Source organism: Calonectris borealis, chromosome 22 (assembly GCF_964195595.1).
Source record: "Calonectris borealis chromosome 22, bCalBor7.hap1.2, whole genome shotgun sequence".
Lineage (NCBI taxonomy): Eukaryota > Metazoa > Chordata > Aves > Procellariiformes > Procellariidae > Calonectris > Calonectris borealis.
This window is the reverse complement of record NC_134333.1, coordinates 1,973,061-2,102,495: the sequence shown is the minus strand read 5'-3', so window position 1 is coordinate 2,102,495 and position 129,435 is coordinate 1,973,061. Positions and strand designations below refer to the sequence as shown.

The 129,435-nt window shown below is 46.2% G+C and overlaps 8 protein-coding genes across 8 annotated transcripts; 4 read left to right on the top strand and 4 right to left on the bottom strand.

The window, feature by feature from the left end:
- The first annotated feature begins 4,130 nt into the window (after positions 1 to 4,130).
- LOC142091724 (olfactory receptor 5A2-like) lies at positions 4,131 to 5,109 on the top strand. The gene has a single exon (XM_075171104.1). It carries the CDS (start codon positions 4,198 to 4,200, stop codon positions 5,107 to 5,109), a length of 912 nt encoding a protein of 303 aa, XP_075027205.1. The 5' UTR covers positions 4,131 to 4,197.
- A 30,023-nt stretch (positions 5,110 to 35,132) lies between these two features.
- On the top strand, positions 35,133 to 36,074 carry LOC142091723 (olfactory receptor 6E1-like). Its single transcript, XM_075171103.1, has one exon. The coding sequence runs from the start codon at positions 35,133 to 35,135 to the stop codon at positions 36,072 to 36,074; it is 942 nt and encodes a 313-aa protein (XP_075027204.1).
- Positions 36,075 to 39,338: 3,264 nt separating this feature from the next.
- On the bottom strand, positions 39,339 to 58,872 carry LOC142091722 (von Willebrand factor A domain-containing protein 5A-like). Its single transcript, XM_075171102.1, has 20 exons — positions 58,842 to 58,872; positions 58,072 to 58,310; positions 54,937 to 55,159; positions 54,468 to 54,610; positions 54,221 to 54,335; positions 53,916 to 54,043; positions 53,683 to 53,771; positions 53,282 to 53,426; positions 52,801 to 52,883; positions 51,019 to 51,133; positions 50,679 to 50,843; positions 50,293 to 50,396; positions 49,856 to 50,037; positions 49,485 to 49,691; positions 43,103 to 43,154; positions 41,982 to 42,169; positions 41,239 to 41,296; positions 41,027 to 41,184; positions 39,754 to 40,009; positions 39,339 to 39,405 (listed from the first exon to the last, which is right to left on the bottom strand). The coding sequence occupies exons 1-20, from the start codon at positions 58,870 to 58,872 to the stop codon at positions 39,339 to 39,341; spliced, it is 2,748 nt and encodes a 915-aa protein (XP_075027203.1).
- A 2,608-nt stretch (positions 58,873 to 61,480) lies between these two features.
- Positions 61,481 to 74,144, bottom strand: LOC142091721 (von Willebrand factor A domain-containing protein 5A-like). Its single transcript, XM_075171101.1, has 18 exons — positions 74,122 to 74,144; positions 73,568 to 73,570; positions 72,307 to 72,458; positions 71,864 to 71,932; positions 70,221 to 70,468; positions 67,086 to 67,308; positions 66,617 to 66,759; positions 66,370 to 66,484; positions 66,065 to 66,192; positions 65,832 to 65,920; positions 65,431 to 65,575; positions 64,950 to 65,032; positions 63,168 to 63,282; positions 62,828 to 62,992; positions 62,442 to 62,545; positions 62,005 to 62,186; positions 61,634 to 61,840; positions 61,481 to 61,566 (listed from the first exon to the last, which is right to left on the bottom strand). The coding sequence occupies exons 1-18, from the start codon at positions 74,142 to 74,144 to the stop codon at positions 61,481 to 61,483; spliced, it is 2,280 nt and encodes a 759-aa protein (XP_075027202.1).
- A 9,442-nt stretch (positions 74,145 to 83,586) lies between these two features.
- LOC142091598 (olfactory receptor 10A7-like) lies at positions 83,587 to 84,585 on the bottom strand. The gene has a single exon (XM_075171028.1). It carries the CDS (start codon positions 84,535 to 84,537, stop codon positions 83,587 to 83,589), a length of 951 nt encoding a protein of 316 aa, XP_075027129.1. The 5' UTR covers positions 84,538 to 84,585.
- Positions 84,586 to 97,235: 12,650 nt separating this feature from the next.
- LOC142091720 (olfactory receptor 10A4-like) lies at positions 97,236 to 98,202 on the top strand. The gene has a single exon (XM_075171100.1). The coding sequence runs from the start codon at positions 97,267 to 97,269 to the stop codon at positions 98,200 to 98,202; it is 936 nt and encodes a 311-aa protein (XP_075027201.1). The 5' UTR covers positions 97,236 to 97,266.
- Positions 98,203 to 105,995: 7,793 nt separating this feature from the next.
- LOC142091718 (olfactory receptor 6F1-like) lies at positions 105,996 to 108,595 on the top strand. Its single transcript, XM_075171098.1, has one exon. It carries the CDS (start codon positions 107,642 to 107,644, stop codon positions 108,593 to 108,595), a length of 954 nt encoding a protein of 317 aa, XP_075027199.1. The 5' UTR covers positions 105,996 to 107,641.
- A 15,642-nt stretch (positions 108,596 to 124,237) lies between these two features.
- On the bottom strand, positions 124,238 to 125,173 carry LOC142091689 (olfactory receptor 6X1-like). The gene has a single exon (XM_075171075.1). It carries the CDS (start codon positions 125,171 to 125,173, stop codon positions 124,238 to 124,240), a length of 936 nt encoding a protein of 311 aa, XP_075027176.1.
- Positions 125,174 to 129,435: the final 4,262 nt, after the last annotated feature.

The window sequence follows — 129,435 nt, the reverse complement described above, 5'->3', positions numbered from 1 at the left end:
CTCGATCAGCACAGACAGTTCTAGCTGCCTTTGTTCAAATTCTGCCACAGTGCGACCAGTCTCACTACAGTCATGGAGATCACATTCTTTGAGGAAGTGGGTAACCGACATTCACGTGCTGCTGGTAGATGTGGCCCATGACTACCTTCAAGAACTGGCCGAACACCCCATGTTGTCTCCAATAGTCCTGATGCTTCTGAGTAGGCAAATGAGTCCCACGTGTAGGTGCTACATGCTGCATTTGAGCAGCTAGGGAACCCTTTCCTGCCTCTCGGATCGTCCTTTCCTCACCACAGGTGATGAGTAAGCGGCATGCTTGGTCAAAAAGTGCCACAAACACTGAACTGCTGACCCCTTAACCTAGCTTCACCTTCCCAAAACTTCTGTCCATCTGGGATGCATACTTGCAGGTTCTCACTGACTCTTGGTGGAGACCACTTGATGGCGGTGAATGGTTTTGGGGCGCTGGACCTCCAGGATCTCTCTTCTGAGCATCTCTGGAGGACGTCAGCCTCCTCAAGTCTGGGCCTCTTTTGAAGTGCAATGAAATAATCCCTGGTCTTAGTGTGGCATAAAGGTAGTCTGCTCGGATGCTCACATACTTTCTGTCCAGACAGGACAGCAGAGTCTCTTGCATCCAGAATAGGAAGCAGCCAGGTGAACAACCCAGCTGATGGTACAAGGAGTTGCCACAGGGCTGGAGGGCAGCTGTGTGCTGCTGCTGAGGGGACTGTTGTAGCTACCCCCTGCCTCTCGCACGCATACATGCTCTCAAGTTCTCCAGCATTCACCCTATGCTTTCATTTGTGAATTCATCCCTGGCAGACAGCACTGCTCAGAAAGGAGGGGAACTGAGCTGTGGAGAGGTTGTGGCCCCGGGTACAAATCCACGGAAGCATTTGGGGTACCACGTTTCCACTGGTTTCTTAAGCCTGCACGGGTCCAGCAGATCTGAACGTGGAGGACCCTGCCAGGGAGCAGCAAATGCCAGCTGCTCCACAAGGGAAGGGGAGTTGGGAGCCAAATGCAACAGTAAGGTGGGTGGGAGCAGTGACCTCACCAACAAGGAGCCAGGATGCTGAGGGGTAAGTCAGTATCAGGACTGGGTCCAGAGACAGTGGTCAGGATCAGGCACAGTCAGTGGTCACCCAGCAAGTTGGGTAACAGCGGGGACGGGCCCTTGCTTCTTGCTTTCTTCACAACAGCTCTTATCAGCAAGGGAGCTGACCTTGGACTCGACCATCTAAACTGCTTAACTTAGCAGCTGAACTGGAGCAGGTTCATTGTCTTTAAGAAGTCCCACTTTCTACATACTTACTTTCTAAAAGGTTCTTTTTATAATTTTATTCTGTCCATAGCCATTCTTATTTTTTCTACTTTCAATAACAATGCTCAGAAATATTCATGAAGTATGGGCACGCGTGGAGTTTCAATAATGAACTAAAGTTTGACCATGATTGATATGAATTTTAAGGCTCTGGTCTGTTTCAGTGTGTTTTAAGAGGCAAAATTCAGTTGGCAACGTGTAAAATACATGTATATATACAGTCAAAACATAGACATCTGTAGTGGGTTGACCTTGGCTGGTTGCCAGGTGCCCACCAAGCCACTCTATCACTCCCCCTCCTCAGCGGGACAGGGGGAGAAAAGAAGATGAAAAAGTCATGGGTCGAGGTAAAGGCAGTTTAGTAAAGAAAAAGGAAAGGTTGCACGCAGAAGTAAAGAAAAAAAAAGAAAAAAGATTTCTTCTCTACTTCCCATCAGCAGGCGCTGTGCAGCGCCTTCCTGGGAAGCAGGACCTCAGTACACGTAGCGGTTGCTTTGGAAGACAAACATCTTGATAAGGCATGCGCCCCTTTCCTCCTCCTTTCTCTCAGCATTTATTGTTGAGCATGACGTCATATAGTATGGAATATCTCTTTGGTCAGATTGGGTCAGCTGTCCTGGCTATGTCCTCTCCCAGCCTCTTGCCCACCCCCAGCCTACTGGCCTTCGGGGTGGGGGGTGGGTGCAGGCTGTTGGAGATTCAGCCTTTGTGCTGTGCGAGCACTGCTCAGCAGTAGCCCAAACATTGGTGTGTTATCAATGGCCTTCTGGCTACAAATACAAAGCACAGCACTGTGAGGGCCGGTATGGGGAAAGTTAACTTCATCCCAGCCAGACCCAATACAACACTGTAGAACACAGTTTAGGAAAAATAAATCATTTTAATATAAATAATAGCCACACAAAAATAAGCGGTTTCTTGAAATTTTGACTGATAATGGGAAACAAAGTAACAGAGGAAATAAATGACAAAGAAAATAGGAAAACTACTTTGCAAAGATCTTACTTCAGACTGAAAATTCTGGTTTCACCCTGTTCTAGTTGTGTCATAGTCTGAAAAATTTGCAAAACATATGAGGTATTTTGGGTTGTTAATGGTAAATTCCCAAATGCAGTAATGCCAAGGGACACTTGTTATTCCGGCAGGAAAAACAAGCAGGGGGACAAGTGACCCACCTCGTATCAGTTCCAGGTGGAGGTTCGTCTTTCAGCAGTACACGGGCAGGCAGAGCAGAGGCACAGCCATCTGGAGAAGGTTTGTGCACTGGAAGACCCGATTCAGCTCCAGAGCAAAAGCGCTTCAAGTGGGGATGCATCATATCAGACTAGGCTGAAATCGCATTTCTAAGAGGTGTGTCAGATTAATTTTGGTTAAATTAGAAAAGATTCTTTTATAACTCTCTTCTACCCTCTAAGGTTGGTCCAGGATGAATATATTGGATGGACATCAATGCACAGGATATGAAGAAAATTACAGCAGGCAGGATGAATAGGTAGACAAACAGGCATGCTGTCAATCTGCTAGAGATTCACTGTAGTGTAACTGAATACCAAATTTCCTTAGATATTATTTTACTTTCCATTTGCACAGTATATTTTGGGTTAAGAAGGGCAGAAATTCTACTGATAGCCTTAGCAGTCTGCCTGTAAGAATTACAAATGCAAACTGTCCTGCAGCAAGGCAGGTGGGAAATTTTCCCATGATCTTTTCCATTGCAATACGGTTTGTGAAACAGGAATAATTTTTTCTATTCCGAAGTGTTACTTTTTTGGGTATTCTATCTGAATGAAATAAAGATATTTCAATATGATTGTCCAGAACGGAGGCATTAGTCTGTGGTCAAGAGAGAGAGAAATGCTCTTGCAGTATATTTCATCTCAATTACTTTGAACAGTGGATTGATATGTCCAGATATATGTGTCTACACTGAGGTTAATTGTGTGTGCAACAATATTTAATGTAACAAGTAACACCAGGTCCCTGGCAGATCACTTTCTTGTTCCTCAGCCTTGTGTTCTTTTAGCTTCTGAAAGAAGCACACACACACAAAAAAGCACACACACACAAAAAAACCCAAACAAAAAATGAACAAAAACCTGACAACCCCTTAAAAAAAAAAAAAAAGGAAAAAAAGGAAAAAAAGGGGAGAGGAGAGAAGAGAGGGAGGGAAGAAAAAGAAATTGATTGTTTTAATAACTATCAGTGCATCATTCAAATAAAAAATACATTTCTTCTCATGATTTCCTTCAGTATCTCTTATACTTCCTAGGTCTGGTATTTGTCATCTTGGGTGATGAAATGGTCATTCAAAGAATTCCTCTCTTTTCCTTTCTTCTTTTGACTGGGGGTTTCTAAATCATAGCTTGTTTCTGTAGGCTGGAATATGACTTTCTGACCCTGCAGGTTTCAAAAACTATTGCCAAGTGAGATAAGCCATACCTTTCAACATCTTCCTCTATATTTTTCTGGATATTTCAGGTTTTTATCAAGTTCAGTATACACAAACGCTCATCAATCTGTCCAGTTCTCAGAAAATGCATATTACAGTTTTCCACTGGTTGTATTGCTCTGGTATAGTCTAGGTCATCAAAACATCCTGCTGCAGTTCCGTGTGATGCTTTCCGAACCCAAGGAAACAACTGTTAAAAAAAGTACATAAGACAAAATTAAAAATATACAATAACCTCTCTCATAAATTATTATCTGGAGAATGTTCAAGAACTGCTTAAAAAGAAAATAAACAATATGACCGTACAGTGGTAACAACAACATCTTTCTTCAGTAATTACTCAGTGACGACGGACCTATAATTAAATGCAGTTCTTGATGCTTTATTCCAGGCTGTGATGCATTTCCTCTTGGCTTGATACATGGCAAATGGGGAATGTAGAAATAAAACAGTCATCACAACATTTCTGCTCCTGGAATTTGGGAATATCCCAGAAATGCCATCTTTTCTCTTCCTCCTTTTCTTGGTGATCTACATTGTGACTGTGATTGGCAACATCCTCATTTTTGTTTTGGTGGTGGCTGATCGGCACCTCCACAAACCCACGTACTTCTTCCTGTGCAACTTGTCCTGCTTGGAGACCTGCTACAGCTCTGCCGTCCTGCCCAGGATGTTGTCCAGCTTTCTGACTGGGGACAAGAGCATTTCTATTGGCAGCTGCATCACACAATTTTATTTCCTTGGTTGCCTAGCAGTCAGCAGAAGTTTTCTCTTATCGGTGATGTCCTACGATCAGTATTTAGCAGCATGCACACCCTTTCACTACAGAGCTGTCATGAATAGCAGATACTGTCTGCAGCCTGTAGCTTGGCCTTGGATGAATGGTTTCCTTGTTATGGCCATAAGCTGCTTCCTGATTTCACAACATTCCTTCTGTGGTCCCAAGTTTATCGGTCATCTCTTTTGTGATTTCACGCCAGTGATAAAACTCTCTTGCGGTGACACCAGCCTGACCGAACTGTTGGTGTTCATCCTCTCGTCAGTATGTGCACTACCCACTTTCCTACTAACCCTGGTGTCCTACATACGTATCATCACCACTGTCCTGAGAATGTCTTCCACCACTGGGGTGCAAAAGGCTTTTTCCACTTGCTTTTCCCACCTCATTGTTATTACAGTTTTTTATGGAAGCTTAAGAATTGTTTATGTCCTGCCAAAAACTAAGACTCTCAGAGCACTGAATAAAGTCTTCTCAGTTTTCTACACTGTTTTGACTCCACTGCTCAATCTCCTCATCTACAGTCTGAGCATAGAGAGGCGAAGGACCCTCTGAGTAAAGTGATCAAGAAAGGTGAGTATTTCCTAAAGGTTAGAAAGTTTTAACCATTTTCTTCCCCTAGAAGACAATGACAGAAAATAAGTTATGATATTTGAGGGAAGATTCTCCTCATGTAATTTTTAGCCCTCACAGCCTGTGCTACTTACCCTAGACTTCTCACTACCGATTAGCTAATCTGACCTACCTTAATTGCCCAAGCGAGGATGAGACATTTTTCTCTGGAAAAGGGTCGTCTCTCTTTACCAATTGTACCGGTTGCCTGGGTGCTTAGTTCAGCTTTCAATGTCTAACTAGTGATACCTCAAATCAGCTGATCGCAGTTCCACTCCTCTGAAGAGTGGCCCATTTCACTTTAAGAGAGCTCTTAAGGGCAGTTGATTCTTAGGTGAGTAATTTAGATTTAAAGAGTAATTTTTTTAGGCAGCTAAAGGTAGGTCAGAGGAATGGATCTAATTCAGAGGGATCAATGTAATCTCTGTTTTAGAGTAACTATACCAGTATGACTATAATTGTTGCAGTGAATGTGAATGCTACACAGTTGATTGCATAGCTGTAAGTTTGCGTATTTAAAAAAATTAAATGACACACTAGTAACTCTTAATTGCTTATACGTTTTTAGACATTTCATGTTCATGTCTTAATTTTTTTTCTCAGAAAGACACCCATACCTTTTTATGTCAGTAACTACAAATGTTTTTCAGCACTTAGCCTGAAACCTTAACATTCCTCTAACATTTTATGCCTATGGTTTAGAAGCCTAAGGCAAGGAGACAATTGAAGAAATGGAGATGTCTGTATTATGACTGTTTCCATTTACTCAGATTACAACCATCTTAGATATCATAAAGTGTAGTCTGGCTGGATGGTTGGGCTTGAAGGGTAGTAATTAACTGGTCGTACTCTACCTGGAGGCTGATAACAAGTGGAGTACTGCAGGAAAATACACTAGGACCTGTCATGTTTAACATCTTGACCTGGAGGATGTTGCAGAATACTTTTCTGTAAAGATTGCAGATGACACAAAACTGGGGAGACCAGTTGATAGCCTTGAAGATCAGGCTGCCATTCAGTAGGGTTTTGGCAGGCAGAAGGAATGGGGGCAACAGGAGCTGCACAAAATATAACAAAGCATAACCCTTGGCAAAAATACAGGCTGGGTACTGACTGTCTTGGGAGCAGCTCTCCAGAAAAGTGCCTGGAGACCTTGCAGGCAACAAGCTGAACATGACTCAGCTGGTAGCAAAGAAAGCCAACAGCATTCTTGGTTGTGTTAACAGGAGCATAGTCAGTAAATGAAAGGAAGAGATTTTCTCCCTCTACTTTGCACTCATTAGACCACTTCTAGACTACTGCATCCAGTTTGGCGTTCCAAAGTCAGTAAAGACATGAAGAAACTAGACTGAGTTGAGCAGAGTACCACCAAGAAGACCAGGGAGCTTGAGCACATGTGCTCCTCCTCAAGGAGGAGAAACTGAGGGAACTGGGATTGTTCAGCCTGGAGAGGAGAAGCCTAATTGTAGCTTTGCAAAGAGTTGCCATGAAGAAAATATAGCCAGCTTTACAGTGGTGCTTGGTGGGAGGATGAAAGACAATGAGCTTAAGCTGAAATAAAAGAGGTTCTGACTGATGACAAGGAAATATTTTCACCCTGTGGAGACTGAAGCATTGGAGCAGGTTTCCCAGAGAGGCAGTGCAAATCTCCATCCTCTGAGAGTTTTAAGTTCCAACTGGATAAACTCCTGAGTGACCAGATCTCATAGCTGAGCCCACTTTGAGCAGGCAGCTGGACTAGAACTCCTGGAGGTCCTTTCCAACACTTATTGTCCTGTGATGCTGTAGAACTTTTATATGAAATTAGCCTCGGCTAATTTGCAAATGACTGGTTGGGTAAAAGCATGATATTTAAAGAGACAGATTTTAGTTTTACTTTCAAGGTGCTATCTGGGAGGACTGCTATTGACTTCTGAATATAACCTTCATCATTTTTAACTGGTGCAAATTCATACTGGTGGGAGAAATTTCTATAAATGATTTTCAAAGAGAAAATGCCACCAGACTTCTATTATTATGCAGAAAATCTTCATTAAGTCATAGTCATAACAAAAAGCTGAACATTTTTGTTTTGTGGAAAAAGCTCCTAGACAATCAATTTCCTTGCGGCACCTTTCATCTCTTTGTTTCTCATGCTGTAAATGACTGGATTCTTTACTGGAGGTAGCACCGAATAGAGAACATTCACAGTGAGCTCCAGAACTGATGGGGTGGAGGGGACACATGGGTCTGACAGACAATGATCCCAGTGGAAACGAACAAGAAGATCACACTGAGATGAGAAAGGCATGTGACGGAGGCCTTGTGCCGGCCATGCTGAGGGAATTTCATGCTGAGGAACATGTTCCTGATGTTCAGAGGGCACCTCCTGTGTTTCAGTTTGTGCTCACTGCCTCTTGTCCTGTCGCTGGGCACCACTGACAAGAGTCTCACTCTGTCTTTTCCATTCTCTCCCATCAGATGTTTATACACATCCATAAGATCCCCGCAAGCCTTCTCTTCTGCAGGCTAAACGATCCCAGCTCTCTCAGCCTTTCCTCACAGACGATGAAGGCTGCTCCAGTCCTTCATCATCTCCATGGCCCTTCATTGGATTCTCTCTGTGTCATCTGTCTATGTCTCTCTTGTACTGGCGAGCCCCGAACTGGACGCAGTACTCCAGGTGAGGCCTCACCAGTGCTGATGTCTACGCTGTAACCTCTGTCTTCACAGACAAAGCATCAGTTCCAGAGAGCAATCTCTGGCTAGCCCTTGGGTGCTGGGTGGCATGCTTCTACAGACTCTAAACTCTTCTGCAGTAGTCTGGCCAGGCAAATGTCATTTGCTGAAACACAGACATCTGGAGTCATTTGAGCTGGTCGTGGTTGACGGCACGGAGCTGGCACATACATCGCAGGATTCAGAGTAGATTTGTATCCATACACAGCAGCAGCTGAAGGCGAGGCAGGACACTCCCTGTGTCTAAAATGCCACAAGAAACTCTATAATTCAGTGTTCCCTGTCCATATCAAGGTCATTGGGAGTGCCAAAAATGGTGACAGCAAATCAGAAAATGGCAGTGCGGTTGGAATGGGCTACTCATCCGCAAGGTATTCCCTACCAAATCCTGTAACTAGGGACACTTAAGAACATTGGGGGGTACCCAGAGTTCCAGAAGGACTTTGGGAAGGAACCCTACAACCCCACATCAGGAATCAGGACCATGTCTCCAACACCCAGAGAACCTAAGAGTACCAGAGGGAACCCAGTTGCCTTCAGCAGGAAGCCTTTTCCATCTCATAACTATTGAGTGAGTCACAATCCCAAGGTTCGTTCCAACAAGGACACGGCAGTGTCTTTGGTAGCATTTAGCACTGGATGAGGACATCCAAATGCACACATTTCATGATACAATCTCCATGGCAGCCATGGAATCTGAATTCACAGTGTTGTCCGTGGGGATTTAGTCACTGCCATGGCTGAGTTCAGAGAACAGTTCATCCAGCCACACGTTGTCTGCTTGGGCAGTGCTGAACAACTCTCAGCTGCAGTGACTGTGTTTGGAAGCTCTCCCATGACTAGAAGGGGAGTTTAGGCACCCACACCACATTAGGCGTACCTAGAGTGCCATTTTAGTCCCTAAACACAGGTCTTGAGCAATATTTTAGGGTATTGAAAATATCTGCATGGGGCTGGCAGCTATGACATATGATCTAGAGGAAACGTGCCCTTCTGGAGTGGTAGCTGTAGGCCAAATGGGACAGCCATAGGCATTAAAATGTCACCAGATGACTCTCTCCAGGAACTGACATTGCTCCCAGCCTGGTGGTTGAGCAACTTAACTACTAACAAGCTTGTTGGTTCTGCTCTCAGAATTTTCTTCATCTGAAAAAGAATACTGACTTTGAAAAGGCAGAGTTGAAACTAGCTAATCCATTCTGGTGAAAAACAGATGTAGAGTTAGGGGACACCAAATGATGTCAAAGCAAGAGCTGGCCACTCTTCAGAATCCTAGGACACAGTGAAGAAACTCTTGAAGAAGTGCTGGAAACAACAACAATGAAGGTGACAATTTGGTGCTCTTACTCTCATTTTTAAAGATAAGGCAAATATATGAATCGATGTCTTTTATTATTCCCATCAGGTATCCTTATTTTGCCGTCTGCCTGTTTCCAAGCTACTTCTTTCTCCAGACCCGTAAGACAGTGTCCCATTGGGTTTTTTTACCCTTATCTGCCATCTGAAGGCCAACAAGATTCAAAAGCGTTTTCCTGGTATTGCCGGAATCCTTTGCCTTTTCTCTTGCTTTCCTTCTTTCCCACCGCATTTTTAAGACCCAGGTTTTCACTTGTGTAAATAGATGTAATTCAGGCAATGTCTTAATGATAGCCCTAGGACCATGGTGAAAAAGAATTGTTGCTGCTGCAGTGGTAATTCCACACTCCTATGCGGTGGAACACAAGGGTCTGCACTCCTAAACTGTTGGCATGTTCCTGGGACTGGTAAGCAGTCCAGGGGAACCCCCAGGAACAAGTCAGGATTTAGCATGAGCTAAAGTCTACTCCCAGCAGGCAATTCGGGTGTGGCATCTTAATTTTGGCGGCTAGGAGGGTTTGGTAGAATGGATGTGGCCAGACTATGTCAGCTGGCCTCTGGGCCAGAAAACAGGCCCTAGCACATAGAATTTACTTCAAAAAATACATAGCTTAAGCGATTTAACATGGTGATGGCTGAAAGTGTATCCCTTGGTGCTGAAACAATCATCTCACCTAAGTTGGAGAAACATTTCACGTTCCTAAGCATAGGAAGTTCATCCTCCCTATGTGACGTCCAGCCACTTGTCCAGAAAGTGACTTCTGGAGGCCTTGCACCATAACTGAAAGCCCCATACATATGCTTGAGAAACCTTAGACTGTCTACATCTATACTGGACACTTATGTTTTGACACCTGAATGGTTCCCTGAATGTCTCACCTGAACTCACGGTCTAAGCTGGGGAGAAATATGAACCTCCAGTGTCTTTCCAGACAGCTGATCCAGCTAGAGATATGTACATTCTGCTACGTAACAGGCAGGTGGTGCTTGTGGAGCTCAGGAAACCTGGTAGGTCTTTGAGAACAGCATCGTTCCCAGTGCAAGAACAGTTCATCCTGATACTCTGGAAAACAAGCAGGCCTACCAGGAGAGTGGCTTGCCGATGCAGGGAGCTCATGACAGAGCTCCAATGCAAAAAGGTGGCACACAGGCTACAAAATAAGGTTTAGAAACAGTGCCAGGGCATGTAAGGACGGTGTTAGGAAAGCCAGTGCTCACCTCAGGTTCAGCTTTGCAAGGGCACAAGAAGAACTTCTATTACCACAGTAGTTGTGAAAGGATGAACAAGGAAAATGTGGGAAACTGTTTTAACAATTATGATATGTGTAAATGTGAACAGCAGTGTCTGGATTTGCAAGACTGTCTGCGATACTGATGGAGAACTGTAGAGGGAGCCAAATGATGCGGTTTTGTTCCTGTTTGCGGTTGTGGTCCCCGGAACAAACAGGCTGGAGCGTCCCACCACAACACAGAGGGAATTTGTGGATTTATGGGAGCCGAGGAGTGAATGAAGTTTGCCTCGTTGTGAACAGTCGGAACTTGGAATTCAGGAATGGAGTGAAAACTTACGTGATTCACGCCCTGGTTGCACCCCATGCATCTGGAGGGACTGGGGAATGTGACAAGTAAAGGTCAGCCACAGTGCAGCTTAAAAATAACAATGCTGCAAATCTAGACATGTAGCAGAGAAAAGCGTGCCTGATGAGTGTAGTGGCAAGGGATGTCTCAAGGAGATGTGGAAAGAGCTGTCTTCTGGAGGTGTTTCTTTCTCTCCAGGACTATAGCTAGAGCCAACTTCAGACTTATGTATCATCTTTGTTGTACTACAGATTGAAAAGATAATCCTCAGGCCAGCTCTTGTGGTCTAGTTGTGACCATTCCAGCAGCCAGGATGGAATGAACTCTGTTTAGCTTCTGGAATTCATGCAAATCCTTATACCCATCTTTGGGTTGCCTAACACAGCTGTACAGAGCTCAGTTCACCTGTCCAAACATTTGAGGTGCCCTGGGGTACCTGGACATTCTCATCAGGCCACTAAATATGATGTAGAAACTACACGAAAACCACACTCTTCTGAATAGGCTGCTGGATGCCAGGTGGGATACTCCAGGGCATCTCAAACTGTTTGCAAGCCCGTATTCTGCTTTTGAGGAAGATTTGATGTAGATTTGATGAGGCAGATTTTTTGAGGTAGATTTGGTGTTTCACTCCAAAAGAGTAAACAAATGCTGATTCAGCGATGGTGAGAGGGGATCATGTGTGAGTGTACTCCGTGAGTGGCAAGGAGCAGAACTTGGGAAGCAGAGGGGCGGTGCCAAAGGGTCCTTTGTTCAGTCTGGTTTTGTATCTCCACTGTAAGAAGGAGATAATGAACATTGCTGGAATTTGTTCTTACATCAGTCACAAGGTAGGCTATTGTAGTTCCTTACCTGGAGCATTACCAGAGCTCTGGCAAGAGGTAGTGGGATACATGGACATCAAGAGAAGCCATTAAGCTCATGATTTTGATGTCATGGAGGAGAGAAGGAGGTGCTCAAGGCCTAATGTAACAGAGGGTGGGGGCTGAGGTGCAACATTTAAGGCTGAAGGTGTTTGAATCCAGAGATGACGCTGATCGGGGTGGAAGGAGGGAGTGTGAGTTAGGATGGAGCCTGTCAGCAGGCTTGTGGTTCATGAATGTGTCAGCAATGTGTGTTGCAGTCACGGTGTCTTGGCTGATCACTATAACTGAAGCAGGGAGAGCAGGACCTGTGCATCTGCCAGTGCCTTGGAAGAGCAGGTTTGGAGAGGTGGGTCCATGGCATTTCCTTTCCACATGCCGTGTGTGGGGATCACTGACTGAAAGGACCACCTTCCCGGTACCTGGGGTTTGCTGTTTGACTTCTGTAAGGGAAGTTTGATACAGGAGAAGTCTATGGCTTTCTGTGCTGCCTGTAATCAAAGTCTGTGAGTTTCTGCTCTAATGAACCCCAGTGGGAACACATTGTCCAAGTAGGTTTCTGGTCTCGCATCTCACACTGGGCTCCATTAAAACTCCAAGTAACTTTTCTTTCTGCTTCTGCCTGTCATTTCTTCAAGGCACCTTGCCAGATTTTGCCACAGCTACAAAGTGACAGAGAGGTAGCACCACATTCCTCAAGGGGCTCGTTAAAATGCTGACAGCCACAATGAGCTCTGCGTTCGGTTTTCTGCCGCTCCCCGGAGAGTTGTAAGCATTGTGTAGCTAATTAGGGAGCTCTCAGATGTGTTTCAATGAATACGTACAGCATGATTTCTGTTTGTCATTTGTTTTAATTATGTATGACAAGAAGAATGGAAGGGAAGACATTTTGAAAGGAAATTAGTCCAGCTTATATCCTGGTGGGAATCGGGCAGAGAGAGGAAAATATTTTTGTGGTCAAGCAACGAGTGGCCAGAGTCAAACTTTGATTCATGCTCTGGGAGTAAGACAGTTCTCATTACAGTCTATTCTCTTGTCACTGCAGCCCACAGCAGTGTCAAAGGCTTTATTTGCAAAGCCTTTGTCTGCTCTAATTAGCACTGCCTTTACCTGTTGTACTAACTATGCACAGAAACAGGAGGAATATTCATCATCATTGCAAAAGAATTTCAAGGCCTTTTTTAATGAAAGAAAGAAAAAATCTTAATTAAAAAAAAGTCCTATCTTTTACTCTGGTCCCACTGAACTCCAGTTTCCTCAGGACACGAACCCTGAAAAGAGCTGGCTCAGTGGAGAGATGGGCAGGTGATAGAAATTTTCAGGGACAATTAGAATAAGGAATGTTTACACAATGGAATGAAGGGATGGATATTTTTAGAAATGTCAAATTCATATACTATTTATAGCCAAAAGAATGCTAAGAACAATTGTCAGCAAAACAAAGCAAAAAAATAATCATGAGCAAAACATGAGGAAAGAGGTAAATAGCAACATTTTTTTACAGTTAAAAATGGATGGATTGTAAAAAAAATCTTTTGGTGGAGTGAAGTAGTGTTTCCTTCTGAAGTTTATTGCTTGTTTCTTGCTTTTATTATTAAAGCATTCATAACATTTCACTTTTGGGTATCAGTACTTATTTCAGGGAACGACTAAAGTAGCTTTCTTCTCCAAGCCTTGCATGTTCTGACCTTTCTAGAAAAGTGCACAAGACTCCAGTTGATGTTCTCAGCAGACTGACTTTTGAGAGAGCCTACACAGGCAGCTTGGACTTGAGTGTATTTTGAGTGAATTTAGTGGATCTAGCTGAAATCCACCAAAAGCCTTTCTTACAGTGTTCACATAATACGAGAGCCTGTTGTAATTTCATTATAGCTAGTCATTTGCAAAGTCCTGCGCCTGGGACAAAATAAGCCCCCTCCCGAGGACAGGCTGGAGGCCTGGTGAACGAGGTGTTGAACCCGTCTCAGCAGTGTGCACTTCAGATGATGAAGGCAGACTGTATATCACACAAGATAATTAGAAACTGCCTGCTTTATGCTGAAATGCCACTTGTCGATTGTTGGGGGAGAACCAGGGAAGTTGTATTTTCCATTTTCTGTGTTCATTCTCTGGTTTTGTTTTGGACCCAATGCTCGTTTCTTAGGGCCTACACTGATGTCTTTGACAGGCACAATGTTTAAACTGCATTTGGGGACCTACAGCATTGTTGGAAGTTCAGAAAGGGTGGAATTCATCAGATTAGAACTTCAAGGGCAGGATTTACTTCAGAAAGAAGAAATCTACATTAAGGCATCTACAAGCACATTTCCCAATAGTCATTGGAGGTCCAGACAATAGAGCCATCTGAGTTCCAGGCATGGTTTGTCTGACTGGCAGGTACATTTCTACTTCAGAGACAGCTATCTAGGTTCTACGTGAGGTTTTGGTTTCCTGCGGAGAGGTGCCCAATACCCTTTGTAAAGTCTCAGGATACCTGAAGACAATCCAGTGGGCCCGGGCCAGAAAGAGCAGAAAGAGGACTTTTGTTCTTCTGGAGTGACATGTAGAGGCCCACTTAGCTATCCCAAGGCAAGTCCAGTGGCCCTAGATACCTACATTTTGTCACCTGACTCATTCTCCTAGTGCAACCCAGATTCCTATCTTGTGGATGGGAATGGTTAGTAACAATCCTTTTCTTGTTGTGCAGGAAACCAGGTTGTGTTTATACAGCTGAAGAAGTGGAGAAACTTCAGCTCCAACACCTCTGTTGCACTCACTTTTTCCAGTGTTCCCTCATTTCTGTCTTTGTAAATAGAAAAGATGCTTGGTCATGTTCTTTTCGCTGAAGATGGATGACTAAAGATAAGCTACTGTGGTGGACTTCTCCCAGCACAGGCAGTGGCAGTGTCTACCTGTCCTGGTTTACTTTGGGGTAGGGGTGTGATTCAGAAGAGAATCTCTAAATTATCCCCTCTAACTGTATTATTTCAGCTTATGGAACAGCTTAGATGGACGTGAACTGTTTCACTTTGTACGAACCCTTTGCACATTCACTTTGTACAGTGGCATCTCCTCTCAAGTAGCAGAGCACACACTGTTTTGACCCACCCACCTACTCCTATTGTACTAAATGGGCTCTCACTGTAGCAAAGCTAATACCTTCTTCAAACTGACAGAACAGTTCCCAGGAAGGAATGACTTCCACCTCCTAAGACATTGCATGGTGGGACATCCCACCACTGTGTAGCACTTGTTTGAGCATCTATTCTGAATATCACATGGTGCATCTGTGGCCCTAAATTTATGTGTGCCTGTGTGTAGGGACCTTTTTCCCCCTGTTCAAAAATCCTAAACTATTATGAGGGCTATGCTTAGTCACCAAAAAACCCAAACCCAAACAAAGCAAAACCAGGAGAAAGCTTCCATGACATGGAGCTGAGGGTTTGCATTGTAGCGCTGAGGGTATTGCCTGAGAGCCATTGCAGGTGTTTGACACTGCAGAGCTTTCCTAGGTAGTGTCAGCTGACTGCGTAGAGCAGAAAGAACAAAACCTGTTCCAGTCTTATTCACACTGCCTCTTGAAAGGGATTGCTGGAGTGGTCTACTCCACAAATGTGTTTGTTCACTCCAGAGGGAGACAAGTAATTAACAGTCAGTTCTACCCTGTGGACATTCAGAGGACCAGGTGCCCAGGGTGAACAGAAGACTTCTTTGACAGCACTAAAGAAAATCCATTTCTTTCTGGGAAAGATAAACCCCAGGAGAATTTGTAGGGAAGAATCTATTTTCACCAAAATGAGGACAAAACATATTTTCCTTTCCTAGTTCTTTTAGTAAGAAAAAGCCCAATGCTTAACTTCCATTTGCTGATGAAGACACCCCAATGTAGATGTCTTCACGTGTTCAAAATATCTGCTGTTACTTTATAGTCAGTGAAGAACTCTTCATGACAGGGGACAGCATGATTCAGCTGTGTAGTCAGCATGGGCAAGAATCAGGTGAAGGTGAGGATACTTAACTCTAGGTATCCAAATGAAGATGTAAATTGGGCATTTAAATCTTCATTATTATCCCTGCAGGTCCAGTCAACACAGTCACAGGAATTAAATGAGCTATGATGTCTAAGAATGACAGTATATTCTGCTGCACAAGTTTCTGGAGGCTAGCAAAATATTCTGTAGCCTTAGCAGTATACGTTGACTTATTCTTCTAGTCTTGCCTATACACTAATGGTTGTCTAAAGAATCAAGTTACCAAGCAAGGTGAGGCTTCCGTCTGACCTTCTGTGGATGTTCTTGGGCGGGACTCCTCCGAGTTGACCTGAGGAGAGATTAACGGACCTATGTCTGGGCACCCAAATCCTGGTGTTTATTTGTGAGTCAGGCAACCAACGGTCAGAACAACCAGTGGAGCCGAAGAAATGATTCAGCTGATCAAATATAGGTGTTCTTGCTATGGGGACCTGAATGTCTCCCTCACGTCCTTTCATTTTCTTGCTCTCCATTGAGTATATTTGAAGCATAGAGGCATAACTCACACGGAGACACTGGTATTACAAAACCCAGCTGCAAGTGAGATGCATCCTTAAAGGCATGAAATGATTTCTACACATGAAATGAAGGAACAGACTCATAATGTGGCCTTACAGCAAAGGCGGCTAATGGTGTCCTGGGCTGCATTAGGAGCAGTTCCATTAGGAGCAAGAGCTCTCAATCCCCAGGTGTAAGAAATCAGGAAAGGAAGGCAAGAGACTGGCATGGATGAGTCGAGACCTGCTGGTCAAACTAAAGGGCAAGAAGGAAATGCACAAGCAGTGGAAGCAGGGACAGGGATCCTGGGAAGAGTACAGGGACGCTGCCCGGTTGTGTAGGGATGGTGTCAGGAAGGCCAAGGCATGGCTGGAGTTGAACTTGGCAAGGGACGCAAAGAATAATAAGGGCTTCTACAGCTATGTCAGCCAGAAAAGGAAGGTCAAAGAAAGCATACCCCCCCTGAAGTTGTGAAGAACACGACTGGCAAACTGGTAACAACGGACGAGGAGAAAGCTGAGGTACTCAACAATTTTTTGCCTCAGTCTTCACTGGCAACCTCTCTTCCCACACCTCTCGAGTGGATGGACCGCAAAACAGGGAACAAAGTCCCTCCCCCTGTAAGAGAAGATCAGGTTCGTGACTACCTGAGGAACCTGAACATACATAAGTCTATGGGACCTGACAAGATGCATCCGAGTCCTGAGGGAATTGGCTGATGCCATTCTCCATGACACTTGAAAAGTCATGGCAGTCAGGTGAAGTCCCCAGTGACTGGAAAAAGGGAAACATTGCACCCATTTTTAAAAAGGGTAGAAAGGAGGACCCTGGGAACTACCAACCTGTCAGCCTCACCTCTGTGCCTGGGAAGACCATGGAACAGCTCCTAGAAGCTCCTAGAAGCTATGCTAAGGCACATGGAGGACAGGGAGGTGATTCAAGACTTCAGCAAGGCTTCACCAAGGGCAAGTCTTGCCTGACCAGCTTAGTGGCCTTCTATGATGGAGTGACTACATCAGTGGACAAGGGAAGAGCTACTGATGTCATCTATGTGGACCTCTGTAAGGTCTTTGACACGGTCCCCCACAACATCCTTCTCTCTAAACCGGAGAGATATGGATTTGATGGATGGACTGCTTGGTGGATGAGGAATTGGTTGGATGATCGCATCCAGAGGGTGGTGGTCAATGGCTCAATGTCCAGATGGAGATCAGTGATAAGTGGTGTCCCTTGGGGGTCCGTATTGGGACCAGTACTGTTTAATATCTTAATCAATGACATAGACAGTGGGATCGAGTGCACCCTCAGCAAGTTTGCAGACGACACCAAGCTGAGTGGTGCGGTTGACACGCCTGAGGGATGGTGACACATTCAGAGGGACCTGGACAAGCTCAAGAAGTGGGCCCATGTGAACCTCATGAGGTTCAACAAGGCCAAGTGCAAGGTCCTGCACCTGGGTCGGGGCAATCCCCAGTATCAGTACACGCTGGGGGATGAAGAGATTAAGAGCAGCCCTGTGGAGAAGGGCTTGGGGGTACTGGTGGACAAAAAGCTGGACATGAGCTGGCAATGTGCGCTCACAGCCCAGAAGGCCAACCGTATCCTGGGCTGCATGAAAAGCAGCGTGGCTGGCAGGTCGAGGGAGATGATTCTGCCCCTCTACTCTGCGCTGGTGAGACCCCCCCTGCAGTACTGCATCCAGCTCTGGAGCCCTCAGCACAAGAAAGACATGGACCTGTTGGAGTGGGTCTAGAGGAGGCCACAAGACCATCAGAGGGATGGAACGCCTCTCCTATGAAGAAAGGCTGAGAGAGTTGGGGTTGTTCAGCCTGGAGAAGAGGCGGCTTTGGGGAGACCTTATTGCGGCCTTTCAGTACTTAAAGGGGGCTTATGAGAAAGATGGGGACAGACTTTTTAGTAGGGCCTGTTGCGACAGGACAAAGGGGAATGGTTTTAAACTAAAAGAGGGTAGATTCAGACTAGATATAAGGAAGAAATTTTTTACGATGAGGGTGGTGAAACACTGGAACAGATTGCCCAGAGAAGTGGTAGATGCCCCATCCCTGGAAACACTCAAGGTCAGGTTGGACAGCACTCCGAGCAACCTGATCTAGTTGAAGATGTCCCTGCTCATTGCAGGGGGTTTGGACTACATGATCCTTAAAGGTCCTTTCCAACCTGAAATATTCTATGATTCTATGATTCTATGAGTGTTTCCAGGAGGTTGAGGGAGGTGATCCTTCCCCTCTACTCAGCACTGGTGAGGCCACACCTGGAGTACTGTGGGCAGTTCTGGGCTCCCCAGTTAAAGAGAGACGTAGACATACTGGGGAGAGTCTAACAAAGTGACATGGAGATGATGAAGGACTGGAACATCTCTCCTATCAGGAATGGCTGAGAGAGCTGTGACTGTTTACCCTGGAGAAGAGAAGGCTCTGGTGGGATCCTATGCATGTATATAAATACCTTCAGGTAAGGTGTAAAGGGGACAGAGCCAGGTTCTTTTCAGTGGTGTCCAATGACAGTACAAGACGCAATGGGCACAAACTGAAACACGAGAGGTTCTGTCTGAACATAAGGAAACATGTTTTACTGTGAGGGTGACCGAGCACCTGTACAGGTTGCCCAGAGATATTGTGGAGTCTCCATGCTTGGAGATATTAAAAAACCATCTGGAATTTGTCCTGAGCAGCTGGCTGTAGGTGGCCCTGCTTGAGCAGGGGGGTTGGATCAGATGACCACTGGAGGTCCCTTCTCACTTCAATCATTCTGTGATTCTATGATTCTACAGTATTGTCAGTGTGCAACGCAGAGTCAAAAACAGCTGTAATCCATCCTCTGGTTACCATCGGCGTGCAAGGTTTCCTGTTCATGACTCATAGTTCGGTGGTTTGCAGATAGTGACCTAACAGTCATAGGTCATCGTGGTGAGAAAGGTTAAGCTGGTTGCAGCACAGAAAACAAAGATTTGGGTGACACAACCAGAGTAGGAAATGGAAGTGGTGTTCAGTAGGGAGGTGGTGTTTAGCAGCGTGGCCTCCATGAGAAGAGGCCAGGGGCTGCCTTCATGCTGCCCTCATGCTAGACACAGACAGTTCCAGCCAGCTTGTCAATGGACCCACCTCAGACCAGCGTTGAGCCAATCAGCAAAGCTGGTGGCACCTCTCCGAAAAAATATTTCTAAAAGGGCAAAATGCTGCATGGCAGTGAGGAGTGAGGAAAAACAAAGTGAGAAACAATCCTGTGAACACCAAGGCCCGAGAAGGAGAGGGAGGTGCTCCAGGTGCCAGACCACATATTCCCCTGCTGTCCGTGGGAAAGACCACGGTGGGGCAAGTATTTCCCTGCAGTCTGTGAAGAGGACCACTCTAGAGCAGATATCCACACTGAAGCCCATGAATGAGACCACAGTGGAGCTGGTGGATATGCCTTGAAGGAACTGTGGCCTGTGGAGAGCCCACGGTGGAGCACGTTTATCTTGAAGGACTGCAGCCCATGAGAGCAACCCCATGCTGGAGCAGGGAAAAGTGTGAGGAGGAATGAGTGGCAGAAACGAAATGTTACAAACTGATCACAGCCCCCATTCCCCATCCCCCCTGTGTCTTAGAGTTGGGTCGGAGGTCGAGAAGTCAGGAGTGAAGGAGTGAATTTGAGCCTGGGAAGAAGAGGGGGATGGGCAGAAGGGTTTTTTTGTCTCTGTTTCTCATCATTGTATTCTATTTTAACGGCAAGAAATTAAATTAATTGTCCCAAAGTCAAGTCTGGTTTACCCATGATTGTAATTGGTAAGTGATCTGGTCTTTATCTTGACCCATGACCTTTTTCAATTTATTTTTATTTCTTGCAAAATATAAAATTTACTGATTTGCCAGAAGGGAAAGATGAAACTAAAGGGAACGAAGCAAATTAACAACAAAAGATCACAGAAAACTGTACGTCATTGGAGGGAAGATTAGTTAATAAAAGAAAAGGTAGAATGAGAGATTTTTGGGGCTCTGTGAATGACATGACTGACAATAGGGCAAACTGCTCAATGGATAGCAAAAGAACTAATGATGTTATTACTACAAACTGCTGATATTTGTATAGCTCGCTGGTGTTTGCAACAAGATATGACAAATTTATTTTAGGTATGCATTAGAACATCATATGCAATTGCATAGTTGCTATCACTGAATAGCAAACATTTAACATCAATATTTTTGTGTATTTAAAGCTATTAAATGATATATTGTTTTATAGTATGCACACATAAAATTGCATTTGAATGTTTATGCTGGAGAGAGACTCTGACAACTTAATTTTTAAAATACTGAGATAATAAATTTTCATGGTATTGTCAAATGTTTATTATTGCAGCTGGCTTGTTTAGCAAAGCTAAAGCATCACGGCTCAAGACCTGAGCAGAATGACAACATGAATGAATGAACCATGGAAGTAGGGGTAAGATGGCGTTTAGCCACAGACACTGTCACTAAGAAGAGCTTAGGTCTTTTGGTGTCTGCAGCCTGCTAGTTAGGGGTGTAAGCAGAGACTTGGCCTCATACCAGACTCTAATATTGACCAAATAGATAGCGCTGATGATCAGAAGATACCAGGCCATCAGGGGAGAGAGCTGCAATCCTATGTCTGCAGAGCCCGCTGTAAGCCCCCACCCTAGCCAGGATCTAAGGATCTAAGACACAGCTGTGTTATGGCACAGCTGTGTAATTATCACTCAGACAACTACAAAAAATCTGTGAGGAAGTCTATAGAGAAGAAAGGAGTACTGTCCGATTACGGACAGAAGCGGAGTTGGGGAAGTGTTATCATCGCTAACTCAAGGATTCAAAACCACACAAAAACTGCACAAAAGTTCTAAAATCTAAAAAGAAGGAGGGATGCAAGTCAGGCTAGTCAGGGGCTGGGCAGGAATCATCAATCCATTCAGTCCATCACCAGTGTGTGATGGGTTGACGTTGGCTAGCTGGCAGGTGCCCACCAAGCCACTCTATCACTCCCCTTCCTCAGCTGGACAGGGGAGAGAAAATATGACGAAAGGCTCATGGGTCGAGATAAGGACAGGGAGATCACTCAGCAATTACCATCACAGGCAAAACAGACTCAACTTGGGGAAATTAATTTAATTTATTGCCAATCAAAGCAGAGTAGGACAATGAGAAATAAGAACAAATCTAAAAACACCTTCGCCCCACCCCTTCCTTCTTCCTAGGCTCAACTTCACTCCTGAATTCTCTACCTCTTTTCCCTGAGCGGCGCAGGGTCAGGGGGAATGGGGATTGCTGCCAGTTCATAATACGTTGTCTCTGCCGCTCTTTCCTCCTCATGCTCTTCCCCTGCTCCAGCATGAGGTCCCACCCATGGGAGACAGTCCTTCACAAACTCCTCCAACATGGGTCCTTCTCACGGGCTGCAGTTCTTCACAAACTCCTCTGGCATGGGTCTTTTCCATGGGGTGCAGTCCTTTGGGAATGGACTGCTCCAGCATGGGTCCCCCGTGGGGCACAGGTCCTGCTAGAAAACCTGCTCCAGTGTGGGCTCCTCTCCATGGAGCCACAAGACCTGCCAAGAGCCTGCTCCAGCGTGAGGTCTCCATGGGGTCACAGCTTCCTTCAGGGGTCATACCCTTGCTCTGGCGTGGCGTCCTCCACGATATCTGCAGGGTGGGTATCTGCTCCACCATGGACCTCCATGGGCTGCAGGGGGACAACCTGCCACACCATGGTCTTCACCATGGGCTGCAGGGGAATATCTGCTCCGGTGCCTGGAACACCTCCTGCCCCTCCTTCTTCCCTGACCATGGTATCTGCAGAGTTGTTTCTCTCACATATTCTCACTGCTCTCTCCCTGTTGCTGTTGCACAGCAGTTTTTACCCCTTCTTAAGTATGTTATCACAGAGGCGCTACCATTATCACTGATTGGCTCAGCTTTGGCCAGCAGTGGGTTCGTCTTGGAGGTGGCCACGGCTGGAATTGGTCTGTCCAACATAGGGACAGCTTCTGGCATCTTCTCACAGAAGCCAGCCCTGGAGCCCCTTTGCTACCAAATCCTTGCCGTGTAAACCCAATACACAGTGTCATCAGTGTTGATGGAGTTTGTGGCAGACCATAACTCTGCAGCACTAAGTGTCAGGGCCACGAGTGTACCAATAAGCCTCAATTGCCCTGACCCAAGGATACATTCCAGGGAGTTGTGGAGGCTAATTCTTCTGACTGATGCTTACCTCACCAGCACAGACTCTTGGAGTGCTGTATCGGGGGACATAAGCATAATGGCTTGTTATACCCTAGCTATCTTTCATGTGCGCTTGATAAAAATGATTGCTTTATACTTTAAGATACGCATATCCTGCTGGTTGAGCCTCTTTGTGTCCAACTAAAATTGCCCTAACAAACTCACCAGAGAAAGGCTTTGTCTTCTACTTCATATTTCTTATCCCTTCTGCTCTTCCCCCAACTTCTCCCCCATCTTGAGTCTAGGGGCAGAATTCACCCAATCAAAGAGTAGGTGTTTAAGTAGGGAAATGAAGTTAGCCATCCCAGGCTTACGATCAATGAAAGAGCTCTCTCATCTTTCAGGTGGGGCAGCTGTTCTCATACAACAAGCATTTTAGGTCAACTTCACAATGAAAGGTGCAATTTTTGTTTTGTTTTGGTTTGTTTTTTTTTTTCTTCCCCCTGATCATTCTTAGCCTTCATCTCTCTAAAGGGGTCCAAAATGTCAGAAGTACAGGTCTAAGCCAATTATCCTAAACTCCTTTTATTGCAACAGGAAGGAATAGATGTCTCCTAAAGACATGAATTACATCAAAAAACAGGTGTGAAGGACAGTCCAACTCTATCAGTTCACCACTAAAAATGGAAATAGCCTCAGGGTTACGGGGTCATGTTCTGGTATTGGCATAGTAAATATCAGCAGTCTGGTCAGATCAATTTGAAAAGAATATTCAACTGTTTATTGTGGAAACCATCTTGCCCAAGCTGAGACACACCACACTTGACCAGTGAAAATCAGCCTCAAGAGGAAGATGGTGTGGAACCCAACCCTTGATACCGGAAGCATTAGAGCTCTGCATCTCCTGTTCTGTCTGCCTTTGCACTTCTCCTACAGTAAGCTTTTCAAACAGGTTAATGAAATGAATGAAGAACTTAGTGTGCTGGTCTTTGGACCAGCTCTTCCTTTCACAGGTCTCCCATTCTCCAGCCCTACCATTCATGGCTCCTGTCTGCTCTTGACCCGACTTTCCTCCCTCTGCTCCCTCTGCTGCCTACTGGATAAGATGGCTCAAATCGCTCAGTCCTTCTTTTGAGTCTGAACTGACAGGCAGAGCCAATCTGAATTACTATTCAAGTGAGCGATGCATTTTCATATTCTTGGCTTTCAGGCATGAAATGGGAGGCTTTCTTTCTCAGGATTTGTTCAACGTAGTCCCTGGAGCTCTGTACCGCTCATGAGTAGAGATTCAAAGTAAAATTCTGCTGTATTTATTCCATGTAAAGCCAGAAAATGCCAATGTGATACTCTGCTTTAACCTTTTCAAGTAAATCAGTGAGATGATCTCAGTCAGAATTCCCAGCTCTCAGCTCAATCTGTCTGTGCAGGGACCTGAGGGGGACTGGAAGTCTTTGGGAGGTGTTAGCCATGATCTCAGAAACACTACTTTGTCACACAGTTTTGACACTCCAGGTGATCTCATGATCTCCTAGTCCCCTCTCTGCATCCTTCACTGTTTGAACACTACTGTAAACTTTTCAGTGTGTCTTGATTCCTGTCTTCCAAGTAATATTTTTGGTCTTAAAAGGCATGAAGATTGGGACTGGAACATTGGCTCAAAAGAATAAAGGAAGTGCAACAGTGAACAGTTACCATGTGTAACCTAACATCAGGGTTCACCTGCCCGCAGAGATGTGCATGGCAACGATGAATGCCTCAGAATAACCCCCGGATATCATACTTTGCCACTCGACTTTCTGCTGGGTCCTGCACTCTCTCTATCAGTCTTGTACTGATTCCCTACATAAACTCTGGCATCTCAAATGACACAAAGAATCCTAGAAAATGAAGGAGCTACTCCTCTTGGAACACTTTTCAGGCCACATAGAGGAGACGAAGGTAATTTGGGAAAAGTCAGGCTGCATGTACCAAGGGTAAAACCTGATCAACATGATCAACCTGACTGCCTATTACTGTCTTTGAAAAACAGCAACAAACAAGTTGAGAACTTGTGGATAAAAATTAATGGCCAAGCCAACAAAGGAGACCTCATGGTTGGTGTTTACTACAGGCCATCCAGTCAAGAGGAGGATGTTGACAAAGCGTTCTTGCTTCAACTAGAGGAAGCATCACACTGATCCTGCTGGAGGACTTCAGTCACCCTGACATCTGCTGGAAAAGCAGAGCAGCAAGCTGTGAGCAGTCCAGGAGACTCTTGGAATGCATTGAGGATAATTTCTTAATCCAGGTGATAGACAGCCTGACCAGAGAAGCGTTACTAGACCTGTTGCTAAACAACTTGGAAGGACTAAATAGAGAGGTCAAGACTGGTGGCAGCTTGGGATGCAGTGATCATGCCCTGGTAGAATTCACCATCTTGAGAGATATGGACCAGGTGAAGAGTAGAGTCAGGACCCTGAATTTTGAGAGAGCAAACTTTCAATTGTTTAAGGAATTAGTGGATGGGAGCCCCTGGGAAACTGCCCTCAGGGATAAAGGAGCAGAATATGGCTGGCACTTCTTTAAGGAAATTTTCCTTGGAGCATAAGAGCTTTTGATTCCCATGTGTAAGAAATCAGACAAGGAAGGCAGGTGACGAGCATGGCTCAGTAAGGACCTCCTGGTCAAATTAAAGTGTAAGAAGGAAATGCACAGGCAGTGGAACCAGGGACACATATCCTGCGAAGAACATAGGGATGCTGCCTGGATGTGTAGGGATGGGATCAGGAAAGCTAAGGCACAGTTGGAGCTGAATTTGGCAAGGGATGCAAAGAACCATAAGAAGGGCTTCTACAGGTACATTGGCCAGAAAAGGAAGATTAAAGAAAATGTACCCCCCTGGTAAATAAGAGGGGAGATCTAGTGACAACCAACATGGAGAAGGCTGAGCTACCCAACAATTTTTTTGCATCACTTTTTCCATATCTGTCAGGTCCCTGAATCTCAAGGCAGGGACTGGAGGACAAAGAGATACTGATGTCATCTATGTGGACTTCTGTAAGGTCTTTGACATGGTCCCCCACAACATCCTTCTCTCTAAACCAGAGAGATATGGATTTGATGGATGGACTGCTTGGCGGATGAGGAATTGGTTGGATGGTCACATCCAGAGGGTGGTGGTCAATGGCTCAATGTCCAGATGGAGATTAGTGATGAGTGGTGTCCCTCAAGGGTCCGTATTGAGACCAGTACTGTTTAATATCTTCATCAATGATATAGACAGTGGGATCGAGTGCACCCTCAGCAAGTTTGCAGATGACACCAAGCCAAGTAGTGCAGCTGATTCACTTGAGGGAAGAGATGCCATCAAGAATGACCTTGACAGGCTTGAGGAGTGGATTCATGTGAACCTCATGAAGTTCAACAAGGCCAAGTGCAAGGCCCTGCACTGGTGTTGGGGCAATCGCCAGAATCGGTACAGACTGGGGATCTGTGGACTGAGAGCAGCCCTGCAGAGAAGAACTTGGGGGTCCTGGTGGATGAAAAATTGGACATGTGCCAGTAATGTGCACTTGCAGCCCAGAAAGTCAGTCGTACCCTGGGCTGCATCAAAAGAAGCACAGCCAGCAGGTCAAAGGGGTCTCATAAGACCCCACTTGGAGTACTGCATCCAGTTCTGGAGTCCCCAGTACAAGAAGGACACAGACCTGTTAGAGCGGGTCCAGAGGAGGGCCATGAAAATGATCAGTGGACTGGAACACTTCTCTTCTGAAGAAAGGTTGAGGGAGTTGGGGTTGTTCAGCCTGGAGAAGAGAAGGCTCCAGGGAGACCTTATTGAGGCCTTTCAACTTATAAAGGGGGCTTCTAAGGAAGACAGAGAACAACTTTTTACCAAGGCCTGTGGTGACAGGACAAGTGGCAATGGTTTTATACTAAAAGAGGATAGATTTATCATGGAATCATAGAATCATTAAGGTTGGAAAAGACCTCTAAGATCATCGAGTCCAACCGTCAACCCAACACACCATGCCCACTAAACCATGTCCCTAGGCGCCTCATCTACATGTCTTTTAAATACTTCCAGGGATGGTGACTCAACCACTTCCCTGGGCAGCCTGTTCCAAGGCCTGACCACTCTTACAGTGAAGAAATTTCTCCTAATGTGCAGTCTAAACCTCCCTTGGCGCAACTTGAGGCCATTTCCTCTCGTCCTATCGCTTGTTACTTGGCAGAAGAGACCAACACCCACCTCACTACAACCTCCTTTCAGGTAGTTGTAGAGCGCGATGAGGTCTCTCCTCAGCCTCCTCTTCTCCAGACTAAACAACCCCAGTTCCCTCAGCCGCTCCCCATCAGACTTGTGCTCCAGGCCCTTCACCAGCTTCGTTGCCCTCCTCTGGACACGCTCCAACACCTCCATGTCCTTCTTGGAGTGAGGGGCCCAAAACTGAACACAGTATTCGAGGTGCGGCCTCACCAGTGCCGAGAACAGGGGCATGATCACCTCCTTACTCCTGCTGGCCACACTATTTCTGATACAGGCCAGGATGCCGTTGGCCTTCTCGGCCACCTGGGCACACTGTCGGCTCATGTTCAGCTGGCTGTTGACCAGCACCCCCAGGTCCTTCTCCGCTGGGCAGCTTTCCAGCCACTCTTCCCCAAGCCTGTAGCGTTGCCTGGGGTTGTTGTGTCCAAAGTGCAGGACCCGGCACTTGGCCTTGTTGAGCCTCGTACAGTTGGCCTCAGCCCATCGATCCAGCCTGTCCAGGTCCCTCTGCAGAGCCTTCCTACCCTCCAGCAGATCAACACTCCCATGCAGCTTGGTGTCGTCTGCAAACTTACTGAGGGAGCACTCGATCCCCTTGTCCAGATCATTGATAAATTATTGAAACAGGACCGGCCCCAGTACTGAGCCCTGGGGAACACTGCTCGTGACCGGCTGCTGACTGGATTTAACTCTGTTGACCACAACTCTCTGGGCTTGGCCGTCCAGCCAGTTTTTTACCCAGCGAAGAGTGTACCTGTCTAGGCCGTGAGCCACCAGCTTCTCGAGGAGAATGCTGTGGGAGACAGTGTCAAAGGCTTTACTGAAGTCCAGGTAGACCACATCCACAGCCTTTCCCTCATCCATTAGCAGATCACCTGGTCATAGGAGGAGATCAGGTTGGTCAAGCAGGACCTGCCTTCCATGAACCCATGCTGGCTGGGCCTGATCCCCTGGTTGTCCCGCACATGGCTCGTGAGCACCCTCAAAACGAACCACTCCATAATCTTCCCCTGCACCGAGGTCAGGCTGACCAGCCTGTAGTTCCCCGGATCCTCCTTCCGGCCCTTCTTGTAGATGGGCGTCACATTGGCAAGCCTCCAGTCGTCCGACACCTCCCCAGTTAACCAGGACTGCTGGTAAATGATGGAGAGCGGCTTGGCAAGCTCCTCCGCCAGCTCCCTCAGTACCCTCGGGTGGATCCCATCCGGCCCCATGGACTTGTGAGCGTCCAGGTGGCATAGCAGGTCGTTAACTGCTTCCTCTTGGATTATGGGGGGTTTATCCTGCTCGCTGTCCCTGTCTTCCAGCTCAGGGGGCTGAGTACCCTGAGGATAACTGCTCTGACTACTAAAGACTGAGGCAAAGAAGGCCTTAAGTACCTCAGCCTTATCCTTGTCCTTGGTGGCAACGATCCCCCCCGCATCCAGTAGAGGATGGAGATTCTCCTTGGCTCTCCTTTTGTCATTAATATACTTGTAAAAGCATTTTAGATTTAGATTAGCTATAAAGAAGAAACTTTTTATGATGGGGGTGGTGAGTCACGGGAACAGGTTGCCCAGAGAAGTTGTGGATGTCCCATCATTGGAAGTATTCAAGGTCAGGTTGGCGGGGGATTTGAGCAATGGCAGGGGGGTTGGACTAGACAATCTTTCAAGGTCCATTCCAACCCAACCCATTCTATGATTCTACGATAAATTAACTAGATTTATGGTCCAGGGAGAGAGCACGGTATATCATTTACCTTGACTTTAGCAAGGCTTTCAGCATTGCTTCCCACAAAATCCTTGTATCTAAGTTAGGTCATTATGGTCTGCATGAGTGGACAATTAGATGGGTGAAAAACCAGTTGGACAATTGTCCTCAGAAGATAGTGACTAATCAGTTGTCTTCAACTTGGAGGTTAATAGTAAGTGGAGTGCTGTGGGGGTCTATACCAGGACCCACCATGTTTATCAGTGACCTGGAGGAGGGGCAAGGGAGTGCATTCTTGTCAGTTTCACAGATGACACCAAATGGAGGGGACCAGTCAATACGCCTAAAGGCAGGGCTGCCCTTCAGAAGGACTTAGGCAGGAGGAATGGGGCCAAAAGGAATTGCAAGAAATTTAGCAAGAACAGATGTACCTTCACTTCTGGCAAAAATACAGACTGTCAAGTGATTGTCTTGAAAACAGCTCTGTGGAAGAGCACTTAGAGGACCCCGTGAGCAGCAAGCTGAACATAAAACAAGCAGTATGCCCTGGCAGCAAATAAAATCAACAGCATGCTGGGTTGCGTTAACAGGTCCATAGCCACTAGATCAAGGGAATTGATTGTTCTCCCCTAGTTGGCACTCATTAGACCACATCTAGTCTACTGCATGAAGTTTTGGGTCCCCTGGTTCAGGAAACTGGAGCAAACAAACTGGAGCAAGTTCAGAGGAGGGATACTAAGGTGGTTGGTGGCTTTAGCACATGTCATGCGAGGAACCGCTGAGGGAAGAGGATTTGTTGATCCTGGAGGAAGGAAGGCTTCCAAGGAATCTAACAACAGCCGTTCAGTACCTGTTATGAGTGTTATGAAAAAGAGGGAGCCAGGCTCTTCATAGTTGTGCAGGGTGGGAAGATGGGAAACAAGAGGACTGTGTTTAAAGGAAACCTTTTTCACCTTGAAAAGCAGTCCAGCATTGGAAAGGGGTTACCCAGAGACATCCTAGGTAACCTGACGGCAACCTGAATCAAGGCCCTGCAGTTCCACATGAAGATCGAAATGTCAAATTTTCCAAGTTTTCCCTCAGCCTAAAGCTACATTTGCACTTTATTTGTTGATATGATTTCAGATAGAATAGAATAGAATAGAATAGAATAGAATAGAATAGAATAGACTATTCCAGTTGGAAGGGACTACAACGATTGTCTAGTCCAACTGCCTGACCACTTCAGGGCTGATCAGAAGTTAAAGCATATTATTAAAGGCATTGTCCAAATACCTCTTGAACACTAACAGGCTTGGGGCATCGACCACCCGTCTAAGAAGCCTGTTCCAGTGTTTGGCCACCCGCTCCTTAAAGAAATGCTTCCTAATGTCCAGTCTGAACCTCCCCTGACACAGCTTTGAACCATTCCCACGCATCCTGTCACTGGATACCAGGGAGAAGAGATCAGCACCTTCCTCTCCACTTTGCCTCCGCAGGAAGCTGTGGAGAGCAATGAGGTCACCCCCTCAGACTCTTTTTCTCCAAACTAGCAAACCCAAAGTCCTCACCCCCTCCTCAGATGACACGCCTCCCAGCCCTTTCACCAGCTTTGTTGCCCTCCTCTGGATGCATTCAAGTACTTTCACATCCTTCTTAAATTGTGGGGCCCAGAACCACACACAGTACTCAAGGTGAGGCCACACCAACGCTAAATACAGCAGGATAATCCCCTCTCTTTGCTGGCTGGTTGTACTGTGTCTGATGCACCCCAGGATGCGGTTTGGCCTCTCGGCTGCCAGGGCACCCTGCTGACTTGTATTGAGCCTGCTGTCAGCCAGCCCCCCCCGATCCCTTTCTAAAGGGCTGCTCTCCAGCCACTCCTCTCCCAATTTATACCTGTGTCCAGTGTTACTCTGTCCCAGGTGCAGAATTTGTCATTTGTTTTTGTTAAATTTCATGCCATTGATTACCGCCCAGGGCTCCAATCTACCTAGATCCCTCTGCAAGGTCTTTTAGCCCTCAAGACAGTCAACAGCACTTCCCAGTTTAGTATCATCAGCAAACTTGCATTCATCTCCTACGTCCAGATCATTGATGTTTACCTCTTGCCCTGTGCATCTGTTTATGATTATCATCCACTGGAGAGGTCTGGTGACGTCGAAGATATACAGTCAGTGCTTCAGATGGTCTCTGGCTGGTATCAATCATACAGGTCTTTGTATCATCACACAGGTCTTTGGTACTTCCTCATGTACCAACCTTTCAGGCATCACACACACAGCGCAGGCATTTCTGGTCGGGTACCTCATGGCGATCATGGGTCTTAGCATCATCTACTTCAGTGATCTCCAAACTTCTTGGATTGCACACCCCATAAGTAAAAAATTTTTGAGCACGCACCCCCAATATATGTGTATTTATTTATTTATAGATCATATACATATGCTACCTACTAACATGTTATATAGATAAAAATAGAAATGAAAAAAGGATGAGATGAAAATGAAATAAACACTTATTAAAAGTTATTTTAAAAATATTAGTGGTACAAAAGTATTTTATTGCCATGCCCCAATGGATTATCTTGCGCACCCCACTTTGGAGACCACTGATCTACTTCATCCAAAGGCATTGCTCAGCATTATGCTGGTTATGCACTGTAAAGGTCCCTATCATGTACCTGGAGTACCAAGAACTTTCGGAAGATGTGAATTTCCTGAGTTTAGATTAACTTCAGGGATGTTATCAGCATGGCCTAACTTGCCTCTTGGTCCTCTGTGGCCTCTCGTAGCTTTGAGAGAGCTGAAGAACTTTCTAAATGTAGAAAGTAAACCCTGGAGTGGTCTCATCCATTTGACCTCTTTAAGCCGTCTTTGGCCTGATCAAGCCGCTAAAACTTTCTGAGGCTTTATTTTGAGCGTTACCTTGAAATTTTTCTGCAGAAGGGATCCTGGGAACCATCTAATTTTCCTGCAAAGTGTCGTGTCAGAGGGACACAACCCTGGACTGAAAAGTTGCTACTCAAGCTGGCAGCATAGACACACTCCACGGGTGGAGTTAATTTGCCTTAACACAGGTGTCTAATGGTATTTGAGACTGCCTATGGTATTCAAGACATTCAGATGAGTCTGACAAAGGACTTGTGGGATAGTCTCAGCTTCTCACGCCCCGAAGCAGCATCTGGAGGGCAGGTCGGATCCCTGAGTGTGCAGAATGTCACTAGATGTCGATATTCAGACATCACTATTCAGGCAATAGACTCCTCCCACCTCTGGTGTCTTCCATGTTGGTGTCCCTGTGTTTGCGAGGTGCCCAAGTTCTGATCTTCTGATCCCCTAGCTGTTTGGGGGAGAGCTGGTCAACACAGCCACTGAGGCCAAGAGTGTGTTTCAGGTCACTTTAGAGGAGATCTGCACTTGATCAGATTAATTACTCTGCTGGCTTAATTGACTTCACTAAGTGGATCTTCACTGACTGTATCAGGTGTTGAGACACCCACCCCACAGATACAAAGCTTCACTGTACATGCCTAAATCCAGATGTCTGCATCTGCAGCTCATTTCCCCCGCTGCAACTTAGGATGACTTACATCGGTGCTTCACGTCCCTGTCACCCCCGTCGGCTGATCATTACAAGTCAGCATCATTTTCAAAAAAGAAGGTACTTAAGATGAAGCCAAGAAAAAGAGGGGCGTAAATCTTCCAAAGTTTTTGTGACCTCTGGCTTTTACTTCTAAGTTACAGTTGTTTGCTCCGTGCACGGCCAAAAAGGACTTGTGGAATGTGATTTATTTTTCTTAAGACTGATGGCTAAAATTATTGTACAAATCACCCTTTGGAGGGATCAATATTTCTCTCTTGGCTGAAGACAGTCCCTGAACCACTGTCTTGGATTTGGTCTGTCAACTGAGATGAATCCTGTCCTTAATCCTGTCCTTACTCTGCAGCTCATGCAGTTGTTGGATTTCACACCATAGGTAACATGGAAGATACCTTGGGACTTTGGCTGAGATTCTTGAACCCTCCTGAAACCTCAAAAGAAGCCTGGATACCCTGAGGTATAACTCACCACTAGATAGCTCTGTGTAGGGAACTGAATCAAAGCTCCACAATGTTGATATTAAAGACACGTAAGATGAATCATGTCCACTGCTGTCTAAACTTTTTACCTCTTGGAATGAACCGTAAGCCCAGCCAATTGAATAGGCCAAGGAAGAAGGTATTTCTGAGACAAACAATTACACTCCCAGAAGACCACAAAGGATCTTCCTAGGGAGATCACCACACATCATCTTGGGAAGGGAGGAAACTAGAATAAACCAAATTAAATACCTCTGGTGTAATGACTCACACAGGAAAAGTTCTGAGAAAAAGCTAGGCCAGTAAAGTAATTGCAAAATAGAAGCAATGTTAATGGCACTAAATTAAGCATTTTCTTTTTCTCCTTCTAGGCAGTTAGGGTTGAACCTTTTAGTAGTATATATAGTGCTTGGAAAGGCAGGTTATACGTGCATATAACCAGCACACGTGCAAAAGATCTTTTTGCTGGATATAGGTTGGTTTTATAAAAAGCTACACACTTGAAATGTCACGAAGAAAGATGTGATTTTGTCACTTACGAGACAGGTCACTGAGACCCGTGCATAAGAAAATCCTCCTCAAAAGAGAAGGCATCTCAAAAGGAGGAGTGTTCTTTGGCTAAAAGGCAATTTCAAGGGATTAAGTGACAGAACAATAACCAGCTGATACGATCTGAAAGATGTTCCTAAGGGTTCATAAAACAAAAGGTCTTCCTCCCAGGAATATTTGATTTTCTCAATCTGCATGGTGAGTACTTTTCCTTTATAATAATACCATAACAAAGATGATCTGAAGCATGACATATGATCCAACTCCTCGAAGGGGATGAAAACATGTGTATTAAGACAATGTGTATTGTCTTCTCCCCAAAAGAAGAGGTTTTCTAGCCCTTGCAAACATCTCTAAACGTGCTGTCCAATTAATTTATTAGAAGTAGTCACTTTATCAATTTAAATATTCCATATTATTACTTCTACTACTACTATTATTATCTCTGCTATACCTCAAGATTTGGTGGTAGATTAATGTCAGGATTCTTGTTAAGCTTTAGTAGTAATTCATCCTTCTTTGATTGTAATAGGCATGAATTAAAGTATTTTCATTAAAATCATTGCACAAAAGTACAGGGAGTATTCATCTCTACAAGTTAGACACCCAAGTCTGAGGAAGTACTTTAGGCTCTGTGTATTGTGAGGGGAGAGAGCAAGAGAGGACCAGAAGGCAATTTTCAGACTTATCTTCGTTACCTGCTTAAGATGAAGATGAGTTATCCCTGCCAATGTTTATTGTAATCAACTAATTAGAAAAACGTGCTGTGACTAACTCAAAACTTGCACATGTTTTAGGAACCTCATTTAGGGCATTTGGCAACATTAAATGCTTGATTTGGTTGCATACGTACAGGTTTCTGGTTCCTTTTGAAATGTCTCAGGGTTACCTGACCAGCCTCCCATTGTGTCCCCTAAGGGCAATGGGGCAATGGTCCTCCACAGTGCCTGCCACTCCTCTGTAGATGTCTCATTAGTCTAGGAATTCAAGTGGATCCTTCTGACAACGTTTAAAAGTCAGTAGAATACCTCAGTGGCATTTTACATGCCTTACGAAGTCCTGTCTCATCTCCAGGTTGCAGAAACCTATAAATACATGTCCAATCTGCCAGCGCTGTATTGAAGTCCTGAATACTCAATGGTGCTTAAGATGTTATTAGACATCTATGTTTAAGCAACTGAGTTCCATCCCAATTGGCCAAATGTAAGTTACTCACCACAACTGGGATTTGTCTCACTTAAACTGAAATCTACAGCTCTGCCTTTTTTTTTGGTTAAGGGATAGTTACAGGCAATCCAGGAAACCACTTCTTCTCATGTCATTAAGGTATCTACCTTAGCATGAGGTGAATCATGTCCTGCAAATGCCTTTTATATCCATTGTTCAAAAAGGGTTTCTAGATGATTTGGTCATGTAGCTCTCTACAAGGAAAGATGATTGAAGGTGGATGAGCGGACTTTTATCTTCTGTTTGTTTCTGGAGATGGACTCCTCTCTTCTTTGAATCACTCCTCAGCAAATCAGGGGCTAATCATCTATTCATTTCATCAGGGAACAAACTCCTCTCTGAAAGTACTAGATACTAGTAGTATGATAGCCTACTTAGATTTAGCACCTTATTTTTAGTAAGGTAGAGGTGTGTGGGATGAATTTAACTAAGCATCTGACACCAAGGACAAGGAGTATTGTTGGGAGGTTTAGTTAAACCTTGGTAGTGGAGGTATTCATAAAGGCTTCGGTCAAGTGATGCTCCTTTTCAGAGCTCCCCTTGGGTATGCCTATGCTTACAGGGTCACCCACCGTAAAGCTCCAGCCCTTTAACTGTCCACTCCCCGCCCCCCACACGCCCCATTTTATTTTAACTGTCTCTTTAGGCTCTGAAGATCAGACACAGGAGAAGAAGAACGGATCACTGCTTCATACTCAAGAGCTTCTTCTACAGTATGCATTCATTTGCCTTTGCATGCTTAGCATTGAATTTGAGTATTACTCAGAAAGGCAGTGTAGACTTCATCTTAGAAACCAGTGAGGAGGGGTAGCAGGCAATTCAGAGAGGAGATCTTATTGAGCCTTGGTGAATCCTCTGCTCTGGAAGAACACCCAGGAAAAAGGGAACACTGGCTCGTTTCAGGAACAAGGTTTTGGAGACTCTCGCTCATTACTTTTTGGTTTTTGTGTGCTTCCCTCAAAATATTTTTATCTGTTTAAAGATAAGCTACAGATGGAGAATCAAACAACAGTGATGGAGTTCATCCTCTTGGGTCTTGCTGATGATGATCAACTCCAGTATGTGTTCTTTACCACCCTATTAGTCACCTACATCTTGAGTTTAACAGGTAACATTCTCATCATCACCATCACCCTGATAAACCGTCATCTTCACACTCCCATGTACTTCTTCCTCAGGAACTTCTCCATCGTAGAGATTGGCTTTACCACCACTGTCATCCCCAAAGCATTGGCCAACCTGGCTTTAGGCAAAAAAACAATTTCTTTAAGCGGTTGTCTCACTCAAACTTTTCTCTACTTCATGCTAGGTACCACTGAGTTTCTCCTGTTAGCTGTAATGTCTTTTGACAGGTACGTGGCCATCTGCAAACCTCTACACTATGTGGCCATTATGAATTCACAAGTCTGCAGCCTGCTGGCGATTACTGCCTGGATTGGTGGGGCTGTCCTTATTCTTTCTCCATCAGTGGTATATTTCCAGATGCCATTCTGTGGTTCAAACATCATTAATCATTTTTTCTGTGATAGCACACCAATGATTGAGCTCAAATGTGGAAATACCAAGGTCCTAGAGTGCATGATTTTAATCTCAGCAGTGTTCACCCTACTGGGTAGCCTAGCTATTACAGCTGTATCCTATATCAACATCATTGCTGCTGTGGTCAAAATCCCTGCTGTGGCTGGCAGACAGAAAGCCTTTTCCACCTGTGCCTCTCACCTCACTGTGGTGTCTATAATGTACGGCAGCTGCATCTTCATGTACCTCACCCAGACCAACAGACTGGACCTCAGCAAGGTGGTGTCCATCTTGAACACTGTGGTATCTCCTCTGCTCAATCCATTCATCTATAGCTTGAGGAACACACAGTTGCAAGAGGCCCTAAGGGAGAGCATCAAATGGAGTATAGTTATTTCTAAACACCCAGAAATTTGAGGTGGTCGTAAATGTGGACGCAATGGAGAACGTGAAAGAAAATAATTTAATAACATTTCTGTCCCTCCTTAGACATCCGTCCATTCACTGACATACCTATTCCTACACATCCATCCACCCATGCATTCATCCATTCATCAATCCATCTACAAACAGTTGTCAATATTCCTGTAAATTATTGAAACCTGTTCTTTCAGTTTTTCTCCTTCCTTTTTCTTGCCACAAGCTTTCTGGTTTTCTTTTCTTCATGTTGAATGATTTAGGATAGTGGTAGCTAGTCCACAAACCACTCTCTTGCTGGGTAGTCCAAGTCCACATGAAGAATGAAGGGAAGTACAAAGGGCTTTGTGCAAACCACATCACTGTGTCATTTAAGGAGCCACTTGTACACACAGAACAGTTCCTTCAATGGAATGAAATCAGAAAGTATGGGAAGGTATGGGACAGAGGGAAAAATAACGTCGTCAGCTATCTGTGAACAAATGCCTGAGCCTTCCATCCTCATGCGTCTCAGTGATATGTGATGTGTGATAGATCTTTCTCTGATGTATATATACTTCACTTTGAGCCTCAGCAGGTAAAGAGTGTTGGCTGCTGTGTGAGCCGGCACAGGCAGGATGCAGGAACAAACATAAAACCATGGATGAAATGCAAAGAGTAAATTTATTTTCGTTACCTCGCCAACCGGGGGATCCCCAAAGCAGTACCCTGGCAGAGGCACACAGGCGGGGACACAGGCACCACGGGGCTCGGTTCATGCTAGAGGATCACCGAACCTGCTGTTTTCGCCCGTATATCAGGGTTTCGCACAGGCGTAGTTTACCACCGTGCTTTGATCTTTCCCCACAGCAGGGCAGGAATCTCAATCGTCTTCAGTACGGTGCCTCTAAGTCTATCACAGGCCTATGTTATCTAAACACAGACGTTCTACTTGTCCAACACACAAGGCTAAACAACGGTTAGTACGATATATGAGTTTTTCGATACCTCAGCTGCAAGTCACTTGAGCATGTTTACAGTTCTCCTCGCCAATCTTCCATTATTTTCCCACAGCTACCTCTATAATCCAGTGAGTGAGGGTGGGAAGAATGCTAGATGTTTTCTGAAACAAACTGTGTATTTTTTGTTCACTGATGAAGGAAACAGTGTCAAATCTGTAACATGTACAGGTTTCAGTAATTCATATCATGGTTGCTGGAACCCATCTTATTTAAATTTTAGGAAACTGGGATGGGAATAATCTTACGTAACATCAGGGGTTGGATTCAGCACCTGATTTGGACCTATGTATAGGCATCTAAAAATAGGCGTTAGGATATGTGTACACATGGTCATCCCTGGCCTACACTAAGAAGACAACAACAGGAGTGATTAGAAGGCATTGCAGACAGCAAAAGGGGTGTAATATGTGTATAGTTTGACCTGACTCAGGGTATCGCCAAAAATCAGCAACATGGGAAATGATGGGACACTATTGATAACAAATGGGGAGTACGAGCTTAACAGAACTAATCAACAAGGTAGAAATTACCAAGCAACTATATCATAAGTATGAAAGAAGTCTTTAAACATAACAAAACCTTGGCTAGTGAGGAAAGGGTAAGCAGAGGTGGGCTTTTTATTTAAGGGGATAGCTAGTGGTAAAGGGGAAGAACTTGGGAGGGGAAAGGAATATCAGGTGAAGCAACTCATGTGATGGTAACTGTCAGATGGTACATCTGTCAAACAATCCTGCTCCTGATCGGTGGAGTTCGGAACAGGAGAAGAAACCTGTTGCTGTCATAACCATACTTGTGTCTGACACCTTCATGGTTGAGAGACCTGGTGTCTTTTCCTTAAACTTGGTGAGGGAACACCTAGGGGACAGGAAAGGCATTCTGACTTCCTAGTGAAGAACTCTCTTTTACCAGCATCTTGTGCTACTTTAGATGCTCTGGACTACAACATGAACAGGGCTAGTAGATACGGCTTAGGGGCTCCACAAGATTCAGCTCCTGTACAGTAGGAGCTGCAGGCCAAGCTGAACGTACCAGAACATCTCAATGGAATCACCCTTCTGACTTTCAAAAATGGCTTAAATAGAAGTGTTCTAGGGTATCAGAGCCATTGTCATGATTTGGGTGATACAACACAGGATGTACCATATACCTTCTGGAGCAGCAGCTGGAGACAAAATGGCATAGCCTGGGACGTCTAAAAAGGCCCTAAATTCCCTGGAAACATTATTGCCCCAATATATTCTTTGAGTAATGAAGAGAAGTAAGTGTGTTCAAGGCATTGTTCATCTGAAAGATAGTCTGCTTAACAGGCAGGGATTCATGCCATAGAATCGCCAACAGGATGTCAGAAATGTCTGTATCTCCTTGTGATACCAAAAGCAGCTTAGACCACTTGTCTAGAACTGGCAAAATTAATTCCTCTCTCCTTTCTGTTCAGTGATTTTCAGTGGACTTTTGTCCCTTGGATTTACTAATCACACTTTCTGTTATTAACAGCAGCGAAGGGAAATAACACAGGAGAGCTTTCTTTGGCATCCCGTACATTAAAGATCACAATATCCTGCTGGTATCAGCTCACTAACTGTCACTATCACATTGCATTGAGCCTCCTCATTCTCACCCTCAAGCGTTCCATCCTGTGCCCAAGAGGGCTGCACACACGAGCAAGTTTGAACATGTTTTTATTGGTGGTCGGAAAGCAGAGCAGGAGGTAGCACTGTTGGGCAGCAGTGGGAGGAAGGGAATAATGTGCAAATGTGCATGCTTGGGACCTGCTTTTTTACCTTACCACGGAGACATTCCTTAGTGCAGAAGCCTGTGCGTATGCCATGAGGGCATCGCTGACTCCATTTCAGCTGCCCCTGGAAGCCTCTGAGCGTCAGCAGATTTTTGATGCATTGTGGAAACGGGGCACTGAGCATTTTAGTCAGAGGAGGGAGAGTCAGGGAGGTCTTGGAGCGCAAACTTCCTCAGCTCTTCACGTATCCAGGCTTCAAAATAGGACACTGGTAAATACTTCAGGGAAGATGCGATATTTGTGTCCATAAGAAACACTGCCATGAGCCTTCCCATTGCAGACTAATGGGCCACCAGAATCACCCTGTGAGGTAAAAGGAGTGGGAGAGGTCAGACATGTCAGAGCACAGCTTCCCTGCCCTAAGGAAGAAACTGGCCCTCTTGCCTCCCTCCGTGTAAAGAACCTCCTCTTTCGACCATCTCCCTCCAGGCCCAGCTCCACAGGGCTTGTAGCTGCCTCACTACTCCTCTAAGCCGATCCGTGAAGCAATTCAAACCTGGAGTCTGTCTGAGGTTCCGAAACTGCCTTCACAACCCTGAAAAGAAGAACGTAGTCCTACTTTAGACATGTGGGCATATCCGAGCCATCCCACTGTGTCAGGAGGATATGACAAAGGATTTACATGAGATCTGGAGCCTGCTGGAGCAGTGGCTAGACTGGGTAGAATATCCCCAGGTACGTAAAAAGGCACACGATGCTGACAGTTGGGCAATTGCACCCCGGTTCAGTCAGCACATCAGCTTCAGAGCTCCTGAGAGGAGCCTCGGCACATCATTCTGAAGTATCCAGTTCATTTTAATCCCCCTCGTCCCCCACCTGAGAACCAACCTGACTGTTTAGTCCCAACCTCAATCCCAAGCTTGGAGCCCGAAACAACACTTACACAGAAGTAGATTTCTTGCCATCCTCATCACCAGTGCAGATCATAGACTGACACAGATAGTTTCTTTTGAAAGACTCCTCACACACTTTGTCATGCTGCACCTTCAGGTCCATCTCCATCAGCACACTAGTCTTATCCCATGTCATCAATGTCCAGCCCCAGCCAGCCACTTTGCATATAGTTCCCGGTTCCACACGCTCGTTGTGGCTGGGCAAGGGGATACGACTCACTTCCTCAGTTTGGTCCTTGGCTTCAGCTGCCAAGCAGAGAGAACACAGGGTTAGAGCAGGCAAAGGAATGGGAACAAGTCCATGGTGTCGTGGTTTAAGTCCAGCCAGCAACTAAACACCATGCAGCCGCTTGCTCAGCCCCCCACTCCAGTAGGATGGGGGAGAGAATCGGGAGGGCACAAATAGGAAAACTCACGGATTGAGATAAAAACAGTTTAATAACTGAAATAAAACAAAGTAGAACAGTAATAATAACAATGATAACAACAACAATAATAGAATATACATAGCAGGCGATGCACAATGCAACTGCTCACCACCCGCTGACCGACACCCCATGTGTCCTGAACCGTGAGAACCGCCCCCCGCCTCCCCAGCTTTTATACAGAGCATGACGTCATATGGTATGGAATACCCCATTGGCCAGCTGGTTCAACCGCCCTGGCTATGCTCCCTGCCCCAGCTTCCTGTGCACCTGGCAGAGCATGCAAAGCCAAAAAGTCCCCAGTGCACGTACCACTCAGCAACAACCAAAACATCAATGGGCCATTAACGCTCCTCTCATACCAAACCCAAAACACAGCACGCCCCACCAGCCACCAGAAAGAAAGTTAAGTCTCTCCCAGATGAAAGCAGGACACTGATGTTTTCCATGGGACTCTGGCCTTAAGTAACACAAAAATCTGGTCCACAAAACTGTGTAGACCTAGCAGGAGGAAAAGTGAGTAAATAATCTCAGGAGGTGTATAATCCTTTCAGTAGACAAAGGGAAGACTAGGCAAAGGAGTTCCGGTTTAGACATCTGTTTTACAGATTTTGAAAGTTAAGTAAGAGAAGTGTACTACTGAAAGGCAAACTTGGATTGAATTCTTAGTGAGACTATTATAAAGCAAGCACTTTAAGCACATCTTTTTTTGGGGGGAGTGCTCTTCGAAGCATGGAAGAAAATCTGAAGTTTATATGAGGTACTACATTTTTTCTGTTGCTGCTAGGCTCAAATCAGTTGTTGCACGTGCTGAAATTGAGCACACACTTCACATTACCCTCAAGTAATCCCTGCAGTCCTCTAGTTCCAAACAGAAATACAGCTATGCCTAACAGAAGCTCCACTGGTATGCCATTTGTCATCATCAGAGATGACAAGGCAGAGATTGTCCAGATCTTATCCAAGACTGTGCAGCTTGAAGAGCCAAAATTCCAACTGTATCAAAGGAGGAGCGCTCTGTGGGTATCCGATTGTCAAGTGGAGACTCACAATTGCCAAAGCTGGAAGCTGGTGACTTCTGGCACCAGCAGGAAGGCTCCTGCTCCACCTGAAGATTTGAAGTTATGGAATACATTTAGTATGCTCAGAAAAGAGGAGGGAGAGCATGAAGGAGTGAGAGCTCTGTCAAATGAAGCATGAGAGCCAGATGAGCCTGACCACCAACAGAAGGAAGAGGTGAATGATAGTAGTGAGAGACTCCATGCTGCAGTGGGCAGACACCCCCATCTGCCAATCTGATCGCTTGTCTAGGGAGGTTTGCTGCTTGTTGGGGGCTTGGATTTGGGAGACCTTGTGGAGAGATAGCTGTTGCTTGCGTGGCCCTCAGGTTATCACCCCCCACGGCTCCTCATCGTGGGCACTAAGGAAACTGCCAAGTGAGACCTGAAGTGTCAAGCACAGCTACATCTGGCGAGGGATGTGAAGGGCAACAAAAAGGGCTTCCATAGGTCTATCAGCAGCAAAAGGAAGACTAGGTAAAATGTGGGCCTGCTGCTGAATGGGGCAGGAGTCCTGGTGACAAAGGACATGGAAAAGGCTGAGGTATTCAGTGCTGCCTTTGCTCACTCTTTACTGTTTAGACTGGCAACCCCTGGACCCTGAGACCAGTGGGAAAGTCTGGAGCAAGGAAGTCCCTTGTCCTTGGCAACATGTAAACAAATTGCATCAGGTTAAGGAACATGCAAACAAATTGGACATAGGCAAGTCCGTGGGACCTGATGGGATACACCCACTGGTGGAGCTGGTTGATGTCATTGCAAGGCCACTCTCAACCATCTTTGGAAGGTCATGGCAATAGAGGGAGGTTTCTGATGACTGGAAGAAAGGTGCCATTCCTGTCTTCAGAAAGAGCAGGAAGGAGGATCCAGGAAGCCTCAGGTCAGCCAGCTCAGTCCCTGGGAAGGTGATTGAGCAAATCCTCCTGGAAGACCAGCATAAGAAGCTGATGAGGAGTAGTCAGCATGGATTTATGAAGGGCAAATCATGCTTAGCCAACATGAAAGCCTTCTACAATGAGATGGCTGTCTTGGTGGATGAACAGAGAGCAGCAGATGTTGTTTACCATCCTCTTAGTAAGGCTTTTGACACTGCCTCCCATCACATCCTCATGGACAAACTGAGGAATTATAGTCTAGCTAAGTGGACGGTGGGGTGGATTGAAAACTGCCTGAACTTGTGGGCCCAGAGAGCTGTGTTCAGTGGCATGAAGTTCAGCTGGAGGCCAGGCACTAGTGGTCTACTACAGGACTAAATTCTAAGTCTGATACTTTTAACATCATCATTAATGACTCAGATGATGGGACCAAGTGCACCCTCAGCAAGTTTGCAGATAATTTGAAACCGGGAGGACTGGTTGGGTAAAGTCTTGACAGGCTGGAGAAATGGACCAACAGGAGCCTCATGAAGTTCAGCAAAGGGAAATGCAAGGTCCTGCACGTGGAGAGGAATAACCCCAGGCACCAGGACAGCCTGGGGACAGACCAGCTGGAAAGCAGCTTTTCAGTCAAGACGTGGGGATCCTGGTGAACACCAAGTTGAACATGAGCCAGCAGTGTTCCCTTGTGGCAAGGAAGGCTAATGGTATCCTGGGCTGCATTAGGAAGAGCACCACCAGCAGGTCGAGGGAGGTCCCTTCTTCTCAGCACTGGCGATGCCACAGCTGGAGTACTGTGTCCGGTTCTGGGCTCCCCAGTATGAGAAAGATGTGGACATACTGTAGGGGGTCCAGAAAGGGGCCACAAAGATGATTCAGGGACTGGAGCATCTTTCATATGAGGAGAGACTGAGAGAGCTGGAACTGTTCAGCCTGGAGAAGAGAAGGCTCAGTGGGGATGCTGTCAATTTGTATAAATACCTCATGGGAGGATTCAAAGAAGATGGAACCCGACTCTTGTCAGTGATATCTACTGAAAGGACACGAGGCAATGAACACAAATTCAAATACAAGAAATTCCATGTAAACATAAGAAAAAACTTTTTTACTGTGAGGATGGCTGAACACTGGAACAGGTTTCCCAGAGAGACTGTGGAGTCTGCATTCTTGGAGCTATTTAAAAACCCAGGGGGATATGGCCCTGAGCAACCTGCTGTATCTGACCCTCGTTTGAGCACAGGAGGTGGGCTAGGTGATCTCCAGAGGTCCCTTCCAACCTTAACTGAATTTCTCTGAAAATGGCCAAAGTAAAACACTGCTTCTTGCATGTCATTTTAGACAGTTATGACATTGTTATGAACATTTGAGTTACTCACCTTAAGGTCTCTTCATGAGTGAGAAAGAAGAACTTCACAGGTGCTCTTCACAGAAACATTTAGGTATCTGCTTAAAGATGTGATGAAACTTTGTCTGGAAATGCCTCTCCATTGAATAGAAATCTATGGCAGCATGAGCGTGGACTGTAGAAGTCCAATTTTGGTCAGGTGAATCTCTGCCAGTACCACAGGGGAAAGTTTAAATATCACGTCAGTGAATGTGGACTGATCTTCTTCACATTAGATTCCTTGAGATGTGGAAGCATCAGAGATGATATCTTAAACTCAGAGGCAGGGGGCTATCAAAACTCCTGGGGGAATAATTGAGGTGACTGAGATGCTGTCAAGTATCTGAGACAACGAAGACACAGCTATGAGTGATGAACAGAACCAGCAGGAGATTGGTACTCTTCTGGAGTGTCAGCCACAAGGCAGGTGAGATCCTCCGAGGAATCTAAAATAGCACTGTACCTCTATGCTTAGGTGCATGGCTAGCTTTCCTGATGTCTTTCATTGGCAGACAATGACTATTTTATTGGGAGGGGTATTCTTATTTTAATTATCCTTTTATTTCTTCCAAGACAGTCTCACCTTGTTCCCACAAAGAAGAGTTTACTTATGTGAAGGCAGGTCCTTGCATAGACTTGGTGGGTTATTGTGCTGCTTCGTTGGTTTTTTTATTTTTTTTTTTTAAATTTAACATTCTTTTCTGCTTGCCCCATGTTTCCCTTAGGGGACTGACAGGAGCGTCAGCCAGCCACAAGGAAATCCAGACCTTCTTGTCTCTCATATACATAACCATTTGTGAGATCTTGAACATGCAACTAAAATAACCACGCTGACATTTTGGAGGGATTCACTCGTGTCAGATGCACTTTACTAACGGGCTTCTGGGAAGGTGGTGTTACCGCACTCGTGTGTAGCTGCTGTGGCCAGGGAGTACAAGTGAAGCCTGCACCAGGCAGATTCAAGGCTCACGCTCACACTCAGGTCCAAACTTCGTGCTTGTCCACACTGCCTGTGCGTTAGTGCTGGCTCCAGATTGCAATACGCCAGCTGATCTTTCCACCTGGGAAACTCGGGGACAGCAGGGTGGGCAGAGCAGGTGCAAGAGCAGATCTGGCTCGCCCTCACGTCTGCTGCTACAAGCAGTCTGTACGCCAGTGCCTGTGGCTCTTTCGGTGTGAGAACTTAGACTTAAGATTTAGACATAAAAATCCAGATGAGGAACGGCTCAGCTCCAGTTCCTGAAATAAGTGCATGCCAGCACATATGTTCTTCCAAACGTAAATTTAGTAGAAGATAAATCATATTGTGCTAACCATCATTGCTGGTTGACAACAGACTTCAAGGAAAAGAAAGTAAATATTAAATATGGCACCTTTCATGGACCTGTTATCCTGTTCTCTTTCTCTTTTTATAAAATTCAGATTTCCCACAGAATTTTTTTTCTTTTTTTTTTTTTTGTTCTCCTTTCATATTGAAATCTTCACCTGGAAAATTTAGATTTTAATGACTCTGAAACACAAAATGCATTCCCACAGTATTTTCTTGGTAATACTGGAACAAATCACATCACGCTTCACTCAAATCATCACTACATTTTTTATTCCTTTATTCCTTTATTTATTCATTCATTCATTTATTTATTTATTTTTAAATTCAAAATGGGAATGAAGTATTTGAGGCATATTAGAAAATTTGCATTTACTCCAAACTATATTTCCGCTCCTCCTCCTGCTACTTTGCTTCATGGAACTTTTCTTCCAAGATGAATACAAAGGCCATCTGAATCCTGGTATGGTTGTGCAGCTGTCCAGGTGTGAATGCTCAGTGTTAGGTGGTTTTATTGTCAACAGAGAGAAATACTCGCTTTGGCACATGGTTCCTCTCACCAGCTTAAACAGCTTCTTTAGGATAAGAGGAATGAGGTCAGTGTTTCTACAGATTTCACTGAATGCAGGGACTACATCTTCATTAATTCCCGTGTCAATTACTGTCTAATCAGCTGTTTGGTAAGACAAATTCCACTCGGATGTAACTTTTATCGTCTCTTTCTTAGAGAGTCATTCAGATACTTTCATGGCTTATCAGCCCGCTCTTCTTCTACTAGACCTTCAGTTGTGTGCTGTGAGTGATCCTAAGGAAGTCTTCGAGACATTGTTGAATATATTGTCAGGCAAGTGAACGATGCTGAGATTTCTAACCATTTGTTTTCTCAGTAACATGGTTTTACAAATGGCGATTCCTTTGTTGTGCCTTCTCATATTTTCCTTTTCTTCTTTTCTCTCTTTTTAAGAAGACAAGGAAAAAGTGCATCCTACCAACTGTGCATTGAGATGTGTAATACTTGGGCAATGAAAACAAAGGAGGAAAGAATGGAGAGCTGTGCTGAACTGGGCAAAGAGATAGAAAAGGAATTTGGAGGCAGGTATTGTACATTAGTGATTATCATGACAATGATGCCCTCTTCATCCCCGGTAGAAATGCCCACCTGCATTTGTAGTAAAAAGTTGCCCTGTAGGTTGCCATCTATCTGTTTCTTGAGTGTGACTGGTTTTTGTGCTTTGTCTCCACTTGGTCTTCCTCAGTGTGTCTTGGAGAAGAAGGTACTCTAGAAGGAGTGTTACAATCATCCCATGAAAACCTCCTAGGCAAGTTTATCTCCTTTTTAATATCTTTGATTACTCTTTGTATTGTATGTGCTTTGAAAAAAATCACCTTTGGGGTTTTGTGAACTTGAATTCCAGTGTAAATCTTGGGTAAAGCCACTGTAGGAAGATTTGGTGGAACTCATATTGCAGAATACGTGCCAGTGATATTCTCGTCCAGGGACTAGTTTCCAATATCCACAAAGCTTTTAAGTCTCATGAAAGCACTTAGAATCTGCCTCCCTAAGTAAATAAAAAAAGAGGCCTAATCCTGAACAATCACTGGTTTGCATCTGTCCGTGCTCCTGACTGAGCCTGTGTTGTCAGCAAGATTTCTCAGACATGCCAAACTGATGAAGTATAGGGTCTCGGCAGCTGCAGGTAGTGGATTACTGAGTGGATTGCTGCTGGACACCTAGGGTGCCCTCATGTCAAGTGTCGTTTGGAACTCCCATCACTAGAGAAATTTTGAAATTAAAAAGTCATGAGCCAAGACATCTGAAAGCAAAACTGGATTTTCTTTAATGGGCAACTCCATTCTTACTGTGGTGTTTTTTGTGGCGGCTAATCAGCATTTCTGCCCTTTTATCGAAACTGAAGCTTGTTTTCAATGAACTGAACTCATTTAGCTTGTATCTGCAATATTTAATAGCCTCGGTTGTGGGTGAAATGAGGATTATTTGGATTTGCACCAAAGAGAGCAGGAAGAGGTCTAAGCAAGACACAAATAAGTTGCAAAGTAAAATTTCACACTGAAATTCCTCAAATACATTTGCAATGTTAGGTGATACATTACGTGTTTAGATCCAGGGCTCTGCTAGTTCCATCAGCCACAGTGTATGTGCAGTTTTTGGACAGTTCCTTCTGGAGTGAACCGACTAGTGCTCTGAGATTAAATCTGGACATTGCAGACAGGTCTTTTTTCTCTCCAATGCCTGTTCCAAGGAGTGTGTTCACAGATAAGGCCTGGATCTCTGTCTGTGCAGTACAGTCCTCCAAACTCTTTCACTGGGCTGATCTTCTCACGTTCTTCTCACATGATTTCTTGATGCTCTCATGGCTTTCAGCTAATATTCCCCTACCTCGTACAGGTCATTCTACTGGGCTGTAGCATGGCTCTCACTTTCAGCTGGAAAGAAGATGAAGGGAAATAGCAATCCCCCTGAACCACAAGAATGCTGTAAGAGGCCCAGAAAAGGTCAGGCCCCACTCTTGTGCAGCACTGGTGTAACCAGTCCATTCCAGAGCCTGTGAGCCTCAAGCCTGGCAAATATGCCAGCTGGTGTAGGGCCCAAGTCCTGCATAGTTTGTGCCTTGAGTGACTTATTCAAATCTGTTTCAGCTGTACTAAGACTCCATCGGTCTCTAGATTCCATCGCCTGCCCTAGCTGGATGTGCACTTATGATAATGGAAGCTTTGCCACCTAGCGTGTAAGTAGAAACCTGCATTTAGACAACTGCAGTTAGGTGTCATGATCTCTAGCTGGCTCATGCATTCATTTCTCTGCTCAAAGATCTTCTTATCTTAAAATGATGGTTGCATAATTCTAGGGTTGTGATCTCTTGACCTTCAAAAAGCCCATCAGGAATTCTGGTCTGCAATTGACCACAGTCAGAGAGAGAGGTCAGAGGGATTTGGATTCCTCTTGTCAGAATACAGCTGGACATCTGGTTGGGCAGGAGAGGCAAGGAGAGGGAGGTTTCAATACATTTTTGGGGTGCATCATGAGTGAAGACCAATGGACTCTTTTGGGGCTGGTCATATATATATATATGTTTATATTTGTCTTATGAAATCTCTTTTTTTTTTTTCATTTGATTAGCTAACATTCAACCCTCTGACCCTTTTGGTCAAAACCAAAATCATCTCTTTGATTGATGCTGGCCTGGCAATAAATTCTGCCTATCCTCTGGTCCTTTGAGCACAGTGGTGAACAGATCTGATCATTTCCTTTGGTTTCAGCTCTGGAGATCCTTTTGAGGTACGTGTGTGGCTATGGCTTTGGAGAACCTCCTTTTGTGTCATTGGGTTGGAGACTGCAGAAATGCATTACAATCATTGTCAAAGCAATTTTCAAAGAAATGTCTGAACAGATTCTGGCAGGTTGGTACGCTGATCATCGCATTGTTTGGGCTTCTTTTCTAGGCAGTTGGAGAAACAGATACTTGTAGAATGTGAGCCATTTTTGTCTTGTTCATAGGTATTGTATGGTAACCTACCAAGGTTATCAAGCTGTCAGGCTATCAAGGGTGCGTCGGGGGAAAGCTCACAAATTTTGTATCCTCCCTTTTTTCCTTAGGGCTAACTTGGATTTTTCTGCCTGTAAGTGACATTACTCCTTCCTTAAGGGCAGTTGATGACATTCATCAAAGAGAACCTCGTGCTGTTGAGCAGGGTGAGGACACATGATGTTGACATTGGATTCTTTCATATTGTTGGGGGAATTAGGTGAGGGAAGGACACTATACAAAACTATCACCATTCCTTGTTGTAGTTTGCGTTCCTTCCTAACATAGTATTTGATTTGGAATTTCTTTTGGAGGTTGACTCAAGTTGATGAAGTTTAGTGTCTTGTGAGAATTTAAAATGTGCTGGGATATTCAAATTGCTGCTTCTCTGGGTATTTTCAGCCATGTTCACTTTAGGGACAGTGGAGGCAGCTGCATGCGGAGGCTCTGGCTCCTTTGGGCATCTTACAGTAGTCATTGAAAATAGATTAACTGATCTCTTCAAGTGCCCATTTCTGTCTGACTACAAATAAGATTGTCAAGGAGCAGTGAGGGCCAGGTCCTCCCTAAGGGACAGGGAACCAGGCTCAATAACATGACCAGCAGGGCAGGGGCTTCACCAGCCAGGGTCCAGCCCTGCAGCACCGGAGAGAGACAAGCAGGGCAGTCCGAGGACGGCAGACAAGGTCAGTCAGGAGTCCAGATTATCAGGCAAGTCCATGGTGAAAAGGCAGGTCCAGGGTCAAGCTGGGAAGTCAGTCCACGGGTCAGGGTGTGGATCAATGGAGTCCATGGCCAGGCACATCTGTGGCTGAGCTGAACACCGCTACTTGTACAACATCAGTGAGACCCCTGGGCCAATGGGAAGGGTCCTGGGAGGCCCCAGGACCATTAGGGCCTATTAAGTGTGTTCAGGACCCTGGCAGTAGCCTTCCATCCCAGCAAAGTGTGTCCTCATGTCTGGGAGTTTGCTTTGTCCGTCACTCCAGCCATCCCTAGCACAATGACAGTCAGGAAGTCTGGTGAGAAGATGATAGATGCTGAAAGGAGGGTTCAACCCTAGTCCAGCACATTTTGAGAATGCTCAGCTAAGAAGTTTCTCCTTACCTTTACAGGATGCTGGAAGCTGGGTGAGTGCCTCAGTGTCAGGGGCTTTGCGACCAAGCCTCTCAAGGCAAAACTGGCACTTCTGGACCATCCAAAACTTGGTGGACTTGAACCACACAGGCCTGAAGCCATGCAACCAGAGCAGCTGGCAGGGAACCAGGTTGCAAGAGGGAGAGAACAACGTGGAGGAGTCTGGAGGCAAAGAATCTGGGGAGAGAAGTGGGGAGATGGAGCTTAGACTCATGGGTATTAGAGGTAGGCAAAAGGGTGGTCAGGCCCACAGGATAGGGGGCTGCAGATGGTGAGGAGGCATCGGATGAACAAGTCCCGCTTTCCCCTCCCAGTCCTATCCCCACCGTTTCTGGCCTTACCACGGTGCCAGGCATCCCTCTGTTTCATGCGTACTGCCACACTGGATGTGAAGGGGGACGGAACCCCCAGGCTGACGCTGGACTTAACTGCGCTGTGCCGGATGTCCTTCTCTGCCCTGCTTGTCCCCTCCCAGGCCAGTTTCCACAGCAGGTGCATCATGGCCATGCGGTGCACAGGCAGCCTGCAGGGGCAGGGAGTTAGTCCTTGGTTCCACCTCGGGGAGGGGCAAGGGACACGTGCAGTAAAGAGGAGAGGGCAGTGGGGTAATGTTCACCCAGGTCCTCTCCCAAGGTCAGGGCAGACGGGACAAGGGGGGAGCACTGGATGCCCAGAATCTCTTCCCACCTCCGGCTGCAGTGGGAAGCAAAGGGGCACCTGCTGCCCCTCCTCCAGACCTTGCCACTCTGCCTCATGGGCAAGTCTGTTACCCTCTCACCTGCCATCTGATGATGGGGACAGTGAGAACCTGAGTGTGTAATCGAAGGACTGGCTGCCCACGTGGTACTGAAGGGTCACTGCTCCCTCACCCCCCTCTGGATCCTGGTGGCAGAAGGGAAAGAGTCAGACAGAAATGTTCATCTGCAAGGCAGCCTGGCTGCCTAGGTTCCCTCCCTGCTCTCCTAAGGTGGTAGATGTCCATGGTTGGAGCAGAAGCAGTGGTGTCTCTGGGGAAAGAAGGGGTTCACAGAGCCCTGATCCTGGTCTCTCTCAGGTCTAATGGAGGTGAAGGACTCTCAGTGCTGGGAAGGTGAAACAGGGAGTGGGTCCTTTACCTTCCAGAAAGCCCTGCCCCAGTGCATACAGTTCCTGGCTCACTCTCACCTGTGCTTGCCCATGGATTTGGGCATAGATGGATCTCTGATGTCCCTGGAAGATCATCTCAGGAGCTTTTCTGATCATTGACACCTCCAGGCCAGGTGGAAGGTCCCAATGTAGTGAGATCCCACTTGCCAGAGGCTGCAGAGCGCGCTGCAGGCATTTCACTGCCTGGTAAGGGGAAGCAGAGAGCACAGACCACTTGGGTTCCCTCCCAGTTCTGGGAGGGGGGGGAACTTGGAGGGGCTCTCTGAGTTGGAGTGGATGGTGGTATTTGGATTGCCTTGCATGTCTAGAAGAGCCATGGGAGATGTTGAATAGAGCAGAGGACTACCTGGGTCATTACCTCGGATGTCATGTCCATCCTGGAGTGGATGCACACACATTCACCTTTGGTCTCCAGGGCCATGGCCTGGGAAAGGTTGAAGCTGTCACATCTGTTAGTAGGAAAACAGAAACACCTGTACAGGAAAAGAGGGGGAGGTTAGAGGTGGGACGAAGGTGAGAGGCACGAAGGACAAGGGTGGTACAAAGGACAAAGTCTGGAGAGGTAAGAATGCTTCTGATCGTAGAAATGAAACTGACTCAGAGTTTTCCCATTCACTCCGGGGTGAGAGACATTGCCTGCTGGACAGGGAGATAGTGAGAACGGGTTTTGGGCCCACAGAGCACACGGAGGTATTGCAGGGTGAGGGGGAAGAGGAAAAGTTCTAAGAGCAGGGGAAGATTGGGAGAGGAGGCCCGCTAGATGAAGAGTATAGGCAGTCTTAGTGAGGTAAGGAAAGTGTGTGTGGGCGTTGTTGCTGAAGTTCCATCGAGGTAAAGAGAAGATCTGGGGCCATGGTGGTGCATTTCCCCCCACCTCTCCTGGGCCGCTCTATGATCTCAGGAACTCCCGTTAGGCCTTGGCCTTTGTGTAATGCGTTGGGCGGTGAAGCGTCCCTTGACCATACCAGGAACTCTTGCATGGCTGAGGTGGGGAACAGCACTCACTGTACTGGGAACTCCTGCTGCCTGGCCAAGGTGCGGAACAAGAGCGGGGATAATTCGTCATCCCCTGACACCCTTATCTGAGCCATAGCTCAAGTGGAAATGTGCCAATTTTACTGAAAACTTGAGAATTTTAGTAACTACCACCTTGGACTGTGGCCAGGATGGAAGTTTATGGATGACTAAAGCCAATCATCTTGCAACCCTATAAACAGAAGTCCTAAGTGAGACCCTTTGAGTTCTCCTGGACCGCAGCGGGCTGCGCCCAGCATCTGCCTCTGAGTGGGAGCCTCTCAGAGCTCGCAAACTCTCAGGTTTGCAATATTCGGAGGACCGTCGCCGAAAGCTGACGACGGGGCCTAGGCTGAAACACTCCTTGAGGCTCAACCCCTCAGCCGTTGAGAAATGCCGAGACATTTGACGTAAATATTTCACTGGACTTGGGGGGAATTTTTAACAGGTATATCTTTTGTACAATTATATATATTTCTCTGTGTGTGTGTGTGTGAATTGATTTAGATAACCGATAGTAAGCATAATCTGTAATTAAGTCACTGTTGTGATTGTAGTAAATTCTATTAACTCACTTTGTAAATGTTAAATTAGTCAATGATTACGTGTTGCTAAAATCTTGTGATGTACCTTAAAACTGTGAATGAATCTTAGACTGCTGCTAGACACGTATAATCCCTTAGGCATAAACTGTTGACCAAGTCTGGGACTAGGATTGGATCCAGCCGCGCCTAAGCTCCATCAGGAGTTTAGAAAGGAAGTGGGTCTGCTCTGAACCTCATGACTTAATGGGAGGGTCTCCCTTACCCTTTTGCGTCTTCGGACTCTGTATAAATCATTCTAGCTCGACTCTAACCCAATTTTCCTTTGGATGTTTCATCCATGTAGTAAGTGATAGAGTGAACCTTGCCATCGAACTCTGTTAAGTCACACTTTTATAAATTTCTATTAAAACCACTTTTTGCTAGTACCTTTGATGGTGGTTCTTTAAGCGACCTCTAAACCACTCATTCGCGACAGGGGCAGACTAGGATCTGGGAGAATGTTTGAAGGACTCTGACAGTCAGGGGGAGAGGAAGGTTGTGAATTAGCGTGTTAGGGGACAGGAACAGGGCTCCCCCATTACCTGTGCTGGTCCCGGTAACGGTAGACCTCAGCCATGACAGCTTCCTCTTCACTGGAGATCTTCCTTTGGATGAAGATGAAAAGCTGAGGGAGAGAGGAGGGGAAGCAAAGATTGCCAGGGCTGGGCACCCCTGTAGAGGAAAGACACCCTCCTAAAACGCAGGAAGCCTTCCCCATTTGCTCCCTTACCCTCTCGCGCCCTCTGGCCTTGAAACAGGACAAGAGATTGGGTGTCTCCTTTCATTAACACCAGGACACCTCTTAGCACAAAGGGGCACCCCACAAGGAAGATCCACCTTCCCCAAGTGCAGGCAAATTCCACAGAAGCCCTCCCACACTGCCCACCCTGCCATGAGGATGCCCCCTGACACGCGAACTCCCAGTGCAAACAGCAGCAGAATATCTCACCCTGAGCCCTGAAGTCTACCTTGACGCCATTGTTTACACCCATTCCCCTCCCCATAACCCTTTGGCCCTGGTACCTGACGGGGGCGCCCATGAAGGAGACGGGTGCTGTAGATAGACTTTAGGAGACCCAACAGGTCACAGCCCCCCAGATCAGGGCAGATGGAGGAGATGCGCCCCACTGCATGGTCCATGCTTTCCTGCGTGTATTCCACACTCTGCCTGTGGGAGGGCACCCAGAGTGTCAGAGGGAGGAGAACCTGGCCCACGGCTACCCTCACATGGCCACTCCCTAGCAAAGCCTTACCCCACTACCAGTGCTGCAGAAGCACCCTGAAAAGAGGACTTACCCTCTCACTGTCCCCAACATATCCTGCCCCATAACTGCCTTCCAGCAAGAGCTTGTCCCATAGTTTCACGTAGAAAAGTCATACTTTACTTACCTCTCGGCCCTGCCCCATCATCACCCCCAACTCACGGATAGAAGGCTTTGAAAGTGGCCCCAAAACTGTAGATGTTGAAGTAACAGCCCAGAGGCAAACTCTTCAGGAGGAAGAGCAGTGTGTTCTGGGGCCAGATGGAGGGATGGGCAGAGCTCAGATGGGGAAGCCAGGCAGAACATCCGCCCACGTGAAGCAGCTTCCCTCTCTCCCCACCAGCTGGGCATGACCGGTATGGACAACCCCCCCCAAAGACCTCCTCTGGTGGTACCTGTGCATCCTGGAAGAGGCTGCGGTCCATGAGAAAGAGCAATTCCCCAAGCTGGCCTGGATGGGGCACCACCTCAGGAATGTTGGGCATCAGTGTCACCATGGCCACAGGGTCTCCCAGCAGAGAGCCTGGAGTGTGTGGCAGGAAACAAGGAGGATTTTTAGGCTGGAGCCCGCTTCCCTGTCTCTTTGCTTTTGTCCTCCACATAGCCCTCAGCTCTGACTTATTGCCTGAAAAGCCCCTCAGATCCCCCCAGTCTCCCTGACACCCTCTCCCTAACCCCCACTTCCACCGTCCTCACTCACCAGGTGGGGCTTTGGGATCTCTCCTCTCCACTACAGCACTGAGAGTGTGAGACCCTCTGTAATACACCAGCAAGTTCAGACCATCCCACATCCAGGGTGGCAATTTCAAGGAGACCTGAGGACAAGTAGGGTGTGGGGAGGAAAGAGAACCAAATAAAAGGAGTGAGGAATCCTAAGGAGCGTCAGCAGGCTGCAGACCCTTCCCTCCACTCGCCCGTTGGGACTCGAGCATCTGGCAGGGCCATACCTCAGCAGATGTCTGATCTGGAGCTGTGTATTGCAGAGGGGTGTAGCTGCTGTTAACGGCTATGTGGGATACACCATGGGCTGACTTCAGACAGATGCTGAAGTGCACGTTTTCGGGCCTCTCCTCCTCAGAAGAGAACCAGCCTGCAGTGAGAAAGAGGTGTGAGAAGGTGAAAGAAGAGACCCTGGGGCATGTCTGTTGTTGGTAGGGGGGAAACGTGGCATCTGAGACACCCTTCAGACACCATCCCACCTGGTGGATCTGTAGACTCACACTGTGGTTTGTACAGGGATCTGTGGCGATCTCTTGCTGTGAGACATATGGGGAGACCCGTGGGCGTTCCTGACTGTGAGGTGCAAGGGGGAATATTCAGATTCTCTCACTGAGGCACGTGTGCAGATATGGGGGTCCTCCACCCAGAGGGATGCTGGGGAGTGATGCTGGGGGATGCATCGGGGGGATCACTCACCAATGTATTTTCTCGAGGGGAACAGCTCGCATGGCCAGCAAAACTGGGCAGCTCCATCAGGCTGCAGTGGCAGCTCCTGGACATAGCACAGGGTGATGGTCACCTCCCTGTTAAGAGGCAGGGTCCCCAAGAAACAAGCGAAGACAGGACCCCAAAGATCCCACTGGTCCTGCAGGTATCTTAAATTCTCCATGCCTGAAGTGGCTTTACACAGCTGCTGGGCCTGCCACAGAGGGAGAAAAATGTGTCACTGAGGTCTTCACAGGATTCATAAAATCATAGAATTGTTTAGGTTGGAAAAGACCTTTAAGAACATCAAGTCCAACTGTTAAGCTAGCACTGCCAAGTCCACTAGCACTAAACCATGTCCCTAAGCACCACATCTACACGTCTTTTAAATACCTCCAGGCCTGGAGACTCAACCACTTCCCTGGGCAGCCTGTTCCAATGCTTGACGACCCTTTCAGTGAAGAAACTTTTCCTAATATCCAACCTAAACCTCCCCTGGCTCAACTTGAGACCATTTCCTCCTGTCCTATCACTTGTTACTTGGGAGAACGAACCGACACCCACCTCGCCACAACCTCCTTTCAGGTAGTTGTAGAGCACGATAAGGTCTCCCCTCAGCCTCCTTTTTTCCAGGCTAAACAACCCCAGTTCCCTCAGCCACTCCTCACAGGACTTGTTCTCTAGACCCTTCACCAGCTTTGTTGCCCTTCTCTGGACACGCTCCAGCACCTCCATGTCTTTCTTGGAGTGAGGGGCCCAAGACTGAACACAGCATTCGAGGTGCGGCCTCACCAGTGCCCAGTACAGGGGCACGATCCCCTCCCTCCTCCTGCTGGCCACACTATTTCTGATACAGGCCAGGATGCCGTTGGCCTTCTTGGCCACCTGGGCACACCGCCGGCTCATGTTCAGCCAGCTGTCAATCAGCACCCCCAAGTCCTTTTCTGCCGGGTACCTCTCCAGCCACTCTTCCCCAAGCCTGTAGCGTTGCATGGGGTTGTTGTGGCCCAAGTGCAGGACCCGGCACTTAGCCTTGTTGAACCTCGTACGACTGGCCTCAGCCCATCGATCCAGCCTGTCCAGATCTCTTTGTAGAGCCTTTCTACCCTCAAACAGATGAACACTTCCGCCCAATTTCGTGTTGTCTGCATACTTCCTGAGGGTGCACTCGATCCCCTCATCCAGATCATTCATGAAGATATTGAACAGAACTGGCCCCAATACTAAGCCCTGGGGCACACCACTTGTGACCAGCCACCAGCTGGATTTAACTCCATTCACCACAACTCTTTGGGCCTGGCCATCCAGCCAGTTTTTTACCCAGTGAAGAGTACACCCATCCAAGCCATGAGCAGCCAGTTTCTCCAGGAGAACGCTGTGGGAAACGGTGTCAAAGGCTTTACTAAAGACTAGGTAGACCACATCTACAGCCTTTCCTTCATCCACTAAGCAGGTCACCTGGTCATAGAAGGAGATCAGGTTAGGCAAGCAGGACCTGCCTTTCATAAACCCATGCTGACTGGACCTGATCACCTGGTTGTCCTGTATGTGCCGTGTGATGGCACTCAGGATGATCTGCTCCATAACTTTTCCTGGCACCTAGGTCAGACTGACCAGCCTGTAGTTCCCCGGATCCTCCTTCCGGCCCTTCTTGTAGATGGGCATCACATTTGCTAACCTCCAGTCAACTGGGACCTCCCTGGTTATCCAAGACTGCTGGTAAATGATGGAAAGTTTCTTGGTGAGCACTGCTGCCAGCTCCCTCAGTACCCTTGGGTGGATCCCATCCAGCTCCATAGACCTGTGTGTGTCTACGTGGTGTGGCAGGTCGCTAACCATTTCCTCCTGGATTATGGGGGCTTCATTCTGCTCCCTGTCCCTGTCTTCCAGCTCAGGGGGCTGGGTACCCAAAGAACAACTGGACTTACTCTTAAAGACTGAGGCAAAGAAGGCATTAAGTACCTCAGCCTTTTCATCATCCTTTGTCACTGTGTTTCCCCCCACATCCAACAAAGGATGGAGAGTCTCCTTAGCCCTCCTTTTGTTGCTAATGTATTTAGAGAAACATTTTTTATTGTCTTTTATGGCAGTAGCCAGATTAAGTTCTAGTTGGGCTTTGGCCCTTCTAATTTTCTCCCTGCATAACCTCATGACATCCTCGTAGTCCTCCTGAGTTGCGTGCCCTTCTTCCAAAGGTCATAAGCTCTGCTTTTTTTCCTGAGTTCCAGCCAAAGCTCTCTGTTCAGCCAGGCTGGTCGTCTTCCCTGCAGGCTTATCTTTCGGCACATGGGGACAGCCTGCTCCTGCGCCTTTAAGATTTCCTTCTTGAAGGATGTCCAGCCTTCCTGGACTCCTTTGCCCTTCAGGACTGCCTCCCAAGGGACTCTGTTAACCAGGCCCCTAAACAGGCCAAAGTCTGCCCTCTGGAAGTCCAAGGGAGCAGTTCTGCTGACCCCCCTCCTTACTTCTCCAAGAATCAAAAACTCTATCATTTTGTGATCGCTGTGCCCAAGACAGCCTCAACCATCACATCACCCACAACTCCTTCTCTGTCCAAAAACAAAAGGTCCAGTGGGGCGCCTTCCCTAGTTAGCTCACTCACCAGCTGTGTCAGGAAGTTATCTTCCACACACTCCAGGAACCTCCTTAGACTCTTTCCTCTTTGCTGTATTGTATTTCCAGCAGACATCTGGTAAGTTGAAGTCCCCCACGAGAACAAGGGCTAGCGATTGTGAGACTTCTGCCAGCTGCTTACAGAATATTTCGTCTGCCTCTTCATCCTGGTTGGGTGGTCTATAACAGATCCCATCATGATATCTGCCTTGTTGGCCTTCCCCCTGATTCTTACCCATAAACACTCAACCCTATTGTCACCATCCTTAAGCTCTAGACGATCAAAACATTCCCTAACATATAGGGCTACCCCACCGCCTCTCCTTCCTTGCCTATCCCTTCTGAAGAGTTTATAGCCATCCATTGCAGCACTCCAGTTGTGCGAGTCATCCCACCACGTTTCCGTGATAGCAACTATATCATGGTTTTCCTGCTGCACAATGGCTTCCATTCTGTCACCTCCACCCTTCATCCCAATCTGCGGACCACCCCCTCCCACCACATTCCCAGTACCTCCTCCTTCTCCCAGAGCATTGCTTCAATACGAGTGTCCCCCATGGTAGCGTAGAAGGTGTGTACAACAGTGTCAGAGTCCACAGGAAAGATGAACATGGTCTCCTTGGGGACTTGCTGCATATTGCGGAAAAGCAGCTCAGACTCTACATCGGCTACAAAGTCCTGGATGGTTACATTTACTGTCACGGTTTCCAGCTCCACTTCAGGATAGGAAGAAAAGAACAAGGCAAGTTTATCTCATTTTTAATATCTTTGATTACTCTTTGTATTGTATGTGCTTTGAAAAAAATCACCTTTGGGGTTTTGTGAACTTGAATTCCAGTGTAAATCTTGGGTAAAGCCACTGTAGGAAGATTTGGTGGAACTCATATTGCAGAATACGTGCCAGTGATATTCTCGTCCAGGGACTAGTTTCCAATATCCACAAAGCTTTTAAGTCTCATGAAAGCACTTAGAATCTGCCTCCCTAAGTAAATAAAAAAAGAGGCCTAATCCTGAACAATCACTGGTTTGCATCTGTCCGTGCTCCTGACTGAGCCTGTGTTGTCAGCAAGATTTCTCAGACATGCCAAACTGATGAAGTATAGGGTCTCGGCAGCTGCAGGTAGTGGATTACTGAGTGGATTGCTGCTGGACACCTAGGGTGCCCTCATGTCAAGTGTCGTTTGGAACTCCCATCACTAGAGAAATTTTGAAATTAAAAAGTCATGAGCCAAGACATCTGAAAGCAAAACTGGATTTTCTTTAATGGGCAACTCCATTCTTACTGTGGTGTTTTTTGTGGCGGCTAATCAGCATTTCTGCCCTTTTATCGAAACTGAAGCTTGTTTTCAATGAACTGAACTCATTTAGCTTGTATCTGCAATATTTAATAGCCTCGGTTGTGGGTGAAATGAGGATTATTTGGATTTGCACCAAAGAGAGCAGGAAGAGGTCTAAGCAAGACACAAATAAGTTGCAAAGTAAAATTTCACACTGAAATTCCTCAAATACATTTGCAATGTTAGGTGATACATTACGTGTTTAGATCCAGGGCTCTGCTAGTTCCATCAGCCACAGTGTATGTGCAGTTTTTGGACAGTTCCTTCTGGAGTGAACCGACTAGTGCTCTGAGATTAAATCTGGACATTGCAGACAGGTCTTTTTTCTCTCCAATGCCTGTTCCAAGGAGTGTGTTCACAGATAAGGCCTGGATCTCTGTCTGTGCAGTACAGTCCTCCAAACTCTTTCACTGGGCTGATCTTCTCACGTTCTTCTCACATGATTTCTTGATGCTCTCATGGCTTTCAGCTAATATTCCCCTACCTCGTACAGGTCATTCTACTGGGCTGTAGCATGGCTCTCACTTTCAGCTGGAAAGAAGATGAAGGGAAATAGCAATCCCCCTGAACCACAAGAATGCTGTAAGAGGCCCAGAAAAGGTCAGGCCCCACTCTTGTGCAGCACTGGTGTAACCAGTCCATTCCAGAGCCTGTGAGCCTCAAGCCTGGCAAATATGCCAGCTGGTGTAGGGCCCAAGTCCTGCATAGTTTGTGCCTTGAGTGACTTATTCAAATCTGTTTCAGCTGTACTAAGACTCCATCAGTCTCTAGATTCCATCGCCTGCCCTAGCTGGATGTGCACTTATGATAATGGAAGCTTTGCCACCTAGCGTGTAAGTAGAAACCTGCATTTAGACAACTGCAGTTAGGTGTCATGATCTCTAGCTGGCTCATGCATTCATTTCTCTGCTCAAAGATCTTCTTATCTTAAAATGATGGTTGCATAATTCTAGGGTTGTGATCTCTTGACCTTCAAAAAGCCCATCAGGAATTCTGGTCTGCAATTGACCACAGTCAGAGAGAGAGGTCAGAGGGATTTGGATTCCTCTTGTCAGAATACAGCTGGACATCTGGTTGGGCAGGAGAGGCAAGGAGAGGGAGGTTTCAATACATTTTTGGGGTGCATCATGAGTGAAGACCAATGGACTCTTTTGGGGCTGGTCATATATATATATATGTTTATATTTGTCTTATGAAATCTCTTTTTTTTTTTTCATTTGATTAGCTAACATTCAACCCTCTGACCCTTTTGGTCAAAACCAAAATCATCTCTTTGATTGATGCTGGCCTGGCAATAAATTCTGCCTATCCTCTGGTCCTTTGAGCACAGTGGTGAACAGATCTGATCATTTCCTTTGGTTTCAGCTCTGGAGATCCTTTTGAGGTACGTGTGTGGCTATGGCTTTGGAGAACCTCCTTTTGTGTCATTGGGTTGGAGACTGCAGAAATGCATTACAATCATTGTCAAAGCAATTTTCAAAGAAATGTCTGAACAGATTCTGGCAGGTTGGTACGCTGATCATCGCATTGTTTGGGCTTCTTTTCTAGGCAGTTGGAGAAACAGATACTTGTAGAATGTGAGCCATTTTTGTCTTGTTCATAGGTATTGTATGGTAACCTACCAAGGTTATCAAGCTGTCAGGCTATCAAGGGTGCGTCGGGGGAAAGCTCACAAATTTTGTATCCTCCCTTTTTTCCTTAGGGCTAACTTGGATTTTTCTGCCTGTAAGTGACATTACTCCTTCCTTAAGGGCAGTTGATGACATTCATCAAAGAGAACCTCGTGCTGTTGAGCAGGGTGAGGACACATGATGTTGACATTGGATTCTTTCATATTGTTGGGGGAATTAGGTGAGGGAAGGACACTATACAAAACTATCACCATTCCTTGTTGTAGTTTGCGTTCCTTCCTAACATAGTATTTGATTTGGAATTTCTTTTGGAGGTTGACTCAAGTTGATGAAGTTTAGTGTCTTGTGAGAATTTAAAATGTGCTGGGATATTCAAATTGCTGCTTCTCTGGGTATTTTCAGCCATGTTCACTTTAGGGACAGTGGAGGCAGCTGCATGCGGAGGCTCTGGCTCCTTTGGGCATCTTACAGTAGTCATTGAAAATAGATTAACTGATCTCTTCAAGTGCCCATTTCTGTCTGACTACAAATAAGATTGTCAAGGAGCAGCGAGGGCCAGGTCCTCCCTAAGGGACAGGGAACCAGGCTCAATAACATGACCAGCAGGGCAGGGGCTTCACCAGCCAGGGTCCAGCCCTGCAGCACCGGAGAGAGACAAGCAGGGCAGTCCGAGGACGGCAGACAAGGTCAGTCAGGAGTCCAGATTATCAGGCAAGTCCATGGTGAAAAGGCAGGTCCAGGGTCAAGCTGGGAAGTCAGTCCACGGGTCAGGGTGTGGATCAATGGAGTCCATGGCCAGGCACATCTGTGGCTGAGCTGAACACCGCTACTTGTACAACATCAGTGAGACCCCTGGGCCAATGGGAAGGGTCCTGGGAGGCCCCAGGACCATTAGGGCCTATTAAGTGTGTTCAGGACCCTGGCAGTAGCCTTCCATCCCAGCAAAGTGTGTCCTCATGTCTGGGAGTTTGCTTTGTCCGTCACTCCAGCCATCCCTAGCACAATGACAGTCAGGAAGTCTGGTGAGAAGATGATAGATGCTGAAAGGAGGGTTCAACCCTAGTCCAGCACATTTTGAGAATGCTCAGCTAAGAAGTTTCTCCTTACCTTTACAGGATGCTGGAAGCTGGGTGAGTGCCTCAGTGTCAGGGGCTTTGCGACCAAGCCTCTCAAGGCAAAACTGGCACTTCTGGACCATCCAAAACTTGGTGGACTTGAACCACACAGGCCTGAAGCCACGCAACCAGAGCAGCTGGCAGGGAACCAGGTTGCAAGAGGGAGAGAACAACGTGGAGGAGTCTGGAGGCAAAGAATCTGGGGAGAGAAGTGGGGAGATGGAGCTTAGACTCATGGGTATTAGAGGTAGGCAAAAGGGTGGTCAGGCCCACAGGATAGGGGGCTGCAGATGGTGAGGAGGCATCGGATGAACAAGTCCCGCTTTCCCCTCCCAGTCCTATCCCCACCGTTTCTGGCCTTACCACGGTGCCAGGCATCCCTCTGTTTCATGCGTACTGCCACACTGGATGTGAAGGGGGACGGAACCCCCAGGCTGACGCTGGACTTAACTGCGCTGTGCCGGATGTCCTTCTCTGCCCTGCTTGTCCCCTCCCAGGCCAGTTTCCACAGCAGGTGCATCATGGCCATGCGGTGCACAGGCAGCCTGCAGGGGCAGGGAGTTAGTCCTTGGTTCCACCTCGGGGAGGGGCAAGGGACACGTGCAGTAAAGAGGAGAGGGCAGTGGGGTAATGTTCACCCAGGTCCTCTCCCAAGGTCAGGGCAGACGGGACAAGGGGGGAGCACTGGATGCCCAGAATCTCTTCCCACCTCCGGCTGCAGTGGGAAGCAAAGGGGCACCTGCTGCCCCTCCTCCAGACCTTGCCACTCTGCCTCATGGGCAAGTCTGTTACCCTCTCACCTGCCATCTGATGATGGGGACAGTGAGAACCTGAGTGTGTAATCGAAGGACTGGCTGCCCACGTGGTACTGAAGGGTCACTGCTCCCTCACCCCCCTCTGGATCCTGGTGGCAGAAGGGAAAGAGTCAGACAGAAATGTTCATCTGCAAGGCAGCCTGGCTGCCTAGGTTCCCTCCCTGCTCTCCTAAGGTGGTAGATGTCCATGGTTGGAGCAGAAGCAGTGGTGTCTCTGGGGAAAGAAGGGGTTCACAGAGCCCTGATCCTGGTCTCTCTCAGGTCTAATGGAGGTGAAGGACTCTCAGTGCTGGGAAGGTGAAACAGGGAGTGGGTCCTTTACCTTCCAGAAAGCCCTGCCCCAGTGCATACAGTTCCTGGCTCACTCTCACCTGTGCTTGCCCATGGATTTGGGCATAGATGGATCTCTGATGTCCCTGGAAGATCATCTCAGGAGCTTTTCTGATCATTGACACCTCCAGGCCAGGTGGAAGGTCCCAATGTAGTGAGATCCCACTTGCCAGAGGCTGCAGAGCGCGCTGCAGGCATTTCACTGCCTGGTAAGGGGAAGCAGAGAGCACAGACCACTTGGGTTCCCTCCCAGTTCTGGGAGGGGGGGGAACTTGGAGGGGCTCTCTGAGTTGGAGTGGATGGTGGTATTTGGATTGCCTTGCATGTCTAGAAGAGCCATGGGAGATGTTGAATAGAGCAGAGGACTACCTGGGTCATTACCTCGGATGTCATGTCCATCCTGGAGTGGATGCACACACATTCACCTTTGGTCTCCAGGGCCATGGCCTGGGAAAGGTTGAAGCTGTCACATCTGTTAGTAGGAAAACAGAAACACCTGTACAGGAAAAGAGGGGGAGGTTAGAGGTGGGACGAAGGTGAGAGGCACGAAGGACAAGGGTGGTACAAAGGACAAAGTCTGGAGAGGTAAGAATGCTTCTGATCGTAGAAATGAAACTGACTCAGAGTTTTCCCATTCACTCCGGGGTGAGAGACATTGCCTGCTGGACAGGGAGATAGTGAGAACGGGTTTTGGGCCCACAGAGCACACGGAGGTATTGCAGGGTGAGGGGGAAGAGGAAAAGTTCTAAGAGCAGGGGAAGATTGGGAGAGGAGGCCCGCTAGATGAAGAGTATAGGCAGTCTTAGTGAGGTAAGGAAAGTGTGTGTGGGCGTTGTTGCTGAAGTTCCATCGAGGTAAAGAGAAGATCTGGGGCCATGGTGGTGCATTTCCCCCCACCTCTCCTGGGCCGCTCTATGATCTCAGGAACTCCCGTTAGGCCTTGGCCTTTGTGTAATGCGTTGGGCGGTGAAGCGTCCCTTGACCATACCAGGAACTCTTGCATGGCTGAGGTGGGGAACAGCACTCACTGTACTGGGAACTCCTGCTGCCTGGCCAAGGTGCGGAACAAGAGCGGGGATAATTCGTCATCCCCTGACACCCTTATCTGAGCCATAGCTCAAGTGGAAATGTGCCAATTTTACTGAAAACTTGAGAATTTTAGTAACTACCACCTTGGACTGTGGCCAGGATGGAAGTTTATGGATGACTAAAGCCAATCATCTTGCAACCCTATAAACAGAAGTCCTAAGTGAGACCCTTTGAGTTCTCCTGGACCGCAGCGGGCTGCGCCCAGCATCTGCCTCTGAGTGGGAGCCTCTCAGAGCTCGCAAACTCTCAGGTTTGCAATATTCGGAGGACCGTCGCCGAAAGCTGACGACGGGGCCTAGGCTGAAACACTCCTTGAGGCTCAACCCCTCAGCCGTTGAGAAATGCCGAGACATTTGACGTAAATATTTCACTGGACTTGGGGGGAATTTTTAACAGGTATATCTTTTGTACAATTATATATATTTCTCTGTGTGTGTGTGTGTGAATTGATTTAGATAACCGATAGTAAGCATAATCTGTAATTAAGTCACTGTTGTGATTGTAGTAAATTCTATTAACTCACTTTGTAAATGTTAAATTAGTCAATGATTACGTGTTGCTAAAATCTTGTGATGTACCTTAAAACTGTGAATGAATCTTAGACTGCTGCTAGACACGTATAATCCCTTAGGCATAAACTGTTGACCAAGTCTGGGACTAGGATTGGATCCAGCCGCGCCTAAGCTCCATCAGGAGTTTAGAAAGGAAGTGGGTCTGCTCTGAACCTCATGACTTAATGGGAGGGTCTCCCTTACCCTTTTGCGTCTTCGGACTCTGTATAAATCATTCTAGCTCGACTCTAACCCAATTTTCCTTTGGATGTTTCATCCATGTAGTAAGTGATAGAGTGAACCTTGCCATCGAACTCTGTTAAGTCACACTTTTATAAATTTCTATTAAAACCACTTTTTGCTAGTACCTTTGATGGTGGTTCTTTAAGCGACCTCTAAACCACTCATTCGCGACAGGGGCAGACTAGGATCTGGGAGAATGTTTGAAGGACTCTGACAGTCAGGGGGAGAGGAAGGTTGTGAATTAGCGTGTTAGGGGACAGGAACAGGGCTCCCCCATTACCTGTGCTGGTCCCGGTAACGGTAGACCTCAGCCATGACAGCTTCCTCTTCACTGGAGATCTTCCTTTGGATGAAGATGAAAAGCTGAGGGAGAGAGGAGGGGAAGCAAAGATTGCCAGGGCTGGGCATCCCTGTAGAGGAAAGACACCCTCCTAAAACGCAGGAAGCCTTCCCCATTTGCTCCCTTACCCTCTCGCGCCCTCTGGCCTTGAAACAGGACAAGAGATTGGGTGTCTCCTTTCATTAACACCAGGACACCTCTTAGCACAAAGGGGCACCCCACAAGGAAGATCCACCTTCCCCAAGTGCAGGCAAATTCCACAGAAGCCCTCCCACACTGCCCACCCTGCCATGAGGATGCCCCCTGACACGCGAACTCCCAGTGCAAACAGCAGCAGAATATCTCACCCTGAGCCCTGAAGTCTACCTTGACGCCATTGTTTACACCCATTCCCCTCCCCATAACCCTTTGGCCCTGGTACCTGACGGGGGCGCCCATGAAGGAGACGGGTGCTGTAGATAGACTTTAGGAGACCCAACAGGTCACAGCCCCCCAGATCAGGGCAGATGGAGGAGATGCGCCCCACTGCATGGTCCATGCTTTCCTGCGTGTATTCCACACTCTGCCTGTGGGAGGGCACCCAGAGTGTCAGAGGGAGGAGAACCTGGCCCACGGCTACCCTCACATGGCCACTCCCTAGCAAAGCCTTACCCCACTACCAGTGCTGCAGAAGCACCCTGAAAAGAGGACTTACCCTCTCACTGTCCCCAACATATCCTGCCCCATAACTGCCTTCCAGCAAGAGCTTGTCCCATAGTTTCACGTAGAAAAGTCATACTTTACTTACCTCTCGGCCCTGCCCCATCATCACCCCCAACTCACGGATAGAAGGCTTTGAAAGTGGCCCCAAAACTGTAGATGTTGAAGTAACAGCCCAGAGGCAAACTCTTCAGGAGGAAGAGCAGTGTGTTCTGGGGCCAGATGGAGGGATGGGCAGAGCTCAGATGGGGAAGCCAGGCAGAACATCCGCCCACGTGAAGCAGTTTCCCTCTCTCCCCACCAGCTGGGCATGACCGGTATGGACAACCCCCCCCAAAGACCTCCTCTGGTGGTACCTGTGCATCCTGGAAGAGGCTGCGGTCCATGAGAAAGAGCAATTCCCCAAGCTGGCCTGGATGGGGCACCACCTCAGGAATGTTGGGCATCAGTGTCACCATGGCCACAGGGTCTCCCAGCAGAGAGCCTGGAGTGTGTGGCAGGAAACAAGGAGGATTTTTAGGCTGGAGCCCGCTTCCCTGTCTCTTTGCTTTTGTCCTCCACATAGCCCTCAGCTCTGACTTATTGCCTGAAAAGCCCCTCAGATCCCCCCAGTCTCCCTGACACCCTCTCCCTAACCCCCACTTCCACCGTCCTCACTCACCAGGTGGGGCTTTGGGATCTCTCCTCTCCACTACAGCACTGAGAGTGTGAGACCCTCTGTAATACACCAGCAAGTTCAGACCATCCCACATCCAGGGTGGCAATTTCAAGGAGACCTGAGGACAAGTAGGGTGTGGGGAGGAAAGAGAACCAAATAAAAGGAGTGAGGAATCCTAAGGAGCGTCAGCAGGCTGCAGACCCTTCCCTCCACTCGCCCGTTGGGACTCGAGCATCTGGCAGGGCCATACCTCAGCAGATGTCTGATCTGGAGCTGTGTATTGCAGAGGGGTGTAGCTGCTGTTAACGGCTATGTGGGATACACCATGGGCTGACTTCAGACAGATGCTGAAGTGCACGTTTTCGGGCCTCTCCTCCTCAGAAGAGAACCAGCCTGCAGTGAGAAAGAGGTGTGAGAAGGTGAAAGAAGAGACCCTGGGGCATGTCTGTTGTTGGTAGGGGGGAAACGTGGCATCTGAGACACCCTTCAGACACCATCCCACCTGGTGGATCTGTAGACTCACACTGTGGTTTGTACAGGGATCTGTGGCGATCTCTTGCTGTGAGACATATGGGGAGACCCGTGGGCGTTCCTGACTGTGAGGTGCAAGGGGGAATATTCAGATTCTCTCACTGAGGCACGTGTGCAGATATGGGGGTCCTCCACCCAGAGGGATGCTGGGGAGTGATGCTGGGGGATGCATCGGGGGGATCACTCACCAATGTATTTTCTCGAGGGGAACAGCTCGCATGGCCAGCAAAACTGGGCAGCTCCATCAGGCTGCAGTGGCAGCTCCTGGACATAGCACAGGGTGATGGTCACCTCCCTGTTAAGAGGCAGGGTCCCCAAGAAACAAGCGAAGACAGGACCCCAAAGATCCCACTGGTCCTGCAGGTATCTTAAATTCTCCATGCCTGAAGTGGCTTTACACAGCTGCTGGGCCTGCCACAGAGGGAGAAAAATGTGTCACTGAGGTCTTCACAGGATTCATAAAATCATAGAATTGTTTAGGTTGGAAAAGACCTTTAAGAACATCAAGTCCAACTGTTAAGCTAGCACTGCCAAGTCCACTAGCACTAAACCATGTCCCTAAGCACCACATCTACACGTCTTTTAAATACCTCCAGGCCTGGAGACTCAACCACTTCCCTGGGCAGCCTGTTCCAATGCTTGACGACCCTTTCAGTGAAGAAACTTTTCCTAATATCCAACCTAAACCTCCCCTGGCTCAACTTGAGACCATTTCCTCCTGTCCTATCACTTGTTACTTGGGAGAACGAACCGACACCCACCTCGCCACAACCTCCTTTCAGGTAGTTGTAGAGCACGATAAGGTCTCCCCTCAGCCTCCTTTTTTCCAGGCTAAACAACCCCAGTTCCCTCAGCCACTCCTCACAGGACTTGTTCTCTAGACCCTTCACCAGCTTTGTTGCCCTTCTCTGGACACGCTCCAGCACCTCCATGTCTTTCTTGGAGTGAGGGGCCCAAGACTGAACACAGCATTCGAGGTGCGGCCTCACCAGTGCCCAGTACAGGGGCACGATCCCCTCCCTCCTCCTGCTGGCCACACTATTTCTGATACAGGCCAGGATGCCGTTGGCCTTCTTGGCCACCTGGGCACACCGCCGGCTCATGTTCAGCCAGCTGTCAATCAGCACCCCCAAGTCCTTTTCTGCCGGGTACCTCTCCAGCCACTCTTCCCCAAGCCTGTAGCGTTGCATGGGGTTGTTGTGGCCCAAGTGCAGGACCCGGCACTTAGCCTTGTTGAACCTCGTACGACTGGCCTCAGCCCATCGATCCAGCCTGTCCAGATCTCTTTGTAGAGCCTTTCTACCCTCAAACAGATGAACACTTCCGCCCAATTTCGTGTTGTCTGCATACTTCCTGAGGGTGCACTCGATCCCCTCATCCAGATCATTCATGAAGATATTGAACAGAACTGGCCCCAATACTAAGCCCTGGGGCACACCACTTGTGACCAGCCACCAGCTGGATTTAACTCCATTCACCACAACTCTTTGGGCCTGGCCATCCAGCCAGTTTTTTACCCAGTGAAGAGTACACCCATCCAAGCCATGAGCAGCCAGTTTCTCCAGGAGAACGCTGTGGGAAACGGTGTCAAAGGCTTTACTAAAGACTAGGTAGACCACATCTACAGCCTTTCCTTCATCCACTAAGCAGGTCACCTGGTCATAGAAGGAGATCAGGTTAGGCAAGCAGGACCTGCCTTTCATAAACCCATGCTGACTGGACCTGATCACCTGGTTGTCCTGTATGTGCCGTGTGATGGCACTCAGGATGATCTGCTCCATAACTTTTCCTGGCACCTAGGTCAGACTGACCAGCCTGTAGTTCCCCGGATCCTCCTTCCGGCCCTTCTTGTAGATGGGCATCACATTTGCTAACCTCCAGTCAACTGGGACCTCCCTGGTTATCCAAGACTGCTGGTAAATGATGGAAAGTTTCTTGGTGAGCACTGCTGCCAGCTCCCTCAGTACCCTTGGGTGGATCCCATCCAGCTCCATAGACCTGTGTGTGTCTACGTGGTGTGGCAGGTCGCTAACCATTTCCTCCTGGATTATGGGGGCTTCATTCTGCTCCCTGTCCCTGTCTTCCAGCTCAGGGGGCTGGGTACCCAAAGAACAACTGGACTTACTCTTAAAGACTGAGGCAAAGAAGGCATTAAGTACCTCAGCCTTTTCATCATCCTTTGTCACTGTGTTTCCCCCCACATCCAACAAAGGATGGAGAGTCTCCTTAGCCCTCCTTTTGTTGCTAATGTATTTAGAGAAACATTTTTTATTGTCTTTTATGGCAGTAGCCAGATTAAGTTCTAGTTGGGCTTTGGCCCTTCTAATTTTCTCCCTGCATAACCTCATGACATCCTCGTAGTCCTCCTGAGTTGCGTGCCCTTCTTCCAAAGGTCATAAGCTCTGCTTTTTTTCCTGAGTTCCAGCCAAAGCTCTCTGTTCAGCCAGGCTGGTCGTCTTCCCTGCGGGCTTATCTTTCGGCACATGGGGACAGCCTGCTCCTGCGCCTTTAAGATTTCCTTCTTGAAGGATGTCCAGCCTTCCTGGACTCCTTTGCCCTTCAGGACTGCCTCCCAAGGGACTCTGTTAACCAGGCCCCTAAACAGGCCAAAGTCTGCCCTCTGGAAGTCCAAGGGAGCAGTTCTGCTGACCCCCCTCCTTACTTCTCCAAGAATCAAAAACTCTATCATTTTGTGATCGCTGTGCCCAAGACAGCCTCAACCATCACATCACCCACAACTCCTTCTCTGTCCAAAAACAAAAGGTCCAGTGGGGCGCCTTCCCTAGTTAGCTCACTCACCAGCTGTGTCAGGAAGTTATCTTCCACACACTCCAGGAACCTCCTTAGACTCTTTCCTCTTTGCTGTATTGTATTTCCAGCAGACATCTGGTAAGTTGAAGTCCCCCACGAGAACAAGGGCTAGCGATTGTGAGACTTCTGCCAGCTGCTTACAGAATATTTCGTCTGCCTCTTCATCCTGGTTGGGTGGTCTATAACAGATCCCATCATGATATCTGCCTTGTTGGCCTTCCCCCTGATTCTTACCCATAAACACTCAACCCTATTGTCACCATCCTTAAGCTCTAGACGATCAAAACATTCCCTAACATATAGGGCTACCCCACCGCCTCTCCTTCCTTGCCTATCCCTTCTGAAGAGTTTATAGCCATCCATTGCAGCACTCCAGTTGTGCGAGTCATCCCACCACGTTTCCGTGATAGCAACTATATCATGGTTTTCCTGCTGCACAATGGCTTCCATTCTGTCACCTCCACCCTTCATCCCAATCTGCGGACCACCCCCTCCCACCACATTCCCAGTACCTCCTCCTTCTCCCAGAGCATTGCTTCAATACGAGTGTCCCCCATGGTAGCGTAGAAGGTGTGTACAACAGTGTCAGAGTCCACAGGAAAGATGAACATGGTCTCCTTGGGGACTTGCTGCATATTGCGGAAAAGCAGCTCAGACTCTACATCGGCTACAAAGTCCTGGATGGTTACATTTACTGTCACGGTTTCCAGCTCCACTTCAGGATAGGAAGAAAAGAACCATACTCCCCGCTGGAATAAGCCTGAGGAAGACACAACAGCTGTCAGAGTCCCTGGTTGCACGTCGGAAACTTTAAATTTGAAGTGTCTGCTTGTAGTGGGAAACAGTTGGGTGTCCAAATCTGCCACAGAAATGTCAGCTGCAGAAGCTGACAAATACCAATGAAAGGTCCCTGAGGCTGTCAACGTGTTTCCCTTAGACCACAGATCCTCATCTCTCTAAGCCCCTTTTTGTCCAATGCACACGGCAGCAGGGCCCTCAGATCGCCTCAATGTGCCATGCTTCATCTTAGTTCAGGCCTCCCATGGCATTGAGAAGAGTCTGTCTGTCCCCTAGCACATAGCGTTAGACAGTCCCACAATAGAGCTTCTCGCAAACGGCAGGAGGTGCCTTACAGCTCCTCAAACCTTCAGACCTTATCCCAGAGATAGGAGCAGGTCCCACCACCTGCTTTGAGACTAATGCTGCAAAGAGATGAGCTTGATTTTCAAGTTAAGCAGATATACTACTCATTTTGGACTACTGGAAGGGAAGGGGGGACCATAGCAAGGGCACTCAGCATGGCATCAAAGGTAGAGTCACAGGAAGTAGCCTCACCTTCTTTTCATTGTCAACAGTGGAGATGTTTCTCGCTGACCTCCCTTTCTCACCTGTCATACTTGTAGCGTATGGTTTATTTGAGGCCAACAATGTGTAGATCTGAATTTGGTTGGAAGAGGGCTTTGATGACCTCCCTTCCTGCTATGACAGCAGCCCATTGAAAGGCAACCTTCTCCATACCTTTGCCCCTGGTTTGAGATGAAGAGCATCTCATATTAGGGCAAGGTTTGGCATCAGTGGTGCATCAAACCTGATGGTAAAATGCGTTGGAGTAGTATCTTAGTCAAGAATGGCGTAACACTGTAGTAGGAATAGAGTGACACTTAGCAAAGGAAGGTATAAGACCTTCATAGGGGTTGCTGTAATGTCTTGGAGGGGGATGGCGTACAGAAGATGGTAGAGTTCACCTGGAGGGGATGATGCAACTCACCAATCAAGCAATGTACCTAGGTTTCACAACACAATTCAGTAGGGGATGATTTAGCACCACAGTAGAGGTGATGCAATATCATAGCACTGAGAAGTGTTGCCCCCCATCCCACAGTAGCAGACATCTCTTCTGCATCATCCTCCCACTTTTTGATGGTTTCCCTGGAAAGCCTTCAGTGCTATGGGTGAGATGAATCACACTTACTAAAACATCTTTTGCTATACCAGCCAGAAAAAGTGAAGGCTGACTACAGGCCCTGAGTTCCCAGAACATGGTGAGATGTGCCTCCCTGTCAACCACCCCAGAAATCAGTTCCTTCCCACATTGCTCTCCCAGCTAAAATCTTCTCCACTGCTCACAAATGCCACCCTTCTGGCTCCAACTCACCCCTACACATATACTCTTTGCACAGGACGCCACTTGTCCTCATCTTGAGTCTTTGGTCAAAGACAGCTTCTGTGTGGGAAAGAGCATAAAGTGAGCTATGAGGACCTTGTGAAAAAAACCTGGACACCTCCATCTTCCCTTCCTCCAAGATATGGAGCTCTGCCTCCACATACACGGGCCAAGATGATTCTTTGCTTCCTCATATCCCAACTCAGGATCCTTTTTGCCCCTCTCACACCAGCTGGTAGCAGATTAGTAGGAGAGAGGCCTGGGATGGGAATTGCAGGTGTCAAAAATGCGTATTGGTTCAACGGGGTGGTAGTGCTTAATTCAGATGAGAGCCCAGGGGAGGTGGGAGCAATGATGGCTCACAGCCTGAGACATACGGCACAGCATGAGTTTGGGCCTGAGCAGTGAAAATTGCACCTGGAGGACAGCGGTACCAATGTTGACAGAGGAAGAAATGGGCAGAAGGGTGGACAGACAGAGCGGGCAAAGCACCATCTGGGAGGATGGGTGGAGGAATGCATGGATTTGTGTGAGGAGAACGGTGTAGCTGGATGGTTGGAGAGGGCTGTATTCAGTGGCAGTAGGACTGAATGGCAGAAAAAAGTGACCGTATGGGGAATTGGGGAGGGCAATGGATGAATGACTTTGTAGTTGGGATGCACGGATGCACATCCAGGGAAGTGGGGGGCAGGAGGGTGGTGGAGGAATTGATGAGCAAATGCAGTTGTGTGGAATGTGAGGGCGAGGATGATAAAAAGTGTCTGGTTTTAGGCACGTAAAGCCACCAGGTCTGTGTACAGGTCGGTGGTCTGAACGCTTCCGATACTGAGTAGAGCCTTAACTCAGTTGTGAAAACATCGGACAGGAGGGTCATTTGCAGCGAGGAGCCCTAGTATGGGGGAGTGGTCCTCGCAAAGGTGAGGAAATCCAATCTAGCTGTCTCCCATAGGTCCTGTGCTATACGTATTGGCATCATGTGTCTATCTCGGAAACGACAGGACGTCTAAAATGATACTAGACAGCCATGTTTCAACAACTAAGTCTCACCCCTAAATTTAAATAAGAGGAAGAGCCTCTTCCTCTTAGCACGAAAGTAGGATTCCGTTCAAGATTATTATGTATAAATGTAGGTATTTAAAATAGATACGTTCAGATTAACTTCTAAACCCCTGCAAGGGCGCTTGCCAGAGGGCACAGAAAGCGGGGGTGAGAGTGGGGCAAAGGAATGAATGAGGAGTGAGGGGGACGCGAGGGGGGATAGAAGGAGGAAGGGAAGGAGGGACGTGCATTCTCTGCTGTAGTGATCCTGATGGGGGGAGCGCTGTACATCGAGGAGTAGTGATCCACTAGCAGTTAATCTGAGGAGGCACAGGACTGTGCTGCGCTGCGCTGCACATACAGCTTGGCTGTCAGGCCTGCGCTGGGCTGCACAAATCCCATGGCTGCAGGGTAACCTCAGCCAGCTCATTGTGACAGAGCCGGCTCTGGAACACGCGCACTGTGATATGCTGCGTGCTGATCGGAGGCACCTTGGGTACTGCACCACCCGGGGTTCCCAGCATCTGAGGGGACGTGATATTATCTATGCTATTCTCTCTTTCTTTCTAGTGTCAGCTCTAAGAAATGACGTTTCAAATGATACTTTGCAGAACCTGCGTGTCTTTCTCACCGGGGTCATGGTGAACTAGCACCTACCTCCTGGGGCAAAACATTTGGCGCAGTCAGTGCGCCCCAGCGAGAAATACTTTCCTGGAAAAAGGATAATGAGGAAGGCAGACTGAGAGCCTGGCTGGCCCCCGCACACAGCCGTGGGGGGCAGTCACAAGGAACTTGGACAGGTGGTTTTCCCAGTGAATTGGGAAAGTGAAGCGGAATTACATGAATGTCCCAGCCCAGCTGAAGGATGCACGTGTCCCAGGAAACACGGGGTAGGGGAAGGAGAAGGCAAAGAAAACTTGTGCTGCCTTTGGTTGTTTCTGAGGTGCTTGGAGCGGCCACGGGGACGCAGCAGCGCAAGGGGGGTCCCGGGCAGCAAACGGCGGGGCGGGGGGCGCCCGGGCGGCCCGTCCCGGGACCGCTGGGACACGAGCCGCTGGTGGCGGGGAGCGGGGCTGGGAGACCTCGGGGACCCGCGGGGGAGGGCCGCGAGTGCGGCAACAGCATCTCCGTGCGGCCGCCGGCGATGGGGAGGGCGCTAAGGGCAGCGCGGAGCCCCGGGCATCGGCGCCGGCCGCCCCCGCCTCGGTCACAGGGAGGAGCCGCCTTCCGCCATCGCGTCCCCCGCCCTGCAAAGAAGCCCAGGGAAGGGGCGGCCCCTCTCCAGCGTGGCTCACCAGGGAGGCCGGGGGGGAAGGACCCTCGCCCGTGCGCTCTGCGTGGCACGCTGCGGAGCCGCAGAGCGAGCAGCGGGTCACGGCTCTGCCAGGTGCTGGGGCAGGCGTAGCCCTAATTCGTGGAAATCGGCCCCGTTACGCCGGGATGGAAGTGATGACTGCTAACAAAATCGGGCTGGAGGGTGGAAGAACTGTCTCGAAGAGTCTGTCGAGCCTTGCAGCCGGGAGGACGCGTTGCATGATTATGCAGTTCCCTCCCAGGCACGGTAATAACAGCACCAAGGGAGCTGGGAGGAGCTGTCAGCTCTTGATCCTGCTCGGGGTGGGATTGCCAAGGGAATGGCTCTCGGGACCCTCCCTTTTGTTCCCAGGCGAAGAAGCATCTCCCGCTCCCCTGACTCAGCCCAGCATGAGCAGCAGTCTTTTATTCTATGCCAGCGCTGCCCCAGAGAGACCTTCTGAGTTAAGGGCTCCTTTCTCTTGACACTTGTAAATCTCAAACGGCTCCACAAGGATCAAGGTAAGTTCTTCCTGTAAGTCTAGGGTCTGCGCAGAGCAAAAGCAGAGAGTGAGAAAAGTCAAAGAAAAAACGAAAGGAAGGCAAGTCAGCAGGTCCAAACCTGACACCAGGGACTTGGACTTCACTCACCACCAAACGGAAGGACAGGTATAATTCTCCTCACTTTACTCATACGAGAAAGCTCATTCGCTCACTCTCTGGTGCTCTCAGAGAGGTCTATCTTTAGTCAGCCATCCTTGCTGTCAGTCTCTTTAAACTGTACTTTGATAATCCTCCAGATTCTGGAGGACCCCTTCATCAGAGGAATTCCTGGGGAGATAGCCCCTATTTGACGAAACTGAGAGTTGCTAAACTGATGAAAGACTAAAGATAGGATTCTTTGTTCGTAGTAGAAATCCTGGTTTACTGGCAACTGCTTTTAAGGATCCCAAGAAGAAAACTCATATGCTTGCACATCCATGTTCCTGTATTTTATTTTCTGTCAGGTAGGAGACTGAATTTACAAATACCATGATCTGTGCATGTGCCTCATTGTGAATTTGGACCTTAGCCTGCTGCCCTTGACCTTAGAGATCCCAAATGCGTAGGTACCACTTGAACTAAGTGGCCTGGCAGGATGGGGCAGCAAACACAGACACAGAAGCCTCCAAGCCTTTGCCAGGGTATGGCAAGCGCAGACAGACAAATGCACACATGCACGCAGAACAGGTCTGCAATCCTTCCACGTGGAGGGAAGGAAGGATGGATGCACAGGCAAAGGCACTCACCATGGAACGGCAGACTGCAGCAGGAGCAACGAGCAGACAGACACAGGAACGGCCCCGGGGCTGAAACCTGTCAGCCGCAGCATGAAAGGATGTTCACAGACGGCTCGGAGGAGGAGGAGGAGGAGGAGGAGGAGGAGGAGGAGGAGGAGGAGGAGGGCTGGTCTTTGCAGGAAGCGGCAGGGACGGATGGGAGCTGCGGTCGCTGCGGCAGTGCCTGGGTGGATTCCAGGAAAGGGAACGCTGCCAAATGTGCGCTCTGGGATACATGTTTGGGAACCAGGGATGCTGCCAGCCCTGCCTGCTGGGATGGGTGGGAGGCACTGGGTGTGGGGGTGCTCCAGGTCTCTGGGCGGCTCTGGGAGTTCAGTGGAGCCGTGAGGAAAGCAGGAACGGTGGGGAACCTGGATGGAGGGTGCTTTTTGGGCCCGGATCGGGGAGCCAGGCTGCGGGGAGGGGCACTAATGGAGACCATGCTGTGGGTCGGTCCCGTCCTGGGGAAGGCTTGGCTCCGAGCTGGGGATGCTGCCTGGGAAAGGCCTCTTGTGTGTGGTAGGGGCGTCTTGGGGAGCGAACTGCAGCAGCGGTGCAGGGGGTGGGGAGGGAGGGGGTGCTGCCCAGTACCGCCCGCCCCGCGGGGGGGTTGGAGATGGCAGGGTGGGATGGGGTGGGGTAAGGTGCCCGTGTTCCCCCGCGGCAGGCACCCCCCCACCAGAAGCGAAAGTGGCTGCTGGGCAAGGAGCCATGCCATTCCTGCAGCCAAAGTGCACCCACAAAGGCACTTCAGCCTGCCTCCTGACACCCTCCCCTGACGTTTTGTTTTGCAGCGGGCCACATCAGGTCCAAGAGGATACAGGCAGAAAGCCAGTTTTGGACCAGTGAGGAAACCTTGGAAAAAGAGAGGGGCATCTTGAGTCTTTATTCTAGACATACACCTGCAGAAAAGTGAATGCCAAAGCTCCAGACCTGGAAGGGGCACTGCTATGGGTGACCTCTGGAAGCCTACATCCAAAGACAGGGTCCCATTTTCCTGAGGGTCACCGAGACCTCCTGTTCACCAGAGGACAGGCTATTTAGGTTGAGAGCTGGAGTCACCAAAGCGCACTCGGTAGCTTGTGCACAGTCTTGTCAGAGGAGCAGCTACGGGCTAGCCTGATGTCCATGTGCATGACTGTGAAGTAACAGGCATGGTCAAATCCTGATTCGCTTCTGGAACACTGAAATTTTCTTTTCCTTACCTTGCAGCATTTCAGTAAGCCGGGTTTCATCAGTGTTGCTTTTCAGGAATTTTCTTCTCCAATGCTGATTATTAAAAATGTGAATTGAAAAACTCAGAATTCTTTTGAAGTGTCACTGAGATTTCTGCTGAATACTGAGAGCTTGGTGGTCTGCTTCTGGATATGAACTGTGTTCAGTGCTTGAATGGGTGAATGGATGACTTTGATCCTGGGCTCTCTGCTGAACTGAACCACCTTTTTCCATTCATTAGGAAAATCCATTACTGCAGAGAGACGGTATGGACACCACACTGCGTATGTTTCCATCAGTGCCCCAGCAGTCCCTGCATTTTAAAATGTTCATTCACAGTGCCCCTCCAATCCTGCAGCACACACCCTCAGTGATGTGCTTAAAAAGAGAAAAAAAAAAGACAAAAGTGGACCCTCTGGTACCATGCAACATGACTGTGTCGTAGTTTCAGCCTCTTTAAACCGGACACTTCCTTCAGGAGAAAACACCATTTTATCTCAGCATCGTTAGTGGCTCAGAGAAGACCTTGGCAGTATGCTATGCATAGCGCATGTAGGCTAGCCCGCAACAGGGACTGCAAGCTCTGAACAAAAGCCTGTCCGTATGCCTGCCTCTGGTGGCATGAAAACTCTTCCTGATTGGTGTCTTCCACAAAGACAGAAAAGACAAACCTCTCAGTTTTGGCTCATTAGCTAAGGGATTTATAAAGGAGAGTTGCCTTGTGCTCTGACTAGAAATGAAGGTGTAGGCTATATCTACAGTTCTAAAAGAAGCTGTTACAGTGAGTGATCCCTGACGCTCAGGCCAAGGGAGTGCAGAGCAGCTTTGCTCCATACTCTGGCCTAGCAACCCATAGAGATCACCATGGCCACCCTGTGTAGCATTTGCCAAGGTCCCCTGTAGGCACCATACAGTGATCCTCTCGCCCATAATTTTTAGACACAATGGCTTTTTTTTCATTTCAAAGTGCTTGCAGCAAACGTAGGCATTGTTTTGCATAACGCTGAGGCTGCATATCATGTGCAAGTGGAGTCTACAGTGGGTGATGTGGGGAAGTTTGGGGCTGTAATGAGTGCTGGCATAGAGCTGGAAGTATCAGAAAGTTGTGTAGAGAAGAGGAACTCAAGCCTGATTTTCTCCATGCAGCCTTGTGGGAGAATTTGTGGACTGAACAGTTACCATTCATGCTGAGTTCAGTTTCACGTGGAATTAGCTATTTTGTTGCAAAGGACAGCTTGAGACGGACCTCGCAGTCATGCACTACGGAAGCTCAGAGTACAAGGAAACAGTGGCCACCATGCATCTAGGTTTTCTGGCTGTGGCGACATGTCTCTGGGGTGGATTCATTGACTCTCGCCTGGGTTCATTCTGGCATTCTAGATGTGATCAGATAAGTAGAGTACAGTGGACTAACCACTTCCCTGGATTACCTAGCTGCACTCCTGCTGACAAAGTCTGGGATGCTGTCAGCCTCCCACCCTGCCATTGTGGATCCTTGCTGCCAAGGCACTAGTAGGTGGGATCCCATAGGGATCTACTGTAAAGGGCAAAGGAGCTCAAGAGAGCTCACAAGTCTTCAAGGGAAATCTCCTTCAAGCACAAAAATGGTCCATCTGGATACTCAGGAAAGCATGCAGATGGATCAGGAGACCAGCTTGGCCAAACAACTGAGCTCCAGTGCAAAAGACAGCATATAAAAGAGGTGTAAACAGGAACAGAATACAGAGGAGGAATACAGAAACATTGCCCTGGCATGCAGGGATGTTGTTAGGAAAAACAAAGCTCAGCTGCAGTTGAGAGTTGCAAGGGCAACAAGAGGAACTTCTACAGCTACATTAACAGGAAAAGAACAAAGATGGAAAATATGGGCTCACTGCTGAACGGGGCTTGTGATTTAGAGAGAGCAGATGAAGACAGGGCAGAAGTACTCAATGTCTTCTTTGCTTTAGTTTTTGCCATCAGTGTCTTGACAGGCCTTTGTGATGCCTCCCGGGGAATCCCTCATTGTAAGGTAGACCCTCAAAAGTCCACCAAGAGGACACAGTTTTTTATCAAGTTGTTCCAACAGTTTTCTCATTCTGTGCATGTCTGTCTCAACAAAAAGGAACTTTGGGGTTTCCAGGATGACCTGAGTGCACTTAATGGTTTGTGTTGTTCTATCTGTTATCATGCAATGACTTTGGTTTTGTACATACGCTCAGCTTCAATATCTACAATTTGATGGTGGGAAACCCAGCAGGGACTCTGCAGTCCCCAACCATCTCACTTAGGAGTTTCTTTCATGGTATACATCTGTTTACATCTTACATCTTAGGACGAGAGGAAATGGTCTCAAGTTGTGCCAAGGGAGTTTCAGATTGGACATTAGGAAACATTTCTTTACTGAAAGAGTGGTCAAGCCTTGGAACAGGCTGCCCAGGGAAGGGGTTGAGTCACCATCCCTGGAGGTATTTAAAAGATGTGTAGATGAGGCGCTTAGGGACATGGTGGTGTTGAGTTGATGGTTGGACTCGATGATCTTGGAGGTCTTTTCCAACCCTAATAATTCTATGATTCTATGATTCTATAATCTATATGTGTGTATCTCTATATTTTAATTCCTCAATCCCTGGTGCATTCAGGAGTGGTGCTTGATTCAGGCTGATGTTTCCAGAGCCTGCTACTTCAACTATTTGTGCCTGAAGGCCTACAGCTCCTGCGTGAGGCAGGCCTTCAGGCTCTATTTCCTTTCCTGGGGGGCAGGTGACTCGGCCCAGAAGTCAGTGGGAGAACTAGCACAAGGGAACTACACAGAAGTGAGAGCTATAAGCAACTACGGCATGCCAGATGCAGCATGAGTCATGAGGGTCATCTTTCCACTTGCTGTGTGCACCTTCTGCCTGTAGATCTGAGCCTCTTCCGCAAGCGCCTGGAAACTATGGAGGGGCTTCAGCACCCTTAGCGGTAGAGACTGAGAAGCTTGCCAACTATGGTCTTTCTAGAGACGGTGGGAATGAACAGGCTCCTCCAGAAGCATGGTCAGTCAAGCGAGAGAATCCTCTCACATGGGGGAGAAAAAATGTCCTTCTGAAAGACCATATCCCAGTACGCCCCTCTCTCTCCTGCCTCTCATTGACTGTGAAGGGGGCTCACCACATCGCGTTTGGATGCCTATACTGCAGGTGCCTAAGCACAGGGCATGGGGTGAGCTTCACGCACACGGCTGTAAATGCCATAGAAATTCATCTGGTCCGTGATTTCTTTGCTTGCAGTGGATTTCATCTAATCCTAATGGATTTCATTTAATCCTGATAAACAGAGTGGACTTTTTGAACAGCTGCAGTGATATTCCTCTCAATGCCACTATTTGATTTGGCATGTGGTCATTCCAAAGCCCAAACAGCTGTGCGGTGTTTTATAATTTCCCCAGCTGGCCTTGTTGGGACAATCACAATCTAGCCCAATGGAAAGCTACACAGTTTAGCATTCTCACAGAGGTGTCTCATACTCCCTTGTGAATGTGAGACCAATTTATAGCATAGATACAGCTGAGCAAAAGGACTGGAGGGAAACGAATGAGTTTTCTTTGTAACTATATTTAGAGAGAAAATAATTGGTGGCCGTTAAACTTCATGAAAAGCCTTTGAGTTTCAATGGCAGGGGTGAAGAAAAGAAACTATGAATGTATTTAATGTTACGGATACTGGTGTTAATAGGTGGGATTAGTGGGTAAAATGCACCGCCCTTGTATTAGGGAGAGATTCCCATCATATAGATTTAGGTGCCTGCTGTGTAAGTATCTGCAAGCAAGCTAGGTTTCTTGGTATCCACTGCAGGCAGAGGAGATCTAACTGATAAATCAGTGAAGTCTAGAGGACTATTTGGCTCACCTTGTGGTCATACTTGTCGAGATGTCCATGAGTCCACGGAACCTCTCTCTACTACCTGTTGCGTTAAAACTTCCATGAGAAGACATCTACATGGAAGGCAACATAAATCCTATTAGCTGGTGCCCTTTCACAAGTGACAGAGATCTATGCAGCAGTCAAGGGCAAGAGTGTCTCACCCTGAAGCAGACAGCAACTTTTGGCCTGAGGGGTCACGCCCTACATGTGCCAGGTTCTCTTCACTGAGCAGAGAGGTGCTCAAGAGACCAGCAGGGCCGTGGGCATCTGCACTACAGAGTTTAACTTCACACAGGTAGAGTTTGAGCTTGACAGTAGAGCTTGACCTTGTACCATAGTAAAAGAATGCTCTTTAGACTTCTGGTTACAGAAGGATTCACTGCACCAGGAGAGGAACAGGCCTTGGCTGGCTGCCAGTGCCCACCAAGCCGCTCTATCACTCCCCTTCCTCAGCAGGATGGGGGGCAGAAAATAAGGGCAGGGAGACCACTTCCCAGATACTGTCATGGGCAAAAGAGACTCATCTTGGGAAAATTAATTTACTTTATTGCCAATTAATAACAGAGTAAGATACTGAGAAATTAAAAAAACCCTAAAAACACCTTCTCACCACCTCTCTTCTTTCTAGGCTCAACTTCATCCTGTCTTCCACCTCCTCCCCACTGAGGGGCCCAGGGCGGATGGGGAATGGGGATTGCAGTCAGTTCATAACATGTTTACACTGCCGCTCCTTCCTGCTCATGCTCTTCCCCTGCTCCAGCATGGGGTCCTTCCCACATGATGGGGTCCTTCCCACATGATACGGTCCTTCACGAACTTCTCCAATGTGGGTCCTTCCCATGGGCTGCAGTTCTTCAAGAACTGTTCCAGCATGGCTCCTTTCCATCAGGAACATGATGGAAACAGGAACAGACTGCTCCAGCATCAGTCCGCGACAGGCCACAGTTCCTGCCAGGAGCCTGCTCCTGCATGGGCTCTCCATTGGCTGCAGCTTCCTTCAGGGCACGTCCGTCTGGTCCAGCATGGGGTCCTCGACGGGCTGCGTTGTGGATATCTGCTCCACCCGTGGTCTTCCATGGGCTGCAGGGAGACTCTCTGCACTGTCACCTGGAGCGGCTCCTCCCCCTCCTTCTTCACTGACCTTGGTGTCTGCAGCGTTTTTTCAGGTTTTCTCACTCCGCTCTCACAGCTGTTGCGCAGTGTAAATATGTTATCACAGAGGTACTACCAGCATTGCTGGTTGGCTCTGTTTTGGGCAGTGGTCGGTCTGTCTTGGAGCCTTGGCTCTGTCTGACATGGAGGTGGCTCTTGGTCTGTTCTCACTGAAGACACCTCTGCAGCTCCCACCCTCAACCCTTGCCATGTAAACCCCATACAAACAGAATGTGCGATTTTCTAGGTCTTAAACAGTGTAATGCAACCCTATCCCAACAGAAACTTGTGCTCCTAGCAGGTCACTAAACTAGAGAAGAATGCTATGGATTCCTTTCTCCCTTTGGCAAGTTTTGTTTACAATAAGCAGATGATTAAAGACTGCCTCATTTGCAAAACCAAGCCATGGTGACTTCCCATGGGAGTCACAGATGGGTTGTCTCTGTAGATTCTACTGTTCTTTTCCCTTCCTTGTTTCTTAACTACCCTATCCAGAAACCACATTATCCCACACCAAGTTATCCGAGTTGAATGTAAGAAATGCAAAACTCAAAATTAAGACCCCGTGGCATCTAGAGTGCTTTCACGCAGGGTGAGGTATCAGTGAAAAGGAGCATAAGTTTCCTGAATGCCATGGGTTATACCCTCAAAGCCCATAATTGTCTCCAAACAGCACTATCTTTAGGCAACTAGAGAGAAGGCTGAAGTTTAGCCCTAGTGGGTGCAGCTGCATTAAACCAGTGCTTAGGTTTCTTAAGGTGTATGTTGATTTTTGACAGCAGAAGGCTTACCTTAGTGGAGATGAATCCCAAGAGACGGCTTTTCATGCTCCTTTTGGTCTTGTGGAAGTGGAAGCTTCCCTGTGCTGCATTGAAGAAGAAACAGAATGTAGGAGCTACTTGGGAAATCTGGCCAGGTGCTCGGATTACCAGGTGAAATGGCACATTCAGAGTGATGCCACACTTTCACACGGTCACTTATGGACACAGAACTTTCCTTGGCCATGCAGGAGACTAGTTTCAGTTTCCTTCTCTCTCAGAGAAAGCTAGCGCTGTTTTCCTCCCCGCCTTCCAAATGGATACTCCAAAGTCGTAGCATCCCTTTTCTCTGTGTGCTTGTGGAGATCTCAGCTACTCCTCTTGGAACTGTCCTGTTGTCATGCCCGGATGAATTTCTCCAGCTGAGAGATGCAGAATATCCCATGACTCAGACTCCAAGATGCTTGTGCGCACTGTACTATATGAAATGCTTAGTTCCTGCTGGAAACAAGGAATTAGTTTCTCTTCCTTTCCTTTGCCTTCCCCACACCTTCAATAAAAAACATGAGTCTCTTAAAGAAGTGATTTGTTTATCACTTTCATTCAGTGGATCTCTTTTCTGCTGGAAGGAATGGAAATCATATAAGAAGGAAAAAAAAGTCAAAACAATACGCCTACTCATTATCAATGTATGCATGCTTAGCCTGAAAAGTTCACTGTAAAATAATATTTCTTAAGTGAGAGGAGCAGCTGAGCGCCTGCAATGAAAGTGAGAAGTTCCAACCTGAATACCTGAAGAAGATGTGGGAAGTGGGGTGGGTTTTGGTTGCTCTGTTTTAGAAGAAATGTCTGGTATACATTTCGTACTCCTAAGGAAGAAATGGAAATGGAAATTCTAAATAATTTGCTTTTGAAGCCAAAAATAAGGACAAAATATTCTCGAGTATGAGATATCTCTTTGCTTCTGGTGTTTCCAGTGAGCTAGTAAACCTTCCACACCCACCGAAAATGGAAATAACCCTTTTTAAACCACGCATTCATGGACAAGAAAATATTTATTTCTTCATCAGCTCAGCCATCATTCTGATTAGTACTTCTTTCACATCTTTATTCCTCAGGCTGTAAATCAGGGGGTTTAACATAGGAGTTATGGCTGTGTATGTGAGAGGCAGAAATTTCTTAGCATCTTGAGAGTACCTGGCTTTGGGCCGTAAGTAAATCAAGGTCCCACTTGCACAGTGCAATGTTACAACAATAAGGTGTGAGGAACAGGTAGAGAAGGTCTGGTGTCTGCCCTCTGCAGAGGAAATCTTCAGGATGCTGGAGATGATGCAGGCATAGGATACCAGGATGAGACAAAATGGTGTGAAGATGACCAGCACTGTGGCTGTAGTGATCTGCTTTTCATACAGAGAGGTGTCAGTGCAGGAGAGCATGATGAGTGGGGGAATATCACAGAAGAAAGAGTCAATCTTCTTGGGCCCACAAAATGGCAATGTGAACACCCAAGCTGTCTGCACCACAGACACAACATTACCACTGCAGCATGACAGCAGGACCAAGGAATGACAGACTCTACTGTTCATGATGATTGCATATCTAAGGGGGTTGCATATGGCCACGTAGCGGTCATAGGCCATGGCTGCCAAAAGGTACCATTCAGTGGCTCCTAAGAAAATCACACAGTAGAGCTGTGTGGCACAGCCCATGTAGGAAATGCTCCTGTCCTCTGACAGGAAGTTTGCCAGCATCTTGGGGACAACGATCGATGCTGTGGAAATATCCAGGAAGGACAGGGCCCGGAGGAAGAAGTACATGGGCATGCGGAGGGTGGGGTGCACTGTGACCATGAAGATGAGAAGGTTCCCAATGATGGTGATGGTGTAAATTAAGCAGAATGTGAAGAACAGCAAGTGCTGCAGTTCTGGGTGGTTGGACAATCCAGAGAGGACAAATTCAGTCAGCAGAGTGTGGTTTCCTGGTTCTGGTCGCTCTGTTGGCTTCATCTGGGAGGAATCAAATGGACAGACTGACAGAGGCGTCGTCACAGCACCAAGGTCACGGTGCTTCAGCCAGTTACTCAAGCAAAGAGTGTCTTGGGAATCCCTGGAGAGCCACTGGATCAAAGGGTGCAACTCTAGAGCTGGCTTAGCTGAACAAAGAAAGAAGGCAATGGCTGTGTGTGCTGAAAGTGCGTGATGTTGGTGCTCTCTGAGTTTCATAGTTTGGGATAGTGACCAAGCACAGAACTAGGAGGAGTTGGTATTTAAGGGTTGGCTCCATTAGGGGTGTAGGGTTAATTGTGCTCCCCCCAAATGTCAGGTCTGTGATCCCACCTGGTCCCGTAGGTGGTTTCTGCAGTGAACGGAAAGCCCAGCTGACAACCAAAACACCCACTGTCCAAAGAAAGCAAAAACAAAACAAAGGAAATCCAAATACCCTTTGTCTGTAGACCGGCAAACGAAGAAGGAATAATTGGAGGGAAAGCTACCCTAGAGAATGCTAAGAAAGTGTAGAGGGTGAAGCTCAGTACTACCTGCTTCATTAGTCACATCGCCTTATTACCCCGATGCGTGTTGCTGTGTGTGTGGTGCAGATGGGATATTCATGCAGTGCTGTGCCAGCCGTGGCAGCTTTGTGTTTTCTTACTGCCCAGAATGGGAAACTGATGCACAGAAAGAGAGAAGAAGTTAGCCTGCCACAGAGGAGAAAGTGGTCATTAATGCTGCGTTCTTCAGACTTGTCATCTCTTACCAAAGGGGCAACCAACCCCTGGACTACACTAGTAAATCTCAAGGCACAGAATGGCTTTTGGCAGCAGAAATGTGTCCATATATGGGGACAGAGGGAGGAAGCACCTTTTCCAATGTATACACATGGAACCTCGTCAAGAGACCACATGACATAGGGAAAGACACATCATCAAAGGAAGAGCAGTGCATACAGCCCTATCATGATTCAATCACTCCTCGTACTGATTTCATCCAAGTTCTCTTTCTGCTATAACTTCACTCACACGAGATGCCTTTTGTCCGTGAGTTTTCTAACATGAACATGCAAGTGAAAGCTGTGGATCTGGGAGTGACAGATGATTTTAACTTACAAGCACAATAAAGAAACTCCTGACCTTCTCAGGCATTTAAAGGTCTGATGCATTTAAAAGGAATCTTTCTGGTTTTGACTGTTTCCATTAACACAGAAATGACAGAACACTATGTTATTTGAAGCTCCAAAGTTTGAGAGATACCTCAATATAACCTATGCATAACAGAATAGAGAATGACATTAAAAATTCCCTGCAGTTTGTAATGGCACACATTCACACTAGTTTTCTTAGCTTGTTAGATCCATGTAGCTGATGTAGAATCTACCTAATTCTGCTCTTTGATCCCTCTTTTAGACTATTGCTTTGGTCGTTAGCTGTTAATTAAAGCTAATAAAACTCACAGTAGTCTTAGTTTTACTGATAGGTTAGAGTTTTATTCCCTAATGCAGAACACCTCTCAGAAACAACTCTCACTTTGCGTAATTCTTGTTTAGTGGCTATAAGGACCTTTAAGTTTTGGTCTTAGGTCTTCCTTGGATTTGCTTTATGTATTCACAAAAAGCATTTTGAAGTAAGGATCCTACCTTCAGGAGTTCTGCCACCCAGTGCCTCCAAAATGGATCATGCAAATTTTGCTAGAAGAATTTCCTTTGTTTTCTCACATTAGGGACAGTGTTGGGCTGATGACTCCTACAGTCAGCTTACATTGCAGATTTTAAATTGCATTTTAAATGCAGATGCTCTCCTGCTACAGCTTGAATAATCTGTGACATTAGTACATGATACATTCCATGGAACATCAGGCATGTTTTCTCTGAAGCACCATAAGTGGAATGTACCTGTCCTTCACACAGCTATCATACATGTCAGTTGCCAAAGACTAGCCTCTCAGAGAAGAAGAAAAGGAATTTGTTACAGTTGTTTCAATTTAGTTATAGTTATAGTTATTTAGTTTAGAAATAGTAGCAGAATCAGGTAGCTTCACAGAACAGGGACAGTGAAGCTACATCATGCACACACATTTTGACTTGCAAGTACATGAGAACCTACGTGAGCATCTGCATGCTAGTTCAATCATGAGATTGCTTCTGCAGCAGAATTATGTAGTGCCTTTTAAAGACAATCACAGGAGCAAAAAAGAAAATTGTTTTCTTCAGAAACTACTCTAGTCATTGAGGATGTAGAGAGCCACAAGCTGGGCTTTAGTGCTATCCCAGGGCGCCTTGGAGTCTCAAACACCTTTAGCATTATTAAAGGATGTCAAGAGCAGCTGCAGACTCCAGCAGCCCTGGCCCAGGACCCTCCTGCCCAGCCACCGGAGCCCAGCCCGGTGCCTAAGGACTCGGGATCTCAGGGACACAGCTGCTGCTCTCTCGTTTGCAGGTTCAACCAGTAGTAAAGTTAAGCACGTATCCCTGAGACTCGCAGGACACAGACACACACCGACATGCAAAGGACATTGACATGGCCAGTCACACAGCCTATCACAGACAGTACCTCCAGGACTCACATCACACACGAGCGCAGACAGCCATGTCCCCTCCTCCTCTGGGGTTGGCAGAGGCAGGAGGTCACTAGTGCAGGCACACACATAACACATCCCCAGATTCACAAGCACATGCACGTTCGTGGGTCCCCCGAGCCCTGGCATGGCCCCTCTGTCTGTCGGGTACCCTGCCCAGGTCCTGGCCCTCTGACCCGCCCCACAGGTCCCCTATTCACCAGCTGGTCCAGCTCCAGACACGCAGCCCTCACACGCTCGTCCCACAGGCACCCCACACTCGCAGGTTCTCCCTGGGCACCAGCACAGACTCCCTGCCCCCCTGATGCCCTTGCCCAGACCTCCTACTCACCGGCTAGTCCAGCTTTAAGTTCGCTGGTGAATATAGAGGCACACCCCGCACACACCTGGTTTGGGGGAGATATAGACCCTCCCCCTGACCCCAGGGCAGGAGAGCTGTGACCCATCATCCTGCTCCAGCTGCCAGCGCTGAGCCCCTCACTCACCTCACTCACGCCAGTCCCCTCAGTAACTGGTTTTGGGGACATGTGCGGTTCTCACCCCGGTGGCTGTAGGCTGAGACCTTACTGGCTCCAGTAGCTGCACTGGGACCCCACTGGCTCCCGTAGCTCACACCAGAGGCAAGGGTGCCCACACCCCCAGTCTGACTTCGGCAGCTGGCACCAAACCCACTCACACCGATCCCCCCGGTAGCTACTGCTTGGTCCTTGCAGCACACGTACACATGGTATAGAGGGAAAATACGCAGAGAGAGAGTTATGAAAAGATTTAGTAAGACAGGAGAGACTGCAGTGATCAGGCACAGGGCTCAGCCAGACCAGCAGTGACCAGCCCCAGTTTACACTCAACCCCTTTTAGACCCCTTTTCTGTCTATCCCCCTCTTTGTTCCTCCTGGCTCCCCTTCACCTGCACATCCCCTCATCAGCTGGCACGGTCCCACTGACCCCCTCCAGCAGCATCGACCCTCAGGTTTGCATCCTTACTAGTTGCAAAGTCCCAGGCGCCTGTAGTTTCTTGAGAGCTCATCAGCTGGCAAGGTTTCTTCCTGGTTGTTGTCTCTTAGTGTTAATTGGTCAGGTTTTATGTCTCTGTATTTTTGACTCCCTCCCTTTTATTATCATTCCAATTTGGCAAGGTCCTTAGTCAGAAAATCAGATGGAAAAATAAACATTCTCACACTCCGTATGGATACCAAACAGCTATCCTCTTAACATCTCTCACTAACAGCAAATCGGAATCATGGTTCTCTCTACTGTAACTACTCACGCTTTTGACGGTTCTCAGAAGCATGACTTTGGACGAAAATTGTATAATGGAGTTGGAATTTATTTCCAGCTTATTTCCAGTTTATTTCCAGGAATGTGACTGACCTAACATGCACCTGAAAGACTTCATACATGTGTGAGATAAAATCCTGCCACTGACTGTCCTTAAGCGCTCCTTGGAAAATGTGTAGAAAATGTTATGACTTTCATCAGATTAATAATTTCACTGGTTCACATTTTATATTTCTAGGGCTACAGGCATATCACAGGATAAGTTTCCTTATGCTCCAGCTTTTGAACTCCAGATTAAAGATAATCAAAAGAATAATTTCAGTAAAGTAATTCCTCTGAGCTTCCTTGAAATGCACTTATTACTTCCTGGTGCTGAGGGAACTAACCTACTTTTTGCCTGCTGAAGATCGGTATTATGAATACCGCCTCTACCCATGCTCCTTTCTACAGGTTTCTTAATATTCTCAGAACTAAGAAATGCTGCTTTTAAGATGATTTCTTTTGAAGACTGGATTCATTCACCTGCCTTCAGATATCTAAAATGGAGACACTTGTTGAGGTATTTGTCTAGACTCTTTTTATGGTCAATGTCAAGGTCTTCTACAGGGTGTATAGGATCATCCTCAAGTAGATGACACTAATCACATTTTAAATTGGACTGTTTCTCCACTTTGATTATAAAGGGAGGCTAAAGCAATTGGCCCAGATTCGTACCTTTCTACTGGAGATACCTAAGTTAACCCCTGATTATTCCTATCCTATTTTGTGGCACAGTTGTTTCGCTCACAATGTTTTCCATGTTATTGTTATGACTGGCTTTTGGGAACCAGAGAATGTGGGGGAAGCTAGCAGAACACCAAAAGCATTATTTCTGTTTTCTCATCAAGGAGTCAGGGGTTCTTTGGAAAGCAAATCAGAGACAATTGCATAGTTTTGATTGGCTAGGTCCACCCTGCAAATGTAGTTTGTGGACCCTCAATGTTGACTAGTCCTCTAGACCTAACTGGCCTATGTTTCAGATCAGAATCCTCTTCAGGTCTGTTTTTGAACTACACAGAGAGCAGAGCCATAGAATAAAGTCACAACACTCAGGTAGGAGGAACAGGTAGAGAAGGCCTAGTGGAATGTCCAAGTGGAAACCATTAAAGAGTGGTGACCCTCAGGGGTCCATACTGGGACAAATAGTATTTAATATCTTCCTCAGCAACCCAGACGGTAGGATTGAGTGCACCCTCAGCAAGTTTGCAGATGACACCAAGCCGAGTGGTGCAGTTGATTCGCTAGAGGAAAGGGATGCCATCCAGAGGGACCTTGACAGGCTTGAAGAGTGCGCCCATGTGAACCTCATGATGTTCAACAAGGCCAAGTGCAAGGTCCTGCACCTGGGTCAGGGCAATCCCCACTACCAATACAGACTGAGGAATGAATGGATTGAGAGCAGCCCTGTGGAGAAGGACTTGGGGATACAGTGACAGGACAAAAGGAAATGGGTTTAAACTGAAAGAGGGTAGATTCAGGTTGGGCATAAGGAAGAAATTTTTTATGATGAGGGCGGTGAGCCACTGGAACAGGTTGCCCAGGGAAGTTGTGAATGCCCCATCCTTCGAAGTGTTCAAAGTCAGGCTGGACGGGGGCTTTGAACAACCTGACCTAGTAAAAGATGTCCCTGCTCATTGCAGGTTGGTTGGACTAGATGATCTTTAAAGGTCCCTTCTAACCCAAACCAGTCTATGATTCTATGACTTTATGATTCTACGATTCTATGGTTCTATGATTCTATTATGCTTCTATGATCTTTGTCTCAATTTGCTCCCAGGAAAGCATATTACCATATACCCTGAACTAATAGCCACTAATGGAAATCGGGAGGCCTGCAAAGTGATCATTGAAATCTGTGCTGAGACAGCACTTTTTCAGGGAACAGATCCCTGGTCACCGGAAATAGATATGTTCCTATCCCCACCTAGGAGGATCATGGCAGGAAGGAACGCAAACTGCTGGAGACTCCAAACGAAACTTAGAAAATAGCAGAAAGGCTTTTATATTCTTTTTCTTTTGGTGTAATAGTAATATTAACTTTGCAGGGAGAACCAATGGAGAGGGTTATTACTTTCTTTCTTCAAATGCAAAATAGAACAAGATTACAATGCCAGAATGTTCTTTTGGGTCTTGCACACAAATTATAGGACTTTCCCGATTTACTTGATATCAGCCTAGGAATCTTAACTGTCACACAATGGTCAGTGAACATCAGCTCCATACCAGCATACACGTACCACAGACTGGCTGGCTTGTCTTTGCTGGATGCCAGTGACTCGTCAGCTGATGCTCTCACAATATTTCAGGTCCCCTGCCATAGCACTAAACAATTGTATTCAGTAATGCTGTTCCCAGAAGTCTTTTCCACTTCAGTGTTGTTGCTATGTTCTTTCTTGTAAGGGGTGTGGCCACTAGCCAGTAAATGACCAACTACAAACCATATTGATGTTAGACCATCATGATCTGGGATGTATGTTTGGGACTTCTAATGGCAGGTGCATGACTTGCTCGTTTTGCACAATCTGCTGTGCAGATGGAGGTGCTTGTTCAGGTACCTTTCTGTAGTCAGGAGAACATGAGTCGTCTTCTGTAAGTCAGGATCATGGACACATGTCGTGGTTTAGCCCCCACCAGCAGCTACACACCACACAGCTGCTCACTCACCCCCCCACCCAGTGGGATGGGGGAGAGAACCGGAAGGGTAGAAGTGGCAAGACTCATGGGTAGAGGTAAAGACAGTTTAACAGGTAAACAAAAGCTGCATGCACAAGCAAAGCAAAATAAGGAATCCATTCACTACTTTCCATCAACAGGGAGGTGTTCAGCCATCTCCAGAAAAGCAGGGCTTCATCACACGTAGCGGTTACTTAGGAAGACAAACGCTGTAACTCTGGATATCCCCCCCTTCCTCCTTCTTTCCCCCAGTTTTTATTGCTGAGCATGAATCATATGGTACGGAATATGCCTTTGGTCAGCTGGGGTCCGCTGTCCCAGCTGTGTCCCCTTCCAACTCCTTGTGCACCCCCAGCCTACTTGCTGGTGGGGTGGTGTGAGAAACAGAAAAGGTCTTGACGCTGTGTAAGCACTGCTCAGCAATAGCTAAAACATCCCTGTGTTTTCAGCACTGTTTTCATCACAAATCCAAAACATAGCCCCATACAAGCAGCTCCGATGAAACTGAATTCTAGCCGGGCCAAAACTAGTACAGTGCAGTAAGCATATCATGTTCTCCTCTCACTCAGCTTTGTGTAAACCAAGTGACTGTACACTGAAGGTAGTTGTCACAAGTCCTTTCTTTCTAAAATCAGTAATTTACTATTTTTAATAGGGTTGCACTGCCATAGAACGTGCATAGCTGCATGAAGCTTGGAAAATACATTTGGGGTGACATGTTGGTACACAGGTCTAAGAAACTAAATGCAGAATGATATCTTTAAAATTAGTCCCAATGTTTACCCTAACTACCCTTCCTCCACTCACTTTCCTGTCCAGGCTTTGATATATAAATCACTGCTACTGATTAAAATTGAAAGTGTAAAAATGAGGGAAGTATTTACCCCTGCACTTAGCTTTTTATAAAGAAGGGAATGCTTTTTCCTTACCTTTAAATACTCCTGATGAGGACAACTGAAAATCCACTAAGCTGAAAGGCAGCCAACACTTCCACTTTGCAATTTACCTCCTTTCAATTTTCCTGTCCTCTCTCAGGAAATGCAAACTCTGGACATGGGATTTCAAATTCTCATCTGCTTTTCAGAAATCTACAAAAAATATTAGTCAATAAGTGAGTGCAACTGAGGAGGTTTAAGAATGAATTACATTCTAGCTTCCTGGGTAGCTTCCTTCCTCCATGGCTTTCTAGGACTTGTATTCAATGGCCAGGCTAATTCTTACAACTTACTGCTTATCACACTCTTCTGGGAATGGCTTAGCTTCCAGTTCTTGCTTCCTGGAACTACTTGTTCCACAGTGTTTCTGTCCTAGGAACAGGGACTAAAACACCCTGAAATGTGAAACTGAACGCAGGGTAGTCCATGTATTCACAGTATGTGAGGCTAGCCTGGCACTCAGCAGGTCACCTAGTCCACCCAGAGGAACCAGAATCGGCTCTAGACAATCCTGGTAGTTAAGTAGCTACCTGTGCTAGGCAATTGCCTTAGCCTGCGATATGTGACAGAGGTAGCAGAGAGACTCGCTTGGCTCTTGTCAACCCTTTCTGGTGCCTGGTGGAGGTGAAATAAACATTCCATGTTCAGGCCTGATTAGTTATGTTAAGACAGATGGGGGAAACTATTTGGCTCTAAGGAAGGAAAGACACACAGCAGTTTAATTTAATCTATAGAGGAGGCAGAGGAAAACATTTCAGGTCAATTTTGCTGAGGGGAGGAAGATAAAAAGCCAACCATCCAAGTAAATCCTCCTAGACATAAGACAATAAATGCACAGACCATATCTATATATGGCTTACTGATTATTATGTTGACCTATATAAATTAGTGCTAAGGGCCACTATTTCTTTAACTTTTAATATTAGCCTGACTGTATTGGGTTTGCTCTTCAATTAACAAACAGGGAAAAAACCAACAGGGACAGCACCAGGTGTAGAATAAGGCACTTTCTCTATGTCGAGCTTGATTTTTCAGCTTTCATTTTGCAGAAAATGCTACTAAATTTTAACTAAAAATATTTTTTAATTCAAATTTTGTTTTCAGAACAAGATTTGCTCTCATCAGAAATAAGGGGAAAGAGGAAAATCTTCTGTTTCTGCCTTGTTTGGTAAATATTCCCACTCACTTATCTGTATCTGAACAACCTGGACTCTATTATGGCATTTCTGGCATTTGCCTGAGGCAGGGAAACCTACCCGCAGTGAAAGCAGCTTTCTAGAATTTGCAGACTTTGTGACAGCAGTCATTGTTTTACTGGGCTCATTAAGATGGACAATCATCTCCTACACATACATCTTCTCCACTGTGCTGAAGATCACAGCTGCCTCAGGAATACAAAAGGTTTTCTCCGCTTGTGGTGCTCATATCTCTGTGGCCTCTCTATACTAGAGCAGTGCCATATTCATGTATATGAGAATTTCACAGACTTCTCTTGATATCAAGAAGGTTGTGTGTGTGCTGACCCCGGTGGTCACACCTTCGCGAAATCCATTCACCTACACCTTGAGGAATGAGAAAGTGAAAGAGGCCTTGAGAATTTTCTTCACACCACCTGCAGTATTTCCTGAAGGTAGGACTGCCCAAGCAACATAATTCATTCTCTCACGTCAGATATCTTCCTTGGGAAATGGTGAACTGACCTTCAAAAGAACCTTCATCTTTCTTCACATCCAGACATGGAGGAAGTGTTTATATAGACATTACATTAGGAGTGAGACTCAAAGACTTCAGTAAAGCTCTCAACCTTGCAGAGGTCTTGGCCAGAGTCAGTCATCTCGACTACATTTATACTCAGTGGGGAGAGATGGACACTTTCACAATTTAGGTCATCTTGCTCTTTGCAGTGTATCAGAATCAGGTGAAACAGACCGTAGAAGTGCTTGCTTTTCTCCATTGACTATAAAAGACATTCAGAGCCCCAGACCAAGAATTCAGATATGGGCGTATCATCTACTTTGACATCTAAACTTAGATGACCTGTACTCATTGTAAGCGAGGGGCCTGCAGGCAGCTTCCACTCGGTGCCAGCGACACCACCACCTGCGTGGCCTTGCCCGTGTCTAAAAGTGAAGCTACAAGTTCTCATGAGAACATCCTTTAGGAACAGAGTTGTTTTCTTGTGAGGAAATTATATAATAGATCAAATGACCAAAAAGGAGAGCTACCTCCACGGACAGGATCTACGCAGCACGTCGTGGGAAAATCCATCCGCTGCTGCATGAATGCAGGATTCCCAGCATCAGAAGGGACGTAAGATTTGCTCACTACGCATATTCATTTTTATTGTATCCTATTAAAACAGTTCTTTTATTTAGCCACTTATTGTTGGGCCTTTCTTATTGAGATCCAGAAGGAACCCTGCATTGTCTCGCTCATCTCAATGCCCCTCCAAATGCAGAAGAGATGACGCCCATCTTCCACGGTCAGAAGGAAAGTACCGCTTAGGCTGTCAACTGGCATGACATCATTTCAGATGGACATTAAGCATTGAAACAGACCCCAGTTAAACTGAGTTGAGAGTAAATCTGCATCCAGACTTGACTATCTCTGGGCCTGACTCCGACAGGCAGGTACCGCAGCTTTTCAGGCAAATCATACAATGGAGAACCGCTCCCCCTGCTTCTCCTGACCCCTCCCCAGCCCCACTGATCACAACAGGGCCCAGATGATGGACTTAGATTTTTCTCACTGGATGTTGCTTATTTGAACCAATACAGAAAAATCCCACTTGTAGTGTTCTGGGGATTTTGCCCAAAGCACAGACAGAGACCAGAGCAATTTGTTCTAGAAATCTGGGGCTTATATTTGATTAAAAGTGGAATTGCTGACTGATATCTGCACTGCCAGTGTTAAGACATCTCATTCAGTCTGAATTTCTTTCACCTGGCCTTGGGACTGTCTTTCCCCACTCTTATCTTTAGTCATCGACTGTAGAGTGATCTCTGTGTTGTAGTCATCTTCTGTGAAAAACAGAAAGTGATTTTATAGGGAAGAATCACCTAATGTGATGTAGGTGTCTTCTGGATGATAAGGTAAGTGACTGCTTAAAAGTGCTGTATCTTTGTTTAATTAAATGGAAGCATAGTATGATTGACACAAATAAAGGCAGAAATTATTATCCATAGAGGATAATTTCTGAACAATCTGAAGGGCCTGTCTGGGATGGCATGATGAGTTCTCCCATGGAGGGGCCTGTTCCTCACCATTAATTAGAGCGCTTAAAGCCAGAGTTTGACATGAGTTATGCACATGTTCTCTCCTCCTGCAAAGCCTTTTTCCTGTGCCTAGTTTGTGTAGTTTATTGCCATACCAAACTTTTATCCCTAAAGTTACGTGGGATCAGCCCCAAGACCATGACTGGTTAAAAAAAACCAGATTAAAATAGATATACAAGTGCTCTATAGTTAGTTCTTTACAGTTAGTTCCAGGAGTTAACAGGAGAAACAGTGTGTGTTTTGTTGTACCTAAACAATGAGGAAAAAACAACTGACTCCTACAATTGCAAGCAATCAATACCCAACAGACTATTTCCCACTGGGAAAATAGGCAAGGTTTGTGATGTGGCTTTTCCAAAAATACGAACCACAGCCTTCTCCTAATGTCAGGTGAGCTACCTTATTTTACTTCAGTCTTTTTTCTCTTCTTCCGTGTGCTATCGTGGCTGTGTCACCTACCCAGGGCTTCTCTTTAAGGGACGCTCATCTACCTATTTATGAAGTGAATGTATTATTGAAATAGAAAATAAATTCCAAGACATTTTTTATTCTTGAAAAGAATTGCTCCTCCTGAAGAGTGCCTGCAACAAAGGTAATTTCCTGGAGAGCGATCCACATTCTTTAGTACTTTTTTGTTCTAACTATGAATAGGAAGGGGTTATAATGTCTGGGGTTTTCTGTGCATGTGTGTGTGTCTGCACATGTGTGTGCTTTGGGTCTGGCTTTTTTCTTATTAACTGAAAGTTATGTCCCCCATCCCATTCAAATTATGTCAATGGAATCAGAGCAGCTATTTTAAACAGAAAGTCTTCCCTGTCCTCTTCAATGTATGTGTAAAAGAAAAAAAAACAAACCTTCAAAAAACCTCCCTCTAGTGTTTGGATAAACTATGAGAGGAAAACAGCATGTGTACCATTCTGTAAAAAGTTCTTTTCACAGAATCATGGAACAGTTGAGATTGGCAGGGACTTGTGGAGACCATCCAGTAAAAACCCCCACTCAAAGCAGGGTCAGCTAGAGCACATTGCTCATGACCATGTCCCATCAGATTTTGAGTATCTCCAAAGGTGCAGACTCCACAGCCTTTCTGGGTAACCTGTGCCGGTGCTTGACCAAACACAACATACAACAACCACAACAACAACAACCAACCAAACAAGAAAAACCTCTCTTATTTTTAAATGGAATTTCCTGTATTTCTGTTTGTGCCTATTGCCTCCTGCCTGTTCACACTATGCTGAACTTGACCTAACCCTGAGTAGAGAAACAAAAGGTAGCATGTGCTCTCAGTTTTACCTTTTTTTGCGGACTTGTACTACTTCTGTTGTTATGAAGTGCGCAGGTGGGATAGAAGTGAAAACACACACCGGTGATAGTAATCGTGTACGGTACTGTGGAGTGTATACAGGATTATCAGTGTTCAGTAGGTGATTCTTCTCTAGAATGAACCCCATCCACAGAATGATAGCAAGAGGGACTCATTGCCAAAAAAACTGCTCTATTAACAAATTAATCATTTCTGGGTTTTAAGGACCAGCCGCCTTTGCTTGGCAGCAGGTGTTAGGGTAGCAGATCTCAGCTGGATAATGGGAGAAAAGTCCACTTTAAAGACTGGGGCAGTAGAGTACAATCCTCATCCTAAAAGGCAGGAAGAGTGAAATATTCTACCGTCACAAAGAAGATGTAGCTTCCTTTCCATTGATTGCAAGTGAAGGACACTCATTTGGAAAAGTTGTTCTTACTTATCAACAGCTATGTGAAGGGAACCACCTTTCCTCACACCTCTAAACAATCTTCAGCACCAAAAATACCCAAACACAGCAGTAAAATATCACTTCGTCTTCTGGGATCTTCTCCTATTACAAAGCAATATATATAAATATTTAATTTACTATTTTGTATTTCTCTAGATTAACTAGAAAATGGATATGTAATAATTTCTGCAGTTAAAAAAAAGCCTGAGGGACATGACCAGCTGGAATCACACAGTGGTGACCTATTTCCAATTTTCACCTTTCTCCAGCATTCCAGAGATCCAAGGCTCTCTCTTTTGTCTGGTACTGCTCATGTACCTCAGTACTTTGGTGGGAAACATCCTCATCATTATGATCACTATGGTAGATGCTGCCCTTCAGTCCCCCATGTATTTTTTCCTCAAGAACTTGTCCTTCCTGGAGATTGGCTACACTTCATCCACAATCCCCAAGATGCTGGTGAACTTCTTCACACAAAGGAAGGGCATATCCTTTCTGGGCTGTGCCACACAGATGTACGCCTTCTCTGTCTTAGGGATCACAGAATGTTGTCTGCTGTCTGCCATGGCCTACGATCGCTATGTGGCCATATGCCATCCCCTGCGCTACACGACCATGATGAGCTGGAATAAGTGCTTCCTGCTGTCAGCTGTATCTTGGCTTATTGGGGTCTTGGTGGCCTTAGGGCAGACAACTCTCATCTTTACCCTTCCATATTGTGGGCCCAACAGGATCAATCACTTCTTCTGCGATCTGCTGCCTCTGCTGAAGTTGGCTTGTGTGGACACCTACAAGAATGAAATCACCACCTACATAATAGCTGTCCTCTTCATCATGGTCCCCTTCTTACTCATAGTTGTGTCATATGTCCAGATACTCCACACCATCTTCAAGATGCCGTCAGCTGGGGGCAAGAGAAAAACATTCTCTACCTGCTCATCTCATCTGGTGGTGGTCACTCTGTTTTACGGATCTGGCATTGTGACCTACTTGAGACCCAAAGCTTTTTATTCAAGCAGCAGTAACAAACTGCTTTCTCTGACTTACACACTGATGTCTCCAATGATGAACCCCTTGATTTACAGCTTGAGGAACAAAGAGGTGAAACAAGCCTTGAAAAGACTGATAGCCAAAAACATAAATATGTGACATGACATGTTTATGAATTATATTAAATTAAATCTAGCAGTAGCTTTGATATTGTGTACATTACTACAAGGACAATATGGCTTGCCATCACTTACCAAAAATTCATATCTACCTTGTAGCTCTGAGTCAATCCTCCAGATAATTCCATTTTTATTTGGGGGGGGGGGGGGGTTTGATGTTTTTTGAAAAAGGTGTTTTCCAGATAATGTTTCATGTCATTTTAAGGTAGGTTTGGCATACAGATCAAGTGAATTACATGCTACCATATCCTTTATGTCCTGTCCGTACATACAGAAATAGTTCTGTACTTTGCAGATCTGTTTACCTGTGGTAAGATGAAAGTCACAATATTCTCTGAATATTGTGAAAACATTTCTGTGGAGCTTATCTAAAAATAATTACACAGAGATGAGGGCAAGAAATTATCAGAGAAGAGAACAAGGGACCTAATAAGAAGCACCCCACAAATATCTAAGACATTAGTCTTCTGGTGAGGTCTGATTAAGATATTTCCCAGATGAGCTCTTCAGCTCTATTCTGTGAAAAAAGGTCATGTGAAGGCCTGAAGGCATAATGATTTGCTTTCCTTCAAATATCTTGAACGTAAAGAACTATGGCTGGGCTGATAACCCTATTCTCCACTGGTATTGAATGGAGTGAAACAGGCAAAGTAAAAACACAGTTTACATGTTCTAAACTAGATTTCTGCTGTAGTAAGAGACAAACTATCACTTAGACATCTCCATTGCTGTATGCTGTTTGTGTGTGAAGTCAAAACAATAAGTTTATGTAAACATATCTATATCTTAGGCTGCTGAATTGAGAGCAGATGAAAACAATATCCCTTTTTGTGCAAATAAAAGGTTGACTGCGGAATGGAAGAAGCTACTTGAGTGTTAAGGAAATGGGTGGTCATAGGAAGTTGGTTTGAGACCTGTCATTTTAAAAAGGAAGGTTAAAACTTCATTTATTTTTCCTTTTTTCCTCTGGTTGTGGTATGTACCCATCTGGAGGATTCATGGGATCCTAGTTTACCTCTTCACTCTTCTCGTTTTCTTTGCTACACTAAGGTAGTGGATGCAAAATTAGTCATTAAGCTGGGAGAAGTATAGGAGGGTGTTTTGCACCAGGAGTTGCTAGGTCATCATGATCCCAGTAAGACAGACACACAGACTGTGTCAAGTATCATTTAAAAAGCTATTTATTAGAGCTAACACTATAGAGGAGAAGATAGTATAGATAAAGCTGCATCACTTCAGATACCGGGAGCCCCAGGTTGTGAAGCATCAACACGCGTCTGATCAACACGCAGCATGCCATGTACGTCCCGTCAATGGGAGGGCTGCTCCATTTTGGTCATTTGCGTTAGTATAGGATTTTTTAAAAAGAAAACAATTATATTCATCATTTCTACTGACCAACAGAAAGGATTTTCACATGAGAACTTCTTGCTGCTCTGTTAGATAAAGGCAAGGCCACGGAGGTGGTGTAAGCGCCCGTACCAAGTGGGAGCTGCCCACAGGCTCCTCCGTTAAAATGAGCTGCTGAGTTTATCCTGCAGCCAGGGGATTTCTGCAGCACAACACGCACCTGAAGACCACACTGGATGTGCCGCGCAGCACAGCGCTACAGCCTGCGCTAACTCCTTGATGTGCAATGGTCTGCAGTCAAGATGAGTGCAGAGGTTGTAAAGGGGTATTAGGAGTGGCCGCCGCCTCCAGCAGCCCAGCCCAGTTCCCGGGGACCCGGGATCTCTGACCACTCTGAGGGACGCAGCCGCCACTTTCCCCTCCGCAGGTTCAACCAGAGGCGAAGGCGAGCACCTATCCCGGAGACACACGGACATGCCCAGACAGACACACGCAGAGGAGGCTGACACGGCCGGTCACACAGACTGCCACAGCCAAGGCTCTGCTGTCAAAAGCAGCCACACACAGGACCCACACCACACGCAAGCACAGGCAGCCCTGTCTCCTCCTCCTCCGGGGCTGGCAGAGACAGGAGGTCACTGGTGCAGGCACACAGGTGACATTCGCTGGGTTCACAAGCACACGCACACTCGCGGATCCCCCAAGCATCAGCACGGCACCTCTGCCTGCCTGGTACCCCGACTGGATCCTGGCCTCTGATCCCACCCCACGGTCCCTTACGCGCTGGCTGGTCCAGCTTGATGCGCTAAAAGTCCATGGGGGCCTCTCCAAAGCTGTGCCTGGAGTTTCTTAATGGCCCGTTAATTAGCTGCTGGCGACTTGCGGTCTCTGCTATTGTCTCCATTATCTCTTGTCCACCAGGGTTGTGTCTCTGTCTTCTTGTTTATCTCTTCTCACGCTACTTATTGTCGCCTTTTGCATTGAAAAGGACCTTGATCAGATAACCCTAATGAAGCAGATGCTCTCACCTCCCACCTACCCTTAGAAGCATCATATTATCAGGTTGTGTTCTGGCAGGCTGCGGTGCAGAGGTATGACTATGGGGGGCAATTCAGACAGGAACAAATGCAAACCCAGCTCTCGCTTGTTTATTTGTGTCTGAATTACAGCAGTATCACATCTGTCTGGAATTCGGCTTGGGATTAAGATGCCTATGTCCAGGCACTGAAACGTGACTCTGCATGAACTAATAATCTGAACTCCTGTTACAGACAGAACATACCTCCTTTTTTTCCCCAGAGATATCGGAGGTAAGTGTTATGCAGGGGGTGTGCCCACTCTATGCTAGCGAATGACAGACTGACGCATGGACTCCAACAGTAATCTGCAAAGACTGCAGAGAACTAGTTTGTGATACATCATGAACAGAACTTATGCAGGGTACCATTATTTTCAGTAGGTTTTCTTCAGAAGACACTAAGACAATGGTGGTCCAAAATATGAAGTATGTTGAAAAAGTGGGCTACAGACTACATGCCGAGAAAAAAATACTCTCTACATCATAAGTAATATAATTCTTGTGATCTCCTCCTCTGAAACAGATTGTAACAATGTTAATCCATTTTATTTATCTGACATATACTGTGTCTTGTTATACGCTATTCTTTTTCAAAATGCAATAGACAAGCATTATAAGGCTCATCCAGCAGGGACACAATGACAGAGGGTTGGGTTGTTTTTAAATGTTTATTCTCTGTTCTCTTTGCTCTTCTTTACGTCTTTAAAAAGTACATATCACACAATTCTGGGGAAGGGAGGCAGGGGGGCACACAGAAAGAAACAGTAAAATAGCATGGAAACATTTTGTAATGTTTTTGACCTTGGATTCTGAAAGACTTATGGTTGTGTGAAAACTATTTATACTATTAACTGTGTTGTGACTCCATATGAAACTGAGTGTAACACTCATCTGCCTAACTCTACATCTAATTTCAGATTTAGAAATCTAAATCTATCTTGAGACATTATACAGAAATGAGAACATGCAGAGAGCTAGTTATGTGGCCTCTCTTAAATGCAAATTTTTGGATTAAAATAATGGCTCTCTGAAGGGACCTCTCTTCACTACTTATAAAAGAAGACTTGAGAAATATGTACATTGTAGCTATCCAATATTAGATGACATGAATCCCGCTTTTCATGTAAAAATTCTGCATCTTCCATGCAGTCAAATCTGTGTCACTAAAAAAAAAAAGGGGTTGATGTTGTTGGGGCCACAGAAGAATGAGGTGGAGATTAGAGAGGCTGGGATAGTGACACCCAGGAAACTGAACATCCAGGAGCCAATGGCCAGCTGTGTGCACAAGGGGTTGCACGTGAGGACACCGTAGTGTGAAGGGTAGCATATGGCCAGATAGCGACCATAAGCATGACAGCCAAGACAGCACATTCCAGATAGCCCAAGGAGAAGATGAAGTACATCTACAAGGTGCAGCTGACAAAGGAGATGGTTTGACTCTTTCCAAGCAACACTCCAGGGACTTTGGGCACACCAGCTGTAGTGTACCAGATCTCCAGAAAGGAGAGGCTGCCAGGGAAGCAGTGCATTGGAGTCTGCAGGAATGGACAGACTCACACTAGCACTATGATGGCCATATTTACCAATACTGTTAGTATGTATGTTAGAGAAAAGAGCAGAAGGAGGGTGATCTGCAAACACTGGTTGCCACGGAAGCCCAGAAGAATGAATTCTTCTACCACAGATTGCTTCTCTCTTTTTTTTTCAGCCATGACCCATCTGTCAACACACACAGAATGTATCGACCAAAGAATGTAGTGAACTATATTCTCTACTTATGACTGAGACAGGACAGGTTCACAGGTTTACTGTGGTAAAAATAAGGAGTTTCTCTTTCATTTTGTACACTGGAAATGAAGTGAAATTAATATGTCCATGTTCAGATGCCTATACTTGAGCAAACTGTCTAAACTTTCACAGTCAGTGGGGAGAAACAAGCAGTTCTAGGACATAATTATCTGAAGGACGATGTTTGAACTGTCCAATGACCCACATTCTAGAAATGGCTATTTATTTTCATGAACTACCCATGTTCATGGTCTAGGCAGACTAGTGCAGATATACATGCACAATTGCTGATGTCTGTTTTATGTTAGATTAATGTTATTCCCTCTCACAAGTGTGTAAATAAAATCTAAAAGAAACTCATTTTACACTGTACTTCTTTGATAGTCAATAATCAGCCAGTGGAACAAACTGAACAGACCTATTGACAGAAACAGACAATGAAGTATTCCCTGTTTGTACATTTTTCCCCTCTAGACATTAATTAATTAATTAAACAAACAAATAAAACTGTGTCGAAAAGGAATAATATACAGGACTTTCAAAACATAAATACCTATAAACAGAGATTTTTCTCATCTTATGTTACCTACTTTGAAACATTTATGTGAATGTGAGCTCCCCTTCCCATCAGTGGAGATACACAGGCAGCTCAATAGGACTTCTCTTAGAAGTCTGTTTTATGATGAAGTGAATTTCAGTGAGTGAATTCACCACCTGTGTGTGATTCAGCAGCCACAGGAGTAATTTTTAAAAAGTTAGGGAATTCAGGTGCGTAACTTCTATTTGTATGTGTCAGTTCCTACTGAAATCATTGGTCATTTGGCTTCAGAGGAAATTCTAAGTATCATTAGACTTCACAAGACAAAAGCCCTCATCAATCCACACCCAGTTCTGCCAGCTGTAGAATTCTACTACAGTGAAAAACCATGCTCCACCTTTTGCAAATTGCAGTTAGTAATAATGCCATCTTGATCTATTTTAGGATTGCATTGTAGAGCTTCACATTTACTGGAAGATGCATCCCTTGTTTGTGAAGTACAAGTGAATCCTTCATCCAAGAGGCTTATTTGACATCCCCCTCCAGTTGCCCCATGGGCTTCCTATCAACAACAGTTTATCAATTACCAAAGTCCTTATACATTGCACTGCTAGTCAGAAAGACAGAGCACTTGATATCAGGGGAATGGTGATACCCTCATTGCACATGTTCTCTTCACTGAAAGTTTCTGAGGTTTTTTTGTTGTTGTTGTTTGGTTTTCTCTGTCTAACAGCTAGCAGCCAGCACCAATGTTTGAAAGGTGGATGATGACAGTGCTTGTTGTCAGAAACAGGTCCCACTGTTGGGGTGATAAAGTTAAGGAAAAAAGACAACATTTACCCAAAGTCTTGGTGGTCCTGATTGCTCTTAGAGGGAAACATTGCACCTTACTTCACCCATACAAAATTTAAATGTCTGTAATAAAATATATCTATTTAGCTGCTTCTATTTTCAGTGGAACAGAAGTCTTTCCATTTAATGGACAGTTTGTACTAACTGTTTAGATACCCATCTTCGTGTGTCACCTATCACTCCCTTAGGGTTACCAATCACTAAAGGGATTAATGAAAGTGACTAAAAATACTTAGTGGTAAAGTAGCATTTGGAAGAGTAAAGCTAAGAGAGCTGGCAAAACCATCCATTTTCTGAAGATGTTTTGTCACTCTGAGTAGATCCAAGAGCAGTCTGGGTCAGTGAAGATTATGGCACAATCTGCAATAGAGCAGTTTAGTTGCTGTAAGTGTGCCAAATTGTGATTGGATTAGGAGTTGTCCAGATGGAGATGGCCCTGAGGTGATTTGTAGTGTTTGAAGGCTTAAACATTTGTAAAGCCAGCCATGAGAAAACTCGGATGGAATGGTAAGATGATTTGTTTGTTGAATTACATTATTCATAAATTCAGATTTTAGAGAGCCCATATGAGAATGCCTTTCTTCAGTTAGGTGAGTTGGTTCCCTTGTGCTTGTGTATTGAGTAAGCCACTGGTGGCTCAAGTTTGATTGCTCAAAAATTCTCAGAACTGTTGAAGATGAATGCAATTATTCAGATAATTAAAGAAGAATTAATTCCCTTTCCCTCCATAATAATTTTTCCATTTGTCTTATTTTTTACAGACTGCATTTCATGGAACTATGACGGTGAATGAACCCAAAATATGTTAAACAAACAGCAAAGGAAAGAAAAAATACTTTTATTTTGTAAAACCTTGTGTTCACTTTGGAAATATTAGGAAAAAACACAATTATTCATAAAAAGAGTGGAAATTGCAGCTTCACACTTCATCTGTCAACAAAATTTATGTCAACACTTTGTCGGAGGGCTCTATCAGAGAAAGAGCTCTATCCCTCAGGTTAATGGACACAATAACTGCATTGATTCTGAACAATAGTTGATCCATGATATGATACTATGACTTGTGCATTACAAAGTGGACAAAATAAAGGACTGAAACATCTGTCTGAAGAATTAGTAGATGCCTCCTCAGTATTAAGCAACACATATTAAGCAGTGCATAAAATTCTATAAAAACCCAATGATATTACGAATGGATCCAAAATGAACGTGCTAGAAAGCAGGCCTCACAGCTAGGCAAGAGAATAAGGGCAATGACACTCCGTCTTGAGATGCTGAAATAAAGTCAAAGCAATGGAAGGAAGGAGCTAGCTACAGAATCTCTGAAACGTTCAGATCCTCTACAATCTGGATGGTCATCCACCTCACAGAATGTTGTCCTTACCCGGTTGCACAAGGACAGGAGTTAGAGGGCCTGACCATTTCACACAGCTTTGATTCAGTCTCGGACAGGCACATGTTTTACTCACAGAAGTCTTATTGCTCAATAAACTGGCAACTTCCACCTAAAAACTATGGGCTTATGGGACTTAAGGTCTCAAGATTTTAACAATAAGGGTAGTCGACATTTCTTCCTAAGAAGTGTTTTGCGTTGATTCAACAGAAGTCTTCAGAGGAGGTTATGGTGTTCAAAGGAGCCCAAGATAAAGAGGCACCAAACTCCTTTACACGATAGAAAATGCCAGCTAGGTACATTACAGTATTTTCAGTCAAGCTGAAACGTATTTACCTCAATTTTCTTCCACAAGTGCTCAAAATTTAAACCACAGATGGGATTCATCCCATTTAATTTTTGCTACCTAGACGTCAGAGATATCATGGTAGGGATTGGCTCCACTGTTAATCAATGAAGTAGTTCCCCAGATTGTTCTGGAGAATGATTAACCTCCAAGGTAAATTTCTAAAGAGGTCAAATGAAACGTTCTCAAAGTTCCTGTTTTTTCCAATAATTCTAGAGAACCACATGTAACTGTATCAGATATGGGCAAGCAAGGTTTAGATGGCTAAAAATAGGTGAGAATAATTTAAACCCTCACAGTTAGGGATATTACCGAGTCCAGGTCAACTGAATACATGTATAACAGATCACATACTGATTATTGCTTTAGTCATATTTGCTGCTAATCAGAACTTACATAGAAATAATGTTAAACCTTGAAGATAAATATTGAATTTGATTTGGTCAGCACTATTTTTGAATATATGTTCTACTTATGTACAATACTAGAGATTATTTTATCTTTCTTTTTTTTCCTCTCTACCAAAACTATATTTTGAATTTTTATTGAAAATATCCTGAAATGATATTTTAGTCCCTTATAAAAGTTGGTGAAAGGTTCATCTGGATATTCAACTGCTCTCTGATTATGGGAAACAAGAGCAAAACAATGTACAAAATCAAATTTACTTTCATGATTCAAAGTTGAGTGGAAGTAGTTCCTTTCTTAATTGAGCAGTAATTGCATGTTTTCACAGCAACCGACTGTGAAAACCCTGGGGACTTTAATTCCTTGGGGAGGGGCCAGTCCAGAAAATATTTGTACCTTGGAGCTATGCTAGAGTCATGCTTTTTCTCCCAAGGTAAGTGGCTGAAAAGTGGGCTTCAGAAAAGCTCTGCTTTTTCACAGAGATATTTGTGATTTCAGAAGAACAATACTGGTTTGGCACTTATCGTTGTCTCTCACCGTGATGTAGAGCTTTTTAATACTATGAAAGTGAAAGCTGAATTCTCTCTAATTCTGTTTGCCTCTGTTTTGTCTCTCTGTCACTGTATATACGTTCATTTTTCTCTTCCTTTATCCATCCCTGTGCATGTAAAGCCCTGAAATTGTAGCTGACCTTTCTTCAAGCAGGAGGTCCTCCTGAGATCTCTTCCAATATGAATTATTCTCATTTTATGCGTATATATATATACTACCTCTTTACCTTTCTATCTATCCCTTCATATTGATGTAAGGTTTTGTGTGCATGTGTGTGTGTGCTTTACACCCATCTTTATTCTTTGCTATCTGTTCTCCATTTATTTCTGAGCTTATGTGTCTATTCTGTCTATATAACTGTTCATCCATTCCTGTATATCCTGCAGCGCCTCTCTTTCTTCTTCCCTCCTCTGTATATACTTCATTATCATACAATTCTCCACTCAGTTGATTGACTCGATTTCTAGATGTCAATCTTTCTGCCATTATTCCTTGCTTTGCCTGTCCAAGGACACAGGGTGGGATTCATCCGTCCAGCCTGGCCTCCATCTGTCAGAAACATACAGATCTTGCTTGTTTTCTGTGTCATATTGAAATATGCCAGACTTAAAATTATGTCAGGGGGAAAAAAAGTTATCTATGTATAGACAACTGAATAAAACATCAGATGCCTTATTTTCAGAAGTCTGAAGTGGATGCAGATGAATCCCAGTGAAAATATTGAGCATTTTTCAAAAATCAGACTTTTTAAAACACATATCAAGTTAACTGTCTCTAAGAATGAAGTGACAGGATGGACCCTTCATTTCTTTTGGAATTCTCTTCCTTTTTAGTACTGTCAATATTAGCGGCCATGCTCATAGCAGTCTATTTATGAGAGAGAAAAACTATTTTTCCTTGAAATAATCTAAAAAGAAAAAAAAAAAGAAAAAAAGAAAAAAAGAAAAATAAAAGCAAGAAGAAAGCAAGCTTGACTTTCCTTGCACATTATAAGGAATATTTTTTTCGGTATATTTTTGGGCAATCTGGGTAATGAATTCTGGTATGTAAGGCAGCAAATAAGTAGCAATGCAGTGAACAAAGCTCTGTTCTTTTATTGTCTTTTGTTACTTAGATGAGTCTTTCGTCTGATGTTCAGAGAGGAAACCATAGTGGCACACATGTATTCATCCTCCTGGGTTTTCCTGGCCATCAGTATCTGAAAATGTCTTTGTTCATGCTTTTTTTCGTCATGTACATCTTGGCACTCTTGGGAAACTTTTCCATCATGGTCTTAGTGAGAAGCCATCCACAACTTCATACCCCCATGTACTTTTTCCTCTGCAACCTCTCCTTCCTGGAGATCTGGTACACCACAGCTTGTGTCCCCAAAGCTCTAGCAGTCCTCTTGGGTGGAGACCCAACCATTTCTTTTGACAGTTGCCTTCTACAGATGTATTTTATTTTCTCTTTGGGCTGCACAGAGTATTTTCTCCTGGCTGCCATGGCATATGACCGTTGTTTGGCAATCTGTTTCCCTTTACATTATAACTCCATCATGAATCGCACCCTTTTAACTCAACTTGTCTTCGGATCATGGTTTTGTGGTTTCTTGTCCATGACCATACCTGCATATATGATTAGCACATTGTCTTTCTGTGGCCCTAATGTTATTAATCACTTTTTTTGTGACATAGCCCCATGGATCATTCTGTCTTGCACAGACACCAGCCTGGTTGAGTTAGTGGCCTTCATAATCGCAGTCATTGTCATCCTTGGCTCATGCACAGTAACCCTGCTCTCCTATATTTACATCATCTCTACCATACTGAGAATCCCATCATCTATAGACCAACAAAGGGCCTTTTCCACTTGCTCTTCCCATCTCACTGTTGTGATTATTTGGTATGGTTCCACCATTTTTCTCCATGTCAAACCTTCCCTAAAGGACTCATTAGATTTGACTAAAACTGTCAGTGTACTTAACACTATGGTCACACCTTTGCTGAATCCTTTCATTTATTCTCTGAGGAACAAAGAGGTCAAAAAAGCTTTGAAAAGAACAGTGCAGTTCAAGTCCTGGGCTTGAACTGGGATTGTCACTCAAAAGATGATATTATGTTTCAGGGATTTTTTTTGTTACTTTAAATACTGAGTTTATCTTGGAGAGATGAGTGAGGTTGGAGCACATATTACAGAAAACTATGTGGACAAAGTGTGGACCTGGGAGTCATGGATTTCATCGCCAGCTGTATCATAGACTTTCTTGCCTTGCACCTCCACTTCCTGCATTTGTAAAATCTGGACATCACACAAACCACTGTTGTCTGGTTCTCTGAGAATTAGGTGTAAAAATGTATAGATACGCCCTTGGAATTATTATTTGTTCCACCAATTTCAGAAATCTGTATGAGGAATTTCACCATCTGAGACTTCTTTAATAGCCATAAGTAAGTGACAGACACCTCCAAAAACCCATTTGAGACTTAAGAGTTCATTCATCTTAGAGGTGGACCCTTGGAAAGAACCCACATGACCAAGATGCTAATTTTGATGTGTTTACTTTGATGTCTCTACAAAGACTACATGCGGGCCTTCATGTCCACTTTTATTCCAGATATGAGAATTGGTTCTACTTGGGCATAGAACATATAGCGTTCATTTAAAATTCCTTGGGCTTCTAAGGATATACCCATGCTATGTAACTAAACAGTGCCAGGGAGTAGCCCTGGGCACAGGAACGTGATCTTCTATGTTGCAGAATCGTTAGAAAGGTTCCTGTCATAGCATTGGGTTATGCCACCTGCTATTATTGCAAACATTCTTTGTTATTTTCGAGGCGTTTTTATCAGCCAGAGACTATTTCTGTGAATGGCTTGCATGTGTCTTCTATGACTTGCTTGCTCTGTCTCTCTCTCTTTCTCCTCCTCAGTTCTTTTTGTTGGCTTGTTTGGTTGTTTTTTTCCCCATGTCTGTTGTGATATCTGCAATGACAGCCTCTTACCTGCAAAATTTTGTTTTTAAAGGAAACATTAAAAAATCCTGCCTTCTTCTGTGCTCATTAAAAGGATCTCTTCTTCATGACATATGACATGGTTAGTAAAACACACTTCTTGGAAAAAAGTTTGAAGAAGCAGTTATTAAAGACAAAACATTGTCTGTCATTATGTGCTTACTCACTAGCACACTTGCCATAAAATGAAATGTTCAACTGTCCATTTAGTACCTGCAGTTCTGTGAAGAATTATGGAATCCCTGTGATTCAAAGAACTGGTGCTAACTCATTAAGACCAAAAAAGCTGTGGGAGAGCTTGCCAGCTGCTCAATGGATTAAGGATAACAGGAGAACCACAAGACTTTTTGTGTGAATTCATGTCATCATGAGCTACTACAATAAAGACAGGCAGAAAATATAGACTGCAGCAGTTATCTCAATGTGGGTAATTATTCAGAAATTCAGAAATTATTCATGGGAACAGAATGAACAGATCTTGTATCAAATATATGTCACAGGTCGGGTAAGATAGGTGAAATTGCACCCCAGGTTTTAGGTGGTCCTCTCTGTCATGCAATTCCTAGTAATTAAAATGTTAGGGAGGGGCAGAAGGAAAGATGGGAGAGGCAACGGTGAGCAGCCATTAACTGCTAGGCCTCAGTGACAAAGAACATCACTCCTAGCCTACCCATGACCTACTCCGTCCAGTATCGGAGCCACGGCACCACACCCACAAGTTCACATATTGGTGCAGGCCTGGCTTTTTGCTCCCATCTCACACTACAACCAATCTTCCTTCTTTCCTTCCTTCCTTCCTTCCTGCTTTCGTCTCTCTCTCTTCCTCTTTCTCTTTCTTCCTTTCTTCTATAGCCTAAAATCATCTGCAGCTCCATCTCCCACTATTTTCACTTCTCTGTTCAGGTCAGAAACCCGGTGGCCAAAAATAGATACCAAGTAATTTAAGACATCCCAGTAAGGGAAGCTGAACTCCTACTGATGAACTGACTGCACCACAGTGAAAGAAAAGGAACATTCAGTGTTTGATTCACCACATCACCTGTAAAAGGGGTAAGAGAAGTCGTAGTATAGGTGTGCTTCTGTCTCTTCAGAAGAGATTTCTGAAGAAAGAAGAGAGAAATCCCATAGCACACTTGGTGGGGTGGGGGTGAGGGCATCTGACTTAAAAAGTGACAGCAACATCTCTGTAAAAGAGATCTCAAGTAAATGCAAAGAACTAATGAATAAATATGAGCCTTTGCACCCTGCAACCACATTCTATGTATTTCCTGTTGTTGGAGAAGAAACTGCTGGAGACATCCTCAAGTCCTTCCCCAAGAGACCTCCAGAACAGTGCAAGCAACGGTGCTGAATGTGAGAATTAGGCCCTAGGATTAAGTCAGGAGAACAAATGGATGTCTCACAACAGGGCTGTAAGTGCTGTTCTTCCTTTGATGATGTGTCTTTCTCTGTGATGTGACCTGTTGACGAGGTTCCATGTGTGTACAGTGGAAAAGGTGCTTCCTCCCTCTGTCCCCATATATGGACACATTTCTGCTGCCAAAAGCCATTCTGTGCCTTGAGATTTACTAGTGTAGTCCAGGGGTTGGTTGCCCCTTTGGTAAGAGAAGACAAGTCTGAAGAACGCAGCATCAATGACCACTTTCTCCTCTGTGGCAGGCTAACTTCTTCTCTCTTTCTGTGCATCAGTTTCCCATTCTGGGCAGTAAGAAAACACAAAGCTGCCACGGCTGGCACAGCACTGCATGAATATCCCATCTGCACCACACACACAGCAACACGCATCGGGGTAATGAGGCGATGTGACTAATGAAGCAGGTACGACTGGGCTTCACCCTCTACACTTTCTTAGCATTCTCTAGGGTAGCTTTCCCTCCAATTATTCCTTCTTCCTTTGCCTGTCTACAGACAAAGGGTATTTGGTTTTGCTTTGTTTTGTTTTGTTTTTGCTTTCTTCAGACTGTGGGTGTTTTGGTTGTCAGCTGGGCTTTCCCTTCAGTGCAGAGAGCACCTACGGGACCAGTTGGGATCACAGACCTGACATTTGGGGGGAGCACAATTAACCCTACACCCCTAATGGAGCCAACCCTTAAATACCAACTCCTCCTAGTTGTGTGCTTGGTCACTATCCCAAACTATGAAACTCAGAGAGCACCAACATCACGCACTTTCAGCACACACAGCCGTTGCCTTCTTTCTTTGTTCAGCTAAGCCAGCTCTAGAGTTGCACCCTTTGATCCAGTGGCTCTCCAGGGATTCCCAAGACACTCTTTGCTTGAGTAACTGGCTGAAGCACTGTGATCTTGGTGCCGTGACGACCCCTCTGTCAGTCTGTCCATTTGATTCCTCCCAGATGAAGCCAACAGAGGGACCGGAACCAGGAAACCACACTCTGCTGACCGAATTTGTCCTCTCTGGAGTGTCCAACCACCCAGAACTGCAGCACTTGCTGTTCTTCACATTCTGCTTAATTTACACCATCACCACCACTGGGAACCTTCTCATCTTCATGGTCACAGTGCACCCCACCCTCCGCATGCCCATGTACTTCTTCCTCTAGGTCCTGTCCTTCAGCACTGACTGTTGTTCCTAAGCTTTCCATTGGGCTAGATTGTGATTGTCCCCACAAGGCCAGCTGGGGAAATTATAAAACACCTCACCACTGTTTGGGCTTTGGATTGACCACATGCCAAATCAAATAGTGGCATTGAGAGGAATATCACTGCAGCTGTTCAAAAAGTCCACTCTGTTTTCTACAGAATTAGATGAAATCCACTGCAAGCAAGGAAATCACAGACCAGATGAATTTCCCTGGCACTTACAGCTGTGTGCGTGAAGCTCACCATCCCCTGTTCTTAGGCATTTGCAGTGTAGGCTTCCAAACGTGAGGTGGTGAGCCCCCTCTACAGTCAATGAGGGGCAGGGGAGAAAGGGGCATACTGGGATATGTCTTTCCAAAGGGCATTTTTTTCCCCCCACATGACAGGATTCTCTTGTTTGACTGACGGTGCCTCTGGGGGAACTGTCATTTGTGCTGTCTCTGGAAAGACCATAGATGGTAACTTCTACCGGTAAGCATGCTGAAGCCCCTCCATAGCTTCCAGGTGCTTGCAGAAGAGACTCAGACCTACAGGCAGAAGGTGCACACAGGAAGTGTAAAGGCAGCCCTAATGACTCATGATGCATCCGCCATGTCATCATTGCTTCTAGTTCTCACTTCTGCACAAGGTTAAAATCCGCTCTTGACCAACATGGACATGCTGCACAGTCAGGCAGAGCAAGGGGTGCCTGCTCTCCACTGCTAGTTTGGACCTTGCCTTCCCTTCACTTCCTGGCCATCCACAGTGCCCTCATCACAGCCCAGTTGTCCCACTGGCTCTGGGCTGAGTCACCTGCCCTCCAGGAAAGGACATAGAGCCTGAAGGTCTGCCTCACACAGGACCTGTTGACCTTCAGGTCTAAGTAGCAGGCTCTGGGAACTCCGTCCTGTGTTCAAGCACCACTCCTGAAATCACCATGGACTGAGGAGTTAAGATATAGAGATACATGCATACACATACCTATATAGTTGTACATATGTAATGAACAACACTCCTGAGTGAGACAGTTAGAGATTTCTGAGTCCCAGCTGGGACACCCCCATCACATTTTAGTCATTGAAGGTGGATCTTACAGACAAAGAAGTCAGAGAAGAGGACTAAGAAATCTCCATCTGCCTAAGGATGGAATAAATCACCCCTAGTATTATGTTGACTTTGGAAGGACCCTGGACAGCCAGTTGAGACTTTATTTTCGCCATTTTATATGGCTTACCCAGGTGACATCATTATTCCTGTACCTGTATACTGAACTCCCAATGAATCTCAGGGGATCCTCCACATAGCACATCCGTGGGAGGAGTGGTGAGACGTAAAGAGTTGTTTTCCAAGGTTGTATCCAATTCTGTAAAAGAATATGAGCTCAAATATTAGCATGAAAATATAAAACATATAAAACACTGCTGTCAGTCCCCCCACCGGGGACTTTTCAGCTTCCCATGCTCTGCCAGGTGCATGGGAAGCTGGGGAGGGGAACATAGCCAGGGTGGTTGACCCAGCTGGCTAATGGGGTATTCCATACCATGTGACATCATGCTCAGTATAAAAACTAGGAGGCATGATTCAGGAAGTGGCGGCTCTCACGATGTGGGATGGGCTGGGCCTCATCTGCACATGGTTAGCGATGCATTGTGCATCGCTTGCTTTGTATATTCTATTATTGTTGTTGTTAGCATTATTATTATTACTGTTCTACTTTGTTTTATTTCAGTTATTAAACTGTTTTTATCTCAACCCGCAAGTTTTCCTACTTATGCCCTCCCAATTCTCTCTCACATGCTACCGGAGTGGGGGGCTGAGAGAGCGGCTGCGTGGGGTTTAGTTGCTGGCTGGGGTTAAACCACAATCAATCAGTTGAGCCTTCTTTCTCTAGCTCCACATTTTATACTTCCAGGTAGTCCTACATTTCACGTCTGTCTTCCAGCTTATGGAATAATAGTGTGGCCAGCAGGAGTAGGGAAGTGATCGTGCCCCTGTACTCGGCACTGGTGAGGCCGCACTCTCTTTCCTCTGTATATACGCTGTCATTGGCAATGCGTGGAATTAGTCTTCTTTTCAGTATTTTTGTCAGAAAGAGTAAATACCTCCAGCAACCTGCTCTTTCTGGGATCCAACTTCACAAAAGCTCCTAAACGTCGTTGTCAAGTTACAAAATACAGCGTAGCTCTACTCAGATGAGCAGGGGATGCAAACCTACCTCCAACAGAAGACTCCAGCAACCTTCCCTTACAGGATTCCTGATGCCTGTGTTAAGGCAAGTGCTGAGATTCAAGAAGAAAGCAAAATCTCAAATCACCTTGAGCTTCTGGTCATTCCGAAAAGAATAGTAATAATAAGCAGATTTCAGATTCTGTCACTGCGGGACTCATTAAAAAGTTCTGGGAGTTCTTGGAGTGCTTCACTTCATTTGTGTGGATCAGGACTACATGCAGATGCAGGAACCTCATGATAACTGGAGCAGAACTAAGATGGGGATTTTCTGTGTAGGAAAAAGAAGGAGCTGAAACTGCTTATATTGTAAGGGGAGCACAGCCCCATGACTTGAGGCAGGTAATATTTAGTCAAATCTTAACTAGTTAACTCAGATCATTCTGTAGTCAACGGAGACAAGCAGATAACCCTGGTGGGCAGTTCACCTGAGATGAACCTACCTTTGTGAGGTTTCGGTCCCACTTCAGGAGCACCTCAAGGGATGCTGCTCTCTAGGGCACCCCAGATGACTGCACTGGGCTGGCAGACATGGCATAGGGCCATCCAGAGACACACAATCAGCTTGGGCCACGGCTGGTGGCCAAGTGTGTGTCCCACCACACAAGTAAGGCAGTAGCTGCCTAGGCTGAGGATACTAAATTGTATTTTTAAGCTCATCCCTTGGTACTGCACTTCAGCCAGAGGAGATCTGATCAAGGGAGTAGCAGGCAGGAGTCCTCTCTTGCTGAAGCAATGGTCTAAGGGAGGGTCAGAAATGGAAGACCCCCAAAGGTCTTATATCTCCAGCCTGATTTAAAAGCATTATGCTGACAAGCTCAGATGTAGACAAATGTTCCGTAGATGTGTGAAAACAGAGGAGAGGGCTTCCTCCCAGGTGACTGGCTTAGGCAAAACGTGTTCCTGCAGATAAACAAGTGAGTGACATTCAGCGCTGGGGTTCAGAACCAGCAGCATTCTTCCAGGGCTAGGTGCAAGGGCCATAGCTGACCTGGGGTGTTTGGAGGAGGAATGTGTTCCTTTAAAACAAATGAGTTGCACAGGTGCTCCCCATGATGTGGGGTCCCACAATACCCTCTCTTCTTTGGTATAGAGTCTGGAATTCAGGGAAGTGCTTACATCATTGATCTCTGAGAGGGTCTTGCCTCTGGGCTGTCTCTGATGGTTGTTCAGAGGTCTACAGGTGGTAGTCAGAGGTACACAGGTGTCTCCACTGCCCTGACCCAGTGACCAGAATGAAGCTGGGAGTTGTTACAGGCTATTTATTAGCAGAGTTTCTCAAACCATGGTCACAACCCCTGGGAATGAACACCATGACCAGGATAACAAAATATGAGAGAAAGCAGCCTGAAGCCAGCAGTGGTCAACCATGCTGAGGGAGGAAGAGTGAAAGAGGCTGGAACACACTTCCCTTCAGAGATGAAGGGTCATAGGACCCATGGTCCTGTTCCAGCCACCAGTACTGTGGTCCTCACTCCCCTCACTCATGCTGGTCCCTCCTGTAAGAGTATGTGGAAGGACAATGTCTTCTCCTTTAAGGGTATCTGGTCAAGGACCTTCTCAATGCAAACCAAAAGGATAATAATAATAATAGGAGGAAGCCATAAACAAGAACATGCAGGGACACAAACCTGACCGACAAATGATAAGGGAGACAGTGATTCAAACCAAACCTGGTCAGTCACACTAGGGCTCATGAGGACATGTGTTATTCAAGTCCTGTATGTAGGTGCTGTGTGGCAAATAAGGACACGGACTCCGTCTGAGAGGGCACGAAGACGAAGACGAAAATCCCTTCATTATACAGCACAAGCGCCTTTTTATACCTCACATTATGCCACGTATGCACTTCAAAGAATTCCCTAGTACATCCCCTAAGCAAAGGTCATCTCGACACTCTTCCGCTAATTTCCTTATCTTTGTCACGCTCTCAGAACCGTTAACTGCCACCTCTTATCTCCCTTTTTCCCACGGCTTCTTTCACTTCCCATCTTCCCATGGCTTCTTGTTTACCAACGCTGTGATACTGCTTGTACTCTCAGACATTGATTCCTCCACATCTCTCCCTTTTTCTTTTACAACAAACACTAAGCTAACTGACTTTTCTAGTATTCTTTTCACACATTGCAATAAACATAGTACACACACAAGACTACATACAAATACAATCAAACGTATAATTCCCAGTTCAATCAAACTCATTACCCATTTTGCCAAGCCCCAATAATTCTATCTCTTGTGGCTCTACACTCAGGGGCAGACGGTACACCAAACATCTGTCCCAATTGTCAGTCACATTGCGGCTGCCACTACAAAGTGTTGCATGCGGCTCCGTGAGACCTAGGGTCCAATTGTTCCACAGGAGTCCCACTAAGCAGGTGGAAAAAGGATCTCCAGGCGATGAGAGCGAAAGGCAAATGGTCTCCTGGCCTGTCTGATTCGCAAGGGCGATCCAGACGTTCTCTTTGGGCTGCGGTGGGGCCCAAAACGCGCTTACGCCTGCAACAACGGCGAAAAAGACGGCTTGACGAACCGCGCTGGTACCCATCTTGATCCTCGATCTGTGGAGACACAAGCATACCCTCGACCCCAGGTTATCAATGAAAACGGGCCTTCCCACTCATGAGATTCCAGGTTTCTCACCTTTACCCACGCCTTGCCCCTTATGATTGCCTCATGACCTTCAACAGAATCAAAATGTCTGCAAATCGGGGGTCCACCGATTGAGAAAATTAAGAACATAAACGGCTTTTGCCAATCTTTCCTGGTTAAATCCCCTACTCCCTCTTTTTGTTTTGTTAACCATCTCTGAGTGAACGGTGGGCGCGCTCAACAATGGCTTGCCCTGTGGGGCTGTGTGGAATTCCCGTGATATGAGTGATTCCCCACGTTTGCAGGAAGGTCCGTGTGGCTTGGGCAACGTACCCGGGGCCGTTATCTGTTTTTATTTTGCTCGGTACTCCGAGAATGGAAAAAGCAAGAAGAAAATATTTTCGGACATCCCGGGACTTTTCCCCAGTGTGGGCTGTGGCTGCAATTGCTCCTGAAAATGTATCCACTGAGACGTGGACACATTTGAGTCGACCAAAGTCGGGAAGATGTGTAACATCAGTCTGCTAAAGTTCGAGCGCCTGCAAGCCACGAGGGTTGACTCCCCCCGGCTGTGGAGGGCCCGCACACTGGCACTCAGGGCATGCAGTGGCAATTTGGCGTGCTTGCGTAAGTGGTAAATGAAACATTCCAGCCAAGGCCTTAGCGTTCTGATGATAAAAGTTATGTGAACGCCTCGCTTGCTCAAATTTTCCCCGGGACAACAACAGCCTCTGCAAGCGAATCAGCCAACTGGTTTCCCTCAACCAGGGGCCCCGGCAATGCAGTATGAGATCTGATATGTAATATAAAAAAAGAGTGGATCCTTCGATGAATGTGTTCTCTGAGGGTTTTAAACAGAGCAAAAAGCTGGGCATTATTTACATCTTTCAAATAAGCAAACTCCATGCGGGACACTACCCCTGCAACATACGCAGAATCAGTCACGATGTTGACAGGGCATTGCCATTTTTCAAATACTCGTACCACTGCCGCCAACTCCACGACTTGTGGTGAACCATCTTGTTTCCGGATATCAGATTGCCATTGATCGTGGTTGTCCTTCCAGACAAGGACAGACTTACCCGTACGCCCGGACCCATCCGTGAAGACCGTTAGAGCGTCCAAAGGGGTCACGCTACATTTTGGCAATTGCTGCAGTGGTAGCGGGGACTGCAGCCATTTATGACTGGGAGGGTGAATAGAAATCACTCCTGTAAAACCTTCCATAGCCATTTGAAAAGGTACAGACATTTGCATCAACCAAGTTAACATAGGCATCACGACAGGAATGTAAATGGTATGCGGCTCTTTTCCGCACAGCGCTATCAACCGTTGCCTCCCTCTCATGACCAGGGATGCAAACATTTCTGCTGTAGTGGTGATGGTTTTTCCAAATTGATGGGGAAGAAACACCCATTCTATGACCAACAACTGTTCGCCGCTGGGTGTTGGCTTCCATTGAAACAACAAACCATATGGTTGGAAGTCAGCATTCACTATTGCTAATTGAAAAGGAAGCTCTGGATCACAGCGCTGTGCTTGCCGAGCCGATATCATTGTAGCAATCCGCTGCAACGCTTGCTGAGCCTCGGGGGTTAACGTTTGTCGAGACCCCAACGCAGGATCACCTTTTAGCAAATTAAACAGAGGTCTCAACAGCTCGTTGTTGATTCCCAACAGAGGCCTTACCCAATTGATGGTGCCCAATAATTTCTGCAAATCAGTCAAGGTATGGACCTGACTACTGATCTTGAGCCCTTGCGGTATCACAGTTTGCTCAGTAATGCGCCACCCTAGATATTTCCAGGGAGCGGTCTGCTGTACCTTTTCTGGGGCAACTATCAAGCCGTTACGCTGGAGGCTCGTTACGACAACCTCCATGGCCCCTCGTATCATGGCCTCAGAGGGGGTTGCTACAAGGATATCATCCATATAATGATAAATTACGACTTTAGGCAATTGGGCACGGGCTGGACTAAGGGCCCGAGCCACGAACCATTGACATATGGTGGGACTATTTTTCATGCCTTGCGGGAGCACCGTCCAATGGTACCGTTGACTTGGCTGGGCTACATTGGTCGTGGGTACAGTAAAAACAAACCTCGGCGTGTCATCTGGGTGTATGTCATGAGAGAGTGGTTTAGAGGCCGCTTAAAGAATCACCGTCAAAGAAATTAGCAGAAAGTGATTTTAACAGAGATTTATAAAGGTGCAACCTAATAGAATTCAATGGCAAGGTTCACTCTATTACTTATTACATGGGTGAAACATACAAGGGAAAATCATCTAAGGGTTTATATTTCAGGGACAGTCTAGGTTTCAGTCACAATTTAGCAACACTTAGTTATCAACTAATCATTAACAAACTTTAGTAACGCCTAATCATTAACTATTCAATATTTGCAAAATAGGTTACTAAGTCTACTACAATCACAACTTAATTACAGATTATGCTTACTATTAGTTCACACACACAGAGAAACATATATATATAAAAATATACAGAAGGTATACCTGTTAAAAATTCCCCTCGATTTCAGTGAAGAAATATTCACGTCGAATGTCTAGGCATTCCCTCTCAATGGGCGAAGGGTTGAGCTTCGAAAGGGACTCACCCAGGACCCAGTGGTCCTCCGAATATCGCAGGCCTGTCGCAAGCTCTGAGAGGCTCCCACTCAGAGGGAGATGCTGGGTGCAGCTGCTGCGGTCCAGGAGAGCTCAAAGGGCCTCACTCAGGACCACCGTTTATAGGTTCGCAAGATGGTTGGCTTTAGTCATCCGTAAATTTCCATCCTGGCCACAGTCCCAGGTGGTAATTACTAAAGAATTCTCAAGGTTTCGGTGTTGTTCTGCTGGACACCCGGGCCAGACAGTAGGAGTATGTTCCCAGACTCAGCTGTGCAGAGTTTCTGATACAGTCAAGGAGCGCTCAACTGCCAGACTCAATACACCAAGGCCGAGGTTTCATGGAAATTTCTGAGATCAACAGGCGGCCCAGATCAACAAGTGGCCCAGGGAAGAAGGGGGGTATGAATGCACCACCACAGTGTAGCGGAATGGAGGGTAGGAAGGCTCTGCAGCGGGACCTGGACAGGCTGGATCGATGGGCTGAGGCCAATGTATGAGGTTCAACAAGGCCAAGTGCCGGGTCCTGCACTTGGGCCACAACAACCCCAGGCAACGCTACAGGCTTGGGCAAGAGTGGCTGGAAAGCTGCCCGGAGGAAAAGGACCTGGGAGTGCTGGTTGACAGCCGGCTGAATATGACCCAGCAGTGTGCCCAGGTGGCCAAGAAGGCCAATGGCATCCTGGCCTGTATCAGAAATTGTGTGGTCAGCAGGAGCAGGGAGGTGATCGTGCCCCTGTTCTCGGCACTGGTGAGGCCGCACCTTGAATACTGTGTTCAGTTTTGGGCCCCTCACTCCAAGAAGGACATGGAGGTGCTGGAGCGTGTCCAGAGAAGGGCAACGAAGCTGGTGAAGGGTCTGGAGCACAAGTCCAGGGAGCGGCTGAGGGAACTGGGGTTGTTTAGTCTGAAGAAGACGTGCAGGGGAACTGGGAGCAACAAAGAGGGGGGTAGGCAGGAAAGGGGTATAGAAGAGGCTGGTCGGGTGTCAACCTGGGCCAGTCACTGCTGGTCTGGCTGAGCTCTGCACTTGATCACCGCAGTCTGTCCTGTCTTCTTATTAAATCTTTTCATAACTCTCCCTGCATAATCTCACTCTACCCTGTGTGTCCGTGTGCTGCAGGGACTAAGTGCCAGCTACCAGCGTGTGTGAATTTGATGCCAGCTACTGAAGTCAGACTGGGATTGTGGCAGCCTCTGACCTCTGGTGTCAGCTACTGGAGCCAGTGGGATCCCAGTGCAGCTACCAGAGCGAGCGGGGTCTCGGTGCCAGCTGCTGGAGACAGTGGGGCTCTCAGCTGCCAGCTGCTGGGGCAGGAACAGTGTGTATCCTAAAACCATTTCCTGGGGGGATGGCGTGAGTGAAGCGAGTGAGGGGTTCAGCACCGGCAGCTGGAGCGGTGTATAGGGTTTGCGTGGCAAGGTTTTGGGAGTGGGGGGCTACAGGGGTGGCTTCTATGAGAAGCTGCTAGAAGCTTCCCCCATGTCTGATAAAGCTGATGCCAGCCGGCTCCAAGATGGACCCACCACTGGCCAGGAGAAACAACTCTGCAGACACCAAGGTCAGGGAAGAAGGAAGAGATGTTCCACGCACCAGAGCAGAGATTCCCCTGCAGCCCATGGTGAAGACCATGGTGATGCAGGCTGTCCCTCTGCAGCCCATGGAGGTTAACAGTGGAGCAGATATCCACCTGCAGCCCGTGGAGGACCCCATGACAGAGCAGGTGGATGCACCCGAAGGAGGCTGTGACCCCTTGGGAAGCCCACACTGGAGCAGGGTCCTGGCAGGGCTTGTGGACCCATGGAGAGAGGAGCCCACGCTGAAGCAGGTTTGCTGGCAGGACTTGTGACCCCGTGGGGGACCCATGCTGGAGCAGTCTGTTCCTGAAGGACTGCACCCCGTGGAAAGGACCCACGCAGGAGCAGTTCGTGAAGAACTGTAGCCTGTGGGAAGGACTTACATTGCAGCAGTTCATGGAGGACTGTCTCCCGTGGGAGGAACCCCACGTTGGAGCAGGGGAAGAGGGTGAGGAGTCCTCTCCCTGAGGAGGAAGGAGAGGTAGAAACAACGTGTGATGAACTGACCGCAACCCCCATTCCCTGTCCCTCTGTGCCACTGCGGGGGAAGGAGGTAGAGAAAATCAGGAGTAATGCTGAGCCCTGGAAGAAGGGAGGGGTGGGGGGAAGGTGTTTTTAGGATTTGGTTTTATTTCTCATTATCCTACTCTGATTTGATTGGTAATAAATGAAACTAATTTCCCCAAGTCGAGCCTGTTTTGCCGTGAAGGTAATTGGGCAGTGATCTCTCCCTGTCCTTACTTCGACCCACGAACCTTTCGTTATATTTTCTCGCCCCTGTCCAGCTGAGGAGGGGGAGTGATAGAGCGGCTTTGGTGGGCACGTGGTGTCCAGCCAGGGTCAACCCACCACAAGCGGGAACGCAGGTGACAGCCCATGTGCCTGGTGCTGGCTGCTGCGGGGGGTGAGTATCTGTATCTTCCCCAAAGTGCGTGTGTATGGAGGGTGTGTGTGTTCACCAGAAAACTTAAAGCTGGACCAGCCGGTTAGCAGGAGCCCCAGCTCCGGGCAGGGGTATCAGCTGGGCAGGGGGTTGGTGCTGGTACCTGGGTGGAGTGTGAGGTGCCAGGGGGACGACTGGGTGAGTGCTGCGTGTTTGCAGGGAGCATCAAGCTGGACCAGCCGGCAAGTAGGGGACCCATGGGGCGAGTCAGAGGGCCAGGACCTGGGCAGGGTACCAGGAGAACAGAGGGGCTGTGCCAATGCTCAGGGCACCTGCAAATGTCCATGTGGCTTGTGAACCCTGAGAGAGTCGTGTGTGTACCTGCACTAGTGGCCGCCTGTCTCTGACAACCCCAGAGGCGGTGGGGACATGGGTGTCTGCACTTGTGTGTTATGTGGGTCCTGTGTGTCGGTGGTGTTGACGGCAGCACCTTGGCTGTGGCAGTCTGTCTGACCGGTCGTGTCAGTGTCCTTCTGCATGTGTACATGTGTGACCACGTGTCTCTGGGGTACACACTGAGCCTCACTACTGGCTGAGCCTGCAAAGAGGAAAGCAGCAGCCATGGCCAGTGATCTGGGATGGAGACACCGGGTCACTAAGCTTGGCTCTAGTGGCCGGGCAGGAGGAATCACCAGGCTGTGGAGCTGCTGGCTGCTTATAACATCCCCTAACATGCATCAATCCAGATGATGAAGGTGATACCAGGGTTAAAACAGGAGTGATCAGTAGGATTGTTAAAAGGAAAGCCTGGAGTTCCCACATGCCTATGATCTGCAAAAGGGTTAGTTCCCTCAGGGTGGTCTGGTTTTCCACCTTGCCTTCATAATTTTTCTGGGGAAACATTGTCAATGAGATAAATAGGGCCACTAAAATCACATCTGGTAGGTTTATGCTGATGTCTCTGAACAGGTCTGTCCATGCACATGAGTCTGATTTCCCTGCCTGTTCCTGTAACAGATTTCTGTGTGTTTTACCACTACTTTAAAAGAACATTTTTTTTTCAAATTATTATTCCTCAAAATAAAAACAACCATACAAGCAAGCCCATTCCTCCACCCCTTTACTTTCCTGTGTGGCAAACAGTACATACTCTTGTCTATAAGCCCACGCTTACTCCCTTCTGCACGCCCTCTTAAAGCACCTATCCTGGTAGCAATCATTTTATTACACTGAGAGGCAAGGTCTGAGGTCAGCATTTACCGCAATGTCTACATTTCTAACACATCTGGTAAGGTTGACACTTTCAATGACTCTTCATGGTTGCTACCTACTGAGTGGGAGGTTTTCAAGGATAGAAATCCATAGAAAAACCCTTAGGAGGGTTTTTTCCCTTCTCAAAGGAATTCTGATTTACTTGAGAATAAAAGGCCAGAATTCCCTAAAATTACTTCCTTATGAGAAGCCATTGAGCCAGTGAATACCAGCTGAGTTTGTCATTCAAAGGTGAACTGACAAGAGAGACTAAGGTGACTATCTAAATGAGGATACCTACTCTTTAGCTGAGATTAGTCTAACCATACAGGAAACATTCTCTATAAATCTTTGTTTTAGTTCAAACAAGGATTAATTAAAGGAAATCATACCTTTCAAATGACACAGACAATCAGTTGAAGCAATGAGAGAATCAATATTCTTGATTAGGATAATCATGTCAGAAATTAGGGAGGCATTGTGTATCAATCACATAGATCACTTAAATGATGCAGAACATAAATAACAAGTAGGATTGCTTATGCTGACCTACGCTGATTTTGCTATGTTAAAGATCAGTGGAGCCACAACAAACATGAACACAAACCCCTCAGCCTCTTCATTTTAGAAGAATTAAATTTTGTAATCATAAAACATCTCTTCCATAGTAACAAATAAATGCAGGAAATGGCAGAGAGCCCTCTTCTTTTTATTTTTTGCTTTGATGGATAATGAAAATAATGAATCTTTGGAAAAGACTTGGAAGCATAATCTCAGAATAAAGAAGTGGAAGAACAGGCAACCAAGTATGTAAGTCAAATATTGTCCACAGATCACACATTCAGGAGGCAGTATTCCTGCCTGCCTAATCATAATCTAAATCACCTGCCTTCTTTATAAAAATTATTGATATGTGTACTTCCCAAAGAGGTTTCTAGAATCAGTTTCCTACAGGAGCCTGCAGAAAAGTCAACATTTTAGTCCTCATTCTTTAACCTCAAATATTTTATTTCTAGTCAGTGATTTTTTCAAGGCAGTCTTTACCTCTTTGTTCCTCAAAGTATAAATGAAAGGGTTCAGCATAACAAGGGTGTTCAGAAGGGACACCACTTTGTTCATACTTAGTGAGGCATGTCCTCTTGGCCTGACGTAAATGAATATGACCGCCCCATAAAGCATGATGACTACAGTCAGATGAGCAATGCAGGTGGAGAAAGCTTTCCGTCTCCCAGAAGTAGATGGGATCCTTAATATGGTCAAAATGATGGCAAAGTAGGAGATGACAGTCAAGAAGGAAGTGCTAAACAGAACCGTTGTAGCAACAGTGAAAACAAGCCATTCAATATGGCGGGTGTCAGTGCAAGCCAGCTTCAGCATTGGCCCAACGTCACAGTAGAAGTGATTGATGATATTGGGGCCACAGAATGGCAGTCTGAACACCAGAATAGTTTGCACAAAGACAGTCATAAGGCCACCCATCCAAGAGCCAAATGAGAGCTGAGCACACAGTTTTCCACTCATGATGGTGGTGTAGTGGAGAGGGTTGCGTATTGCTATGTATCGGTCAAAGGACATGGCTGTGAGGAGGAAAAGCTCAGTAGAACCAAGGAAAAAGAGGGAGAAGGCTTGGGCTTTGCACCCAGCTATGCTGATAGACTTCTTGACCTCCACAAGACAGGCCAAAAACTTGGGTGCAGTGGCCGAGATATAGATGATTCCCAGAAATGACAGATTTCCAAGGAAGAAATACATGGGTTTGTGGAGAGTGTTGTCATTCACCACTGTGACGATGATGATGACATTCCCAGTGACAGTCAAAATGTAGATGACCAAGACTCCCACAAAGAACAAAACATGAACCCTTTGAAGGCTGGGGAAACCGAGAAGAATAAATTCAGTCACAGAAGTCTGGTTTTCCATCCTCTGCTTCCACTTTGTATATTTCTGCATTAATAAATACGGCAAGTAAAGGAGTGATCAAAGTTTTTTTCTATGTGAGTAGGGAAGAGGAAATATGGAGATATACAAGTGTATATGCATATAGGTATGTATATAAATATAGGTATGTAAGAGACATTTTTTAATTGATTTTAATATATATTTTAAAGAAACCAGGGGGTTTGAGATCCTTATAATAGTTTTACTGCTTAATTTCTCAGGTACTTTTTCAGTTGAAAAAGTGATCTCTCTTATACTGGAAGACTGTATGGAAGACTGAAGAATTTATGATTGACAGTGATATATACTGGTAATATTCCCTCTACCAGTTACATTTCTAAGGGTGGGAGACATGACTGTAATTTATGTCCTCTAAAAGATGGATGTCTAGTCAAAATTAATCTAGACTCCTACTTTGAAGCCCCGAGTACTGCCAAAAAGTGATTAACCCCATCCGGACGTAGGCAACATGAACTACCTCTTACCATAGGCGTTTCTCCATCGGTTGTCCATAGCAGAACACAGGATAGCTGGATGGCAATAGTTATCCAAAAATGTTATTGTTTGAACAGAGATGAAATGTATATCGCCTTTTGCACATACAAAGCCTTCATAAGTCTGTCCTGACCATAGCTTTATGTAAGAAATCACTCTCTTTCCAAGGAAAAAAAATAGATTATGCAGAAAATATTTTAAATCTCTACTTTATGAAGATTTATGTCACCAGTTTTTTGTTACCTTGGTTTTTTTCATCCTCACAGGTTGTTGTCAAGCAGTCCTAAATGAAAGAAAGAGCATGACAGTCACATTCTAAACCTATTAATTGCTCATGTATTTGGTTTTATTAAAAAAAAAAAAGTACAAATGATCTGCTGTCCTTTCACTCCTACTTATCAAAGTAAGCATTAAGTTGACTTGGGAGTAGAAATCACGATCTTCCCTTGCTAAGTACATTTTAAAAAGCATTCAACTTTCTGCCCCTCCCTGCTTTAGGATAGGAATATCTTACTAATACATTATTGTCAACACATCGCGTCTCTCTTCACCCTGATTTCTATAATGCAATCTAATTACTCATACGAGCAAACAGTCTAAATTTCTTGGACAGCAGATTGTTCTGAAATATTTTCTTTTTCTTGTCCTAAAACACTTAGAGTATAATACTCACATGCCTCGGTCTCTTTAGGGCCTGGATTACCTTCAGTAGCCACCAATGGTTCTCTGAATAATGAAAACACAAAAATGGAAGGAAGATATTCACATTTGTGAAAAAGCCACCAATGTTAAAATCATCATCCCAAATAACAAATATCTTCTGAGGAGGGAAGGGAGATAAATACCTGTCAGCAATGCCTATACTCAGCATATAATTAAACCTCTCTATGTGCTGTTGTTAAGCAAGCTGAGTAGCTCCAGACCGAGGGAAGATATTCAGGTAGTTCCATTGCACATTCAGAGGCATTTAATAAAGCCCATTACTGTGCAAAGACTATTGGCTGGGAAGGAGCAATTAACTCAGCTCATCCAACATGAAATCTTCAGGGGGAAAATGGATCACTTAAACGGTGTAAAGGGCCTGCAGAACTTTGAAAAGCAGCCTAATGGATAAATCAGCATGGAAAACCAGAGTATCTTAACTAGTAACAAAAATTAAACTCTTGTAGAGAGTCATGAAAAGAGCCCCAAATTCTCAGACAGACCTGATGAATCAGCTGTTGCGGAGTATGTCAGCTCTATGGATTCAATGATTATAAGGATCTATATTTTCTTTCCCTGTGTTTCTTTTCATTTTGGATGGCAATGATGATTAAAATTTGTGAGCAAGTCTACACAGCCTCCTCTGGGTAAGATGGGTTTGGTAACAACTGCTGATAAGATAGTAGAGTGACTGCAGAAGACTTGTGGGAACAGAACACCCAGAACTAACTGTCTGAGAACTCTTTCTGAAGCATACTGCCATACCATAATGGCAGCTTCATTCCTGAATTAACTCAACAAACTTTAGGCTGTTTTTATCACTAATGAAGCTCTCTGTCCCACATGCCTCTCTATCTCACCTTAACTCCCGCAAAGGTGTTGTCCGAAAAGCGGATTCGTGCCCGGCATGCAAGTAACCAATTCCACACGCTCAGGAGAGAGATTGTTTTATTCAGGCCTGGGTGCTCGGTGGACTTGCCACAAATCAAGCACACCTGGTCTAGTCACCTTGCTGTTTATATCCATGCTTCTCATACGTATTTTAAGATTCTCTTTTACATATTCATTGAATTTCTGAGAACTAATTATAATATTACATCATCCTAGACACATGCCCACTAAAATCTCTGGGGTCTTCTTGAGGGTCTCAAGTGGTCTCTGGTGGTCAGCAGGGTAGTGAACTCTTCGTGAACCTGTTCCTTTCTTCCCTTATAAGGTCGAGGTTTGTCTCTGAGCCACGTCTGGATCACGTTCATTTATGGTTCTTGATTTTAAGGTTAATCTTTTCTAGAGTCTAACAATATTACACACCTGCAAACACAATACCTAATTTTTTAAGCATCAAATCTTCATTGTTTTAAAATTACAGAAACGAACAGAACAGTATGCAATGTTTGAAATTACAAAATGAACAGGCTATACCTACTACATCAAGGCTGTTTTTATGACTAATGAAGCTCTCTGTCCGACATGTCTCTCTATCTCACCCTAACTCTCGCTAAGGAAGTCCTTTGACAAGGAAGGAGCACATCCACTTGATCTGAATGGGAGGGCATGGGTGACAGGCTCAGTAAATGTTCTGAAATTTGTTTGACACCAAAGTTGAAAGCTTCCACTGGGAGTTAAAAAATTATATTCCTTCACTGCTAAGAGAAAGAAAATAATGAAGCTATTTTTGTCACCGAAATCGGGAAGGAACCTCGTAACACCAATGTAGTGTTAAAAGGCAGGCATTCTTTATTAGCAGCGCTGGGGACACGGGGGATCGCTCCACCACAGCGTGTCCAATTTGTTGCACCTTTCACCATAAATTTATACAACAAAATCATAAATATACATAGCATTACATCATTTACTAATACATATGCATGACTAGTCTTCGCTTCGTATTAAAATGAGCTCTCCTCCCATTTGCGCCTGCGCACTGTTGCTTGGTGGTGGTCGTCAGGGGTCTTGGAGATGAAGGCCAGTGACTCCTCTTCGTCACTGTTGGCTGACCCTTTTACTTTGCGCAGACGCAGTGGCCTTTTGGCTTCTATCCGACCTAGGTGATTTGCTTCAACTGGTTTCTTCTAAGCATCAGTTGCTTCTTACAATGGTATGCTAAATTATCTTCTAATATTTAACAAACCAACAATCCCTCATGTTCCTAAATTTATTTGTACTGTACTGTACTATAGAAACATGAACAGAACACTCTACCTGAATTTATAATAACTATTTGTTTCAAACATCTACTCCTAGCAACCAGTGATTTCTTTTGATCAGTAGTTTGATTGGATTTTAACCCAATCATGGTCTAGGGCTATACAGAGGATTTCATAGCATAGCGGCACTGCTTGTAACTGTGTGGTAACATTTCCCCCCTTTGGAAGTCTTGAAATTTTATTTAATTTCAATACTTCCACAATATTAACTATTTACAAAGGCAGGATTCGTGTTTGCTAGATTGTAATTGTCACCACTATTTCCTACTAGTGCGAGAGTGATCTTTCGATCAACGGCAGCCTTCCTTGTGAACTCTCTTTTCAAGCAATAATAGATAAGCAATATCACTAGGGAAATAATTAACAAACACAATACAGTACTAATTAAAGATTTTACCCAGGATTCAAATTTGTCGTTAAAATTCCCCATGGAATCGACTCACCTACTGCTCTCGGAATTGGGAGGCATGCCGTTATTTGGGTGACATTTTGCAATTTAGCAAACTCCTTTATCAATCCTATCATTAGATTTTCTTCCGGAGTCCTTTTGGGAATGTGTATCAATTGCTCTGATGAATCTTCAATTTCTGTTTTGTTCATTTGATTTCCTTCTTCTCCAAATAAAGTTCCCACCAATATTAATTGCCAGATTAACATACATTTTCTTACAATCAGACACATTTTAGAGTCAATTTTGCTAATTTGCTGGACTATTTCTGCCACGAAATGCGGTCCCCTATCAGAAGACATTCCTATCGGTACTCCAAATCTAGGTATTATTTCTTTCAATAATATTTTGACTACCTCTTTGGCTTTGTTGGTGCGGCAAGGAAAGGCCTC

Coding starts and splice junctions, on each gene's coding strand:
- LOC142091724 (XM_075171104.1), top strand. CDS start 4,198: ATGGCAAATGGGGAATGTAGAAATAAAACAGTCATCACAACATTTCTG.
- LOC142091723 (XM_075171103.1), top strand. CDS start 35,133: ATGGAGAATCAAACAACAGTGATGGAGTTCATCCTCTTGGGTCTTGCT.
- LOC142091722 (XM_075171102.1), bottom strand. CDS start 58,872: ATGCTGATTAGCCGCCACAAAAAACACCACA. Junction 50,397..50,678: donor AAATCCATGGGCAAGCACAG/GTGAGAGTGAGC, acceptor TTCTGCCACCAG/GATCCAGAGGGGGGTGAGGG. Junction 40,010..41,026: donor ACTGCAGGGATTACTTGAGG/GTAATGTGAAGT, acceptor TCTGCTTGGCAG/CTGAAGCCAAGGACCAAACT.
- LOC142091721 (XM_075171101.1), bottom strand. CDS start 74,144: ATGGCGGAAGGCGGCTCCTCCCT. Junction 70,469..71,863: donor CAAAGAGTATATGTGTAGGG/GTGAGTTGGAGC, acceptor TGTCTTCCTCAG/GCTTATTCCAGCGGGGAGTA. Junction 61,841..62,004: donor GAGGGATGCCTGGCACCGTG/GTAAGGCCAGAA, acceptor TTCTCTCCCCAG/ATTCTTTGCCTCCAGACTCC.
- LOC142091598 (XM_075171028.1), bottom strand. CDS start 84,537: ATGAAGCCAACAGAGCGACCAGAACCAGGAAACCACACTCTGCTGACT.
- LOC142091720 (XM_075171100.1), top strand. CDS start 97,267: ATGACCAGCTGGAATCACACAGTGGTGACCTATTTCCAATTTTCACCT.
- LOC142091718 (XM_075171098.1), top strand. CDS start 107,642: ATGAGTCTTTCGTCTGATGTTCAGAGAGGAAACCATAGTGGCACACAT.
- LOC142091689 (XM_075171075.1), bottom strand. CDS start 125,173: ATGGAAAACCAGACTTCTGTGACTGAATTTATTCTTCTCGGTTTCCCC.